The sequence below is a fragment of the Ruditapes philippinarum genome, unplaced genomic scaffold (genome assembly GCF_026571515.1).
Source record: "Ruditapes philippinarum isolate M1 unplaced genomic scaffold, ASM2657151v2 ctg411_1_1_1_1, whole genome shotgun sequence".
NCBI lineage: Eukaryota > Metazoa > Mollusca > Bivalvia > Venerida > Veneridae > Ruditapes > Ruditapes philippinarum.
In genome coordinates, this window is record NW_026854764.1 from 1 (window position 1) to 118,628 (window position 118,628).

The 118,628-nt window shown below is 32.1% G+C and overlaps 5 protein-coding genes and 1 long non-coding RNA gene across 8 annotated transcripts; 3 read left to right on the forward strand and 3 right to left on the reverse strand.

Moving 5' to 3' along the window:
- Positions 1–17,249: 17,249 nt before the first annotated feature.
- LOC132740967 (small VCP/p97-interacting protein-like) lies at positions 17,250–22,285 on the reverse strand. The gene is made up of 3 exons (XM_060729025.1): positions 22,139–22,285; positions 21,159–21,320; positions 17,250–20,619 (listed from the first exon to the last, which is right to left on the reverse strand). Exons 1-3 carry the CDS (start codon positions 22,196–22,198, stop codon positions 20,605–20,607), a joined length of 237 nt encoding a protein of 78 aa, XP_060585008.1. The 5' UTR covers positions 22,199–22,285; the 3' UTR covers positions 17,250–20,604.
- A 13,184-nt stretch (positions 22,286–35,469) lies between these two features.
- On the forward strand, positions 35,470–46,923 carry LOC132740966 (protein inscuteable homolog). The gene is made up of 8 exons (XM_060729024.1): positions 35,470–35,504; positions 37,046–37,163; positions 39,693–39,806; positions 41,021–41,318; positions 41,737–41,912; positions 43,140–43,365; positions 45,466–45,542; positions 46,365–46,923. The coding sequence occupies exons 1-8, from the start codon at positions 35,470–35,472 to the stop codon at positions 46,494–46,496; spliced, it is 1,176 nt and encodes a 391-aa protein (XP_060585007.1). The 3' UTR covers positions 46,497–46,923.
- Positions 46,924–63,482: 16,559 nt separating this feature from the next.
- LOC132740961 (uncharacterized) lies at positions 63,483–67,404 on the reverse strand. Its single transcript, XR_009627230.1, has 3 exons — positions 67,290–67,404; positions 65,240–65,317; positions 63,483–64,761 (listed from the first exon to the last, which is right to left on the reverse strand). It is a non-coding gene; the product is annotated as an uncharacterized LOC132740961 (long non-coding RNA).
- A 5,704-nt stretch (positions 67,405–73,108) lies between these two features.
- LOC132740962 (uncharacterized) lies at positions 73,109–74,206 on the forward strand. The gene has a single exon (XM_060729020.1). The coding sequence runs from the start codon at positions 73,113–73,115 to the stop codon at positions 73,578–73,580; it is 468 nt and encodes a 155-aa protein (XP_060585003.1). The 5' UTR covers positions 73,109–73,112; the 3' UTR covers positions 73,581–74,206.
- A 16,402-nt stretch (positions 74,207–90,608) lies between these two features.
- LOC132740969 (transmembrane protein 45B-like) lies at positions 90,609–112,702 on the reverse strand. Of its 3 annotated transcripts, none has more exons than XM_060729026.1 (2): positions 112,554–112,702; positions 90,609–92,781 (listed from the first exon to the last, which is right to left on the reverse strand). In XM_060729026.1, exon 2 carries the CDS (start codon positions 92,734–92,736, stop codon positions 91,843–91,845), a length of 894 nt encoding a protein of 297 aa, XP_060585009.1. In that variant the 5' UTR covers positions 92,737–92,781; positions 112,554–112,702; the 3' UTR covers positions 90,609–91,842. The 3 variants fall into 3 exon arrangements, with proteins under 3 accessions (XP_060585009.1, XP_060585010.1, XP_060585011.1); XM_060729027.1 differs by lacking the exon at positions 112,554–112,702 and adding an exon at positions 94,668–94,726; XM_060729028.1 differs by lacking the exon at positions 112,554–112,702 and adding an exon at positions 92,965–93,236.
- A 3,923-nt stretch (positions 112,703–116,625) lies between these two features.
- On the forward strand, positions 116,626–118,177 carry LOC132740986 (glucose dehydrogenase [FAD, quinone]-like). Its single transcript, XM_060729059.1, has 2 exons — positions 116,626–118,067; positions 118,123–118,177. The coding sequence occupies exons 1-2, from the start codon at positions 116,626–116,628 to the stop codon at positions 118,175–118,177; spliced, it is 1,497 nt and encodes a 498-aa protein (XP_060585042.1).
- The last annotated feature ends 451 nt before the right edge of the window (positions 118,178–118,628 follow it).

Genomic DNA, 118,628 nt, shown 5'->3' on the forward strand with positions numbered 1-118,628 from the left:
GGGGTTTGGTACGAACCACCTGTAGTCAACTTGCACCATCTAGAACAAGCTCTGCACCAAGAATGGCAAAATTTACCTCAATATCACATTAGACCCCTTTCTGGTAGTATGTGGAGAAGGATTGAGGCTATCATCTAGGAACATGGCGGTTACACACGTTATTAAAAATTTGGCTACATAATGTCATTTTAAGTTATATAATCAACAAAATCTACCAAAAATATCCACCAGTAAATGTTTTGTTAACGCTCTAACATCATGCTCATTAACACTTACATTTTATGTAAAAAGAACAAACACATTTGCTAATTATGCTTCAATAATTTGGGTAAGAATAAACTAAACTCATATACTTACTGGCTTATGATTACTATAACTTATAAATTTACTGGTTTATGATTACTAAATTGGTATCATTAGTTATTCAAATTACTGTTTCCTAGCTCAATCAAGTCATCATCTCATGACAGTGCTTTCAATCACGTTGAAAATTTCCGGGTAGTGTATATTTATTATAACTTATTTCCAGGCCCCGTGTTCACAAAGAAAATATCAGGATCAGGATCAGTTGATCCTAATTTTATTTTCATTGTTTTAAAAAACTAAAACTGACCGTATTATGCTAGAATCAAATGGAACATATTCAAAATATATATAATTGCTTATTTGCAAAGAAACCATCCAATTATGGGATAAAATCAACAAATAAGAGAAAAATGCAAAAATAAACGGATCAAAATGAGGATCAATTTTAGGATCAAGATCAAATTTGGATCAACTGTAAAATACCTATTTCTTGTTAAAAAAACAATAAATTCATTCTAAAATTTCATAAACGTGCTATTTCACGTCCAGTTTTATCAATTAAGTTAATACTGAAAATTCAATCTAAGAGAATAAATAATTGAGAATATTCGAGTTTTTAAATTTGATCCTGATCTTGATCCTGATCCTTAAATCTTTGTGAACACGGGGCCAGGTGTATAATAATATACATGTATACACATGAATTTTTCCTTTCAATTTTGAATGCCTTAGATTTATGAACCCGAGTCAAAAATATCAATTAACCTTTGAAACTTTTCTTTAAACTGATGTAAATCAGTGAACATAAAGTGTTAAGAAATAAATACATTAATTTATTTTCACAAAAAAAACCCCAGAAAAATACAAACATGAACATTTTTCCTGATTTTGCCCTCAAATTCTGAATAGTGTTGTAATATTTCCCATTATACATGTAAATGTATCAATTAAGAAATACTGGAAATTTTTTGAGAGAATAATTTTTGTCTGCAATAGCTGCCCCCCTTTTCCCAAATTTTTTTCTTTTAACAATTGATATTGATATGTCACAGCCCGAAAAGGGGGTAAAAACCTAGCTAACCCTTTGGAAAAACTGTTTTTTCGAAAGGAGGGCCCGGGATTTTACCCCCCATCAATTAGGAAAAAAGTCAAAAACTCCCTTTTTTTAAACCAAAGGGTTGGGCCTTAAGTGCAGACAATTTAAAAACCCAATGTTTTGGGGGTACAAGGGAAAAAACAACATTTTTTTTACATTTTATAACCTTTTAAATTTCCCTTTGCCCAAAAGGGAGTTTTCCATTTAAGCCCCCTTAAAAATTTTTTAGTCCCCCCTCGTTTGGGGGACCGGAGGGACTTTAGGTTTTCCTTTTGTCTGTCCCCTCCTGTCTGGGCTTCATCTGTTGTCTTTTAGTCCGTCAGTCCGTCCGTCCACAAAACTGGATCCCGCGATAACTTGAAAAGTACTGAAAATATTTTTATGAAACTTGATATATGGATAGATGGCAGTATGGAGATTATGCACGTCTTTTTCTTTTCTTCCTATGTTGAAAATTCTGGTTGCTATGGCAACAAATAGGCTTAAAATATGGCAAATTTTACACATAAACTGGATCCAGTGATAACACAAAAAGTACTGGAAATATTTTTATGAAACTTGAAATATGGGTAGATGGCAGTCTGGAGATTATGCACGTCTTTTTCTTTTCTTCCTATGTTGAAAATTCTGGTTGCTATGGCAACAAATAGACTGAAGATATGCCAAATTTTACACATAAACTGGATCCTGTGTTAACGCAAAAAGTAATAGAAATATTTTTATGAAACTTGTAATATGGGTAGATGGCAGTCTGGAGATTATGCACGTTTTTTTCTTTTCTTCCTATGCTGAAAATTCTGGTTGCTATGGCAACACATAGACTGAAAATATGGCAAATTTTACACTTACACTGAATCCAGTGATAACTCAAAAAGTACTGGAAATATTTTTATGAAACTTGATATATGGGTAGATGGCAGTCTTGAGATTATGCATGTCTTATCTGTTTCTCCTATTTTGAAAAAATATTGGTTGCCTTGGCAACAAATAGGCTTAAAACATGGCAAATAAAACATTGTTTGTGATAAGTCAAAAAGAGCTGAATTTTTTTTATGAAATTGCATCTTTAATTCAAGAGTTATCTCCTCTTTAAGCATTTTGCTTTTAAAAATGTTATATTTTGGTAACAGCCTATACAAAAATGCCTACCCTGACTACACCCTGATTTGACATGGGATCAGAAATTTATTCCCAGCCAGATTTTTTAGGCTATTCAGTTGACTATAGAGAAGACAGAAATCTATTTTTAGATTTTATGGTATACAATATATAGTGTTTTCAGGGTGGATTCAACGAAATATTTAAATGAGCCAGAAAAAAATACCACCCTGAAATGGAAATCCAGGGCAGAATTTTCACTCACACAGATTTCTAAAAATAGATTTACTGCTAGTTAAATTAAGAGCAATTTCAGGGTGGGATTAATTTGAAATATTTAAATGAGCCATATTTCACCCTGATTTCTGTTTAAAAAGTCAGGCCAGACTTTTGTCCTACTGTTATTTTCCCACCCCAAAATTTTGCAAATCCCACCCTGAAATTAAAATAAAAATCCACCCAGATTCCTGTTCTTTTTGATATTTGACAAAATAATAATTGAGATTTTTTTTCACTTATCTGTATTTGATTTTCATACAATTAAACCAATATGTTAATAAATTGAAAAGTGGACCCGCCCACCGAGTTGAAAAAAGGCCGAGCTGACTCGGGGCCGAGTACGTTTTAGGGCCGAGCTGACACTGCACTAAAATTTGCAGTCTATCAAGCGAAATATATCAATAGCTTTACCAGATTGTGAAGAAAACTTGATTATACATACGGAATAGATTGCAACCAAAATATCAACGTAATAGCTGGGACTTCCTAATTGACAGCAAATCTTCTCAACCTTTTCTCGGAATAACTGACCAAGATGGCGATTTCGGGAAAATGACGTCAGAGGGTAAATAGTTCGTATTCATACGCATACAAATTTTTACTCTGTCATTCACACTTTTTAACCATTTTAAGCTTGAAAGTTATCTAATTTGAAATCGTATTCCATCTTCCTGAATTATTGTGTTCTGTGATAGTTAGTTAATTTATGACTTGATAAAATTGGCACCAAATTTATGCAAGTACTTTGGCTCTCATGCATCGGGAACCAGAAGGTAGAACAAATAAACTGGTTCTCATTAAATTTTTATCGACTGCTAGCGTAGTAATATTCAAATCGCGTAAAGCAATGGTATTTGTAATTTTGTGATAAAAGGATTTAAAATTAAGTAATAAAATGACCAGTCAATTTTAAATTAGATAAGGTATCATGATGATTTGAATATTATGGCAAAATATTGGAACTATTTTTGCTCAGCGCAGCTAGATAGCCTAAATGCGTTCAGAAGGTAGTAAGCTGAATTTATCGTAATTACATTGGGGGCTTGCGCCCCCAAAAAGAATGTGATAAAATTGATAGAAAGTTGTAAAACTGTATAAAAATATGTCCAAACATCCAATTATAATTAGTTAACCTGATTTACAATTGGGCAATAAATTTTCCTATTTTCAAAATATTTTTAAAAATGAGCATGGAGTTCTGTAACAAAAAATTTAGCTGTGCATACCACAGGTTAGTCTTGTGAATAAAGGTCAAATTATCATAAAATAATCTCCCTTTGATCAACAAGAACAAAATTACTATCCAGCATTCATTTACTATATATACACCTGAAAATAAGTTAAGCACACCCGGCATTTTGCCACAATTTGGACAAGATGACAATTGAAATTTTAAATTTTATTTGGGCGATGGTACGAACCACCTGTAGTCAACTTGCACCATCTAGAACAAGCTCTGCACCAAGAATGGCAAAATTTACCTCAATATCACATTAGACCCCTTTCTGGTAGTATGTGGAGAAGGATTGAGGCTATCATCTAGGAACATGGCGGTTACACACGTTATTAAAAATTTGGCTACATAATGTCATTTTAAGTTATATAATCAACAAAATCTACCAAAAATATCCACCAGTAAATGTTTTGTTAACGCTCTAACATCATGCTCATTAACACTTACATTTTATGTAAAAAGAACCAACACATTTGCTAATTATGCTTCAATAATTTGGGTAAGAATAAACTAAACTCATATACTTACTGGCTTATGATTACTATAACTTATAAATTTACTGGTTTATGATTACTAAATTGGTATCATTAGTTATCAAATTACTGTTTCCTAGCTCAATCAAGTCATCATCTCATGACAGTGCTTTCAATCACGTTGAAAATTTCCGGGTAGTGTATATTTATTATAACTTATTTCCAGGCCCCGTGTTCACAAAGAAAATATCAGGATCAGGATCAGTTGATCCTAATTTTATTTTCATTGTTTTAAAAAACTAAAACTGACCGTATTATGCTAGAATCAAATGGAACATATTCAAAATATATATAATTGCTTATTTGCAAAGAAACCATCCAATTATGGGATAAAATCAACAAATAAGAGAACAAATGCAAAAATAAACGGATCAAAATGAGGATCAATTTTAGGATCAAGATCAAAATTTGGATCAACTGTAAAATACCTATTTCTTGTTAAAAAAACAATAAATTCATTCTAAAATTTCATAAACGTGCTATTTCACGTCCAGTTTTATCAATTAAGTTAATACTGAAAATTCAATCTAAGAGAATAAATAATTGAGAATATTCGAGTTTTTAAATTTGATCCTGATCTTGATCCTGATCCTTAAATCTTTGTGAACACGGGGCCAGGTGTATATAATATACATGTATACACATGAATTTTCCTTTCAATTTTGAATGCCTTAGATTTATGAACCCGAGTCAAAAATATCAATTAACCTTTGAAACTTTCTTTAAACTGATGTAAATCAGTGAACATAAAGTGTTAAGAAATAAATACATTAATTTATTTTCACAAAAAAAACCCCAGAAAAATACAAACATGAACATTTTCCTGATTTTGCCCTCAAATTCTGAATAGTGTTGTAATATTTCCCATTATACATGTAAATGTATCAATTAAGAAATACTGATTTTATGAGAGAATAATTATAGTCTGCATATATGCTGCCCGTCACTTCCAATTTTATTCTTATTAACCAATTGATATTGATATGTCACAGCCTGACAGGGGCTCAAACACCTAGCTAACCCTTGGAACACTGTTCTTCGAAAGGAGGCCGGTATTTTACCCCTATCAATTAGGAGAAAGTCACAAACTCTTATTATTAAACCAGGATTGAGCCTTAAGTGCAGACAATATTAACCTAATGTTCGGGAATACAAGGGAAAATACAACATTGTTTTACATTTTATAACCTTTAATTTCATTTGCAATAGTAGTGCCATTTAAGCTCTTAAATTGTTAGTCCCCTACCGGTTTACCGGAGGGGACTTTAGGTTTACCGTCTGTCTGTCCATCTGTCCGTCTGTCTGTCAGTCTGTCTGTCTTTCAGTCCGTCAGTCCGTCCGTCCACAAAACTGGATCCCGCGATAACTTGAAAAGTACTGAAAATATTTTTATGAAACTTGATATATGGATAGATGGCAGTATGGAGATTATGCACGTCTTTTTCTTTTCTTCCTATGTTGAAAATTCTGGTTGCTATGGCAACAAATAGGCTTAAAATATGGCAAATTTTACACATAAACTGGATCCAGTGATAACACAAAAAGTACTGGAAATATTTTTATGAAACTTGAAATATGGGTAGATGGCAGTCTGGAGATTATGCACGTCTTTTTCTTTTCTTCCTATGTTGAAAATTCTGGTTGCTATGGCAACAAATAGACTGAAGATATGCCAAATTTTACACATAAACTGGATCCTGTGTTAACGCAAAAAGTAATAGAAATATTTTTATGAAACTTGTAATATGGGTAGATGGCAGTCTGGAGATTATGCACGTTTTTTTCTTTTCTTCCTATGCTGAAAATTCTGGTTGCTATGGCAACACATAGACTGAAAATATGGCAAATTTTACACTTACACTGAATCCAGTGATAACTCAAAAAGTACTGGAAATATTTTTATGAAACTTGATATATGGGTAGATGGCAGTCTTGAGATTATGCATGTCTTATCTGTTCTCCCTATTTTGAAAAAATATTGGTTGCCTTGGCAACAAATAGGCTTAAAACATGGCAAATAAAACATTGTTTGTGATAAGTCAAAAAGAGCTGAATTTTTTTTATGAAATTGCATCTTTAATTCAAGAGTTATCTCCTCTTTAAGCATTTTGCTTTTAAAAATGTTATATTTTGGTAACAGCCTATACAAAAATGCCTACCCTGACTACACCCTGATTTGACATGGGATCAGAAATTTATTCCCAGCCAGATTTTTTAGGCTATTCAGTTGACTATAGAGAAGACAGAAATCTATTTTTAGATTTTATGGTATACAATATATAGTGTTTTCAGGGTGGATTCAACGAAATATTTAAATGAGCCAGAAAAAATACCACCCTGAAATGGAAATCCAGGGCAGAATTTTCACTCACACAGATTTCTAAAAATAGATTTACTGCTAGTTAAATTAAGAGCAATTTCAGGGTGGGATTAATTTGAAATATTTAAATGAGCCATATTTCACCCTGATTTCTGTTTAAAAAGTCAGGCCAGACTTTTGTCCTACTGTTATTTTCCCACCCCAAAATTTTGCAAATCCCACCCTGAAATTAAAATAAAAATCCACCCAGATTCCTGTTCTTTTTGATATTTGACAAAATAATAATTGAGATTTTTTTTCACTTATCTGTATTTGATTTTCATACAATTAAATACATTTCAAAAGTCATTCTTGTTTGATATTTCCACTAGGTAGCTGCACACTGTATTACATAATTCCACACTAAAGTCTCTGGGCTACACAATCTGTAAACATATGAAAGCAGTGTAGGAATATGCTTTAGTCAACTTTCACTTTATATATTTATCTAAAAGAAAATGTTACACCTTAATATAGAGAAATATGTCCATACAATGTAGTTTTAAAGGTATAATATTTCATTAATTGCAATCAAAACATCAGAAGAACAAATGATTGATGAAATTATTTTAAAGAAGCTACAGCATTATAAACATATATATGTACTGACTTCATGAAGTCATTAATTCCATAAATTTTACAGGAATTAATACTTTTAATAATTAAAACTGAAACTTATTTTGATAGAAAATGAAAAATAATAAAAATTACCAGTAATATTTCTTCTATTGTATTCTTTTGTTCCAATTACACCATTTTCTTCTTCTTCATCCTTTTGTCACATGTTACTGAAATATTTGGCTTCAACCTAAATTTTGGAAGTAGAAAAAAACAAATATGCAATTGTGTCATAATTTTTATTACATTTTAAGACTTCAGTTTTTTTTTTCTTAAATGGAATGATCAAAATGTATAGTTTATTTAGAAAAATTAAGAATGATTTCATTTTCCCTCCATATTTTAAATCAGGTTTCCTGGAAAATTTAAAATCTTTTTTGAATAATGCGCTTACAGAATTCATAATTTTATGAAAAATTAAAAATATTAAGAACTGTAATTCAATTATAACTTACCATTTAGGGCCTATCTGTTACACTATCGGCTGCTTATTTCCCTCCATTTTTTCAAATTGAATAACGAAGTTTAACACATCTATTATGCTCCATGTTAATATAAATTTCACAATAAATTTCCCAAGAAAGTTCTGTATAGCTGGGGTAGTTGAATTCTTAAATCTAATTTTCTATGTAATTATCAAAACTCATTTATGTATTAATATATAATTGTAAGTTGATTTATTTGAATTAAAATCACAACTAAAGCCTCCAATCTTTCTAAAAAAATGACCGTACTGGAAATAATTTTCAGGGTGTGATATTTGCTCTGGATTTTAAACTGCTGTCGGTCAATCTGTGGTAACTTCTTTATTTTCATCTGCCAGATAGCCCAGTGTAACATAAAGTATTTTGAAATACTGTAAAAAGTTCCACTTGAAGGTTATTTGTTTATATAAACTGAAAGCTGACCTTAGGAAGTAGGAGATTCTGTACAGATTGTGAGATGATGGATATAAACTAAAAATCTTGTACATTTACTTATTGCTGACCAATTAATGCATTAAATAATATTTTTTTATCATAAGTTAAATATAAATACAATCAATAATTCAGTAAATGAAAAGAATTTTTGTTAAATGGAGTTTACCATAAATCAACTGAAACTTTCCAGAAATAGACATTATAATATATTTTCTTCTGAATTAAAAATTTAATTCTATCTGAACAGCAATGTAAACTGTACTATTAGTGTATAACAATATTCATTTCTAACAACCCTAACTAAGAAAAATCAGGCTGGAAATGAAGAACTTTTAAGACTGTATTGAAACTGGTTCTTGAAAATTTTCTAACATTGAAATATCTGGGTAGATTTTGCTTCTATTTCTCCAAGTCAGTAAAATCTGTGTCAAAATTTTTTCTAAGTGCAAAAATTCCTGCTTCCACCCTGACTTTTACCAAAATGAAGACGATGTCAGGGTAGGAAAAACTTGAATTCCCATGTGAGATTTCTTAAAAATTCAGGGTCCATGTCTATTTCACCCTGATTTTGCCAATTCTGGTTCAAAACAGGCCTGAATCGGTCCTGTTTTTCATAAAAGCCATGCTGATTTTTCGTACAGGAGGGATGTTTCAAATATTAACTTTAGAGTGTCCTTCAGTCCGTCTGTCTGTCTGTTCATAAAAACTGTTTCCTGTGATCACTTTTAAAGAACTTTTCCAACAAATTTACTTAAAATATAGAAAAATTGAAACATTAGTGAATGGCCATTGGCCCTTCAGAATGTTGATGGGGTTCTAACCGGTAGGGGACTTATGGATTGCTTGCAATACTATGATAATTGCTTGTTTATTTAGATATAATTTAAGTAAAGATCCCTGGGTAGTACCTATAGTATTTAAAGTCATGACAGGTCTTTAAAGTAACATGCATTTCCTATTCCCTTCTGACATTAAACTGAAGATATCATTAAAACTCTATTTATTGCAATGTTTCACCATCATATATCTATCTATCTATCACTTAAAACAGGTGTTTATGGGGACCCAGTTTGTTTACTTTAGTCCTTTTTTTACTTTTTTACACCTGCTTATTTCATATTATTTGTAAGTCTTTGTATCTCTAGTAAAGTCCATACCAGATTATTTTTTTGCATTAAATATCACTTATAACCTAAACTATAGAAGAGCTAAATTAATCTATAGATACTCCCTATAAATTTAATCAATAAGAATCATGTTTTTACTAAAATAACCAAATTCATTAAGATTCTCCTAAAATAGAAAATATTTAGTGAAATAACCCTGATTTAATAAGATTAGGCTTAATAAATTCCAAAAATAACCAAAAACAGTTATTAAAATCCATACAATTGTATGATAATTATTAACAAACATCTTTAAGGGTCCAAACAAAAAAATCCCTATGAAATTGTATGAACTTGTATAAAAGTTACAATGATTATCCTATATAGCTTAACAATTTCAAGATAAGAAGTCAATCCAACAATAAATGAGGTAATTTTACCCTAATTTAGCTTCTCCTACAAGAAAAGGTCTATAGTTTATTAATTTGATATAATAATATCTATTAACAACAATTTTTAACTGACTTGGAGAAGAAAACCCCATCAAATTCCATTGGAAACTAAATAAGTTATGACATAATCAATTATAATGGCCATTTACAGTCCAAGGGAGAGAACTGTGAAAATGGACCTCGCATGCAAATTAAATTAACTTAATAAGTAGTTCAATACACACAAGATATATCCAATATAATTGAATACAACTTATTGAGTGTTTAAAAGAGTTAATCTAACCAATTACAACATAAGATTCTTTGATAATATAGGAAAAAAAGAAACTTTTATAGCCAATAAATGAAAATATCACTAAATAGCAGGAGTTATCTGCTCTCCCCTTTATAAACAAATATATATATGACTTATATGACACTATGATATGTTTTAAACTTAGTTTGTGTAAATATAATCATATGAAAAGTGCTGTGATAGGTCTACAATGTTTAGAAATTCTAGAAATTGTCCTTAAACTACTTTATCTAATGATTATTCACTCACTTATAACATGTAAGAAGAGAAAAATTAAACATTTAATATGATAAATGTTGAACCCTGATATAAATTATTTGTTTACCTGGGTGCCAGACCATACTTTAAACCTTAAATATTTTAACCCTGTCATTACAAAACCAACATAGCAACCAACATAGACTGTTTGCGACCAGCATGGATCCAGACAAGCCTGCGCATCCGCGCAGTCCGATCAGGGTTTGTAAGCGAACAGCATGGATCCTGATCAGACTGAACGGATGCCCAGGCTTGTCTGGATCCATGCTGGTCGCAAACACTCTATTTTGGTTTTGTCATGACGCGGCTCATATGTTAATAATCTTATTATTTTCTATATATCTCAATAAACTAGGTAATTTATAGTCGTTTTACTCCCTACAGTATGCGCCTCCTCCATGAAAAATAATAAGTTTAATATGTTTAATCTTCTTTAACTTTAAAAAAACTTTATCAGAAATTGTTTATTTAAGCTTAAATCTACCTTCTTTTGATATTATATAATTAAAGACATGTTCAGATATAAATAACATGTTGTACTTTATGTAGTTGTACAAATATATGTATGTGTATGGCAATCTAATGCTAAATATACATTGTTTATTAATATTAGTTAATAGGAGATAGACACCAAGAATGCAAAAAACAGATATGTTACCATTTTTCCAATTGCTTTCAGAGACTAGATAAAAATACTTAGCATGAATATACACAATTTAGAAATTTATTATCATTCTTTCAACAATATAGCACCAGTATAAATTACAAAATATTATGCATCAATATGCATTTTAAAAAAAATCCACGTCGAACTGAAGCTGATGAAAATGTTACTTATTAATCAGACTTTCTTATTCCAAATACATGATTTACTTATAAAAGCATTTTAGGTCAATAAAAATACTGATGTTCCATACGTATCTATTGACACAATGTTGCTCGGATTTACTTAACAGTATAAATTTATTCCGCTAAGTGGAAACGAATATTAAATCATAGTAACGTATCTGTTTCACCGTTCTACTATGAACAAAATTATGAAAAACCCTGAACACGTAGATAGATATTTATAAAGTTTTTTAAACAACTGACCAATAAGTAATATGTCTGAACCAGTACTTTTAATATTAAATAGAACACACAAAATCTTTTCCAGTTTTTTTTAGGTTTGTTTCCAGCTTTTATTGTTTTCTGACTGTATACTATATAGCTTCAAATAGTCAAATAACATTGTGACTTGAACAAGAACATTTAAATAAAGACACCCATCTATTAGAATATGTAACAGCTAGATTGATGTGAGTGTTTCATAGTGTGAATTGACATTCTGTATTTCGTTTGTCTTTTTGGTTCATCTGCTGTTCAATTGTCTTTATATACTGGTACAATCTTGATCCTTGATTGTGTCATACTTGGTGATATGAGTAAGCCTACATGTATATTTATGCTTATCTACATTTAACAAAATTATATCAGAAACAATGGTACCGCTTAAAGAAAACCAACTTAGTATTATAATCAATCCATATATATGTGCACCTCATAGATTTTGATCTATATCCAAATTAGTCCATTCCTACCATAGACAGACTATCTTGATACGACGCTGACTAAAATTTGGAAACTAACGGGCATTCATTTAAAAATACTTTAATATGTTGTTTTTTTCATTACGTTACAGTGCTGTTATATATTGCGTAACCATATATTACTAATTTAAACCAAAGTTTTGTTGAAGATTTAGTTATATATATTAAACAGTACTCAAATCTCTTTCTAAACAGATACGTTACTATGATAAACAGATAAGTTACCAGAAGTTATACAGTCCTCTACATTTTATTTTAAATACAAATTTTGCAAACCAAAAAGATATCAACATATATTTATTCCAGGAAATAAAACAGTAAATCTTTATATGTTTCTTTCCTGTTTTTCAACATTTTATTTTCTAGAAAACTCAACTAATCCTTGAATTTCAAATTCCTGATTCACATTTTCAGTTTTCCAATAAAATCGAGATCAATGCATCATTTATTGGCTACACGTATGTTATGCTGTGATTTTTAACATGAAACCATTTCAAAACTGAGCAAAATCGCCAATTAAGATTCAAACAATAAATATTGGTAACGTATCTGTTGGTAACGTATCTGTTGGTCAAAAATCTAAAATATATCAGATATACACATATTTTTGCCAAATAGATCAAATATTAAGTTTTATAAAGCATATATTTGAATAATGCATAAATGCGATCCTACTTTTAAGTGCTGGTAATAGTAAATGTTTCTCAGTGGGATATCATGGTAACGTATCTGTTTCACTTTAAAGTATAATCCAATTTGCCTCATCATTGCAAAGTCATTGTGGTTCTAGCATGTATATTGTAGTCAAAATTATTTTTGAATTATGAAATATGATAAAACTTGAGTTCAATAGCAAACTATTAATATGTTACAAGTTCATATTACTCTTACTCAGGTTTACCTTAAGCGTGGTAACGTATCTGTTCAATATATGAGGGACATGCATTTAAGCTGGTAACTTTTTTCGAAATTCACTGTAGAAAACAATAAAAATCGTTCACTTAGCATGGGCGTAACTGAGCTATTTTGATATGTACTCCTTAAAAAGGGGGATTCGGGGGCATGCTCCCCCGAGAAAATTTTTGGAAGAGGAAGTGATATCCTGGTATTTCGTAAGAGGAGAGATATCCTGGTATTTCGTGACTATCTAGAGGCTATATTGAGAACATAGTGCCACCAATGCTTTCCAGTGTTTTAACTGTAGTAAATTGGCTATAAGACTAATTGCAACACTGATAGTCAATTCAATGTTTATTTGACTTAAATTTTTTTTTTAAAAAATGAGTTGCTTCAACTGGGATTTGAACTCGAGACCTCTCGATTCATAAGCGAGCGTGCAAACCCCTCAGCCACGGTGAAATTATAATTAACGACCTGAAGAAAACCATATTATTCTAGATTAGGGTTTGTAACTCTTATTATTTCGACGCTAAACACAGATGTAAATAATCATGGAGCTTACTGTAAGTATATGTATATCTATAAAGAATGAAACAATATTAGAAATTTTCGACCATTCGGGAACTACTTTGCTTGAAAATTAATGCGCCTGTAATTTGACAATCTTTACGCATTGATCTCCCCTGAATTTTTCGGCTTTAGTGTACATGTAAAGGGAAGTAACCGCTTCAAAAAAGTGGACTACTTTAGGCATTTGCAATTAACAGCATTAGGCTCTGAAATTTCGCTACCATTATTTGTTTGGTCTGACGACCCAAACAAATAAAAACCATCTAATGTTACTTAAGGCAAAATTTGATGATGATCTCATGTAATGATATTCCTATTCTTAGCTTTAGCAGGCCCTAAAATGGGACAATCAGTTGTTTTAACAAACATTACAGCAGACCTTATGAGAATGATACATGATATGTGATTCAATAACACAAGATGTAAGAAGATATTTCTATTCTCAAACGTATCCCCTGAAAGGTACATTTGATGTACTTCAATAGGAGAAAATAATCATACTATCAAATAAAAAAAACCCCAGTAATATTGGTCTGATAATTGTGATTTAATCATATTCAGCTAGTTTATACAAGTGTACAACAATGTTTTCCTTATGTCAAAATAAGGTTTCTGCTCATGCTTTGTTTTGTTACTAAAAAAAAAACTTTATAGAGGCTTTATACAAGACCAACTAGGGATGTCATAGACCAAATAAAGGTACAGTAGTTTCAAACAGGCTTCAGTTCGGTGAACCAAAAATAAGTATATAGATAACAATAAAATGAAACCATAATTAATTAAAAAAGATGAAAATAAAACAAGAGGGCCATGATGGCCCTGAAATCGCTTACATGTAGGCTCTCAGAGCAGAGCCAATTTTAACCAAAGGGCTTTTATTTAAACAAACTTGGTAGACACCCATTAGAAGATGTTTCATGATAAATATCTAAGCTCTAGTAGCTCTTTGGAGTTTTTAAAAGAAGATTTTTTTTTTCTATACACATATAGGGAAAAAACAATGACTCCCCCTCCCCCCAAGCAAGGTGGGCCAATTTTGAACCCAGGGCTTTTATTTGAAAAAACTTGGTAGACACTTACTAGAAGATGTTTCATGCTAAGTATCTAATCTCTAGCTCTTTGGGTCTTTTTTAAAGAAGAATTTTTAAGTTTTTTCTATACACATATAAGGAAAATTGGCAGGGCCAATAATGTAACCCCAGGGTCTTTATTTGAACAAACTTGGTAGACAATCATTGGAAGATGTTTCATGCTAAATATCTTAGCTCTAGCTCTTTGGGTTTTTTAATAGAAATTTTTTTAAGTTTTTACTTTATACATAAAGGGAAAAACAATGACCCCCTGGTACAGGGCCAATTTTGATCCCAGGGCTTTTATTTGGACAAACTTGGTAGACACTGACTAGACAATGTTTCATGCCAAATATTTAAGCTATATCTCTTTCTGTTGTTTTAAAGAAGATCTTTTAAGTTTTTTCTTCGGGTAGCCATGGCAACTAGAGCTCTGCATGGAATTAAATTCTTTGAACAATTTTTAAAGTTGACTACCAAAGGAACATTCCTGTTATGTTTGGATGAAATTAGCTTAGCGGTTTATGAGGAGATAAAGTTTAAAGTCAAAGTTTTCAAACGGACACCGGACGTACAGATGCCGGACGAAAAGCAATCACAAAAGCTCACCATGTCTTTTTGTGACAGTTGAGCTAAAAAAAAGCTACAAACACAATTCCTTTCTTTCTTAATTTAATAGCATTGAATATAATACACATACAAAGATAAATAAAACATTTATAATTACAATGTACAGTAAACTTCACTTATAGCGAACACGGTTATAGCGAACTTCCGGTTATAAGGAACAATTTATTTTGGCCCGAATTTTGCCATTCTTTATTTAATATAAAAATATACGGTTATAGCGAACACGGTTATAAGGAATTATCGCTTATAAGGAACTCATTTTTTAGTCCCAATTTAGTTAAAAGTGCATAAAATTACACTTTTATAACGAACTCCAAATATCGTCTATTCGTAAATATATCCCGCATTTTCAACTTTCGTTTTCATTGGCAAGGAATGAAACTCGTGGAATGTACCGTTTATTGTTGTATGTAATTCAATATATGAAAATGAATTTGTATAGAAGTATGTAATAGTTTTCTATTTAGGATATTTTTAGCTTGTGTTCTTGTTACAATGATAAAACGGTAATTCCCTTTATTCTATAATTTCTTTTCTTTAATAGTTTGCTCGAGTAAAATAATTATCGGTTTTCAACATAATCACGCATGCTTGCAAACATAATCCATAGAAAACTATAATGTATGCTTGCTTGAAATGAAAAGAAATATATATGTTATTAGTTAAAGTCACCCTTAAAATATAATAGAAGATATTCAATATAAAAGGAAGAAAAATGGAAAATCTTGTTTATTCTCATTGAAAGAAAACGAAAAGCACAGTGCAGTGAGTTAAGAAACGAAATATGATGTTTTATGAAAAATTGAGAAAGGGAGTAAAACTAAAACTGAAATAGCAAAGGATTTTCAAATTCCAAAATGTACGCTCTCGGGTATTAGGTTTAAAAAAAAGAAATAAATGATTAATTATTCTTAATCACATGCTCTTAAAAATGGCGGACAATGTTTAACAATCAGTTCGTTATATGTAAATCTGTTCGCTATAAAAACTCCTGATACAAAGAACTAATTCGCTATATGCTTACAAGGAACTCCGGATATAAGGAACAGATTTTGAATGTCCCAATGGGTTCGTTATAAGCGGAGTTTACTGTACAGATATACTGATGCTTCAGTTTGAAAACTTGCAACTGTATATACATACATGTACATAAATTTTATAGTAATAGATTATATAAATATAGAAAAACAATATAATGTTCTTATCCTTATACAACACATTATTAAAAATTATGAACTTTTTTAAAGTATATGAAATACCCAAAGCCTTAATTAACTTCACAACACAAACAACACAAATATATTTTGAACTATAAAATAATAATAAATTTACAATAATATACCCAAACTGGGATAAATCAAGTTTTCTATATAAAATTTCAATTTATACATGTGTAGTTTCCCTTGCTGAAGATAAATATATGGTCATAGATAACCCTGATGAGTAATGTACTTGTTAATAACGTTTTAACTTTGTTAAGATCTGTTGGAAGTTTTATTATCAAATAAAAAAATACTGAGCTGAGCCTATAGAGGCTGCCCAGTTGTATATTTAAGATATAGGCCTTTCAAAAATAATTGCTAACATTCTGGGAATTTAATCATCTACAGTGTATAAATGTTGTGTGAAAATACATTACTCCAGGATCAAATACAACTGTTTGATACCTAATTGAACCTAACTATCAATTTTGTTGCAGCATAATGAGTCTGTGTATAAAGATCACTATTTTATTTGTTAGATTATCAGTTTGGTTGTTCATCTAAATAAATACATATGTTTTGGGCTAAGAAAGATGGTAACAGAACAAACTTTGATGTAGGAGAGAGTTTCTAAAAAAGCTTCTAGCTTTCTACTCAATCCTTTTTGCATTTTATTGTAATATATTGTGTATATATATATATTTGCTGAAATAAAATATTGTTTCAACCAAACTTTGATGCAGATTGTGTATGCAATAGTACATTCCTCTAATGATTCAGTGATAAATAAATATCTTCATGATAACAAATACATAATATAAATATATTTCCACAACAAAACTTCCTTATTATACAATTTAAACTCATATCAGTGATTGACATGTTCTTTTGGTTCATTTTTTTAATACCTATATATGAAGCAAATAATTTGGTAAAATGAACTCAAAGATAACTTATTAAAACTACATAAAAGTGAAACATTACACTTCTATACACAAGAACATAAAAAGGCATTTTAATAGGAAATATACAGTTGTTAATATAAAGATAAATTTCATTATAGAATATATAAAGATTACATCACAACCAATGTTAATTGCCCTTTTAATGTATAAGTTAATAGTGTCATCATCATTATAATAATGATCACCTGAGGCGAGGAATTAAAGTGATTGGCCTTATCAGCAATATTAGATCAGGCCAGCCTGCACATCCATGCAGTCTGACTGGGACTCACACTGTTGGCTGACCGACTTAAAACCTTCATCCTGATATTGCCAGAATTTGTTAAAGAAAAGTTCCAAAAATTTAAGATGAAAAAGTTTATTTAGACATTCAGCAAGTTAAGAGATGGTGAACTTTTATATTAATACATTGTATGTTGCTATATATGAGTATATTAATTAATTATAAGCCTGCTTGAGGCAATATATTCTACCTATCAGACTAATGGGACTATTATTTTTATGAAAGTTTATCAAAGCTGGAGGAGCAACATGTTCAAGAACAGAATTCTGAAGTCTATATAAGATATTTGAACATAAATCAAAGCTATTTGAACAGAATAGAATGACAGATAAGAATCAACTTGTTAAAAACTTATCACATGTAGGAAGATGGCAAGATGTTAATGTATACATTTATACAGCAACTCGTACACTAAGGATAAATTATTTAAAATATAGAACAATTTGATCAAAATGTTTTGACACAGGTACAATGTTTATGACAAGAAGATGTTTGAAGAGTGTTTATTATAATCTATATATGAGCCGCGTCACGTCAAAACCAACATAATGGGTTTGGGATCAGCATGGATCCAGACCAGCCTGCGCATCCCCGCAGTCTGATCAGGATCCATGCTGTTCGCTTACCAACCCTATTACAAGTAGAGAATCTGATAGCAAACAGCATGGATCCTGATCAGACTGCGCGGATGTGCAGGCTGGTCTGGATCCATGCTTATGTTGGTTTTGTCGTGACGCGGCTCATATAATATTGATGATGATTAAATAAAACGGTTTACAGGCAGACACTGACGTTGATAAATCACAATAGCTCACTCTTTTAATAGATAAAGAGTCTGCAAAAGAGGATATTTTCTATTATATGTCAATAAGCAGCTGCTTTTTATTCGAGACAACTCAGACTGGAGATACATACAATCTTTCTTCAAAGTGTTTTAGTTAACTTATTCTAATATATTGATTTTCATTCATAAAACCACAGATTTATCTGTAATATAAGTCTCTGATTAAACATATACACAATAAATACATAATACATTAACACACACACTTAGTTACTGTTGATAAGAAAGATCGAACATGCTTACAATGATAAAACACTAGACAAAACTTATAATTAGTTTGAATATACCTCACCTCAGAATAGGTTTAATTAATTAACGTTTTGACTGTATAAACTTCACTGTAATTGGTTTGAATCTTTGATGATACATAAACACCAATCTCATTCAATCGGATAATAGACTGGGCCAAAAAAAAAGTACATAAGAGATATTGATTGGGCATACAATATTAGAAGGTGAATTTTTCCTAAAAGTTAAAAATTGAAGTTCTTATGTACTTATAAGTTTTACATTCTTAAACATATATCTGTTTGTATACTATACAGTATGTATTGTCTATGCTCTTATAAAGAAATCATAAAAAAAATCATATTTTCACCAATTTTCATTCCGAACAGTAAATATTGTCAGTCTCTTAAAAAATCCAGTATTTTTATTTTGATGGAAATTTGGGATACTTATCAACTTTTTATGTCTAAAATTAGACCAGAAATAACTTAAAAACTGTCATATTAAATTAGAAAAAGTTGTCAAAAAATAATACAAGGCAGTGATGGCATATGCACTTCCAATTACTCACATTAGGCAAATTCTAACAGCAGCAAAAAGGTATTTACACTAAAGTTATTCTAATTAGATTGAGGAAATTGAGTCGATTTCTTGTTACATACTTATTCTGTATAATACACAAAAATAACTTTAATATTATGCAATTTTCAATTAAGATAAAGCACTTCTGGTATAAAAGCACATGTAGTGCCAATTTAAACAACCTCAACAGATAAAAGTATTGTAGAGGTAGGTTCATAGTCACAATATCAAAATATAAAATGTTAAGTCATCATAATTATTATACATGTAAAGAAACGAAGAATTAAACAAGACAAACACAAATGTATCAGTAACACCAGCGGATGCGCCCAAAGTCCCAAATATAACACAGCATAAAATAAATATTGCAAAATAATGTGTAAATGTAGGTAAAACAGTCCCAATTCTAAGCTACCATCTACCTCAAAACCTATGCAAGGGTAGAAGGTACAAAATTTATACATGTACCATTTCTTTTTAGAATCTCTCAAGATTATGAAGAACTCTATGAGAATAAAAGAAGGATAAAAATCTGTTTACCTCTATGACATTGTGTTATTGACCTTGACCTACTTTTTAATACTTAAGATATCAGTTAAATGAATATTACTGACATTCTCTGAGAAAAGGTAGAATAACTAACATTTTGAGCTCAAATCTATCCAGAAAAAAGAAGCCCATGAAAGATACGTAAATACAAATTTCTAAGATAACAATTTTACTAGTCAAATAGATAAAAAGAGTTATGACTAAAAATACGTAGCTGTATAGGAGAAACAGATAGATAAACTGGCCACTTTATGCAGCCAGAAGAAAATTCTTTAAAGGCATAATATTTGACATCATTTAATCATGAAATGAAATAATTCCAATTGGAATTTAGAGGTTTTATCAAGACTTACTATCTATCTTATATAATATTATTAAAGGCTTGTATAATAACCTTTGTTATCAGCTATGAATGAACAAGACTTAGTATATGAGAGTATGATGATGCTCAGTTTCTTGCTAAAGTCCCAAGGATACATTGGTGATTTTTGTCCTATTGAATGCTAGTGGCTTATAAAATATAATCATAAAGATAATAAATATAACCAACATTTAAAAACACATTATGGATAAAAAAAAAACAAGCTAAATAAAAGCTTCTTGTAGTTGGCATGGGGATTGCATTACAACACTTCTTTTCATGACACCTGCCACTGAAATGAGAAAGAAAAAAGTAAGAGATAAATGACATTATACACGTCATGACATTAACAGTGATCAAAATTAGTGACTCACATTCATCACAACTATGCTTTTATTAAAATTGTTACACTACATGTGACACATCAAAAAAACTTTACCCTTACCCAGGCAGAATGAAAATTGATCAGCCTTTGTTAACAGTATACAGCCAGGCCAGCATGCACATCACTGCAGTGACCAGGCTCTATTTTGTTGGCAGACTAAAACTTTCAATTTTATCATGATATCCCAAAACAGATTTAATGGGCAGTCCTTAAATTTGGAGTCTGAACAATTTGATATAAAAAAATTCTGTAGGTAATTATGGAAAGATAAATTAAAATTCCTTATCCAGGGTACTATAGTAGCAAGACAAGTCAGTTACACTTAATTAGCAGAAATGTCACCATTATGGCATTAGAGCGAAAAAATTTATTTGAAAAAAAATTCTTGGAAGTGAAAAATTGATTATTGATGATAGAAAGGTTCTGATTTTATTTTCAAGTTTAACCTTCAGGTTAGAATCTTTGTTTCCTTGAGTAAGTTGTGCTTTCTCCATTTCTTCCTGTCTTTTCTGTTTTCGTTTTAAAGCCTCGGGATCCTTTACCCCTCTGCCCTCAAGCTCCCTCTGACGCCGCTCAGCTGCCTCAGCCTGCTGCTGCCGGCGTAGTTCCTGTCATAAAAACACCATACAGCATGAGACAAATGTTTATGCTCGCAAATACCGTAATTATTCCGGTGGGAAGGGCAAGCAAACATAACAACACACACAAGCCATTTCTATTAAAAAAAAATCATGTAAGTTCTACAATACTATTTATTCAAAAAGATAGTTTATGCAGTTTTAGAATTGTTGTGTGGATCTGGGATGTACTATGTATCGTATGTTCCAGTGTGGATTATTGCTTGTTTGGTTGTAGCATGTGTACAGTGAAGTGATGTCATTCATAATAAGCTTCAACTACTGTCAGCCTACTTATATATACTGTTCATTTAGATATAATATATACTAAATGTTTAAAACACTTAAATAGTATTTATAAAACAATTCCTTTGAGATCTTGTGTTTAACCAGTCCTGTAAGGATTCAGTAAGCTATTAACCTGTTAACAATATAGCTAAAACAGCATGTAATTATAATGGTAATATATGTAAGAATGCCCACATGTAAAGTGTTCTTTTTCATTTTTTGGAGATTTTGTAGTACACCTCAAGTCTGTATACTGTACTGTAAAATTTTGCTTTACAACTAGACACTGTGACACAGTATCACTATGTTGTAGATATAGTGTACATGTGTTTTTAACTATAATTTGAATTTATTACTTTAGAAAAACACTCAATGAATAGTTAAAAACATTATTACAGCTTTCAAGTCAATAATATAGGGATGTTCAATGTCTATACTGAAATAAAGATTTGATCAACAGGTTTATTGTCTCGTCCATTTGGGAACAGATTTTGTTTTCATTAAATAAATAAATATGTTACCATTGACGGCTGGTCTAAGTCTCCTCCACCTTTAAAACATATTGCCAAACAAGAACCCATTTTTCCAGCAGTAAACAAGACTGGTTCCTCGCACTGTTTATTTAAATTAGCTTGGAGATGGAAACCAAAATGTCTTTACATGCTTATTTCCCTTTGCAATAATTCCACCATTTGTAAACAAATGATCCGTAAATTATAACAAATATGAAACGTAAAAATCGTCCTTTCCTAAAGTTAAGGTAAGAAAGTATTTGCAGAAAATATGATTGAATTCTCATTTATTCAATGAAGTATTGATTTATTTGTTTTAGTGGTGTTGTAAGTTGAAAAGTATTCATAATTTTTAAAGTGAAATGGTACTCGGATATTTCAGAGACATAAATAACATTTTATGTCTCTGGATATTTTAACACTGTTTAGCTGTTCTTGTAGACACAGATATAAATTAGTTCCATATCTTTGTATAAGAATATGTTCGAGGCTCTAATTTGAACAAGCAGACATTATCATTATCAAAATCGACTTATTTGAAGATATTTCTGTAGGACATATATTTATAAAACAAAAAGCAATTTCATCTGTAAGTTGTTTATTTGAAATTATTTTACCGATTAATTGCGGGTTTGTACAATGACATTGTCTAAAATTGCATTTTTACTAGTAGAAAATCAAGTGAGAACAGGTGTCTGTCCTAGCAAAATATATATACAGTATATATTTTTTTCTAGAATTACTTTTTTTACACTATCCCAACACTGTGCTTGGTCCCTGTGGTTAGATATAAGATAATACAATTATTGACAGTTTCCGAACAGGGTCTTTCAAATAGAAATATGGCCAAAATAAAAAACATGTCTGGTGTAACCAGACCTACCCTATTTTTTTACTGCCAACCCTAAACTTTTTTTTTGATTTTCGCTATGAAATCTTTTTGGTACGAAAAGTTAATAAGCTTCAATATTTTTGAATATGAAAAAGCAATGAATTTTGCTGTTCATTGTTTCAAATATTTGATATGAGTTACTTAATAAACTTTTATGTACATGCATTGTTTTAGTCAACTTAATGTTTGGCCAATCTCAAAAAACTTATCATATAAGTATTATACGACGTCAAGTAATAGATGTCAACGGCCATCCAAGGGGCAACATTTTGGAAGGTGAAGTAACATGTTTTAATTTAGGGCATTTGTTTGATAAAAGTTTCATTTACTAGAGCTGCTTCAAGCGAAGAGATGCTAAACTGTTTGCTAGTGTCATTCTTAACAGTCGACAGTGATCATTTGAATATAATTCTTTACCAATACCATTCATATTAAGATTGTAGTGAAACACACTATGCTGGAAGTTATAAAATGGTATTTGCATTGATTGATTACAATCTCTGTTTAAGTATGTCTGAAAATGGAAAATAAGACGTTTCCAAAAAAAAAAAAAAAAAAATATGAAAATCCCTACCCTCCTAATTTTTGTTACCCGAACCAGACATAATTTTTTATTTGGCCTATTTGAAAGGCCCTGTTCCGAATTAGTAGATATAAGATAATACAATGATTGACAGTTTCCGAACAGGGTCTTTCAAATAGAAGTAGTAGATGACAGGCTATTCTTATCAGTTGAATTGCTAGTAAAGATAACCGGTTGCTTATCTCACTGTATATATCGTATGAAAAATGGTCCGACTTGTGGTAGGTTTAACCGTAAATTTAAATACTTTTAGTGTCAACGATGTTTTAAAATATTCTAAGCGAAGCTAAGATCACAAACTTTTCATTGAGGTAATAAATTCTAAAATCGGACATTAAATCACCCTAAACTAGCAGTTTGAATATAGTTAAATTTGTATTGTTTTAGCATTTGAGATATCGATTTTACTCGAAGATAAGGGAAACAAGTCGTTTTTTTTCACTCAATATACCTTATTATGTTATTTACGTAGTTCATAAAAAAATCATCTAGAGACTGTCAATGGGTGTATTAGTTGATTAGGGATTGGAGCAGATAGCTGCAGATTACACAAACTAGACATCACTGAGCTACATGTGTGTCATAATGTAGAATAATAACCAACTCCTGATGTAGGTTCGCAGTCCTAGTGAAACTTGAAATGATCCTACAGGACACTAGGTCCTGTGAAACCTGATATTTTACAGGACCTTGATGGCTTTTACAGTACATAAAATATTTGTAGAACTTGCCCCATTTATGATTATTATTGCTATGGTAGATCAAGCCATAGATAGTGTTTTGCATTGAAATTTTTAAGTAACAAAATCAGTGATCTTATTTTAATCTTCATTTGCATACTCAATGATAATCCACAATTTTTCCATCATTTAAAACTTAATTCTGAAAGTCCAAACCAGGGTGGATCTTTCCAATACAATTCAATACATGACGAACATGTCATGCCTTTTTTTGCATCATAATTTAACTACTCGCGACCATCCCTTTATTTATCATTAAATATTCATTTTACTCTTTGCGCTTTGTAGTTTCTCCACACAATAAGTTTTTAGCTCACCTGAGCTAGCTCATGGTGAGCTTTTAGGATTGTTAAATGTCTGTTGTAAGTCATTCCTCCGTATTTGTTTGTTAACTCTCTAGCGATCACATTTTTGCCTCATCAAACTTTGTCAGGATGGTTGTCTAGGTAATTGCTCGGATGAGTTCGAACATGGGTCATCTTGGATGAAAAACTAGGTCACAGGAGCTAAAAATAGAAAAATTTTGTTAACACTCTAGTGGCTACCATTTTGATCCAAATATCCTTGAAACTGGTTTGTAAGTTTGTTTTGATGATTTCTAGGTCAAGTTCGAATATGGGTCATCTGGGGTTAAAAACTAGGTCACACTGCCCAAATATAGAACGCTTTAGTGGTCACATTTTTAGCTCGACTATTCGATAAGAATAAGTAGAGCTATTGCAGTCACCCGAGCATCGGCGTCGGCGTCGGCGTAACCACTTATGTTAAAGTTTTTGTAATAGTTCAAATATTTTCAAAGTCCATTGACATATGGCTTTGAAACTTTGCACACTTGTTCACCATCATGACCCCAACCTGTAGACAGGAGGAGGTAACTCTATCAAGCATTTTGACAGAATTATGCCCTTTTTCGACTTAGAATTTACGTTAAAGTTTTTGTAATAGTTCAAATATTTTCAAAGTCCATTGACATATGGCTTTGAAACTTTGCACACTTGTTCACCATCATGACCCCAACCTGTAGACAGGAGGAGGTAACTCTATCAAGTATTTTGACAGAATTATGCCCCTTTTTCGACTTAGAATTTACGTTAAAGTTTTTGTAATAGTTCAAATATTTTCAAAGTCCATTGACATATGGCTTTGAAACTTTGCACACTTGTTCACCATCATGACCCCAACCTGTAGACAGGAGGAGGTAACTCTATCAAGTATTTTGACAGAATTATGCCCCTTTTTCGACTTAGAATTTACGTTAAAGTTTTTGTAATAGTTCAAAATATTTCAAAGTCCATAGACATATGGCTTTTGAAACTTTGCACACTTGTTCAACATCATGACCCCAACCTGTAGACAGCAGGAGGTAACTCTATTAAGCATTTTGACAGAATTATGCCCCTTTTCGACTTAGAATTTACGTTAAAGTTTTTGTAATAGTTCAAATATTTTCAAAGTCCATTGACATATGGCTTTGAAACTTTGCACACTTGTTCAACATCATGACCCAAACCTGTAAAACAGGAGGAGGTAACTCTATCAAGCATTTTGACAGAATTATGCCCCTTTTTCGACTTAGAATTTACGTTAAAGTTTTTGTAATAGTTCAAATATTTTCAAAGTCCATTGACATATGGCTTTGAAACTTTGCACACTTGTTCACCATCATGACCCCAACCTGTAAACAGGAGGAGGTAACTGTATCAGGCATTTTTTTTACTATCAAGCACTAAGAATAGTCGAGCATGCTGTCCTACCGACAGCTCTTGTTTAAATCATTTGTCATTAATTTGTCAGGATGCTTGTTTATCAAATTTATTTAAAGCAGCTTAAATGCTGAAATTTTCAACAACAAAAATCCAATATACAATGTATGTCATATTTTTTAGAGAAGTGAGTATCTACGTGGAATATAATGTATATTAACAATTTACTTTATGCAAAAAATAAAACCTGAAATGCTGTTAAAAATTCACCATGATTATGTGTGATGAAATCTTTTTCAAAATGGCTGACACTATGATTTCTTTTCATCAAGTTAATTAAGAATGTTTTTAATTGATATCCGAAATAGAAGCATTTATTACCCTTCCAGATTTTTTCCGCCTTTTTGATTGGATATTGATCACCCGAAAGAAATTGATATAACCGAGCCAGAAGGGTAATATACACACTAAATTTCCCTGTTGGGTACCCCACGTCGTAAACAACATGCGCTGAAGTGATGCGCATACGGTTCGACTTTACGCGGTGTAAATTCCGATTTACAAGCACTTTTTAACTGTCAAATGATAAATATTTACCAAAGTAGAGTAATGATACATATTCTCATCAGTATTGAAAACAAATATGATCTTGTGAAAGCTTGATATTAATTACAAAAAAACGCGTTCAATAGACTGCTCCTTTTCTCTTGTTACCATTTGTTAGGTACAGGAAAAAGTACGTCATGTATTTATGTGACGTCATGTTGTGATGAAGGGAATCTTATTTCGATGTTTCATTTGAAACAATAATGATTTGTTAAAAAATCGTCTAAACTCGACAGGGGAAGGGTAATAAAATTATTATTTTTGTTTTGGAGTGATATATTTATGTGGATATATTACCTGCCAAGATAGAATATCACCCTAGCCTAACGGTTCGGGTGATATAAAATCTTAGCAGGTAATATATCCACATATACCAGTCCAAAACCAAAATAACATATAATATTTTTTATGAAATTGAACAGCATTGATGATTCAATGAGAAATTATATATTGTAATCAGATCATTCTTTAATTTCTTTTCCCCTAATTATTTAAAACTGAAGTATTACTGCCATATTCAAGAATTACAGTACTTTTGTATGTAATTATAGACAGTCAATAACCAGATGAATTTGCCTGAGCATTTTAGGTGGGGTTTTTTGGTGCTTCAATGTGTTTTCCTGACTAATTAAGTCTGATTTATAAATTATTAAAATTGACACCCTTTACCCTAGAATAGTCCCAAAATTTATTACTAATTCATTGTTTATATTACTTTATGCAGATAATCTTGACAGCACATCATGGCATACATGGACTCTGTTCAAGGTTGGTTGTCAGAGATTCGTCTGATGACTGAGACTGAATGTATGTCTGTTCTTCAAGGGAAATCACTCTCACAAGACTTGCAACAAAGTTCTACAACCTTGATTAAATGTAAGTAGTGTTACTTCTACCTAGATAGTTTATAAGAAGATAGTTATAACAATGAGTAAACATGAAATATTCTAATAATTATTGTATACTTCTGTTACATGAAGCATGAACTTATTTGCTTAAAATATAGAATTAATATGATGTGTTGCACGTTGCATAATGAAAAGTAAAGGTAAAGAGAGAAAACACTGAATAGACAACAGAGATTATTAGTATATTAATATTTGTAGCTTTTACACGGAAATGTCTGGTACCAAAGATTATTAAGTTATGAGTCAAAATAACATTAAAAAAAAATTTTTACACAAAACTCTTTTTTGGTACAATACTTTTGAAATAAAAGGAAAAATTTTAGTCCCCTTTTAAGTTTTATTTTTTATGATTTCTTATTAATTGATGTTTTTTTGTTTGTTGTTTTATGGTGGAATTTGATGCGAAAGGAACACACAGGGTTTTTACCCAATAAATTTTCCCCAAAACGCAATATTTTATTGAATATGTTTTTTAAGAAAAAGAGGATATATAGAATATGATTTAGAAAGAAAGGTTTATAGAAGCAAAGATTACCAATTTTTTTCCTTTAAAATGTGGACTAAAGTTAAACTTACTAGTTAAGATGCAATTTGATAGAGAAGAAATTATCTTATTGTAATTACTTTATAAACCATCCACCTGCTCAAACTGAATGTGATTAGCCTTAACCATTTGCCTGAACCTCCATACAGCCTGTTGTTTGTAGCTCTATTTTTTCATTTTTGATTTTGAAATCCCTTTAACTTTGTATGGACTGTTCCAAATTCAAAACAGGGCAAGTCCATTATACAAATTCAGCAAGTTAAGGGCTATTTACATTGATAAATGCATGCCATCCCATATATAATATTCAAATCCTAGGTTTTAAAAGCTATAGTTATAGACTATAGTTTTAAATTAAGGTAGTTGATACATGTATTTATAATATGCTGAAATTGGCAATGATTGGTGTCTGTGAAATGTCTCTTATCCCACATATAATATTTAAATTCAGGAATAAATTGCCTGTTTTAAGTGATCCAAGACCTAATACATGTACTGTATTGTAATTAACCATAATCTAATAGTCAACATAATAAAACCAGACTGGTTTGCACACAGAAATCTGTAGATGCTCTAAAATTTAGTATAATAATTGTTGCTTAATAAACTATAACCAACCAAAATATAAATAAATTTGAGCCGTGTCACGACAAAACCAACGTAATGCGTTTGCGACCAGCATGGATCCAGACCAGCCTGCCCATCCGAGCAGTCTGATCAGGATCCATGCTGTTCACTTACCAACCTTATTACAAGTAGAGAAACTGATAGCGAACAGCATGGATCATGATCAGACTGCTGGGATGCGCAGGCTAGTCTGGATCCATGCTGGTCGCATACACACTATGTTGGTTTTGTTGTGACGTGGCTCAAATAAATTTGAAATGATTCTGTCCTATGGAAGTGTAACACAGGCCTCGACATTAGCGGTGGTCCGTTGGTCCGAGACCACTTGATTTTGGCAAGGACCACCTAATTTGAAAACCCACTGGTCCGTCGGACCACTTGAATTTTCTGGTTGATGCAAGGCTCATTTGGGAGAATGGCAATTTGGTTAAAAAGATGTTATATAATTTTGTTTAAAATCTATGTCCGATGTATATGGTTCATTAATCTCTGATTAGTTAAATAAAGTTCTTAAGTCATCAATAACTTTCATTTTAAGTCGCTAAAATTTTGTTTAGGCAAGTTAAAAAGAGTTAAGAAATTTGTGATGTAAATTTAGGTACAAAATTCATTCCAAAGGTCTAAGTAAATTATCATCGTCTGAAACCACGCGAACCATAACATTATGTATGTTACATGTTAATCAACTGTGAGTACCGATGATGGCTAAAAAATTTATCATGATATTGATAAACTTAATTTCAGATACCCTTGAATAACGGCAGCAAACGAAAGGAACTTGAAAAATATACATCTAGTAATTCTATGTTATTTATCTTTAATTTTGAACTGATTAAAAACGATAAGAGTCTGTTTCTCTAGAGTTAAAATTATTTAAAAGGTTAAAAATCACCAATGTCAAAAATGAATATCAACCAACAAGCAACAGGAGGTTAAAATTCTGTATTATAAATCTGTGAGAAAAAATAAGATAGATAAGTTATAGTAAATAATAACGTCATTATTTTAATAATTTAGATATGTCCCTGTTGTTTTCAAAAGACAAGAATAAGATAAATTATTAGTTTCCATTAAAAAATGTTAGTCTGTAAAAGATCTATGTTATTATCATGATTATAAGACGTAACCACGTAATCAGCACAATGAATATTTTTGAATAACATAACAAAAAATAACAGACACAAATGCTTCACTATCCTAACTTGATTTGAGGGAGAAATCACTTTAATAAAAAAGTTACCAAATAAAGAATAAGAGCTCTTGTTGTGTATTTGACGACAAATAAAACAAAAATAACAAAAACTCTACGATAAAATACCTACTACTTGCTCTCCCTTTCTGATAATAAAATATATATCTAAAAATATCTTTTTCTTTAAATGTTAATAATAACATCTTTGTCAAAGAAAGTTAAACATTTTTTTCTACATTTGCAGTAAAATAAAATTAATAATGAATACTCGACCACCTGACTTCTGGGAAGGACCAACCTAACTTTCAAATCTAAGTGGCCCTTCGTAAAAACTGTAAAAAAGTTTAGTGTCGAGACCGTGTAACATAGAAAATTTTTAAGTTTCTTCATAATAAAATAAATTATCAGCACTCTGCTATTAAAAATTTCTGGTCAGACCTTAACAATTTTGGCCAAGGCATACTTGTAGCAAAGGCAAATTATGTTGCTTAAACTCAATGAAAAAATATTAAAGATTTAGGGAGTAAATAAAAAACATAAACAACCCCTGAGGGACATTTACTTTCAATACGTCACTAATACAAGAGTGTAAACAAAGTCTTCATCAATACCACAAACACATCAATGAGTAAACACTTCTTCCATTATCAAAAAAAAACAGGGGCAAGCTCTCTATTAAAATTTCAGTCTACGTGCTAAAGGTTTATCATTTGATCACTTATGGTTACTGCTTTAATGTTAAATATTGAACTGAAATTATTTTATCCACCGCACATCTGCGATGCGGTTGGCATATACCGATTCACCTGTGTGTTGGTGTTTTTTGTGTTGTTGTTAACTATAAAGATTATAAGTGAAACTTAAAAATCTTCTGTGTAAAAACCACATGTCCAATTTTTCAACCCAAACGGCAGGATTGATCCTTGGTGATGGGCTTCCAAAGTTGTTCAAAGAATTTTCTTTTTCCATGCAGAAATTTGGGTTGCCATGGCAACCAAAAAAAGGAATTATTAAGAAAAAATAAAAAAATCTTCTTGTAAAACCCAAAAGGCCTAGAGCTTAGATATTTTGCATAAGGCATTGTCGGTAGACCTCACCAAGATTGTTTCAAATTAAAGCCCGGGTCGCATAAAAGGGCCGCCCCCCCGGGGGTCAATCTTGATTTTCCCACTATATGTAAATAGTAAAAACTTAAAATACCTTCTTGTAAAACCCAAAAGGCATAGAGCTTAAATTTTTTGCTAAGGCATTGTCTGGTAGACCCCTTCCAAATGATTGTTCAATATTATAGCCCGCGGGGAAAAAAAAAAATAATATATATTAAAATATTATATATGCGGGTGCATATACGATTCCCACCTGTGTGTGTGTGTGTTTGTTTGTTGGTGGTGGTGTTGTTATATAGATTGTAATAGGAACAAAAAAAAAACTTTCTTGTGAAAAACCACAGTCCAAGTTTTCAACCAAAATTTGGCAGGATTGTCCTTGGTGAGGGCTTCCAAAGTTGTTCAAAGAATTTCATTCCAGCAGAAATCTGGTTGCCATGGCAACACAAAAGGAATCTTAAGAATAAATTAAAAAAAATCTTCTTGTAAAGACCCAAAAGGCCAGAGCTTAGATTATTTGCATAAGGCATGTCTGGTATGAACCTCTACCAAGATTGTCAAATTATAAGCCCTGGGGTCAAAATCGGCCCGCCCCGGGGGGTCATTGATTTTCACTATAGTACTATAGGTAATAAAACTTAAAAAAATACCTTCTTGTAAAGACCAAAAGGATAGACTTAGATATTTTGCATAAGGCATTGTCTGGTAGACCCTTACCAAGATTGTTCAAAAAATTATAGCCCTGGATCAAAATCGGCCTGCCCCGGGTCCATTGATTTTCACTATAGTTACATAATAAAAACTTAAAAAAATGCTCTTCTTTAAAGAAAAAAAAAAAACCCAAAAGGCTAAGCTAGATATTTGCAATAAGGCATTCTCTGGAGACCTCAAACCCAGATTGCTCAAGTTACTAGCCCTGGGGTCAAAATCTGCCCCGCCCAAGGGGCATTGGTTTTCCCTTTATATATATGGGTAAAAACTTAAAAAAAAATTTTTACTTCTAGACAAATGCTTAAAGGGTTTTAGATGTTTTGCATAAACTTGAGAATTTAATTTCTAGCAAGATTGTTAAATTATATGCCCTCGGTCAAAAATTGACCGTGCGCCCCCCGGGGGTCATTGATTTGCAAATATATATATAATAGTAAAAAAATAAAAAATCCTTATTATCTGAATGGTACAAGGTTTTAGAGCTTAATTATTTTTTTGAATGATATCATCTATAGGACTTCTACCATAAAGTTTTCAAATTTTAAATTCTATGTCAAAATTAGCCCGCCCCGGGGGCAAGGGTTTCCTTATAATGTATATATGTAAAAACGTGTAAAAAATCATCTTCTCTTATTTTACAAATGCTAGATTAAGATATTTGGCATGAAAAATTTGTAGTGAACCTCTACAAATTAAAAAATTTAGCCCTGGGGCAAAATTGGCCCATCCTAGGGGTCATTTGATTTTTCACTATGTACATATAGTAAAAATTCTAAAAATCTTCTTGTCAGAAGTAACAAAGGCTTAGAGCTTTGAATTTGGTATATAATATATCTAGGGTCCTCTACAAAAGTTTTTTTAATTTATAACCCTAGTGTAAAAAATTGCCCTGCTCCGAGGGAAGTTTCCTTATATATATATTAAAAAGAAAAACTTGAAACTTCTTTCTCCTGAATGAAAAATCTTCTTCTTTAATTTTGACATAGGCTAAAAGGTTAAAATGTGGCATGAGTCTTTGCAAGTGAACCTTTTACCAAGATTGCAAATTATACCCCCCGGGGGAAAAAGGGGTTCTGCCCCGGGAAATCTTTTGATTTTCATTATTACATAATTTATAGAAAAAAATAAAAAAATTTTTTTTGTCTGAAGGTCAAGACATAGAGCTTTGATGTTTGCTAATAATTCATCTATAGGTCCTCTACCAAAGGTGTTCAAATTTTTTTCCCTGGTGTCAAATTGGCTCTGCCCCCGGGGAGTGATTTCATTATGTACACAAAAGTAAAAAAAGAAAATAAAAAAAAAATTTTTCTGAATGGGGGAAAGCTACAGTTTAGATATTTGACTTTGAAATGTTGTTTGGTGGACCTGTACAAGATTTGTTGGATGAAGATAACCCTTGGGTGCCAAATTTTGCCGCCCAAGGGAACAGGACCTACCCCTTTCCTTGTCCTTTGATGTACAAGCAATAAATTTTGACCAAGGTTGCACAGTTTTAGTTGTGTAAAATTGAACTTTTGAATCAAGGTGGACCTAATTTGATGTGGACCTACTTTCCGTCCTTTGATTTTCAGACTATGAAATTTGAACCATGTGCACAGATTTTAAGATGTATAAAGTAACTTTGATTTCAAGCGACGCTAAGATTTTGACAAAAGTGTCTTACTGTGTTGTCCTTTGATGTAGTCATGAAATTTTAGGCTGTGTGAAATATGACCTTCAAACCCCCCCAAATTCACTAGAACTCGTGTGCATTGATATATTCCTACTCGATCTTTTTATTGAGTTAGAAACAGATTTTTTAACCACTAAGTGATAATAAGAAATTAAGATTTTTATAAGGTCAGGATCTATGCATTATGACAATCTTCAAAATTGATAGAAACAAAAAAAATCTGTTCCTACCACTTACTATTTAGTATTGTATTAAGCGTGGCATAGCATTTTTTCACAAAATGCAATCTTGTTTTTCTTGTGTGCAACTGACCCAGCTAGATTACTTAATTATTATCATACATGTAAGTTGTTAAGTTGTACCATCTGTTGTAATACTTGTTGGGCGGACTGAAACAAGGTCAGATAAGACAGAAAATTGTTGAATTCAGAGGGTGTTGGTCAGACAGTCTCAACTGTATCTACTAAGTATAAAATAATAAGTAAAGCAGGTGAGGAACACACGTACAACACCAGGTCAAGTTTTAAAAGTTTTTATTGGCTACTAGTTTCGAGTAATACAATACTCTTCATCAGGCTTAAAAAATATAAAATTCTAACTACTGAAGTACTGTTATCTAGGGATACTTTTTTGTGTTTTGTTACTATAAATAGAAGTATTGTTGCTAATAATAGATATGGTTTTGGCACTGTTCCAACGAGCTTATCATTAAGTATATCATGTATATTGTTTAATAAAAAAGGAATCACAAGTTAATTATGCTTTGTTTAATACCCATAAATCTGTCCAATGTTTATTATGAGTTCGTTTGTTTCACTAAAACATACCATAACTCATCTTGGCAAACAGTTTCTGTACTCGATGATGGGGAGGGTTCATCAAATTTGTAGTTGGTGTTGTTGGTCTGCTGTGCTTTGGAGTAGGTGGTAACGGCGAGATTGGTGTAGGAATCAAGAAAGTATGTTGGTGGTGGTTCTACATTTTGATTTGGATGGTCTCTGTTTTTGTTGAATTTCAAGGATGGGGTCCCTGTCTTGCCCATAACAATTCGAAATTGTTGGAGTTTTCAATAAGAGTTTTTTTGTGGTAGTTTTGGTTGTTTTATAGCTGGAAAGGTGATTTTGGCTTTAGGTTTTTTCGTCTGGTACTTCTACTGTTTTGAAAAAACTTTCTCTGGAAATCCATGCTGTTTTGATGCTATGTTTCCTTAGGTATGACTTTTGCTTGAAAGTCTTTGAACATCATGAACATTCAAATCTTGTTGTATTATTTTCATGTGTCTTTATGTGTTTGTATCGCTTGTTTGTTTTGTTGTGCCTACATAGCCACATGTATTACACAGGTAGTGGTATTCTTTCTTATAGAGAAGTTTGGTTGCAAAGAATATTTCTTGTTCCAAATCTATTGGTTCAGGTTGAGGACCCTGTGGAGTCAGAGTTTTTTAAATCTTCGTATCCATACTCCTCTAGTCTAAGACGTTTGTTTATGTTACTGATTCACTTCCTTGGATGATGATGACGTTGACCGTCGTTTTATCGAATGTCCCCCGCGCTATTGAAAATGGCGGAAATTGGTTTTGTAGTATTTCTAGTTCTGACGTCGGCCATATGTCCGTAGAGTCGATCACGTAATGTGTTTCCTGTTTGTCCAACGTACTGTAGGCTACATTGTTTGCAAGTAATTAGATAAATAATACTAACAGTTGTGCAATTCAAATGGCTGTTTATGGAGTATTTTGTCTTTGTTACTGTACTAGAGAATTCTGTCGAGTTTGTCATGTATTTACAAACAAAGCATTTCTTATCTACTAAGCGTATCTACTAAGGTTTTATTCTCATCTTTAATTTTCCTTTAAAAAATAGTCTATTCCTTTGAGCAGTTTTACTTGAGAAAGAAAGTTTATTTTAAAAGTTTCAGTTTTATGGTTTGACATAATTGTATTTGGAACAGAAATTAGTATTTCCAAACGGTTGCCTACAAATGCAAAAGAAATGTTGATAAGGTCAGTTTTAATTAAAGTATTTTTTTTCTGAAAATTGTAGCAACAAAAAAAGTGATGGGAGATGTGCCAAACTTGCCAACAAGGAAAAAGTAAATATATTTATGGTTTTTATTTTAAGTTTTACATGCTTTTTTAATTTCATTAGCAAATTTTTTTTTAACTTTTCTGAATGTTTAAAGAAATTTAAGATTTTTACCTGTTCCAGGATTTTAAATACATAAAATCAAAATAAGGAAGGGAAACATTTTAGAGCCTGGCATTGTTTTTTTGATATGCTAGCTAGCTTCCTGCCCGTACCAAACTTGTAAACAAGTTTAAAATTGTAAATAAAATTTTAGGGATGGCAAAGAATACCAAATTCAATACTCGAGTACTCGGTCATTTTTCCGATCGAATACTCGGTTACTCGGATGATTTTTAATGATCTTTAAAGTTTTATCACACAATCAATATCAACACCGTCTGTATGCTACTTTCGTTTTCTATTTTAATTCATAGAATTCGTAACTTTAAATAGGACTGCAAGAAATATATAAATATAAACATAAGAAATGTCAATGACAGCATTTTTTATAAACCCTTAAATTTTCTCCCTAAAATACAGGATGAACTTGAAGCGCAAATGCAAATACGCTTCAATTAACGGATAGAAATTGACAAATAAGGAACCATATATGGAAGTGCCGGACTATTTTCGACATTGGTTCCGATCCTAGCTTTGTATAAACGTAGCATTTAAAACAGAAACCAAAATTATAAAAGGAGTGGCCGGTTTTGCAAAAATTACGTATTCATCCGTCGGTCATAAATTTACTTCTTGACAGCTACATTTCATTTTCTGAAATTTCTTATAGTGTAGTATAATGAAAATCATTTATAATTCAAACGAAAAGTTATATCATAAAAAGAAAATTATGTTGCAGAAGCTTTCTGAGCCTATGCATTTTTCTACTCACAATGTTGGAAAATTGATATTTAGCTTGACCTTCAGTCTTGCGAGATATCAATTTTTCCACCGCTGCTCGTAGCACAACATAATATTCCGTATATATTTACGTTTTTATAATTAACAAGTTTAGGCTACAAACTGTCTAATATTTAAAGGCGATTAAATATCATAAGAGGTCGAATGACGTAAATGACACAGGACTGTGTTCAATCCCATACGCGTGTCAAAACTGCTGATCGTCTCGTTAAATTTACGATATCATTTTCACACCTCTGCATGGATGTTTTGATTGCATTTAACAAGTATTTATATAGATACGTGAACATTTCCGAATTTCTGAACTAATCTTTCTAAATCGCAAAAAAGTAAAAGTTAAATATTTTTTCCGAGTAATCGATTATCAATTTTGTTAACCGATATTCGGACGTTAGATCGAGTACTCGGTTAACCGGTTACTCTTTGCCATCCCTACTAAATTCTAATAGTTATTGTACAATGTTATCAATTAAATTTGTCTTTTCTTCATAGGGATAATATATATAAAAAAAGTTATGAAATTTCATATACATGTTATGATATAAATGTATTTACTAGAACTTATGACACTTTATATTCTCATACACATTCTTTGTTTGATATGGTTTACTTATAACTTGTTATTTTATTATATCATTACTACAGATGTATGTCTAGAAAACCTCAGATGGGTTCAGCGAAAATTCCCTTGGTAAATCAGCTCACATTTCTAGGCCAGTCTTTTAGCAGACTGGTTGACATGGCACTAGGCTACTTAGTTCAGGTATGTTTATCTATACACAGGTAAAATTAGTTCAGGTATGTTTACATATACACAGGTAAACTTAGTTCAGGTATGTTTACATATACACAGGTAAACTTAGTTCAGGTATGTTTACATATACACAAGTAAACTTAGCTATCTTCTCATCAGCATCGTTTGTGCTGTGTGGAGGCAGAAAAAAAGTCACCAAGGACAGTCAGAGATGTTATATTTCTGGTCCTTGTAGATCGTTCAGCATTACATTGATTTTGACCTTTATATAGACTTTTTCTGCAAATTCATGCATATTTCAATAAACAAAATCAAAATTTTTGCTGGGATTTGTTTGCTTTTCATTATCTATGCCTTTAATGAACTATGCTGTTCATCCCATTTTCAGCCCTCGGCAAGCCTTTTTCAGTACATGTAGAATAAGAAAGTATTCCCAATGTAAAGTGTACACAATCTGGTTCTTATACTATCTATACAACCAAAATGCTCAAATATGTCCTTATAACATCTAATATGAAAGAAATATTCAACAAATTGCCATACAGTTTAAGAATATATGGCTTAATGTGACACAATAAGGCAAAAATACAACAGATTATGTTCTTGCCAGACACCAAAATGTGCTATGTTTTTTTATGCTCCCCGAAAAAATTTCAGGGGAGCATATAGTCGTCAAGTTGTCTGTCCGTCCGTCCATATGTACGTCCTAAATTCGTGTCCGGCCCATAACTTTGTTATTTGAAGTTGGATTTTAAAACTGTTTCACAGAAATGATCACCATACTGAGACGATGTGTGGCATACAACATTTGGGTAACTACCTTCAAGGTCAAGGTCACAGCATGACCTTGAAGCAAAATCGTGTCTGGTCCATAACTTCATTATTTGAAGTTGGATTTGAAAACTATTTCACAGAAATGATCACCATATTGAGATGAAGTGTTGCGCGCAACATTTGGGTCGCTACCTTCAAGGTCAAGCATGACCTTGCAGCAATATCGTGTCTGGCCCATAACTTCATTATTTGAAATTGGATTTGAAAACTATTTCACAGAAATGATCACCATATGGAGACGACGTGTCGCGCAAAACAATTGGGTCGCTACGTTGAAGGTCAAGGTCACAGCATGACCTTGCAGCAAAATCATGTCCGGCCCATAACTTCGTTATTTGAAGTCGGATTTTAAAACTATTTCACAGAAATGATCACCATATTGAGATGACGTGTCGTGCGCAACATTTGGGTAGCTACCTTGAAGGTCAAGGTCAGAGCATGACCTTGCAGCAAAATCATGTCTGGCCCATAACTTCGTTATTTGAAGTCAGATTTTAAAACTATTTCACAGAAATGATCACTATATTGAGATAATGTGTTGGATCGCTACCTTAAAGGTCAAGGTCACAGCATGACCTTGCAGCAAAATCGTGTCTGGCCCATAACTTCGTTACTTGAAGTCAGATTTAACAACTATTTCACAGAGATGATCACCATATTGAATCAACGGGTTGCATGCAACATTTAGGTCGCTACCTTGAAGGTCAAGGTCACAGGATGACCTTGCAACAAAATCATGTCTGGCCCATAACTTATTATTATTTGAAGTCGGATTTTACAAATGTTCATCATATTGAGACAATGTGTCGTGCACAACATTTTGGTTGTTTTTACACTTTGAACTTTGTCTGTGACATAACTCTGACAATAGAGGTATACCTTCCTGTGTCCAAAACCTATTTGGGGAGCATCACCCTGTTCATCCGGCTCTTGTTTCAATCCTGCACAGTATAATCCAATTAGCATGCATAATTTTCATATAGGTTTTATGTAAAGTCAAAATCTAAGAGACACAGCACTTATCAGGGCCCTCTAAGCATTGTAGATCTAGCAATGTTGGTCGCCTAGGCCATTGAAATTCACCAAGCGAAACCCCGAAAACCAAATTCTCCGACTATTCAATCTTGTATGCCCAACTCCAAAATGGTAAAAATCTAATTTGAAAACCTAGCTTTAACATCCATTTGCACCTGTAAGTGATTTCCAGCAAACATTTTCCTTCGTACAAATATTTCGCATCACATGGAACACGCCGGATGGCCATATTTTACAGGTACAGCTGAAATTCAATAAAAACATGCCTTTTTCCCCAAAAAAGTTAGGAAAATCAGGAAAATATCAACGAACAGCTCTATATGTGAATATTATTGCTCTTCACCATTATTTTTGTGTTTGTGCTACAATGTACTTTTATTTCTTTTATTTGACTTTTTTCTTGTTTAAATGTTGAAATTTGATTCAGCAAGTGCTTATAAGGTAGCCTGCACTTACCAGTACCTACCATGAACAGACTCAATCAAACCAAGCATGCAACCATTTTCAGTTTTGTCATTTTGAGTGATGTTTAGGGATTCTTTTTTTCTCTATTTTAAGTACAAGCATAAAAATTATTGTCAAAAGAGGGCCTGATAAATCTTGCAATATTTACAAAGAAAATTAGAATGATATTTAAAGTATAGAAATGTTTTGTTTTTTTTATTTCAGAAAATTGTAGAAACATTAGATGAGTCTCACACACCACTTGCCTTAACCAGCTGTATCAGTACAGTAATAAGTCTGGGACTTGAGGGTGAACACATGTGCTATATATTGTCCAGGGTAAGTATCAGTACAGTAATAACCCTTGGACTTGAGGGTGAAGACATGTGCTATATATTGTCCAGGGTAAGTATCAGTACAGTAATAAGTCTTGGACTTGAGGGTGAACACATGTGCTATATATTGTCCAGGGTAAGTATCAGTACAGTAATAACCCTTGGACTTGAGGGTGAAGACATGTGCTATATATTGTCCAGGGTAAGTATCAGTACAGTAATAAGTCTTGGACTTGAGGGTGAACACATGTGCTATATATTGTCCAGGGTAAGTATCGTACAGTAATAAGTCTGGGACTTGAGGGTGAACACATGTGCTATATTTTGTCCAGGGTAAGTATCAGTACAGTAATAAGTCTGGGTCTTGAGGGTGAACACATGTGCTATATTTTGTCCAGGGTAAGTATCAGTACAGTAATAAGTCTTGGACTTGAGTGTGAACACATGTGCTATATTTTGTCCAGGGTAAGTATCAGCACGGTAATAAGTCTTGGACTTGAGGGTGAACACATGTGCTATATATTGTCCAGGGTAAGTTTCAGTACAGTAATAAGTCTGGGACTTGAAGGTGAACACATGTGCTATATTTTGTCCAGGGTAAGTATCAGCAGGGTAATAAGTCTGGGACTTGAGGGTGAACACATGTGCTATATTTTGTCCAGGGTAAGTATCAGTACAGTAATAAGTCTGGGACTTGAGGGTGAACACATGTGCTATATTTTGTCCAGGGTAAGTATCAGTACAGTAATAAGTCTTGGACTTGAGTGTGAACACATGTGCTATATTTTGTCCAGGGTAAGTATTAGTACAGTAATAAGTCTGGGACTTGAGGGTGAACACATGTGCTATATTTTGTCCAGGGTAAGTATTAGTACAGTAATAAGTCTGGGACTTTAGGGTGAACACATGTGATATATATTGTCCAGGGTAAGAAGTCTCTTAAACATTCATATGTCTGGTTTCTTTGTTGTGTCACTCATACATAGTGAAGTTCATATTCCGCCTATTTAGCAGCATGGGTTATGGTGCTTTTTTGGGTAAATATGCAAATTCACTTTGCAAAAAAGGCATTTCATGTATAGAATACTTACTTGAATGAGTGTAATAAATTTTAGAAGAAATTGTGTTTAAAAATTTATGCTCATTACTTTTCTTTAACAATTAATTATACTTCTAATTTGTATGCAAGCAATTAATTTTGTACACTCACTTTTACAGGAGGGTTGTATAAGAGCATTGTTTGAAATTGCACGGACAGACACATTGGAATTTGCTCATGTGCAGTCATTGAGAGCACTTGCTACTATATGTTGTGTGGCCGAGTCAATACTAGAACTAGAGAAAGAAGGTGGTATTGATAGCCTGACAGATATTCTATGTGATAAGACAATCTCTGAGGCAGTACGAGGTGAGGCGGCAGGTGTGGTCGCACAGATCACCTCCCCTTGTTTAGATAACTTTCAACACATCTCAGGCTTCTTAGACAATGTTCAGGATCTTTTAAGTGCTTTGATAAGTAAGTTTTTTTTGTCTTTGATTCTTCTGATTCTTATATTTGACATTTTGTTTCTAATGGCATACCTGAGAGATCAGTGTGTTGTGATTTTTTAACATACATACATGTATATTTTTTTATTTTTTGTATAGTTAGACATGCTTTGATTATTTAAAATGATATTTAAAATACAGTCTTTACTTACATAATGTGTTAATTAAACAGAGTGACTTTTAGTTTATATTTTAATTAATTAATCAAAACCTTGATTGGCCATTCTCAATTGATTTTTGGTTACAGATCAGAATTAAGGCTTTTGTTGTGTGTGTGTATTGTAACAATATGGTATCATGTATATTATTACACAAAAAACTTGAATTTGAAAAATAAATGTATAGACCATTTGTTTTAGACAAATTATGCTTTATTTTACATATAGACTTGTGCTTTACAACAATGTCCCATGAAACATTTCTTCTGGCGGCAGCAGCGGTAGCTAACATAACATTTATGGACAGTCAGGCATGTGACGTGTTACAGCAGTTAGAGGCACCGCGGTTACTTATACAGGCATCAGCTATGCCAAAAGCTAAATCTTTGTTTGTCAAAGATCAGGTACATGTAGCTCATTTACTCAGGCATTTATATACTCTCTGACATGGATTTTGACAGAATTTTGGCCCTTTTTGAACCTAGAAAATTCTACATTTTTTTGAAAAGTTACACTGTCCTTCCAACAGCTCTCATTTTATTGTTGAGTTGAGCTGAATTAGCTATATATTTGAAAACATTTACTTTTATAATGGACATTGACCAATAATTGATAATGAAAAATGTTTATGATAAATTATAGCAACTGCATAAAGTATAAAAAGTCTGCCCAACATTTAAGCTCGACTATTTGATAAGAATAAGTAGAGCTATTGTAGTCACCCGAGCGTCGGTTTCGGCTTAACCACTTATGTTGAAGTTTTTGTAATACCTCAAATGTATTCAAAGTCCATTGACCTATGGCTTTGAAACTTTGCACACTTGTTCACCATCATGACCCCAACCTGTAGACAGGAGGGGGTAATTGTATCAAGCATTTTGACAGAATTATGCACCTTTTTTGACTTGGAATTTTTGTTAAAGTTTTTGTAACACCTGAAATATTTTCAAAGTCCATTGACCTATGGCTTTGAAACTTTGCACACTAGTTCACCATCTTGACCTCAACCTGTAGACAGGAGGAGGTAACTCTATGAAGCATTTGGCAGAATAATGCCCCTTTTTCAACTTAGAATTTACATTTAAGTTTGCATACCACCTCAGATATTTTCATATTCTATTGACATCTGGCTTTGAAACAAGTTGAAATTTTATACTCTTCTTTGAGAGCATAATAGGACTCTCTCCAAGGCCTATAACTGTAACATGGATTTAAAGAAAAATTTTGCCCTTTTGTTAACTTAGAAAATTTTACATTATCAAGGCTCTTTTACTATCAAGCACTAAGAATAGTCGAGCGTTGCTGTCCTACGACAGCTCTTGTTTATCAAAGGAAATATATAGAAATTTCTTAGAGTCACATGGGTTATTGATTATACACATGAACTAGACTAAGAAACTGAAAACAATTATGGCAAAATCTAAAGTTCTTTGACTTTGACTTCTTGACACACCATTTACACTTAGATGGGCATAATGTCACACTAATTATTTTGATGCTTCCACTGATTCTGAAATTTTGCAATTTAAGAAATAATATGGAATGTATTCACACTAATGGAAAAGAGAGTTTTGAGTTGATATTTAGTTTGATGTAAATGTGGTAATGATATAAAAATCTTAACATTGCAGATAGCAACAGTATTAGCTAACATGGCAACTAAAGGATCATCACGCAGGGATATTATAACATACAACGGTATACCGTTACTCATCAACTTTCTCCAGCAACGACCCTCGCAGTATAAACAAGATGCCGAGATAGCTGCATGTGAGAGACTACAACAAAAAGCAGCTATTGCTCTTACTCGATTATGTAAAGATCCAGCCACAGCAAATGTAATTGTTGACTTACAAGGTACAGATATTTTGGCATTCACAATTATTTTTGCAATTTTGCCTTCTTTAGGAAAAGTTCCTTTTTATCATGACTATTCAAAGAATATGCAGAGTTTTTGTAATCACCCCAGCTTCGGTGTAACAATTTGGTTAAGTTTTTGTGTACAAGTTGGTATCTTCTTAACTGCTGAAAGGAATTGAAATTTGACGTACTTGTTATCTGTGATTTCTAATTTGATGGGCACAGGTCAACAGGTCCCATAACTCTGAGTTACCATTTGTACTGACTTACGCCCTGTTTCTTACTGTCAAGCACTGAATATAGTGAAAATTACTGTCATATAGGGCTCCTGTTCTACTGTGGACTTTATAACAATTTTCAGTATGAAAGTACTCTAAAATATTCCCTGTTTAGACATATTAGAGATGATAATTAAGTTAGAAGGATATTAATTAAAAAAATCAGCAAAAATTCTTAAGATTGGAAAGAGCTGACTTTGCTAAAGGTTGTATCAAGCAACAGTTCAACCTTTTATGTCAATTTTGTAGTTATTTATAAAAAAAAAGAAAACTTTAATAAATCTCAAAAATATCTAATGAGTGTTTAATGTTAGACTGTAGGTCAGACTAGTCCTGAGAGTTTATTTTAAAGTTCACATTTATAACATGTTTGTTTTTAAAATAATTCAATAATTTGAAACTTTAACTAACCTTCTTTTATAGGAACTCCACGAAGGTCCAAAAGCCAAAAAAAAAAAAAAAAAAAAAAATGAAAAAAATGAAAATGTTATAAAGATGAACTGGGAGACTTAAAACAGAAAAATATAATAAACAAATATACTCAGAATTAAATTGAAAATGGACGTTTTTGTGTGATTCTTAGTTTGAGTTTAAAGGGTTTAAATTCTTATCATTTTTGGTCTTTTACTTCGTTTTTGGAACAATAATTTTTATAGGGTAAAAAACCCTATAAAAATTATTGTTCCAAAAACGAAGTAAGCAAATGATTTGAAAGTTTGCACACAAATTATTTGTATAGATCTACATCAAATGGTATACAGTCTTGATAAAATATCCTGTTATGTCAAAAATACCTTAGTAGGGTCACTTTAAAATAATTTGTACATGCTTTAGGATATACAGTGGAGCCTTGCTAATCCAAACCCTTCTATCTTATCTGATCGAAATGTCCGGTCCAGATTTTATTTGTTCTTTTTATAATAGTAAAAAACCTCTCAGAACATGACCTGTCTACTCAGAATTCCGGATGATTTTTTTTCAAATTTTGTTTTTATTTTAAAATTAACCTCTTGGATTCGAACAGATTTTGCCAAATGTCACAACTTCTTTAAAATAACAAATAATCGCACATCTTGCAGGTGTAAACATACACCAAACTGATGTGTTATTTCACTTGATTAATGGGTGAAACGTATGATCTGCGAAGGTGTGAAAATTACACTTAGCTTGCCTTCATATCTTCTGTAATTGCTTAATTGATTGTTTTTCGTCACCTTCAATAAATATTTTGATATAATGCAATAAAAATATCTTTTAATCCTTTGAAATGGATTCAATGATACGTGATTAAGCAATGAAAATTAATAGAGACTGTCAGTGAATTCGGATAATCGCTGAATCAGATAAGAGTAAACAACAATTGACAAATGCTGGTACGAATATTTAATCATGTCTCCGTCTCCTGTTTTACATCGTAGGTTAACTTACCCTTGAGGACATAATATTTTTTTGCTTATTTATTTATTTTCATTTCTTTATTTTTGTATGCTCATGTATTAGAATGAACGATGAGAGACTGCAAAAATAAAATATCTAAATGCAATTTCAAATGCATTCCCGTTTTCTTTCCCTAAACTATTTTGCAAATACATGCAACATGAAAAAACATGTAAAAGAACCTTCTAATTCGGAAACCTTTCTAATCCGGAAACCTTTCTAATCCGAACTTTTCTTCTGGTCCGGACAAGTTCGGATTAGACAGGTTCCACTGTATATGCAATAATCAAAAACAATAATTCATGTAAGTAAATATTAAAGCATACATTGTGTCCTCTACATTGACCAAAATACAGATAAATGATCTTTCCTCTTCTTGAAGGTGTTCCAAGATTAGTTCAGTTATGCCGAAGTGTTGAAGAAAGGAACAACAGTGATGCAGTACTTGTGGCTAGCTTGGTAAGGTTTTTTACTTAACACTATGTTAACAAATATTAAAACCTGGCCCTCACTGCTGTGGGGTTTGAATCTCATTATGCTTTTATGCAAGGAAATTATCCATCTAACCTACATAAACATGGTTGCTAAAAAGGTTAGTGGTTCTAACTTTGCAACCCAACATGGTTGCTAAAAAGGTTAGTGGTTCTAACTTTTGCAACCCAACATGGTTGCTTAAGGAAGGTAAGTGGTTCTAACTTTTGCAACCCAACATGGTTGCTTAAGGAAGGTAAGTGGTTCTAACTTTTGCAACCCAACATGGTTGCTTAAGGAAGGTAAGTGGTTCTTACTTTTGCAACCCAACATGGTTGCTTAAGGAAGGTAAGTGGTTCTAACTTTTGCAACCCAACATGGTTGCTTAAGGAAGGTAAGTGGTTCTAACTTTTGCAACCAAACATGGGTTGCTTAAGGAAGGTAAGTGGTTCTAACTTTTGCAACCCAACATGGTTGCTTAAGGAAGGTAAGTGGTTCTAACTTTTGCAACCCAACATGGTTGCTTAAGGAAGGTAAGTGGTTCTAACTTTTGCAACCCAACATGGTTGCTTAAGGAAGGTAAGTGGTTCTAACTTTTGCAACCCAACATGGTTGCTTAAGGAAGGTAAGTATTTCTAATGATGTGTCAGCTATGTTTGAAATAATATATGGAGGAACCCCAGTCCGAAAGCTTATATGTTGCAATCTAACCATTACAGTGTTGATGTGACTGAAAGAGCTGAACCAAAAAGTTGTAAAGCATGATACTTTTAAATGAGATATTTCAGTGATATATTTAAATGTTTGTAGGCTGCCTTACGGAAGATCTGTGCATTATGTCCCTGTCCAGAGATGACCACTGTAGACTATCATCAACTTATCAAACCCAAGTTAATGGACTCCTTTGTCATGTGCTCACGTACAGATGAAAACTTTGTCTGACCAAAATGATATTACAGTGTGTGTTGAAGAATCACACAAAATGATTGGTACTTCTGAAATGTTCTCCACTTCTGTAAATATCAAAGAAAGTAATGGAATCTCCCAACATGTGCTCTGTGATTCAGAAAAAAGAGCTAAATTTATTATTAGAATCTTTTCTTTTGTTTTTGCATGAAACAAAAAAAATATTCAAGCATCTTAACTAGCATGTTAATTCACATAGATTGTACATTGGAAGAAATCTTATCTCTTCAAAGTTGAATTTGACTTTTATCAAAGTGAGGATTTTTTATGTTTGATTTAGTATTTTCAAATCAGTATTTATGTACAAATCAAGTTGATTGTATATCAGAATTTTATGATAAATTTTTAAAGCAGCATGCCTCCAGATTCATGATAATTTTTATGAAAGTTTTGTAAATATATTAATATATTAATTTTATATGTAAAATATTGAAATAAATATGTTTAAACTAAATATATTAACAGTAAAGTATTGTGATGTGAACAAAAAAAAATCTGTACATTGCAAACAGCATCTTCAAACCACATGATTTACCAACAAGATGTCAAAATATTCAAAAATAGCCCTTACTGCATAAGTAATGCAGTAGAAATATGGGGATAAATACTGCAAAGTCAGACATTAATGGCACATAACATGTAAATTATTACTTAAATATTGAATCTTATTTCTTAAAATATTAGTACATTTTTCTCAAGTTTGATTTTCTTGAAGTATATGTCTCATCTGGAGGCATGCAGCTTTAAAGTACAAAGCTGTAACCATCTTGATATAGTGCAGACTTGCATATGTAGCGAATTATTGATGATATTTATAGATATTAAAGGTTTTTTGACAGGTTAAATGACCTGATATGAACACAGTAAATATAGCCACTAGTTTATATTTATTTAGCAGACGACTGTTTATATGCGGTCATATAACCTGTCAAAATTCTTTATATCAAATTTATAACACTGCAAAATGTAATTCCTACCATCAAAATAAAAAAATATTAAAATTTTAAAAAATATGTAAATTTGCATCAGCCATTTCTATAAATAATGTAATGAAAGTTGATGTTACAAACATACAGTGTAACAAAATAACTGCTGTTTGTTTGTAATTGATAATGACATATAAATTTCTTTAAAAAGTGATCCCTCAGAAGCATGGTAAACAGCAAAAATAACATGAAACTTGCAGACTCAGTTTGATTGAGTCTGTACATGAGGGATTATGAAAAAGTACAACATCCACACGCCCCCTTGCTTAAATGTCACAAAAAAGTTACGAATTTCATGTATTAACATACAAATTTTTTCCTTTCAAAGTAAGTGATATACCATTTTCATGAAAAAAAATGCAATAGGAGATTTCACAGTGATTGGTACAATTATTAGTGATACTGTTTATATTTCACTGTTCTATACAAAAATACAGCCCCTATTGTGAAGTGATGTATAAGCTTTATAAAAACAAAGGATCTCAGATTTAAACCTGATGTCATCTTGCCATTCCATTGAGATTCATACATTCCACTGCATATTCTCATACCTATTTACATGTACATTGTTACATCTAAATCTTAATAAATATATGAGCCGCGTCATGACAAAACCAACATAGTGCATTTGCGACCAGCATGGATCCAGACCAGCCTGCGCATCCGCGCAGTCTGATCAGGATCCATGCTGTTGGCTATCAGTTTCTTTACTTGTAAAAGGGTTGGTAAGCAAACAGCATGGATCCTGATCAGACTGCGCAGATGCGCAGGCTGGTGTGGGTCCATGCTGGTCGCGAATCCATTATGTTGGTTTTGTCATGACATGGCTCAATATATCTTATTTTTGAATACCTATTACTGTTCACACTTTTGACAAATTCAGTTGAAGGTTAAACCATTTATAATACATGTATATAATAAATGCAGATCTGAATAGATGCTGATTTCTTACATAGACTGAAATAATAGCATGTAATAAATTATTTATAAAATTATGATTACTTTTTGTAAGACTTTTAAAATCTACTTACCAGAAAAGATATTGTATCTCAGGAAATTATAAAACAGCATTTTGAGGGCATTGCAATAATAAGCAATGTAAAAGAATGAAAAACATTTAACAATTTTATATTTGATCCTTACTATTTTATTGGACATTATTATGGTATATTCTTTACATGTCAAAGAATTGGTTTTATTGCTGTTTTATATTTCATTCATTCTATTTTTCACTTTATCATGCTATTGTACTTGTTTACAAAATATTCTAGAATTACTTTTTTGAAAAGTGAAAAATGTACCACTATCAAAAAGCTGCTCTTCTGTGCTTTTGATGTGAAGAAAAACAGAGAAATATATATACATGTCATTTATAAAAACAAAATTTATTAGTTTTAAGTTTTATTTATTGTTTTAATTATTTATATATTTAGATATTTTTTTTTAAATAAATGCATGTTTTTTCCACAATACAAATGTAGCAAAAAAAATAGAAGTTTAACATGTTGAATACAGTGTCATAACAGTTCCACCATCTTTTTTGTTCTGTTCATATGTACATGTATGTCTTCTAAATTGGCAATATATATAATACATGTAATATGAAGGTTGTTTATTTTGTTGAAGTGTTTTGATGTTCATATGTTTATTTCAAATATTTTGTATAGATTTTAACTGACTTTTACTTTACATTCCATCTTGTTTTTATTTATGTTTTGCTGTTCATTTATTATATGAATTTTATATACATACATTTCTCACTCATACAAGTTTTCATTCTCACAATTTTAACAAAATTTTGAAAAATTCCTAAATCTGTTTTCCATTTCTTGTGTTGTTGCTAAATTTAAACTTGTTGATGATTTGCAATTTTTTTCGGTGTTTTTTTTTTTACCTTCTATTTTATGGCTGAAATTCTAAAATAAAACAAGTGATGTCAGATAATTAGAGGTGTTTAACAAAATAGGAACCCTGACTTATAAACAGTCAGTCTTAAAATACAAAATAGGAACCCTGACTTATAAACAGTCAGTCTTATAATACAAAATAGGAACCCTGACTTATAAACAGTCAGTCTTAAAATACAAAATAGGAACCCTGACTTATAAACAGTCAGTCTTAAAATACAAAATAGGGACCCTGACTTATAAACAGTCAGTCTTATAATACAAAATAGGGACCCTGACTTATAAACAGTCAGTCTTATAATACAAAATAGGGACCCTGACTTATAAACAGTCAGTCTTATAATACAAAATAGGGACCCTGACTTATAAACAGCAAGTCTTATAATACAAAATAGGAACCCTGACTTATAAACAGTCAGTCTTATAATACAAAATGGGGACCCTGACTTATAAACTGTCAGTCTTATAATACAAAATAGGAACCCTGACTTATAAACAGTCAGTCTTAAAATACATAATAGGGACCCGACTTATAAACAGTCAGTCTTAAAATACAAAATAGGGACCCGACTTATAAACAGTCAGTCTTATAATACAAAATAGGAACCCTGACTTATAAACAGTCAGTCTTATAATACAAAATAGGGACCCTGACTTATAAACAGCCAGTCTTATAATACAAAATAGGAACCCTGACTTATAAACAGTCAGTCTTATAATACAAAATAGGGACCCTGACTTATAAACAGTCAGTCTTAAAATACAAAATAGGAACCCTGACTTATAAACAGTCAGTCTTTAAAATACAAAATAGGGACCCTGACTTATAAACAGTCAGTCTTATAATACAAAATGGGAACCCTGACTTATAAACAGTCAGTCTTAAAATACAAAATGGGAACCCTGACTTATAAACAGTCAGTCTTATAATACAAAATAGGGACCCTGACTTATAAACAGCAAGTCTTATAATACAAAATAGGAACCCTGACTTATAAACAGTCAGTCTTATAATACAAAATGGGGACCCTGACTTATAAACTGTCAGTCTTATAATACAAAATAGGAACCCTGACTTATAAACAGTCAGTCTTATAATACAAAATGGGGACCCTGACTTATAAACTGTCAGTCTTATAATACAAAATAGGAACCCTGACTTATAAACAGTCAGTCTTAAAATACATAATAGGGACCCGACTTATAAACAGTCAGTCTTAAAATACAAAATAGGGACCCGACTTATAAACAGTCAGTCTTATAATACAAAATAGGAACCCTGACTTATAAACAGTCAGTCTTATAATACAAAATAGGGACCCTGACTTATAAACAGCCAGTCTTATAATACAAAATAGGAACCCTGACTTATAAACAGTCAGTCTTATAATACAAAATAGGGACCCTGACTTATAAACAGTCAGTCTTAAAATACAAAATAGGAACCCTGACTTATAAACAGTCAGTCTTAAAATACAAAATAGGGACCCTGACTTATAAACAGTCAGTCTTATAATACAAAATGGGAACCCTGACTTATAAACAGTCAGTCTTAAAATACAAAATGGGAACCCTGACTTATAAACAGTCAGTCTTATAATACAAAATAGGAACCCTGACTTATAAACAGTCAGTCTTATAATACAAAATGGGGACCCTGACTTATAAACAGTCAGTCTTATAATACAAAATAGGGACCCTGACTTATAAACAGTCAGTCTTATAATACAAAATAGGGACCCTGACTTATAAACAGTCAGTCTTATAATACAAAATAGGAACCCTGACTTATAAACAGTCAGTCTTATAATACAAAATAGGGACCCTGACTTATAAACAGCAAGTCTTATAATACAAAATAGGAACCCTGACTTATAAACAGTCAGTCTTATAATACAAAATGGGGACCCTGACTTATAAACTGTCAGTCTTATAATACAAAATAGGAACCCTGACTTATAAACAGTCAGTCTTATAATACAAAATGGGGACCCTGACTTATAAACTGTCAGTCTTATAATACAAAATAGGAACCCTGACTTATAAACAGTCAGTCTTAAAATACATAATAGGGACCCGACTTATAAACAGTCAGTCTTAAAATACAAAATAGGGACCCGACTTATAAACAGTCAGTCTTATAATACAAAATAGGGACCCCGACATAAAAAAAGTCAATGTTATAATACAAAATAGGAACCCCGACTTATAAACAGTCAGTCTTATAATACAAAATAGGACCCTTACTTACAGTCTGTCTAATAGGAAAGTATATGCTTTAAAGCTGATATCATTATTTGTTGTATTTTAGGTTATAAATAAAATTGGGAGTTTATTTTAGTGCTTATTAGGAACAGTATTTGAGTAGCTAAGATCAAAGATAATTAGATTATTTATTTTGTGTGTTTTACTTCAGTTTAGAATGTATTATTGTGTGATTTATATAATGGGATAGGGATTTTATTGTCTCCTTAATTTTTCACTGTGATAATGTATATGTTTTATATGACTAATATGCACTATTTTATTGAGTAACTTTTTGCATGTTTTTTTATGTAATCTAAATGTGAAAGGTAAAGTTCCAGGAGCATAACAACCAGTAAACCATTCTGGTCCACCTTGGACACTATGAGTATGCTATACCATTGGCTAAATTTTTATAGTTTTTAGATTAAATAAGGTAAATAGAGGATACTCAAGGTATTTTTTATATAAATACAGTGTATGAAAACAAATACTTTATCAGTGGCAGAGGTGTCAGTGCTGTCAAAAAATGGTCTGCACTTTTTGCTATCCAGTCTATATACATTTTACATATTTTGAAATTTTCTTTTAATATGATGAATGGTTTTGACCAGATTGAAAGACAGAAAATTCCATTTAAGATATTAATTAAGTAAGGAATAAGAAAAGCTTTTGTGATTTAATGTTGCCCAAGGCACTTGGTTACATTAATTTATTGAAGTTTGCAGGAAAAGCCCTTACTTTCTTGGTAACTGGATAAATTTAAGATTTTATAAATTACAAATTCAGTCATATATTATACTAAAGATTCTGAAGATTAATTATCTACTTGTTCACTTATTTAAAGGCTGGGAGCTGTAATAAACCATTGTAAACACTTTGATTAACTAATTAACGAGAAAAGTCATGCAAATTAGGAATTAGTCATATATTATACTTTGATAGGTTATAAAAGATGCTACATACAAAGTATACCGACTGTATTTAAGATTTTGTATTTAGGAAAAAACACAACAGTTTATGTCTGATTATTTTATAGATTAGATATTTTTTTGTATTGATATGTTATAAAAAATCAATATGTTGTGTCAGAAATTTGACAATACATGTATCTGTTTTTGTGTTTATCTGCTATTCCTACAGTAATACTTATAAACATTGAGGTTATATTTAGCTTTCCCTTAATAAGGGACACATGAAATATGTTAGGCAGTTAAACTGTATACTGTATAATATAGTTTAAGGCACAGGCGGCAGTATCAGTGTTTGGACACCCCACCCCTATCTGCCCCTGGACCCCTACTACAACCCTGAAAAAAAATTCAACACTCTAAGGCTTACTATAAGGTACCAAATACAAAACCACCGATGAAATTATATATAAAAAAAAAATTTTCCACTATCAAAATTATAGTTATAGAAAGGTGTAAAGCCTACTATATGTCCATTTGCCAAACAATGTGGAACACGGGAAATCGTCGTTTCGGCGACTGAGGCGCATTCCGGCGGGATTTCGCTGCATTATTCATTAACATTAATAAAAAGAACTAGAATTCCTCAGTTTATGTAATTCAAGTCCAACGAATATCACTATCATTCCGATTTTTTCTGTTTCACGGTATTTTTTTAATTGTCGTAGCCATTTTGCAGTCTGATACCTGGGTTGAAATACGCGATCTGATTGGACGAGCCAAATTGGACGTCCAATCAGATCGCGTATAACACACAGGTATCAGAATCCAAAATGGCAACGACAAGTCAAAAATTACCGTGAAATAGAAAAAATCGATAGAATATTGATATTCATTGGACTTGAATTAAGTAAGCTGTGGAATTCAAGTTCTTTTTATTGATGTAAATGAATGATGCAGCGAAATCCCGCCGGAATGCGCCTCAGTCGCCGAAACGACGATTTCCCGTGTTCCACATTGTTTGGCAAATGGACATATAGTAGGCTTTACACCTTTCTATAACTATAATTTTGATAGTGGAAATTTTTTTTTTTTATATAATTTCATCGGTGGTTTTGTATTTGGTACCTTATAGTAAGCCTTAGAGTGTTGAATTTTTTTTCAGGGTTGTAGTAGGGGTCCAGGGGCAGATAGGGGTGGGGTGTCCAAACACTGATACTGCCGCCTGTGGTTTAAGGGAGTGTAAGAAAATTTAAAAAACAATGAAAGCAAAATGAAACTCACTTTCAGGGACAGATACTTGTAACTAAAACTCTAGGATGGTGATCACTTTTTTGCTCATCATTTTTTCTCAATCATGATTATCTTTTATCATGTAAAGTTTAGAAAATTTTGTGCACTTTTTAAAATTTTCATTCTTTGCCAATGTAAAAACTATAACTAAAATTACCAATTAGAGGCATTATACCTTACCTCTTTACATAAAGATTACTTGTTTATCTAGAATTTAAGGTGTGTCACATTGTACTTTTTCAACCTTTTTGTAAGTTGTTCTTTTAAGACTGTCTTTAATGTACTTACATTTCCTAGGTCAGCATCTTAAAAAGATTGGTTTTTAGCTCACCTGTCACAAAGTGACAGGGTGAGCTTTTGTGATCGCTTTTCGTCTGGCGTTCGTCCGTCCGGCGTCCGTCCGTAAACTTTTAGTTTAAATAACATCTCCTCATAAACCACTAAGCCAATTTCATCCAAACTTCACAGGAATGTTCCTTTGGTGGTCACCTTTAAAAATTGTTCAAAGAATTTAATTCCATGCAGAACTCTGGTTTCCATGGCAACCGAAAGAAAAAGCTTTAAATATCTTCTTTTAAAAAACCCAAAGAGCTAGAGCTTAGATATTTGGCAGAAAACATCTTCTAGAGAGTGTCTACCAAGTTTGTTCAAATAAAAGCCCTGGGGTCAAAATTGGCCCCGCCCCAGGGGTCATTGATTTTCCATATATGCATATAGTAAAAACTTAAAAAATCTTCTTTTAAAGAACCCAAAGAGCTAGAGCTAAGATATTTAGCATGAAACATCTTCTAATGAGTGTCTACAAAGTTTGTTCAAATAAAAGCCCTGGGGTCAAAATTGGCCCTGCCCCAGGGGGTCATTGATTTTCCCTATATGCATATAGTAAAAACTTAAAAAATCTTCTTTTAAAGAACCCGAAGAGCTAGAGCTAAGATATTTAGCATGAAACATGTTCTAATGGGTGTCTACCAAGTTTGTTCAAATAAAAGCCCTGGGGTCAAAATTGGCCCCGCCCTGGGGGTCATTGATTTTCCTTATGTGTGTATAGGAAAAACTTAAAAAATCTTCTTTGAAAAAACCCAAATAGCTAGAGTTTAGATATAAAGCATGAAACATTTTCTAGTGAGTGTCTATAAAGTTTGTTCAAATAAAAGCCATGGGATCAAAATTGGCCCTGCCCCAGGGGTCATTGATTTTCCTTATATGTTTATGGCAAAAACTTGAAAAAACCCAAATAGCTAGAGCTTAGATTTTAAGCATGAAACATCTTCTAGTAAGTGTCTACAAAGTTTGTTCAAATAAAAGCCCTAGGGTCAAAACTGGCCCCGCCCCAGAGGTGTCATTGTTTTTAACTATATGTGTATAGTAAAAACTTGAAAAATCTTCTTTTAAAAAACCCAATGAGTTAGAGGTTAGATGTTTAGCATGAAACATCTTCTTGTGGGTGTCTACCAAGTTTGTTCAAATAAAAGCCCTGGGGTTAAAATTGGCCCTCACGGGGGTGGGGGGAAAGCAGAGGTCATTGTTTTTCATTATATGTGTGTAGTAAAAACTTAACATCATGTAACATCTTCTAATTGGTGTCTTCCAAGTTTGTTCAAATAAAAGCCCTGGGGTTTAAACTGGCCCCGCTCCGGGGGCCTATACACAGGTGAGCGACCTCAGGGCCATCATGGCCCTCTTGTTATATTTTTTATTCTTATTTTTCTAGGTTTATCCCTCAACATTGTCCTTAAATATATTATCTTTTCCTAGGTTGTCATGTAAAACTGTTTGATTTTTTTATTGCAGACTGGTCTTAAAACAATGTCTTTTTTACTGTTCTTTGGTCTTTTTTTCTAATAACTTACATAATACATGTATATGTGATGAATTACAATATATTTGTGTTCACTTTGAAGTGTCTGGTTCATAGTTTTATGTTGCTGTTCTACATTATATTAACTGCTGAATATTTTTTAGAGAAAATATTTTTATATCAAGAAAATAATCAAAATATTGACCACCATGTGCTGTTGTGTTGCATATATGCAAATTGATATTAAATATATAAGTCGACTTTGTCTGTTGTTGTTTTTTTCTTTAACCCGTTTCACAATTATAGCAGAAACCAGTTTTAAACAGCGCGCTCAACTATTCTCAGTGCTTGACAGGGGCATGGAAATGGGGCATAACTCTGTAAAATGGTAACTCAGAGTTATGGGACCTGTGCCCATCATGTTACATAATCACAGAGTTTCAACCCATTCCCTTCAGTAGTTTTGGAGCTACCAACTTGCACGTAAAAACTAAACCAAAATGAGACAGCGACGGCGTGGTGAGTATAAGAGCTCTTGCTGCTCTTCGAATATTCGTGCTAAAATGCTTTCGGTCACCAAAAGAAAGCAAAAATTTTCCATTCCATTTTCTTGACTACACTATTTTGTCGTTCGTTAAGTTTGACCATTTTGATAACGATATTTTTATGTACAGCATTTTGGTTATCATGGCAATAATGGTCTTCAGCATTGTGCAGAAAACCCGAAGTGAATGAATTTTGTTCATGACGTTAACTTCGCATTTTAGTTCGTGACAATATTTGTAACTCTATGTCATGCCTACAAATAAATCAGCCCCGAGAAAAGTTGTATAATGAAATGTGGATCCACTTGCAGTGTATAGTTATATCCATTAGACTAATTGATAACAAAAATAGACTGATAAGAGGCTGGAACATTACCTGCAAGATTCATTTTATTGTCATTTCATATTATAACTCCAATGGGAGCACTATCACTGATGGAAGTTTTGTCATAAAAGTCTACTCATAAAGAAGAAAGGTATATGTTTGTGTACAAAGTAATTAGTATCATTGCATGGTATTTATTTAAATTGGTTTTTAGCTCGACTATACGAAGTATATGGAGAGCTGTCCTACTCGCCCCGGCGTCGTCTTTCAGATTAAAGTTTTGGTGCAGTAAAATATTTTTCACTATAACTTTGTCATTTCTTAAGGTATCAACTTCAAATATATGTTCCTTATCATCAACAGCATGTTCCTTAAAATTACTATTTGTACTGTTACTTCTTTATTTCTAAAAGGATCAATTTCATACTTCAAATATATGTACCTTATCATCATCCACATCTTATGTGACAAGGTTCATAACTCTAGCACAATATTTTTCAAAGTATATCTGCCCCCTTGAACTTAGAATTTTCCTAAAAAAAAATATGTTTACTGTTACTTATTTATTTCTTAAGGGACCAACTTCATATTTCAAATATTATGTTCCTTATCATTACCCACCATGTTATGTGACAAGGTTACATAACTCTAGCACCAATATTGCAAGAATTATCTCCCATAAACTTAGATTTTTTTACTAGAAAAAACGTTTTTTTTTTTTTTTACTATATTTTTTTTTTTTTTTAGTTTTAAAGGTAAACTACTCAAACATCAAATTATATATCATCAATTACATTTTATGTGACAATGTTCATAAAACTCTTTGAAGCAATATTTAGCAGATTTATTCTCTTTTTTGAACTATTAAGATTTTCTTTTAAGAAATATTATAAAACCTCTTTACGTTTTAATGTATGTACTTCAAACTTTAAACAATATATTTCTTATCATTACACACATGTTGTGTGACAAGGTTCATAACTCTAGCTAGCGTGACTATTTCTAGAATTATTCCCTTGATCTTGGAATTTATGTTAACAATGTTGTTTTTTTTTTACTTTAACTTAAAACATAATTATACATAATTTATTTTATTTTTATAATTTTGTCTTCCTTACTGCGTCCTGTATTTTATGTATTTTATTAGTCGAGCTTCGCTGTCTCCTGTGACAGCTCTTGTTAAGGTGTAAACTCAGTAAAGATGAGATAATTTAAAAGAAATATTATTTTGTTTTGCTTGATTTTAAGTCATTTAAGGAGAGGCGAGATAAAAAGTTCTGATAGAGAGAAACCCGTATTTGCTTACACAAATCATAGGTTATTTCCGTATACGTTTCCGCAGAGGTGTATACTCGTACGTGTTAGAAACGTTTAAAATGTCACGTACACAAAGGCATATATCTGTTCATTGTCTTCATAGCCTTATACAAATCGATATCAATTATACAATATGTGCTTATGGGTTAGGCAAGTGCGCATACACTAACGTGATATATAAGAGATTTTTCTTTTCCAGTTTAGAATTACATGCATATTGAGCCATAAACATGACCAGCTTGTCATGTCAAGATGGCGAACGAATGATAAATATCACAAAAACTTTTTATACATTTGCGTATTAGAAAGAAAAATATAATAAAGCTGTTATTTGAGATGTTGTAATATAAGGAAAAACTAGTGATGTAATTATATCACAAACACTTCTCTTATCATTGTTTCAAGTTCTAAAGAATATGTGGCAAAACTTTGTAAAATGAAGTAACATATATTGCATGCAATGGTTTCTTTTATGTAGGTCTCAAAATCAAACTGTTCGGTCGAAAGAAATGAAAACAAATATCCTTATTTCACTAAGGTCGATGTATTGGCAAACACATACAATTAATCCCCCTCTCCGACACCTGCTGAAGCAATTTCAAATCTACAACTTTAAATGTGTTTGAGCCAATGATCCTTAAGGACTAGTAAAATCAGGTACGACTAGTAAAATATAACTTCGAGATGATGTGCGGGACACCTTAAAAGCTGACATATAACAATAAATTGATCATTATTTACCTTGTAAAACTTTACGTTTTTAATGTCGAATTTTGTTGGATAATCCGGACGTTTAAATTATGTATAATACAAACTTCAAAATTTGTCAATACCTTTATTCTTAATCAAGGAAGGCACTTGTATAGTGCCATTAATACATTATATAAAAATCAGGAAAGGGGAAGATCCCTCATAGCATTGTAAACAACAGTATAATGTTAAAATGGCAGACTTTGTTATATTGAGTCTGTTCATGAGGGAAAATGTAGAAGAACAATATCTTTCATGCACACGAGCACCGTCTTTTAAGCGGTATTCAATTTTCATTATTCAATGATCCCGAAGGACCAGAACAATACAACCACACTGAAGTGAGGTACGGGGAAACCTTTTTTCTGCTTTCATATGGCACTCGGCAGGCATACATGTATAATATCTGGAAAACGGGCAATCCACTGAAAGCAATTTAAGTAGACAGTTCATGACCTTTGGCAGGTTATATGAGAGCTTATTTTAGCCATTAATTGCTGTATGACCGTTTATACTACGTTTTACATGTTTCTTTCTTTCTTTCTTTCTTTCTTTCTTTCTTTCTTTCTTTCTTTTTTCTTCTTTCTTTTTCTTTCTTTTTCTATTTCTTTCTTTCTTTCTTTTTTTCTTTCTTTCTTTCTTTTGTTTTCATCGAACATTTGAATAATAACACCAAAAGCCATACAAAAGTAATACATCAATTATGAATTTGCTGCATATTCTTATTATTTGTGTGATTCAAAAATTGTCTTGTGTTTGGCCTTGTAGTCTAATTTATATCTTGTCACTTCTAATATTCATGTATATTTTATGATGGAACAGCTGTCGTGTATTTTAAGTAGTTTTCTGTTTATTTAAACGTTAAATGTGCACGTTATTAATTTCTTTACATAAATAATCATGAAAACGTTTTGTCCGTTTGTTTATATTTATGGCTGCATGGGATAAGACAGCATAAACAAATAAGGGGCAAGTTAAGTATTTAAGCTGTGTCAATGGTTGATTGATTACTTGATAACATTTAAGAAATCCATGAGGAATCCATGAAACTCCCAGCATCCATTGTATCAATAAATATTTAGTCGCACATTTCATCCGAAATAACAATGCCATATGACCTTACCAGAACATAATTTGCATAATGAAATTTGGTTTTGGATTTCACCAACATAATTCAGGTCATATGGCACCGAAACAGAAAGATGATTTTGTCTAACCTCGGGTGATACGAACTTAAACCAACACCAGCGATCATAACCACCCCGCAGGCTGGAGCTAAGAGATGCATAGACTCCAGGAATTAGAACCCATTAAGTCGTCTTTTACGATAACGCCTGGATCAATGGTGGCTGCAATTCCTCAATGTCAACCCTTTAAAGACAATCCCTCAGCCACAAGGGGGATATAATGAAATAAAATAGAAAAATATATGAAAGAATCAAAGATGAACTTTCAATAAATGTCACCTAAACTCACACTCATGTATTATGTTGGCATTTAATTACAATATTAATAACTTTTTAACTTACATATAATGTTCCGTTTAATTTTTACCTTTCCATGATTGTAACAAATGTAGCTGCAGAATGCATTTATATTATACTGGTGAAGCCATTTTATATTGTTATAGAGGAATCCATCGCAGCACTGCCCCACGTTCGAGGCTTTTTCGTTGGAAATATATCTTGAGATGATAGTTTAGACATAAATAAAGCCAATCACCCAATGATATAAGTACATGTAATATTTACTTCCCCCTTTTTAAAACAATTCGTCGTATGACTATATTAGTTTACATTCCGTTACTTAAATGTACTTAATATTAAAAACGTAATAAATATTAATCAGCCAAAGGACTAAAATGTCGAAAATCTCAAGATTTTAAGGACTGGCTTGTTAATTGTTATATTACAGAAATTTTTAAGTTTAACTTTTTAGATCAACAAATACGTTGACAGTTCCAACTAGACAAGGTCTCTCGCTTAATTACCTAATTACGGTCTCTCCAAATGCAATGTAATCACTCGCTTAATTACTTAATTACGGTCTCTCCAAATGCAATGTAATCACTCGCTTAATTACCTAATTACGGTCTCTCCAAATGCAATATAATCACTCGCTTAATTACTTAATTACGTTTTTATGCTCCCCGAAAAATTTCGGGGGAGCATATAGTCGTCGGGTTGTCCGTCCGTCCGTCAGTCCGTCCGTACGTAACGTACGTACGTAGTACTACGTACGTAAACGTAATTCGTGTCCGGCCCTAAACCCTTTGTTATTCGAAGTTCCCGGATTTTAAAACTATTATCACAGAAAATGATCAAACCAATATTTGAGCGACGAACGTGTCGCGCGGCGAACATTTTGGGTTGCTACCCTTTGAAGGTCAAGGTCACAGCATGTTGACCTTTGCAGCAAAATTCCGTGTCCCGGTCCATAATTCCTTCATTATTTGAAGTCGGATTTTATAAAAATTTCTCAACAGAAATGATCACCATATTTGAGACAATGTGTCCGCGGCGCAACAATTTGGGTCGCTACCTTTGAAGGTCAAGGTTCTCAAGGTCACAGCATGACCTTGGCAGGCAAAATCGTGTCCGGTCCATAACTTTCATTATTTTGAAGTAGGGGATTTTAAAAAATATCTCAACAGAAGAAAATGATCACCATATTGAGACGAGATGTGTTCGCGTGCAAACATTTGGGTCGGCTAAAACCTTGAAGGTCAAGGTTCACAGCAATGGACCCCTGGCAGAAAAATCGTGTCCCGGGTCCATTAACTTCATTAATTTGAAGTCGGATTTTTTAAAAATATTTCACAGAAATTGATCACCATATTGAGACGATGTGTCGCTCGCACACATTTGGGTCGCTAAACCTTGAAGGTCAGGGTCACAGCATGCACCCTTGCAGCAAAATCCGTGTCCCGGCCCATTACTTTGTTATTTGAAGTCGGATTTAAAAACTATTTCACAGAAATGATCACAATATTGAGACGATGTGTTTCGCGGCGCAACATTTGGGTTTGCTAACCTTGGAAGGTCAAGGTCACCAAACATGACCTTGCCAGCAAAAGTTATGTCCGGTCCATTACTTTGTTTATTTGAAGTTGGATTTTTAAAACTATTTCACAGAAATGATCACCTTATTGAGGACGATGTGTCGCGTTGCCCCAATATCTGGGTTGCCTTCCTTGAAGGTCAAGGTCACAGCATGACCTTGCAGCAAAATCGTGTCCGGTCCATAACTTCGTTATTTTGAAGTCGGATTTTAAAACTTTTCACAGAAATGATCACCATATTTGAGAACGATGTGTCGCGCGCAACATTTGGGTAGCTACCTTGAAGGTCAAGGTCACAGCATGACCTTGCAGCAAAAATCGTGTCCGGCCCATTACTTTAATTTGAAGTCGAATTTTAAAAACTTTTTCACAAAAATTGATCACCATATTGAGACGACGTGTCGCGCGCAACATTTTGGTCGCTACCTTTGAAGGTCAAGGTCACAGCATGACCTTGCAAGCAAAATCGTGGTCTGGTCCATAACTCTTTGTTATTTGAAGTTTCGGATTTTAAAAAATATTTCACAGAAATGATCACCATATTGTAGACGCAGGGTCTGGAACATTTGGGTCTCCACCTTGAAGGTCAAGGTCACAGTATGACCTTGCAGCAAAAAGCGTGTAAGGCCCATAACTTTGTTACTGGAAGTCGGATTTAACAACTGTTTCACAGAGATGATCACCATAATTATTGAACCGACATGCCACATGCAACATTTGGGTCCCTACCTTGAAGGTCAAGGTCATGTCATGACCTTGCAGCTAAAACATGTCCGGCGCATTACTTCGTTATTTGAAGTCGGATTTTACAACTATTTCACAAAAATGATCACAATATTGAGACAATGTGTTGTGCACAATATTTGGGTTGTTTTTACACTTTGAAACTTTGTCTGTGGCATAACTCTGACACAACAAGAGGTATACCTTCCCGTGTCCAAAACCTAATCGGGGAGCATCACCCGGTTCAACCGGCTCTTGTTTTTTACAGATTCCATATTTTTGTTAGGAAGATACAAACGACCATATATTTAACTTTCCATATAATGCTAAGCATTTTTTGGGGGATATTATGAAATTATTTTCTTTGTGAAAAAGCAAAGTGACCACTGAAACATTTTCGAATTTGAAACGTGTTTATTGGATTTAACAGCCCTAAAACGACTTAGATATTTCACAAAACCTTGTGAAATTATGTTTGGATTCTAATCCTCATAAAAAGACTCACATCATAAATTATCAGAACAAACTAGCGAAAGAAAAATTCTGGAAACAAAGTGAACTTTCGGAAGCATTAATCACAACAAAATAACATAAGAATTGCAGACTCGGTTTGATTGAGTCTGTACATGAGGGATAATGAATAAGTGCAACATCCCTCACGCCCCCTAGCACCGGCTTGAGCGGTACTCAATTCTCAACACTTTATAGTGTTGGCATCAATGATCCCGAAGGACCAGAAAATATATCAACACTGAAAAAAATCACACGTGCAAAACAATAAAGTAGAATTTTGGGATATAAATCTTAATGAAGGCAAACAACTTGAAAGGTATTTGAAATGCCCATAGTCTAAGTAACACATATAAAAATAAGGTATATGTAGATGTTTTTTTTTTGTCATTCAACATTGTAAGTCATTGATACTGTGTATTTCAGCACATTGTTGCTAACCATGGTATGGGCAATAATCGAACGCTAAATTAATGTTTCATGGAAAATGTGACAAATGAGTCAATGCTTCTTGTTGCGGATGCCATTGCTGAATATTGTCATGAAAAACAACAAATATCGGTTTCAAAGTGTAAATAATTTTCATTTCAAAGTATATTAAATTTATACATAGATATCTATTTCCAAATAAATAAAATTGAGTAAACAATGAACATAAACAAAATACAAAACAAGATAAACTACAGTCAATAACCAATGTTGAGTAATCCCCATTTGTCCAGAATGTCAAGGTTTCTAACTTCTATTTAATTTTAAAAGTAATTCATCGCATACAGAAGAGAACGTTTTAATGGTCGACGTTTAACTGACTTTACTAATATCTTCTTATTTAATTACTTTGTAAACATTCTAAATGTTAAAAATGGTTAAATATTGTCATGTTATGTCTTTTATGACTCACACAAAAGTGACATATTTGTTATAACTACAAGATTAACCCATTAAACGTGTATAAACTTTGATATCAATCTTTTATCTTGAAAATTGTCAGTTTGTTAGTGGATTCCATACATTTCATATTATTTATCTCCCTATCTTCCATTATATTCCCAGGTATTGTATGTTGAATTTTAAAGAGTCACATGTATGCCCTATCAAATACAGCGCAATACATATAATTAACGTTCATAAGCCAGTATTCTATCGAATATTTAGCAGTGACTGGCATGTTTTGCTTATATCTTGCTTATTTGAAATTATTTGAGGTCTGTTTTACAATTGATAGATATTGGCTCTGAAATTTGAATATTGTTTTATTAGATGCCTGCGGTATTCTAATTGCAGTCATCAGAACTGTAATTGTAATAAGTATGATGACGTCTATTAAGACAATAAGACATGAACTGAAATAATGTAGCATTTTATTGATGAACGTATGAATGTAATAAACTTTACACATTTATCAGATCTACAAAACTTTTGATTTTATTATTTCTATTAAATCTCTTCACAATTGTTTTTATCGTTTTCACTTGCTGCTCAAATGTTTTTGAATTCCACGTGAGAATAAATCATGTAATTATTTAGCTTTCTGTTCGAATCAACAATAGGAAGAGATTATTTTATAAAATTGAAATTCAACACTTCTCATATAGTGGTCATTAAGAGGATTTTATTGTGATGCTAAAAAAAATAAAAAAAATTGTGATGTGCTGAGATGATACATTTCCATTTCCTCTCATATACTGACTGAAACAATCAGATACTGCTATTTTCAGCTGTTTGTTTTTCCCCTTCTTTTTATGGCAGTCGAGGAGTCTACATTTCCAGACTGTTATAATATCAACCGCGATCTTCATGTTTATGTGAATGTAAAGATATGTTGCAAATACAAACAATGCTAACAGCAACATTTGCAAGTAATTTAACACCTGAAATAGAGCATTCAAATTTATACTCTTAGCGAACTGTCTTAAAGCAATACAATAAAAAGACAATAAAACCCTTCCTCTCGTGTGGCTCTTACAAACGATAATGCCGGATATAATATCTTTTTATTCCAGGAAATCAATTAAACAAATGGTGTGTAGGAGAAATGTTGGTGCATGTTAAATATGTATTTATTCTGCAAAACGGTTTCCAGAAATATTTTTCTCACATTTTCCTTTCTTAAAGAAAATCTTCCAAAATGTACCCTTTATCACATTTGAATTTAAAATGTTAACCGAAGTAGAAAAGATGTTTACATTTTTTATATAATATAATGTTACCTAATCCCGAATAATGCCGAATAATGCCGAATAATGCTAATACAACAGTAATCACTAACCATCTTAGACATACAAAAACAAACTTACAAAACATTTAATACTTAGACTTTTCTTAGAACTGATAATATAATACAAAAACCTTCCACTCATGTTTTTCTTGAAAATGACGATATTTGTTCAAACGCTGTTTTCTCCGGAATCAAAATGTCAAGTGACTCTGAAAAACAACAGATGCATATGTTAAAATTTTATCATTTCAAAACACAATACCTTTAAACATGACCGCGGAAGACATTTTCAATAAATTTTTATTTGCATTTTTTTTACATTACATTAACTATCTTTAACAAAAATAAATAAATCATTTACGGAGCTAATGACGAAATAGTCAAGATAAAGTTAGTTAGAATTAGAGCAAAGCCAAAAATGCATATAAAGGAAACTAGGTTATCTGCTTATTTGTTAATTATTCTCATAAATCCTGCGCCGATATGGTTAAGTGTTTATTGGATACGCTTATTTGGACAGACACGATTATCCAAACTTAAATAATATTTACAAGTTATCTAGATATGTGCGCCAATATCTAAATGCACTATAATCATTTAAAACATTCACTGTTTGTCGAAGACCTATAGGTAGAAAATACAAGAACTAGTATGTTGTTAATAATGTGTATACAAAACATAATACAGTATACCATATGTATTAAAACCATTAGTACTTTAACTATATAAACTTATACATGACAATTTACTCCAAAGAGGAGGATGCATGTTAATTCATAATCGTTCAGATAATTGCTTCAAAGTTTTATGCCATTAGTGAGATTTGTATAAACAATGTGCCCCCCCCCCCCTATATTAATAGTCCATTTAGCTTATTGTTGTTTTTTCCCCATTATATTATGCAATATTATGATCTTTGTGTTAACATTGTAGAATTTTTACATATTACACATGGAATGACAACAGCTGCTTTGTACTTCCCGTTAATATCATTAAGACGAGAGGGTTGTTTGTTTATCTAAACGTCATATGATGAATTGTGTGTCATACAAACTACATTATAATACAATAGAGAATAATAATTATTATTTTTGTCAATAGCACACGTGTTCGTTAAACAAATAATCTTCATTTTAAGACGCTTAATACAATAATACAACAAAAACTACAGAAAAAAACAGTATATGCAAACATTTCCTGGTACAAAAACAAATCTCCATTTTAAGACGCCTACTGCAATAATACAACAATCAAAGGGCTGCAAGCTCAGTGGTATTTTCTGATCCCTGCAATCTAAATCGTACTGTATATCTGTATGTGTTTTCCTGTATAAGTTTATTTTTATGTACTATAAGTCATCTTGCAGGGCACCAGAGTTTGATACATACGGGATTTTGCATAACTAGAGTTGCATCAAAAAATAATTTATGTTAACTTTTTATGATAGCCACACTTTATCCTTGCATAACGCGGCTATTTCCTTAACAAAGACACTAAAAAAAAAAAGAATTAAAAAGATGTTGACTCGACTAGGATTTGAACTCCAGACCTCTCACACACTAAACGAGCGCGTTACCCCTGCACCAGCGTTACCCCTGCACCACGGAGAAGTTTTATAACCAAAAGCTGAATAAAATCAAGTCATTCTAAATTTAGAATTTCCATTGCATTTCGGGTTAGGGTAATTTCGAGGTATTTTGTTCAGGGTAAACCTGTTGTTTAAAATTGAAGTAAATAATTTAGCAAAAATCTTCTCGCCCAAACAGTCCAACATGTAGAAACTATATATTCAACTACTCGGCAGTCAGATTTATTTGTGTAGTATTCGGTAATCGACATCGCTAAAAATAGCATTTTCATTGATTAAAATCATATTCATCCGCGTAATTTGTGAGTGTGCATTTATTGACAACTCTATAAGCCAACGCTACTTTAAAAGTTTGAAAGTGTAGTAATTTGTTGGACACTTGTAACAAAAAATTGTTCTTTCTTTAAAATTGCTGGTTTTTAAGCAGTTTTGAGTGAGAACTAATTTGCGTTGTTAGGACTGTTAGGAAATTTTGTGTTAGACCGTGGATGTTAGCTATGTATTATCTGATCTGCGATCAGAAAATACAAAAACTACAGAAAATACAATATATGCAAACATTTCCTGGTACAAAATATTTATTTCCGACTTACCCTAGCTTTACGCGGTTTAGGCTATTAAATTGATTTAGTTTCCGTTGCGATTAACTGCAGTTATATTAACTGTAGATGTTTTTGTTTATTTTCTCTCTTAAACTGAGGTTTTGTGTCACGTGATTAATCGTGATCATTAATATAATTAGAATAAAGCTGTACAACAATGACATACAAAATGTTCGAGCAAAGATTGAAAACCTTCAATTGCTTGCTTTGATTTTTTGCTTTATGACAAATATCGTTGTTTTATTATTTCCTTATATTTCATATGAGAGAAATATTATATCAAATTGATATTAATGATCAACATTATTTTTTGTCCAATCACATTGTAGTATTTTTCAAATTTCTGCTAAGTCTAACTTTGGTTAATGTGTACTAACTAAATAAAATTTACTTAATCTGTCGTCTAACCTGAGTCTAACAAATTTCATTAGGGAGGAGTTAGATGTGTGGTTTGCACTCTGAATTGTAAAATATCTAGGTTAGCAAAACAATGCCAACGTAAAAAAACAATTAAGCGAGGTCAAGTGTTTCTAAATATGAGGATACAATCAATTAATTTATTACATAGATAATACATGTGGGGTATGCAGAGACAAATGATTTGTTGATAGGGACATTTATTTAGCTTATCTAAATGTGATATGTTAGAAACTGGACAAGGTGTAGACATCTTACAAGCTATCGGTGATTTAGTTCAAGATTTCAAGATTTTATTATTCACTCAATACACAATACATGTAAATATGAGGTAAATAACAAATTACAAATGTTAACGAGGTTAATAGTATGTAACTCACACATCTTACAATATTCTTTTAACATAGACAGGAGAAAGTTTTACATTCATACAAAATAAAATGAATTATTTAAAAAATATTTATCAAAGTTTAAATATAATAATTCAGTTCAATATTTTTCTAAGATTATTTTTATAAACATGCAAAGTTTTTTATATATCACATAATTAGAGGGGTCAGTGTTCATTAATTTATCAAACTTTATTATATTTGGATTTCTATAATAGATTTCAGAGATATATTTTTTTCTATCCGTATTAAGATTTGGGCATTCTAATAGAAAATGAAATTCATCGCCTATGTTATGATTGCAGAGAGTGCATTTTTCTCTGTTCTAAAGGGATCCTATGCCAATTTCCAGTTTCGACCGGTAGTTTATGATTTCTGGTTCTGAATTTGATCATATATTTTAAATATTTGGAAGGTGTTTTCACTAAGATATTTTCTCAATTTCAAATTTTCTTTTAAAAATACAATAATTTTTGCAATTAGATGTGTTTTTTCCAGACCTGAGTACACTGATTTATGAATATATCTGATAATTTTTGTTTAACTGATTTAACTAGCCAATTTACGTTTAGGAAATTCATGACTCATCCAAATATTAGCCATTCCACATTCTATAAAAATATCTTTTATGCAAGTTATCCATTTGAAATTGAAATTTGAGTGACTATTTTTAAAATTACTCAATGCAACTGCATATATTTCTGTTTGTAAGCTTTTTTGTAATTTGTTACAATTAGTTTTGCCCAAAATGAAATCATCCTTGCTTTAATTTCTATTGATAACGGTTTGGTACCAGTTTCACCATAAACAATTATATTAGAAGTATTTTTCTTAAGACATAAAATATGTTTTAAAAACTTAAGTTGCACTCTTCAACAATGTCTAAATTTCCAAATCACCAGATTTCAACAGCCATATAAAAGTATAGGTTTAACCATTTTATTAAAAAGATCAATTTGAATATTTATAGGTAAGCAGAGATGTTTGCATTTTTTTAAATTAAAAAATACATAGCTTTTGTAGCTTGTTTGGCAATTTTCTTGCTTTGTTTTGAAAAAAGAAACCAGATCTGTTAAATAAGACACCTAAATATTTGTATTCATTTACGATTTCTAAAGTTTCGTTTTTGAATGTAAAAGTGTATTCGCGTTGTCTACCTCTTGAAAATACAAGTACTTTCGTTTTAGAAGAATTTAATTTAAGTCTTCAAGCATCACAGTAATCAGCGTAGATATTTTAAAAGATTTTGCAAGTCTTCTGCAGATTCTGCCATTAAAACGGTGTCATCTGCATAAAGGAGTATGAAAAGTTTTACAAAATTTATAGCTTCTGTTTCGAACTCATGTTTGTTGCATTTTACACCTGATGCTATATTACTACTATTAATAAAATCACTTAGAGAAAAAAGTAGGGGAGATAAATTTTCACCCTGACGGACGCCCACATTACAAGGGAAATAATCAGTTTTTACTCCATTTACAAAAATGCATGACTTAGCTTTTTCATACATGTTTTTTTATAACATTTAAGAAAGATCCATTTATATTGTTAAGAATAAGTTTTCCCCAAAGACCCTCTCTCCAAATAGTATCGAATGCTGTCTTTAAGTCGACAAAAGCCACAAAATAAAGATTTTTTACTGGTTTCTTAGAATTTCTATTAGCGAATTTAAAACAAATAAGTTATCTGCTGTTGAATAACCTTTACGGAAACCGGCTTGGCATTTATCAATTAAGTCGTTGTCAGTACAATATTGTTCTAGTCTGTTATTTAAGATTAACGTAAACAATTTACCAAGGCAGCTTAAAAGGGTTATTGGTCGATAATTTGATGGATCAGAAGGGCTACCTTTATTTTTAAATATTGGGTTTATTAAACCTGAAGTCCATGCGATAGGTATTTTGCCTGTTTTGAATACTATATTGAATAATTTAAGAAATATTTCTTTAGTTTTAGGAAACGAATATTTCAAATGTTCATTCAATACATTGTCAATACCACTGGCTTTATTATTTTTCAAATGTTTGATAGCTTTTTCAATTTCTTGTATTGTTATGGGTTTGTTTAAGAATTCATTTGTTTCTATATTTATTAAATTATCATTTTCAACATAGTCAGTTTCCTCACAATAGTTTATATCTTTAAAATAGTCGTAAAGTTGATTTATGTCTGCACCTATTTTATTTTTTTTTTCTTTCCATTTAATAATTTCCAAAATTTTTGAGGCGAATGTGATTTGAGTTTCTTAAGTTTCTCTACATTAGAGAATACAAATTTTTTATGACTTTCATGCAGCACATTTTTATATTTTTTACTTTGATTTTTTAGACTCATTCTATTTTCGTCGCTTTTCCGTAATTTATAGAGATGTTTGGCAGAATGAAATTTTTTTCTAGCTCTATGGCAATTATTATCAAACCATTGTTTTTGTTTAATTTTTTTATTATTATTATGATTATGATTATTATCATTATTTAAAGTGTTTATGTATTTCACACCGGACGTTTCTTCAGAAGATTGTACAAGCAATTCGGAAATTTCCTCAGTTACTTCATTTAACTCATTGCCTATATTATCAAGCGTTTCTATATTCAAAAGCTTTGAGTAGATATCACAAAGCCTATCTTCCTTGATATTAGAACAATAAACATGTGCTTTGTCTTGATCAAATATCGTGAATTTATTTAACTTTGGTGTTGAGTCATTTAAAGGCTTGTTGCAAAAATCTAATAAAAGTGAGATCGGGCAATGGACATCAGAATACATAGGGCAAAAAATCGTGCACAGTCAACTATCGACAAACTTAAACATATTCAGATGTACAAATAAAAATAATCAACGCTACTAACATTTTTACAGGTACAATTGCCATTTAAATCACCATTCGTTCTACCATTCAATATAAACATATCATTTGCATGTAAAAAAATTCGACAAATCTATAGCCATAATTATTAACACTTCTATCACAATTATTTCTTTGTCGCTTAACAGTAGTGCAATAATTAAACTTTCAATGTTTTCGTTCAGTTCAAAGTATAGATCATCTAGATTATTGATATGAAAAATATCATAATTCGTTTCAACAATATCATTAAGTAATTTTGTTCTGGAGTTCCAATCCCCAAACATACATATACTAGAAGAGTTTTCTGAAAATTTCTCTATTTCATATTGTATTTCTGAAAATGGGTCTGGATTAGAAAAATCTGAGTTTTCTGGTGGCACGTATACTACACCATACAAAGTATTTTCATTTGCAATTATTTTATCGGAAATTTTGAACCATAAAACTAACTTACTGTCACTCTCTAAAATCGTTATATATGGACTTAATGTTTCTCTAACACAAAGAACAATACCACCAGACTTGCGTTTTGCAATTTCTTTTCTGTGCTTAAAAAATAGTGAAATGCCTTGTTTTTGGTTGAAAAAATAATGTTGATCATTAAATAGGTAAATGTTTAATAATATGCATTAACAAAAATAATTGGTCGCCTGCCTGCGACAGGCTTAACAAATTATTTTTGTTAATACATATTATCAAACACTAACCTATACATAATAGCTGATAGAATTTCTTTTTTTCAATGACAATTTTATGTTTTCATATTTTCTCTGATATCAGATATGATCTAACTCTGTTGACAACTATGGTAATGTTATCTGAGAGGATATGTGAAATGAAGAGAACTGTAATATGATGTGTCGTTTAATGTCCCTAATAAAAATATTTAAATGTCAACACACGACAACTTTGTAATGTTCGCTTTAAGAGATATACTTTATTATAATTGTTATTGTTCAAATGCTATCAGAAGCAAAAACATATTTTTGGGATTTTTGATGATTACAGAATGATAGTATGAAGCAGATTCATATTAATCCATTTATTATATTGACCTAGAATACTGGCTTTATTACAAGTTTCTTTCAAAACATATTTGAACCATCAAAATGGTGTCACTTATAGGGCATTGCCATCAAAATAATCAATAAATAGGCTGTTTTGGTTATACAAATATTGAACTGATGCAAATAACTTTTTGTATTATGAGCCGAAAGTACACATACATGTATTTTCCTTTAATCGAAGCAGCTATAAACTAAAGATGTCAGTAAAATATTTATAAATAATGTGTCTATAGGGCAATGACTCCTAATATTTACTTTGATAATAATCATAACATATATTGTTATGATTATATAAATATTAAAGTTATAGCAGATAACAATATTTTATATTATATAATTTAAAGAACAGAATTGCATTCTCCCTTTTGAATCACATCAACATGCAAGTGTACATTTCTATAGTGATTTTCTTTGCATTCTGTTGAAAGCTTAATGAATATTGTCTACTAATTTTAATCAGTTTTTATCAAATACATGATTCTTAAACACTTGGTGTTAATGCAACTTAACAGATAAACAAAATTCACGGTTTTATTTCATTTTCGTTATTCTATTTTTTTTTGTTTTGCTTTATATGCTTGTATAATTATGTATTTCGGTTTGTAATCATACATTTTTTTCGAAATTTGATAAACATTTGTATTTCTTTTATATCTTTTGTTACTTTAGACTACACCAGAGCTTATAAATAAGCCATTTTTTTCATTCTGGTATTTAACTTTAACACAGGAAACTATATAAGGAAGTATCAACAAAAGGGAGCGACGTTTACGAAATGCAGCCACCACAAAAAATATACATACTGGACCACTGACAAGGCACCCCACCAGGGCACCGACAAAATAGGAGATTACGCAATGACGGAGCAAGGAAGGGCATTCCAATTATTGTAAATAATTATCAATTTGATAATGAAAATCACAGACTTTAAGTACAATAAAACACACATGTGTAAGAAGGTAATAAATTTAAAAGACTGTAAGAGAATTACAGGGAAAATACAGTAAAACAATTGTGACAAAAAATGCTTCATCATTTGTAAAGGAAAGGAAAAGGAAAAGGAAATTGATGTACATTTGCAAAGTTAAAGACTATGGAGTCTGATCAAATTGCTCGGGAACACGAACTTCAGAGGGAGATCATAGACCTTAAATGTAGGAGCATGAGGGATAACTTATTATTCTTTAATATCCCAGAAGAAAAAGATGAAAATTGCGAATCTAAATTATTAGACTTAATGGAATCAAAGTTACAGATCACTGATGCAAAAAGTAGTATTAAACTCCAAAGATCACATAGAATCGGTGGGTTCAACCCTTCCAAGACCCGACCAATCGTGGCAAAATTCAGAGATTTCTCAGATCGTGAAAAGGTACGGAAGTCTGCAAAGCATCTTAAAGATACGCACTACGGAATAAGCGAACAATTCCCGGCAGAGGTTATGGAAAAAAGAAGAAAACTCCTTCCAATTATGAAAAAAGCCCGGTCTGAGGGGAAAGAAGCTTATCTCAGTGTGGACAAACTATACATCGATAAACAACTGTATAGAGGGCCTGTATAGGATAAAGCTGAGGGTGTTTTGAAATGTTGTTCCTGGAATGTCGAAGGGTTAACATTAGCAAAGCGTTCTTCTTGCGACTTCTTAAAACTCATTAACGGATATGATGTAATTTGCTTATCAGAAACATGGACAGGTAAATCATCGGTAATAAAACTTAACGGCTATAGTAATCCTATTCACTCTTATAGATACTTCCAGCACAGAAAAGCTAAACGTCATAGTGGTGGAATAATAATTTACATTAAAGATAATATAAGAAAAGGTGTTAAACTTGTGAAAAAAGATATAGACTGCATTGTATGGCTGAAACTTGACGGGTTGTTTTTTCATACCGAAGAAGATATATATTTAGCAATAACATATTTTCCGCCGGAAAATTCGCCATTTCATAATATTTATGAAACAGACTTATTTCAACAATTAGAAACTGATATCAACTATTTCCAAAATAAGGGAGCTATATTTGTAGTAGGGGATCTTAATTCAAGAATAGGCCGAAAATTAGACTATATTGAAAATGACTATAGCATTCATAATGAAGATCAGGACATCGATATACCGTTACCGCGAGCAACACGTGATTTAACATCAAATCGTTTTGGTGACTATTTATTAGACCTTTGTAAAGCTACATTTGCGGCTTATAATGAGGAACGGGGATTGAGGATCGAGAACAAGTTATATAAAGGGATATTCTCAAAATTATCGAACAATGTAATAAACGCGGTTTTTAAGTAACGGATAACATGGGCATTGTCCACGAAATAATTTTTGTTTGTATAACGTGATATTACCTTTGTCCTGAATAATATAATTCCTGTGGCTCTACTATAGATCGGTATATTCTACGAGATGTGCCATCAATAGCCGTGACCGCTATATGTACTCGCATTTGTTCCATAAGTACATAGCTTCAGTAAACCATTTCATTTATCTTTTTATTTAAAGAATTATGTAAGTGTTTCGGGTGTCTCACAACTCAACTTGGAGAATTTGTATTTCTGCTATTTCAGTAAGAATCGTGGTGGGATTATAAGCAAAAGTTATACCGAAATAAATGATCAAGATATTAAATAAGCATGATTAAGAAAAAACGATAAACTACATAAGTAATAAGTATTTACATCGTAAATCAGTAAATCTTAATCTGCACCAAATTCTTATATATTTTGGCATCGTGTAAACGATAGGTTCAAACCCTGAATTAAATGCTATAAACTTTATCAGTGTCTATCTAAATGACGTTTTTTATCATTATGCTGTAGCATTATGCTGATGTTTTTATAATAGTCCATATACAATTTAAATCCTCCATAACACTTTTAGTAGAGCGTGCCTCGACTACAGAAGGTTATTAGTTCAAGCCACGTGATGCCAAATACATGAAAAATGGTACCAACAGCTTCTGGCTTGGCGCTCAGCATTTAAACAGTAGTGAAAATGTTTAATATATCGAAAGCAAGCAATAGCCAAATATGATCTAAAAAGTGTTGAAATATCTGCGGAAGCACAGCAAAAAATCACGAAAATTGCAGACTCGGTTTGATTAATTCTGTACATGAGGGAAAATAAAAAGTGCAACATCCCTCACGCCCCTAGCACCGGCTTAAGCGGTACACTTAAAAATGCTGGACTCAATTATCTTGAAGGACTAGAAGTGAAGTACGGGGCATTTTTTGTTTACGACTGCCACTGGACACTTGACACATTTAGGCCGTACAGCGTTTTGAATGAAGGTTATAGTGATAAAAAAACAACAACAACAAAAAAACAGGTGCAGTTTCTATCGAAAGGACGGACATCTAAATCAAGGGCAAGCTAAAGCGGCTCACATGCAGCAGTCATTGTAAAGTCAATCTCTGATAGATCTTAACTGATGTAAAAAATGAAGACCAACACGGACAGCTGACCAGCAGCTTCGCTCCCGCCTAATCCAGAGACAACTTCAACCCGGTCCAGACCCAAGTGAACAGCGCAACCGAGGCCGTAATCAAGAAATCAAGATGATCGTGCTAAATCTGTTAAACGCTTTGGCATCATCAGAGGACAAAACTAGTGATGCACGTCAGCGCACTAGACAAAACGACCGTCAACGCAAACGACCAATGGCTGAGCTTATTAAAAAAGTTCCGAATTTACTTAAAGAACTTGGCATTAGATCGTCTTGTAGTTACTAAAAATGAAAATTACGATGTAAAGAAAGAAACACAACAAAATATCCTGGTCTTATTTTAAAGTGTACATAATATGTGTTGAGATGACCCCTCAATATAAGCGTAACTGTTCCTCGGTAATCCTACCCGATATTATGTCGCAAATGTCTAATATGCGCGTAGTAAATGGTCGTCTGCACGATGACGCATTACAGGGAAATTTTACATGCATGACCCATAATGGGGAAAGTGTTGTTGACTACATATTAACAACATCGCCGAATTTCAATAAAATTTCATACTTCGCCATTGAAAAATTTAACGAGTATTCGAATCATACACCAGTGTCTTTTTATTTAAAAACATCTACTGTTACCAACAAACCCACCAACATCACACGAACATTTTATAAATGGTACCCGGAGCATAAAGACTCATTTGTGAATGATTTAAAAAATGATGCTGACAGTTTGGAGCAGGCATTAAATAAAAAAATTAATAATAGTTGTGATGTAGAGGATGTTGTTTCATTATTTACAGATTTTTTACATAGCAAAGATTGTAAATATTTAAAAAAAAAACGGTTAAAAGAAAAGATTCAGGTTTTACATCTGTTGATGGCAATAGGCAAAAGTGGTATAATGAGGAATGTAGGCGTAAATTTGAATTATATAAAAGAGCTGTTTTTAATTATAATATGAACAAATGTAATGAAACGAGACAATTAGTTTACAAGTCAAAAAAAGATTATAAATATTGCTGTAGAAAAACAAAAAATGAGTTTAATAGAAATTTAAGTCATAAAATGAATAATATGAGGCGTCAAAGCCCACGTACATTTTGGAAATTGTTTAAGAAGAAAAGTAATAGTCCTTCCGGAGAAAGTGTTAGTATTGAAGATTTTTATACTCATTTTGAACATTTAGCTAGTGTCTCAGATGTTAATTCAAACGAACAATGTATTGATTTTTTGGCACATTTTTTAGACAGAAGTGACTCCAGTACATTTTCAGAGCTTGATTCACCAATTACAATAAATGAAATTACATCTGCTACCAAAGCATTGTCTTCTAATAAAGCCTGTTCTATAGACAATATACTATATGAGTATTTTAAAGTTAGTATTGATGTATTAGTACGTCCTATTCAGTTGTTATTTAATTATATCTTAGAGCAGGGTAAATTTCCACCTAGTTGGTCAAAGGGGGTTATAATACCACTATATAAGAAAGGTGACACAAGTGACCCGAATAATTATAGAGGTATTACCCTTATCAGTTGTTTTGCGAAGCTATTTACTGCTATTTTGAATAATAGATTAAAGAAATGGACCACGGATTATGATATTCTAACGGATGCACAATTTGGTTTTAGATCTCACTTTAGCACAGTTGATGCTGTTTTTATATTGAATTCACTTATTGAAAAGCAGATGAAAAATAAATCCTTTTTAATGTGTTGTTTTGTTGATTATAAAAAGGCATACGACCTGATTGATAGAAGCTGTTTATGGTATAAGCTTATTAACTCAGGCATTGATGGCAAATTGTTTGTTATTTTACGATCAATGTATGACAGTGTCAAGTTATGTGTAAGTCATATGAATTCTCTATCAGATTTTTTCGAATGTAACTTAGGACTTTTGCAAGGGGAGATAACTTCCCCGATACTATTTTCCATGTTTTTGAATGATATAGAAATGCATCTACAGCAAAGTAGCAGTGCAGGTATTACTCTGGACCAATTATCTATATATTTATTACTGTTTGCGGACGATGCTGTATTGTTTTCTGAAACAAAAGAAGGTTTACAAGATTCACTTAATAATTTAGAAACTTATTGTAAAAAATGGAATCTTAATGTCAATATTGAAAAAACTAAAATTGTTATTTTTAGAAAGGGTGGTAGAATAATTGAGTCTTTTAAATGGACATTTGCTGGAAAAGAAATAGAAATTGTTAGTTCATTCAATTATTTAGGGGTTGTTTTTTCAAGTGGGGGTTCGTTTTACAATGCAACAAAAACTTTGGCTGGGAAAGGAATAAAGACAATGAATTCACTTTTTAATATAACACGTGGTATGAATGTACCTGTAAATATAATGTTTAATTTGTTTGATGCATACGTATTGTCAGTAATGAATTATGGCTGCGAAGTCTGGGGCTTTTTAAAGGCTGAGAATTTAGAGCGGGTTCATAAAAAAATTTGTAAATGGTTGCTTAATGTAAAACGAACAACAAATACATTATCTCTGTATGCAGAACTGGGCAGATTCCCATTGTACATTAATAGATATGTTCGAATTGTTAAATATTTTTTAAAATTGTATGGTCGAAAAATGGAAAACTGTATAATCAGAACTATTGTTACAGACCAAAGACTAGACATTTTTCATAATACTGCTACTGTTAATTGGTCGTCGAAAATACGTGTTTTATTACTAAATGCCGGATTTTGTGATGTCTGGGAATTTCCAGAGTCAGTTAATATAGATGTATTTATACCAGTGTTTAATAATCGCCTTAGGGATATTTATATGACTAATTGGCATGCTAGTGTTCAGACATGCAGTTCGTTATTTTTGTATAGACATATTAAGTCTATTTTTAATCGTTCTGAATACCTCACTATTGTTGATATTCCTAGATACAGAAATGCTATTGCTAGATTAAGACTAAATTCACACAACCTGCATATTGAAACTGGTCGACATAACAATATTGAAAGAAATCGTCGTTATTGTTTAATTTGCAATTCAAATGATATCGAGGACGAATTCCACTTTGTTTTAGTTTGCCCTTTTTATCATGAAAACAGGAGAAAATATATTCCTAGATTCTACTATACACGTCCAAGTATGTTTAAATTTATAGAACTGCTAAATTCAAAATGTAAAAAGACTCTACATAATCTTGCAATTTATTGTATTAAATGCTTTAGGGAGAGAACTGACCAATTAAATAACTTATAAATCTTTTTTGTTATTATAATAACAACGTCATAATATTCCTATGAAAGATATATGTACTTTAATAACATGCTTACTCAGATCACTCTCAACTGTTGAATTTAGACAAATATTTGTTGTAAAGTTTATTTATAATTTATATGATTTGTGTGTATTATTGTATGTTATGACGATGAGCTGTATGCTTAAGTCTTTAATAAAATTTCTGTTCTGTTCTGTTCTGTTCTGTATTATTTAAAGAACATTATAACAGATTTCAATCATTTATTTGTTTCTTCTTTATTGTGATTAGAAATCTGAATAACTCGTTTGGACAATCATGACACAATTATCAAAGAAAGCATATAGTTATGAAATGGAGAAAATCGAAGCATCGTTTGTTAGTTCATGTTCCTTACCAATACATTTGTAATTCTAATGAAAACTTTATGATATCTTCCAGACAAGTATTGAATACATATAATATATACATCACCCTTGTGTCCTCATAATGTTTCCTCACTATTATCTGTGATGAATATGTGAACAAAAGGTAATTAATACATTAATTCTATCAAGCTGACATATACGTTTCTTAAAAACAACTTCCATAAAAAAAAACATATAAAAGTTACAAAATCTGTTTGATACTTTTGACCGCTTGATAAAATTGGCACTTCATAAAAATAATTCACCTTTTTACAATTCCTTTGCCAGCAATTGATAGATTCTAACGTTACCCTATTTGCTGTTCTCTTTCATAATCACATAGCTTTGATTCTTTAGTAAAAAAAAAACAACAACAAAAAAAACAACAGACAAATAAAAAAACTTAAATTTACTGCTCGCGTCACAGGTATTTTCAACTTTATATCTCAGTGTTCTTAAAAACGATAGTTCTGATCCTTTAAGATCTTTTATTCCAATACTAAATTGTGCTGAAAATACGAACTTGATCAAGTCGGTGCTTTGGGATGGGAGAGGCTGCATCTTTCATCGACTTAATAAAACCGAGTCTGAAAAATTTACTTGTTTAGTTTTCATTTTCGCTGAGTATAAACATGAAATGATTTATCTTGTCATAGTTATACACCTTTAAATATGTGGGACATTTATGAGTAATAGTATCTAAACAATCATTTAAATGCTTTTTAATTGCTAAATAATATGCAACTTAATATTTACTATTTGAATATATTCTATTAAACACATAATTCATTTTAATATACAATTAATGGTCCTGCCCATAAAGCTCTATTGAATATTTAAGTTGCTGATTTTAAATATTTTTATACATGTAGTTTAATTTGTGTTAGTTTAAATTCTAGTTTTGAAACTATTTTTGTCAATGTTTATAGAACTTTGCTTGATAACTGTGAATGGCGTACGCAAGTGTCACATTAACAGTCCTATTATCACTACCCTAGGAACAGATCTGTTGATTGTACTAACTTTAATAATAATCATTTTTCATATTTAGATGTCGAATTCCATTCAAGGCGGTTCTAGAGATATAAGGAAGGTAGCAAACATTTACCCACTGTTATCCATGACAGTCTCGGTTTAACAGAGTCTGCTGTATTTTCAATGCGGCTTTATTTGACAATCTTCGAGATGTCGTCGTTTAACTATTGTATAAGTCATTTAATTCGCGATCGATTGCTGATTGTATCTTCATTTTAAATTTTGCATATTGATACCCTATACAAACAAAAATGCCTTTAACAATACGTCTTTCTTCTTATAAATTGACTTCATTAAAGATAAATTCCAAACTAATTTGCATGTATAAGTATATAGAGCTATTCGCATACGCAAAGTTTGAGTGTTACTTCGGTAATTGGCTTGGACTTAATGCTATTTGGAGACATTGCTTCTGAAAGCATTTAAAAAACTCTAATCATTAAAACTCTTTAAATTCACAATGACTATCACAGGATTAAAAATATTAGAAGAAAACTCTATGTGTCATATATCGTTAACTCTATCATTTCAAATAAATTCTAATTTAACTAAATTGTTACATGGTTAATCTGGGACAGAGCTGTGTTCATTCGAGTCATATGATCAGAACAGACCATACATTATATTTGAGACTTGTACATAATACATCGTTTACAAAAATAAACATATATATGATACACTATAAAACGAAACAATATGAAATCTACGCAAATGAGCACGTCGCTTAGAAACGATGTTTCCCATGGAACAGCCTTTTCTTTCAAATTATTTTTTTTTGCGTTGGATCTACATTAGCATTGTGTAATTAAATGTCACAATGAATGAGTTTTAAGTGACTATCAGATAGAAACAATTCTTCTTCTCTTCTTCTCATGATAATAGTATCTAAAATATATAATAAAAACGTTTGTGATATACATGTATACTGTATCAGATTTGTTTTAAAATAAATTTAAAAAACGTAATATTTTTTTTTTTAAATATGAATGTATTTTTATAGATAAAATCATAGTTATCTAAACTAAAACATTTTTAGTTGTGCTCTGAAAGAACTTTCTTCAAACCCCATTATGCGAAGGTAATAAATGATTTCCTCTCGTCTTGCTTTGAAACCTAAAATGTCTGTTTTTGCATCATTTGACAGGAAATTCGCCATGGAAAAATGAGTTTGGTAAAGTGGAAAGGAATGTTAAACTTGCATTACCTCTAAAAACGAAATCGTGAAATATGATCATGGTTGTCAGTCTTAATGGAATCTGTGTTGACTGTGTTGTTATATTCATCGGGTCTTAAAATATAAAACACCTATACATGATGCTCATGACAAAAATATGAGCAGACGTGAATTTACTTGAATTCTTCTGTTGAAAATGTGAGAATGATCAACACTTCTTGAAATAATCTGATCAAAAGTTATAATTTTATTACAATTTCGAAGACTTAATTCTCTAAACTTAACGCACAAATTACTTGTCAGATAAATGACAACAAAATGTTCTTAATAGAGAACATCAATTTTTATATGGAAGAAATGTCGAGCCCTGCGATTTTCTCTCTCTTTACATTGACTTAATACACGAATGGGCATTTGTTTCCTTAATCAACTCGCCGAATATCTCCTACAATGTCGGCTTGGCTAAAAACCAAATCACTGGAGACTATTACGGGTTGATTTCTCTACATAGGTAAACATTTTAATCTGTATCATCAAAGTTATACTAATTAATCGAGGCTGGTATTTAAGTACAATCCGTCATTAGATAAACCATTAACGCTGATGCTTAAATAATTAAATGTTCGTCATTGCCTTGAGCTTCCGCTATATTGACCTTACTTTTACTTTCCCTACAACCCGGGAAAATTTATATCGTTTTCGTGTCAACACAATAGTTAGATTGGTCGTTTACAAAAACGATTTTATGTCCTTGTTAGGAACAAATCCTTTTGCCAAAGCTATAGAGTTGTAGTACAGCGTGAAGCAGGAAACGGAGAGAAGTGTTGAATGTCAGTAACTGTTTAGAAACGATGTTTGAAAGGTGTTTGTTTGTTGTTTAGAGAAAATACATGAACTTCTTGCGAGGACCGAATTACATTTCTAGACATGGTGTCTATTACAAAAAGAAAACTCAAATACGGCAAATGGCAGTAATTGTAGTGATTTTCAAACACGTAAACTTTAATCAGTTGCTAACTTTATCCGACATCTATCATATATCCAAGCTTAGGTCGTCATTCGATCAAACACCTGGTGTGATGCAACTTAAAACCATACCCCAAGCATATTTGAGATTTTTTAAGTATTCCATGATATACATTGTATTACATGATATACATATATTCATTTGTTGTACTGAGATTCTTTGTTATAGAAGACCATCGAACGAGGCTATCTGATTTGTACGGTATCAATCAGTTTGTCCAGTGTTTTGATGTTCTTACTCTTTAATATCATAGGCAAAAATAATAACAATTTCCCTGTCATCACAATATGAAACCCAAGGAAAATGTAACCAATAAGCAAGCCTCTGAATATGACTTTTCTATCATTATCCCTTTCCACTTCTCCTATCGTCAAAATAAGTTAACAGAATAATAAGTTAAGACAATTGCTTTGAAACATTGCAATCATGTTAATTCGATTGTTATTGTAGATTTTCATGTAAACACAAGATTGTCAAGCTTATTAAAAGAGCAAAAACAAGAAAGAATATTTGTAATAGTGATATGTATTTTATTTTTGGAATTCAAGACCTACAAGGTCAAACACAAATAAATACAAACGATCAAACATTTAACATGATCAGCATGTACATCTCAGAACAATACATGATTTGTTGCAGAACTGATAAGCCATTCTCATTCAATTACAAACTGCTGTATAATATTGACCATTCACATAGGAAAGTGAACAAGCAAACAAAACTTACGATGGCAAAGCAAGAGCATATCTAAGTGTATGAAAATTGTTGATTGATGTTACATACGGATAAAGTATAGCATGCCCATCAATTAAGATCACAGAGCTATATTTAAATCTGTAATATAAATCTCTGCTTATATATACAGATAAACAAAATGTTGTCAATATAAATATCATAATAACTCTCTACATTTTCACACTCATTACAAATAAAACATTTTCTCAAATATTTTAAAACTTGTAACGTCACAATGATGACAATACTTTAATCTTATCTGATTACGAGACAAAAATCAATTAATTCTACTAAAACATCAGTTATCAGGCCATTAGAGAAATATTTGTATTTTAAAAACTTGTATAAACCATTAATAAAAATAGTACCTATCAAAAACTTGAAAATTTACAATTTCTTAATCATTTTGCCAGGACATGATTATATAAATGCTTAGTAAATTAAATTGAAACACTCAAAAGTATGAATAAATCTCAATTTCTAAAGTTGAACAAGACTGCAATTTGTAAAGCAGCATACAAATTAAAAATTCAACATAATAAAAATATATAACATAACACACTTGGAATGGTAAGGTAATGGTACTTTACAATATGGAAAGATATGGTATGGTAGCATAAGTAATAGCATGGATTGGTATGGTTTATGACAATATTTTGCTCATTTAAGGAGTACATATTAAAAAAATATGAAAGTGTATTCAAGGATGGAAAAGGCCTCTACATCTAGCAATAAAGTTAAAGTTTATATATTGGTATTTTCAAGCTAAATTTATATAATTATGTTCTGATGATTGAGCTTTTGTAAATTGGCAAAAAGGAATATAATGCCATTATGTAACAGCCTTTATCAATCTTCTGTTAACAAGAATGTGATGAAATAAGAATCATGAATGTAACAATAAAAAAGTTCATCTTTTACAATGCTCATGAACATTCTGACCAGCAGTTAATAAACCTTATTATCATATTACTAACTTTTTGAAGTTTCTTTTTAATTAATAATGCAGTAATAAAATACATAGGTGTAATCAGCAAATAACATGATATATATCAAAAATACTTTCAGCTGTTCTAGGTGGATTTAACCATGATGCTATCCCTTTCTTAAAATAAATACGTTCATTATAAAATATAAGAAATATAAAATCTTGTTTAACAAATCATGAACTATTTGTGTGATTTTGTTTTCTTTCATGAAGTCTCAAACAAGTTTTTCTTTTTAATGTTCTAAAATCAGAACACTATTTAGTAATGAGCAATTCAATTTTGATATTTTATAATATATCCCTAGCCTTATAATGGATTACTTAAATGATATACCCCTTGAGAAAATAACAGACTAGAAATCGGCAATGCTGAAACATTTGATTGAATGGTTTGACAAATTATTCATCAAATTAATGAAACAGATAGGCCCTTAAAGGTGATCATGTGACTACCTCATTATTTCTATTGTAATATAATGTAATTAAATACCCCTGTGATATACCGTATTCTTCTTTCACAATTTAACTATGAAATAGAATACATGATTGTGTGCTGTTAAAAAGGTGCCTATAAAAATGTATCTTGAACAGTAAAAAAAAGAGCAATGACAATTCAAACAATAAATACTAAGTAATTAAAACTAAAAGTGTATGCTAATTAATATCTAGTCTTTTGTACAATTCTAATAAAGCTTTTACAAGTCAAAATCATAAATATACAAACCAAATCACTTAATCATAAGCATGACATTGCACTTTTCTTTTCAATAGATGTTATCCGGAACTCAGCAAATGTGGGTTTTTCCAAGCTAATTTCCTGGTACAAATTTATGGTGCACTACCGGTCATAATAGATTAATCAACCTGTTGCGCTTTATCTTCGAAGTTTGTTTGTAGCCCCGGATTAGCTGGGAAAACCCAAAATATTCTTTATTCCTGATTAAGTCTATTGAAACAAAGTTAAGATAAATAAATGATTATCTCTTAATACCCGTATAAAATTCACTATAAAAATGTGTGCCTAAAATTGACTCCCTTTGTGAATGTAAGGTTAAAATAAACTTGACCTCAAAATTTTAAACTAAAGTTCATGAAATTTAGAGAAGAGTTTTTAATACATGTACATGTAGTATTAATTTCGTCAGGTAAACAAATTAAATATTTTAGCATGAAGTACTTACTATCTACATATATAACTTGTATTTATAATATAAGAATAAGCTCTTAACTAAATGGAGTGATACAGAGATAAAAACACTTAATTCAGACACATTTTGTATACTGCATGTAAAACAGTAAATGGATTGTGAAATAAATTTCTCAAACTCTTGATTTAATTTTTTTTCTAAAAATTTGACTTTTTGAAACTTTGTTCACTTATCAGGAGGTAAGCATCTTTAAGATGTGATAATCTATTGGGAGATAAAAACATTTTCTACTATTGCTAGACATTTACAAGCTTAAAATTTCCTATTAAAGCAACTTAGTTGTATATTCAATAAATAAAAAAAAATCATAATGCTGATATAGAATACTGATAAGTTTTTCTTTATACAGACTTATTATCAAGTGCAGTGTCTCTAAACACACTGCATTCTATAGAGGAAACACATGATCTGTCTATGACACTAGCACAGTCAAAGACAAACAAACAGCTTTGTGCCAGTTGATCTGACAGAACAGAGCCCAATTTTAGTACCAATATATTTACCGGTACCTAACCTGGCTGAATTTCTTAAATAAACTTGACCAGCTTCCAGAGTTGGAACTGTCCATTATCAATTTTGGGGATATCAAGATCAAAATTTGAAGTTGGTAAGCTAACAGGACAAGTTCATTCAACATGTTTAGTAAAGGACAACAATTCAAGAGGCACAGGAAATAATTTCATGATTTCATTTTTAAACAAGAACTGTCGGAGGACAGTAACGCTCGACTATTCGAAAATTTGTCACAAAGGTGTTTCATTGAGTATAATAATGCTTACCTATATGAATACATAAAATTGTCCAAAAATGTACAAACCATTCAAGTTTCAATACATTCCCTTCAGTAGTTATGGAGATACCAGCTTACATACAAAAACTTAACCAAGAATTTCTAAGTCAAAAAAGGGGCATAATTATGTAAAAAAGCAAATCAGAGTTATTGGACTTGTGCCAATTATCTTAGATAATCACAGAGAACAAGTGTGTGAAGTTTCAATCCATTCCCTTCAGTAGTTATGGAGATACCAGCTTACATGCAAAAACTTAACCAAGAATTTCTAAGTCGAAAAAGGGGCATAATTATGTAAAAAAGCAAATCAGAGTTATGGGACTTGTGCCAATCATCTTAGATAATCACAGAGAACAAGTGTGTGAAGTTTCAATCCATTCCCTTCAGTAGTTATGGAGATACCAGCTTACATACAAAAACTTAACCAAGAATTTCTAAGTCGAAAAAGGGGCATAATTATGTAAAAAAGCAAATCAGAGTTATGGGACTTGTGCCAATCATCTAAGATAATCACAGAGAACAAGTGTGTGAAGTTTCAATCCATTCCCTTCAGTAGTTATGGAGATACCAGCTTACATACAAAAACTTAACCAAGAATTTCTAAGTCGAAAAAGGGGCATAATTATGTAAAAAAGCAAATCAGAGTTATGGGACTTGTGCCAATCATCTTAGATAATCATACAGAATAAGTGTGTGAAGTTTCAATCCATTCCCTTCAGTAGTTATGGAGATACCAGCTTACATACAAAAACTTAACCAAGAATTTCTAAGTCGAAAAAGGGGCATAATTATGTAAAAAAGCAAATCAGAGTTATGGGACTTGTGCCAATCATCTAAGATAATCACAGAGAACAAGTGTGTGAAGTTTCAATCCATTCCCTTCAGTAGTTATGGAGATACCAGCTTACATACAAAAACTTAACCACAGGGACGCCGACGCCGACAAATGGGTGACTGCATTAGCTCGATTATTCTGCGAATAGTCGAGCTAAAAATAATTGTGTTTCTTTCCATAATGCAAAACAGAAAAGTTTTATAATTTATCATTTCAAAAATGATGTGAGAAAGTGTTTCTATATTATGCATAATTATTGAACACAACTTTTGACACCAAGGCAATGTATGCATTGTGTAAAACTTCTAACAGACCCTAGTCTTTTTTTTTCTCTTTAAAAAAAATAAATAAAAAATACTACTGCTAAATATTTATTGAAAGCAGGCAAAGAGCCTTAAATGATATTGAATGACAAGAAAGATAAAATGGTTAAAGGTTAAAACAAACATGTGATTGTTCATGTACAGAATAAACAAAGAGTTAAATCTGACTAAACATTTCAGAAATAAATGAAAAAATGAAAAAAAAAACCATATAAAACTATAAAACAGAATATAAAAGTTAATAAAAAATCTATGCAAAATCAAACCATTATAAAATAAGGATTCTTAAAAAGCCTTTGCTATATATATATGAGTTTTGTTTAAAATCAATTAAAGCTTGATGTTAAATGGTTTAAAACTAATGTAAAGTACAGAGATATAAGGCCTCAAAGCAAGCACTTAATTACTGAAAAAGTAGTCTTTTCTTAAACAGTGAAAAAGATGCTGATAAACGGTTACCATATCAAGTCTGTTGAATGATATATTTATTTAGGAGATATAGTATTCATTCATGAATCGGTAAGTAATCATTTTGTATGTTCAAACTTCCATTTCCTTTATATACCTTTGTCAAAAACTAGCAACAAAAAAATCTTAACTTAAACTGTGATACTGCAGTTGCATAGAACCTAGGTTGGACCTGGCTAAGGGACCGTGTAGATAGATTTTGTTAAGGTTTTTCTTGTTAGGATGATATTATGAATCATTTGATAACACTTATGCCTTAAATAATTTTTTAACACATTCTGACCTGACTTGCCTATGTCACATGTATAAACCGGCCAGGCCAGAATATAATGCTATAATGAAGTCTGACCAGTTTCAGTACACTTGGTTTCTGTATTTATAACATAATAATATAAAAATCCCTAAGAGGTTTCTGCATTGTAACTTAATTGAGTTTAAAATGAGTTTACATTAAGACATAACAGTAACCATAATGTATAAGAAAAGCTTGAGATTTCAGACATGAACTTTTTACATAAACTGCAACATTATGTTGTTACCAAAAACAAAACACCAACAAAATGATACAAACACATACAATGGATTTCTCTCAAAAATGATTTTCACGAGATATGATAAAATGATCAGAAAATAAATATACATGGAATGTTAATAGTTTGATATATGAATAATCTCTAATGAAGAACTTGTTCTAGAAACACTCATCTTTAAAACAATTTCTATACACTGATATAAAATTGCTGCAACTCTGACACTACAACAGGGTCAATGACAAGTAAAATTTTCTAAGTTTTCATAATTTCTCTAGTTTCAACATCAGATCAAACTTATGTTAACATGTTAATAAAGCTGTTGAGCTTCTCAAAATCACAAACAATTCCATTTCATACGCTTACTAATAGTAGTGTCAGGACACTAAAAAGGACTTAATTAAAACAATGATCAATAGGTTTTGAGACCAAATATTGGCCTCTAGACTTCTGATCCATCAAATTATAACTGGAGATATTCTCTATGCTCACATTCAAATCTCAACTATCTGATTGGTCAGAAACTGCCACAGAATGTACACTGACATTTGTGAGATTTGAAACAAAACTCAGAAAAAAGTTTTATAACCCTGAGGCCAGATTGTAGGGATAGACTAGAAGATAAATATACAGATAATAGATATACTGACAAACTAATTAATATTCCACTGAATATTTGGTGTATTCCGGATAATTCCAATATTTGGTGTATTCCGGATAATTCCAATATTTGGTGTTTAAAAATTTCTTCCTTCTGGCAAATTGGAAATGATATAAATCATGAATACTTAATTAATAAGACATGTCACAGGATCAATGCACACAGGTAATTTTGCACCATATCCAGGCTGTCCAGCACCATCTGACAAAAAATTAGGGCAAATTTTAGGGCAATTTTTAAGAAATTTAAGGGCTAAAATTAGGAATTTTAGGGTAAGTAAAAGAAATTTTAGGGCTAAAATTTGGAATTTTGTAACTTAATTATAGCCCCAAAAGACCATGATATGGGCTCAACTTATAACATAGGTGTCTACCAGTGTTCCATAGTCACCCGTGAATAAATGGATTCACTGGGTCAACTGCCTTTAACTACCTACTATAAATAAGAGCTGAAAAACTTTACTACATTAAAACATAACTAGAATGAAAACATTTTTTAAAGTTATGAGTATCCTGGAACAACCAATATTCAATTAGTTAAACTGTTATTTGCCAATAGTAAATGGAAGGGGAAAATTATGCTTTAAATATATTCTAGCTATATTATTAATGCATAAAAATTTATATTTATCAACATTTATTCATTTTAAGGTTGGTACATTTTGAACAAGTCTTGATCCTTCATAAAAAATGATAATGATGGATATGATCCACTTAGGTCATTCCCAGGTATATTTTAACCTAAATTCAAACAGCAGGGTATTCACCACTGAAGAATTTGTTCAAGATAAATCAGGGCTACTAAAAATTGAAGAAAATTTCGCAACAGAGTCAATCTATTCAATGATTTTTAACAGTTATTTTCCAGATTAAAAAAAACATACACTAAATGTTATTTCATATTTACAGTACATTGCATTGGTATGACTAATGTTAATGTGTACAAAAAAGGCAGATGAAGGTGTCACTTCTTACATTGTAGTATCGGGGTGCAAAATGGTAAAAGTATCCAATCATTACAGATCTGCCAGCTGATATCACTTAAAAAAGATCTATTCTACAGACATTAATTGAAAATAACTTGATAACAAATTAAGATTTAATTAATAAAGAACCCCTATGTAAATTCTGATGAAATTTAGTGGTACCTTTAAATACACCTAAGACTGAGGTAAATTTTACAGTCATCACTTGAAAATAACTTAATAACAAATTAAAATTTTATTAAAAAGGTCCCCTACATAAAGTCTGATGAACTTTAGTGGTACCTTTAAAAACACCTAAGACTGAGGTAAATCATTTAGGTAAAACCTTGTAGCAAATAAAAAAATATAACTTGCTTGGAATTTTTTTTATCTCCATTTTAAACAAGTGACTATTTTGATATAGTCAAAGTGGGACAATTTTGATTGTTCCATTTTGATAACATTTGGCAATTAATCAAGTATGGCATTTCTGCAAGAGTTAAGAACAACTTACAAGTGACTTTATGTAATTTAGTCAGACATATTACATCACTGACTGTGTTAAAAGTCAAGTTTTTATTGAAAAACGGTTGTTTCGGGATATGTTATAACAAAAGATAAAAAAAATATGAATTTCAGTGAAAAAATAGGACATTTTTAGGAATTCCCTTTGAATTTTTCATTTTTTTAGGAATTTTAGCCAAACTGAAAAAAATTAGGATTTTTTAGGAATTTTAGGGACGCTGGACAGCCTGCATATCACTAAAATTATATAAATACACTTATTTACATGGCAATAATAATGCTGCATAAAAATCTGACTAAATACATTTACAACATACATATACAACCTTCAACATTCAGGAAACAATATTCTTCATAACATTCATGAGAACAACAGAATTTTAGTTCTTGAATAACAAAAGATACATTGATTAACACTATTAAAGTGTATAAAGCTATATATCTGCTGCCTGCAGTTTAAAAAATTATTTTATAAGTTAAGAAAACAAAACTTCCAAAATATTTGTATGCAAGAAGTACGAGTATGTTTTTATGTTTCCTTTAGAAAGAATGGAGCTTGCATGAAATCATTGCTTAACCTATTTCAAATAGCAGCATAACATTTTGTTCCAGAACATTTTATTCTGTTTACGTGTCATATTCATGAGTATTAAATAACACAAGACATTCTAGGTTACAACTCTTTCGACAATCAACCATAAGGTTATAGAAACAACATAACTTTACCATTTATGAATTCTATAAAAATATTTCATTAGATATATCTTTATACCATTTAACATTTTAACAACTTTTCCACTTTTAACATCCGACCTCTTGACCTCATAATGCCACCAGTAAAGCCAGGCCTGCCCGCACTTCGTCATGATAACCAGATTCTATGCTGTTACATTGTATTTTGAATAATCGCATAATTAAAATTTATTAAATGTATGACAAAAACTTTCAAAAAGTCCATTATACAAATATATGTATAGGAGAGTAAAAATCAAAACAGTTGATGTTCTAACTTGAGCAATCAACCATAATTATGTGATACTTTTAATCAGTAATTTGTTATTGATTGACAAGTCATACTGATCATCTAGGCAAGAAATAAATTTGTTCTTAATAGGGCCTGTACATACATATACAACATTACCAGCATGTATAAAATTACTCTACAACTGCTCTACAAAGTGAAAATTTATCTAGCAGGTGGCTTCTTTAAACTCTGAACATTAAGTACATGTCACCTTGAGAAACAGGTTTTATGTTATAATTATATTCAAAGATAAATGCTTAATACAAGTGGCTTTTAAGGCAAGTTTCAATGCGAAAAGTTAAAATATATTTAAGCAGAAAAGAAGCAAACAAGCTCGACAACAATCAAAATTTGCTTTAAAACTAAACACTCTCAGAATTTTTTCCAATTCTAACACAACCTATATAACACATAACAACACGAAAATTGTAAAATAAATATCATCACTATTTCAGTAGACTCCTTGTTGGTTTTTCAAATTCTATATCACTTTCACTGTCGTCATCATTTAATCTTACAACAGTGTCTCCATTATTAGCAGTGTGTATAAGGCGTTTCATTGCTATTCCATCATCTTCTATATAAGTGCCAAATTTACGATGAAACACTGCTACAATTCCGCCAATTCCTAGAATAGCCAGCATATCAACTGCAGCGTGCCAAGCAAAAATCATCGTGGCGATCATCATCTGCTCATGATCGTCTTCATTCCAACGGAACGAACTTTCAAATGGTGGATAAAGTATCCATCCAACTTGCCAAAACCAAGTTCCTTGTAAAAGAGTCATATACGAGCGTGAAAGAGCACATGGTAAACTATTTCTATAATTCATCTCTAGTAAAACAGATATGATTGATGCTACTATAACATATAATAATAGTGTATGTAAAAGAACATCTAAATCTGTCCGTCCATGAAGATGGAATTTAAAAAGTACAAACTCGCAAGTCACTGCCATTGCTACTGCAATGTAATCCATATTTGGCGGGACCGGACATTTGTAATAAATTAGAATATCTACAATGCCCGTAAACCCAAAAAAGAAAAACATAGTTGCATGTTGCCCATTTCCTATATTCACAAAGCGCCATTCTTTGGAAAACCCTGTGTAAATTTCTAGAAAAAATCCCACTGACACAAACAAAAGTTTTAAATAGGCCTCCACTGGCCAGTCCCTGAACTTTCCACATAGACAACTACATTTAAATATAGCCGATGAAGTGAATTTGGAATTTCTTTTCTTAGCCGTGTAATAGCGATGAAACATTTGAATCGACCACCAGAGGGCAAACACTATGAAGAATGAACCAGGTAGAGCATGGCCACCGAAGTTTCCCATTGTTGAATGACGTTACCAGTAATACTCCAGTCCTAGTTTAGATATCTGAAAATATACAAAAGATAGCATTATTAATTCTGAATAAAAAATCTCTTTTTTTTTAAAAATCATAAACTTACTGGTCAGTCAGTCGTTCTTCCAAGGTGCTTTTATACGTCTGAGGTCACCTCCACCATTCTAGAATTCACTGATTTATTTTCAACTGGTTTAACATGTACTAGTATTTACCTGAATGAGTTTTGAAGTATTGGTGTATCTGACAATGTGAAACAGCCAATTAAGGTTAGATTATAGGCTGGTGTCATATATCAGATCAATCTTCCAACCATTCGCTAATTAACTGTTGTCATTATCTTGATAAGATGTCCATAACATAACTACATCTATTTCAACTGCTTTCACTCTCTCAGTATTTTTGTAAACAACGATCAACATGTTATTGACTTATATTATCTTAAGTGCTGCTTCACAAACTATTATTCTTACGACCATCACCACACATTTGAATTATAAATCTAAAAAATGAAATTTCCGCAATAAAAGGCGAAAAATATATCCAAATAATATATCCCAGTCTAAAAAAGTATTACTTCTACAATATAATACTCTACATCAGACAATCAGTCAATGAAAATGGGACAAGTCATTTCACAAATATTTGAAATTCCAATAGCAAAGTATTAAGCAATGTTTTCACTGTGATATCGTAGTAAATCAGGTGTTATGAAGAGCTTACAACAATAACATAGGATAGTTTATTGATAACTTTAATTGTAAATATTGAATAACTGCTTAGGTGATGAATGACAAATACAGTTATGTTCATAATCCACTGTTTTACGCATTAACTTCATGCAGAATCTTTCCATTTGAAAGACCCAGCTTTATGACAACAGAAATAAATGTAATTATGTTAAATTGCAGTAAACTTAATTACAGATATTATTTACAACTGAATACAAAACCTGAAAAAAAATCTGTTGTGGCAAATTTGAAATTTTCATTGCTAAAAATGGTACAGGGCTCTCGCAACTGGTTGATTTGAGTGACTCTGTCACCTTAAGTAATTCTGAACTCTGCTTGGACTGACAGAGAGGTGACTTTTCCTTTCTGAAATTTTGGTTTAGCTAGAGCCCTATAACAGACTTGTCAAAATTGCTTTGATATTTTAAGTGTCACCATTGTTATTTTTAGGAGTTTAAACATTTTATACATGTATAATGTATACATTATATAACAAATATACAAATTAAGAGCTAACTTATAAGGGTATTAAAATGAGGGCTTAAAAATTTCTTATTCATTAGGATGTTATAAAAATTATAATACATTTTATAGTAAACAATAAAAATGTTTGAAAAAGTTATTCTAAAATAATCAGTACATAAAGATTATTATTCATTAAGCTTACTTGAAATCCAGATTATTGTTGGTATTGAGAGTAAAAAGTGAGACATAGTTATAAATGGGAAGGCTAAAATAATGTTCCATTTATTAACTGATTTTCACTGATTTTTAATGTCAAATTTGGGAACAAAATTTCAAATTATTTCACAACATTCCTCTCTTCAAAAATTGAATACTTTCCCCCTATTTCTGAAAAAAATCCCCTCCAAAAGTAAAATACTTTTAAGGTCCATTTATTCTTTGTCCTTCATGATAAGAAAGGCTAAGAGGAACATTGGTGTTTGAAAAAAAATGGTAACATATCACAATTTTTCATAAAACAATATTTTTTCTGTTTCTAAATTTTCCCCTATTTTATCCCTGCAAAACAAAATTTCCCCTCTTTCGTTATTGGCCCTGTCTACATTCCCCTAAAAGTGAAAAAATATCACAGATAATTTTTATCAGTACACTCTTTTATCACAAAATTTTATCCTTGAAATTAGCTAAAATAAACATGTCCAAAATGTAAACACTTCACTCACATTTAAAATGCTCAATTTTAACAGATAATTTGCCAATTTTAATGTCCAAGCAACAATACAGTACTTAATTGATCATGGCACACACATTTTCTATCACAATGAAAATGTACAACAAAATGTAATTAAAATCAAATTAAACAAAAGACATGTAGAGATGACGAAAAAAACCTTGTGATTTTGACAGATTGTTTGTCAATATAATTATATCCTGTAGTCGAAAACAATAAAAAAAAACTTTTTTTTCTTTCGTGGCACATGATCAAACAATATAACATTCTCCATTGTATATACAGACATCACACTTTATTGATCATGGAAAACCCATTTATAAAATACAAATGAAATGAGCCGCGTCACAACAAAACTAACATAGTGCGTTTGCGACCAGCATGGATCCAGACCAGCCTGCGCATCTGCTGGTCGCAAACGCACTATGTTGGTTTTGTTGTGACGCGGCTCAAATGTTGTTATAAATTAGATTAATAAATCCTATTTACAGAACACCACAAATCTCTGAAAACACTCTTTGTTAAAATGTCATGTGCTAATTGATCAATTTTCCGATAGAAATGAAACTTCGGGAAGTCTTATATTGATTCAATTCTTTTCTGATAAGTCAAAGAAAAATCCCGATTTTGACAAGAATATCCATTCTTATAATATCATTTTGTAATGAATTTCACATTAGCAAAACAACTTACATGTAAGTTACATATCCTAGAACATGATTGTAGTCTGATTCCAAATTAATAAAAAAAAACACGGCAGTCTGAAGGACAGCTAAATTCCCTTCCGCTGTAAACATGTTTGTGTTTCTTGACCTATAACCAACCATGACCTTGATGTTGTGCCATGCATATCATAAGCACATAGTCTCACAATAGTGATTAAATGTGCCAATTTATTTTAAATCTTCCATAAAGTCAAAAAAAAGGAGAAGGTATAACCTTGACCATGGGGGTAGCAACTTGGATGTTGTGCTCTGCACATTGTGTCATGGTGGGAATCATTTGTGCAGAGTAATTTTAAAACCAGAAGTTAAAGAGCGGACATGAAAAATAGATGTTTTTACATTGGACCTTCGAGTGTGACCCTGACCTTGAGGGTTGTGACTTGATTATTGTGCTTTACCAATGGTGTCATAATGGTAATCATTTCTGCCAAGTTATCTCAAAAGCATTGCAGCAGTTTAAATGTTATGGAGTGGATATGAAATGTAGACTTTATAACATGTGACCTTTAATGGTGACCTTGACCTTGGGGGTAGCATCCCAATTATTGTGCTCTGCACATGGTCTCAAAATGGTGATCACTTGTGCCATGTTATCTCAAAATTTTTCAAGAGGTTTAAGTTATAGAGCGGACACGAAATGTAGACTTTTAACATTTGACCTCAGTGTTTTTTTTCACCAAAATATTCGGCGAAATTCTCCCCATTCCCCACTCAAAATAGTATGTTTTTTTCCCCCCTCAAAGCTGAAATTTCCCCCTATAATATGGCAGCCCAAGTTTGCCTGCAATAAATATCATTTTTTTGCAACTAACTGCCGAAAAATGCTTTATTTTATGCCTGTAAGACTTACTGTTAAGCAAGGTTTTTCATATAGGTAAGGGGAGCTACTCCTGGTATCCCACCAAGTTTATCATGTGACACATCAATATTTTAGATCCGTATAAAAATCCCCCTCCTATTGCATTTTTCCCCCTCCAATGGGCACTGACCCCCTTCCCCCAAAAGTGAAAAAAAACACTGGACCTTTAAGTGTGACCTTGACCATGGAATGGCAACCCAATTATTGCACTCTGCACATAGTCTGAAAATGGTGATCAGTTGTGCCAAGTTATTTCAAAAAATTTTCAGAGAGTAAAAATGTTTGGGAGTGGACACCAATGTAGACTTTTAAACATTTGACCTTTAACTGTGACCTTGACCTAGGGGGTAGCAATCCAATTATTGCGCTTTGCACATCATTTCATAATGATGATCACTTGTGCCAAGTTATTTTAAAAACTTTTCAGCGGTTTAAAAGTTATGGAGCGGACACGAAATGTACACTTTACACACTTGACCTTTAAGAGTGACATTGACCTTGGGGGTAGCAAACAAATTATTGAGCTCTGCACATAGTCTCATAATGGTGATCACTTGTGCCAAGTTATTTAAAAAAAAAAAAATTCAGTGGTTGAGCTGAGACACGAAATGTAAACTTTTTAACACTTGACCTTTAAGTGTGACCTTGAACTTGGGGGTAGCAACCCCGCAATTATTGCGCTCTGCACTATGTCTTATTATGGTGATCACTTGTGCCAAGTAATATTTTAAAACTTTTCAGCAGTTTAAAAGTTATGGAGCCGACACAAAAGTTTTACGGACAGACGAACAGAAAGATGGACGGACGCCATTCCTATAATCCCCTCCCCGCTATGCGGAAGGCGATAAAAAAATATATATATATTTACAGTTTTACATTTAGCTCAGCATCCCACATTTTCTAGTCCAAAATAGATTCCAAACAATCATTTACCTGACTTTGAGTACTGTCATTGTCCTTCTACGTTAATTATTTCCAGCCACAAGAGAATGATTTGATTTTATTGGTAGATATGACTGTAATATAGAACGATTCTACTTACTCCGCAGTAATTACGATATATTTACACTCATGTAACTTTTAATTCCACCTAAGATAATATATATTAGATCAATAATTATGTAACAGAATGTCATAAACTATAGAAGAGCTTGGAGCTTGTTGCCTAGAAACAAAATAAACTTTTAGAAAATATATTCTATCATGATGACAGAAGCAATAATATCTCAATTCTTATCTTTGAAATTTATAGCCAATCTAGAAAGACAATTTTCTATCAATTTAAGCAGCATTAATGATGTGTTATCTCTATTTTTTCTGAAAAATTATTTATAACCTAAATAAGTGTTGCTAAAATATACCAATATTTTCCTCGGATCTCTAAGTCTGACCTTGACCTTTGACTTTAGAGACCTGGTTCTTTCAACATCACTTTGTCCCTGATAATAATGGCGGTGATCATCAAAATATCATGTAGTACAAATGAAAATGCATGAAGAAATACAATTTGTAATACTAAGATACATACCCATAATGTAAAGATATGCTCCAGACAAAATCTGGGCATTTTGTCATCTCTGGTGACCTTGAACTTGCATAATGACCCGAGTAATACTTTTGATTACAGTAATTTTCATCACTGTGAACAATTTTGATATAACCCCACAATTCAAAACTAAAGTCAAATGTCCATAAAAGCATTTTCATACTTTAACCTAACTTTTGATATCTATGTGTTACATTGAGTCTAAGCCTGGCTCTACACTGAAGGCTGATTTTTATATAAAATTTCATGAATATACAAATGTACAAGTGGAAAGTTCCAAATTCCATGACACAACTTCAGCATTGTGTAGGTTTAAACTCCTCTTTCAGCCTATCATAATGCAAAGATATTAAAATTATAAATTGCCCAGACTCTTTCTAAAAGCATTCATTACATGAAAATTCATTTAGAGCCCGGCACAGGTTTTCCTGGGGGGAAATTGCGAGGCATGTTACTTCTCTGTAATTTCAGAAATATCATCACTATGAATACAAACATGGATGTCTTTTGTAATGGAAAATGTCTGGCTTTGTTATTACTTTTATCACGATTTGAGAACAAACCACACAATTTGTGCTAATGATGTTGATGCATTCATAAATGAAACAAAAGCTTTGTTAAAATTCAGAAATTGACTTCAAGGGTGGAATGTAATCCTACTTTCCTTACAAAAGTAATACATGCGGTACGATATCACAAAATGCAAAATTATCCAAAAATTTCCATACAATTCATGGCTGTAAGGAATAATGGACCTTTCCAGTGTTTACAGTTTTATGTAAATTGGCTAACTTGTTATCCAATCGCTATACTGAGATAAAAAATAGTCACTGGTTGACCTGGTTTGCACAAAAGAACACGTGCTTATGTTTGCGATACTGTTTGTGAGCAGTTGACCTAGCAATGAATGGAAAAGGTGTGGCTAAATGTTCCGCTACGAAAAAACGGAAAGGTCCATAGAAGCAAGTTTGTTTTAAATTTGTTTATGAATTTTCTATCTATTGGATTAGATAGACAGGTATTAATGTATGATCACTCCCAGCAAGTATCTGGGAACTCATCCATGCCCTACTAATATAATCAAGGAATTGCCTTGTGGATTCCATCCCAATTTATTATGTTCCTCCTGAAACACGTTTTTTCCCCAGGATTTTGGGGACATGATCCATACCCATGTAATTCGGAATTTCAGCGATGTTTTGTTAAAAATTGGGAAAAACACAAGACTTCAATTTTGCAGTGATTAAATGAATGCAAAGAATCACCGTCTAGGATGGCATCTTCAAACATTTAAATACTGTAACAGTAAAAAAGGCCTTATTTTCTAAGATTTTAGAATTTATTATTCAATATTTTAATTTTGGAACTTCGATTGGAATTTTTTCCTGTGGATTGGGAAAATAATATACTATTTTCAACTGGGAATATTACCAAATATCTGCTATAAAATAAACCAAATAAAATTCCTTGAAACAACAATTAAATCATTAGACAGCTCATTCTATTTTTTTTATGTAAGTCATTCTACCTGGTGTAGTTTTTAGTATATTTTCTTTCCTTTTCAACCTTCCATGTTTTTTTATAAACCAGATAATGTGATCTTTCTGGAAAAACTAGAAATGTGTCCATAGGACACGGGTGCCCCCACCGCGCCACAGTGTTCTTTTTACTAAGTCAAGGGAAATTACTCTACAAATACTGGATAAATCCACAAGCAAAACCCCAGGTGCAAATCTAAACTATGCTGAGCAACCTGCCTATAAGGTTAAATGACTATGTCAAATCCTTTTTGAGAAACTTGCGACACAAGTTGAAAATTGCAAAAATTTTCTAAGTAAAGGGCAATAACTCTAAAAATACTAAATAAATCCAGACGAAAATACCTGGTGCACAACTGCACATGCTAATCAATATTCCTGTAAAGTTACATGACTCTAGGTCAAATACTTTTTGAGTTACCTGCGACACATGTTGAAAATTGCAAAATTTTACTAAGTCATGGGCAATAACTCTAAAAGTACTAAAAATATCCAGACGAAAATACCCAGGTGCACAACTACACATGCTGATCAACATTCCTGTAAAGTTTCATGACTCTAGGTCAAATACTTTTTGAGTTACGTGCGACACAAAAGTGAACGGACGGACGGACGGACGGACAAGGGTAAATCTAAATGCCCGCCACTAACGTGGGGGCACAAAAATATTATAGTGACTTTACAAGTATCTCCTGTGAACATGAAGTGCACTTCAAAAACTAAGCCTATTACTGTGTGGTGTGCCCAACAGTTTATGTAAGATGTATTTCTCTGGTGAAATACCGTAACGCAACTAACAGCATGTGCACAAGTTTAATTCCAGGTCTATCTTTATTATCATTTTTATAGCTGAATATTTAAGCTATAAATTTAAAAGAACTCCTTCATATGGTGTATAAAATTTAAAGCTGGAGAAGACAAAACTGTCTGACATTTGACATACAATTCTGACCTTGACATTGAGCAGGTCCAAGGGTGGCAAACGTTCTGCACATCCCCTTGTTTAGGTGAACATATGAGTTTTAAAATAGATTTATGGAGCATATACACATTTGACAGTCAAGGATATCATACACTGACCTTGAATGAGCATGGCAGCAACATGGATTCTGCATATTGCCTTGTTGAAGTGAATAATTGATTCAAATCTTAAGAAAATTCTTCAAGGGGTGTATGAGCTATAGTGTGAACATGAAATTGCCTGACAGTTGATCTTTCAGGATAACTTTGACCTTCAGAGCTGCCGTGGTCGTAGCATATGACCTGAAGGTCAACTTGTTAAGGTGAACAGTTTGAAGAAAATCTTGTTATAACCCAGGAGTTTAATAACGCAGACATGATTGATGGAGATGGACCAATGGATGTATCAAACGACAAAGAAATTGATTCCAGTACTGTATGGCCCCAGGCCCTTTCACATTATGTGGTGAAAGTATAATTACTTTGACAACCTATTGGTAAAAATAGCCAAGTCAGTTTTAAAACTCTGCAGACAAACTATTTGTAGAAACACACACAAAAGTGGTGATTTTTTTTCCAGTTATATGATTTATAATAAAACAAACAAAAATCATAGATCTGGAATTTTGACTTTTTTAATATCTACCATGTTGAAACCTTGTTAGTTGTACTATCACTTTTAAATACAAGCAGTGATATGTATGCTGGTCAGCCAACAGAACAAAATTGTAATACCAGGTACATTTATATTGGCTAACTTGGTAGTCAGGATGTTAGATATATACCACCCCAAATAAACAACCTCCTTGTATAAAGATTTTAAATACAGTCAGTCTTTATCTTTATAAGTAGTGTCCTAATATCAACTAGATGTATCACTTAAAAGTTTGACCATTTAAATACAACAATCATGATTTTCAAATATTACACTGGTTAAAGGCCCAGTCTGAGTCTCATATCCATATTCATAAAGCTGCTCAAATGTCATAATGAGCATTTAAAATTATAAAACCGCTTTTTTATATCTGAATGCGGATGAAAAGAATATATATAACTAAATGGAATAATAAGCAACAAGAAGCGCCGCAATGCGACGAAAACCAGGTTTTCAACGACCAAGTTTTGATGTGACAGCAATCAATAGGTCAAAGTGCACTGAAGTTATTGAGTAGATACTGAAAATTCTATTGTAAGCAAATTACCTAGACTTTGCTCCCAGATATCTAAGTGGCAATCCAAAGCTGCCACTCAGCAAGTTCGGTGTCAAAAGGTCAAAGCAAACTCAAGTTATAACATGAAAACTAAATGCATTAACCTTGATCACAGACACCTGGGTAGCAATCCCAAGCTGCCTCTTGATATAAGCTACCCATTCATCAAGTTTGGTGTCAATAGGCCAAAGCAAACTCAAGTTTTGAGCGGCAACTGAATTTCTATTTTTCGTAACAGTGACCTTGACCTAGATCACAGACACCTGGGTAGCAATCCCAAGCTGCCTCTTGATATAAGCTATCCATACACCAAGTTTGGTGTCAATAGGCCAAAGCAAACTCAAGTTATTGAGCTGAAAATGAATTTCTATTTTAGTAACAGTGACCTTGACCTTGATCACAGACACCTGGGTAGCAATCCCACGCTGCCTCTTGATATAACCTATCCATACACCAAGTTTGGTGTCAATAGGCCAAAGCAAACTCAAGTTACTGAGCGGAAACTGAATTTCTATTTTTAGTAACAGTGACCTTGACCTAGATCACAGACACCTGGGTAGCAATCCCAAGCTGCCTCTTGATATAAGCTATCCATACACCAAGTTTGGTGTCAATAGGCCAAAGCAAACTCAAGTTATTGAGCGGCAACTGAATTTCTATTTTTAGCAACAGTGACCTTGACCTTGATCACAGACACCTGGGTAGCAATCCCAAGCTGCCTCTTGATATAAGCTATCCATACACCAAGTTTGGTGTCAATAGGCCAAATCAAACTCAAGTTATTGAGCGGAAACTGAATTTCTATTTTAAGTAACAGTGACCTTGATCACAGACACCTGGGTAGCAATCCCAAGCTGCCTCTTGATATAACCTATCCATACACCAAGTTTGGTGTCAATAGGCCAAAGCAAACTCAAGTTATTGAGCTGAAACTGAATTTCTCTTTTAGTAACAGTGACCTTGACCTTGATCACAGACACCTGGGTAGCAATCCCAAGCTGCCTCTTGATATAAGCTATCCATACACCAAGTTTGGTGTCAATAGGCCAAAGCAAACTCAAGTTATTGAGCTGAAACTGAATTTCTATTTTTAGTAACAGTGACCTTGACCTTGATCACAGACACCTGGGTAGCAATCCCAAGCTGTCTCTTGATATAAGCTATCCATACACCAAGTTTGGTGTCAATAGGCCAAAGTAAACTCAAGTTATAGAGTGGAAACTGAATTTCTATTTTTAGTAACAGTGACCTTGACCTTGATCACAGACACCTGGGTAGCCATCCCAAGCTGCCTCTTGATATAAGCTACCTACACACCAAGTTTGGTGTCAATAGGCCAAAGCAAACTAAAGCTATTGAGCGGAAACCAAAAGTTGACGCCCGCCCGCCCGCCGACTTCGGCATTACAATAACCCGGTTTTCGTTGAAAACCTGGTTAAAAATAAATCCCGTCATACATAAATTTTGCTTCTTTAATAGGAAAAGAAAGTCAACGTCATCATATATTAGGTTAAAGATGTAACAAAATTACAGAAATTTAATAGAACTTTATTTCAAAATTGATGTGATGTCATGATGTGATAACGTCATAAAGAAGAATGTGCGACAAATCATGGCAAAATCAGTAAAAAAAACCCTTAAAATCACTTAATAAGCATGAAATAAAAAAAATTTAATTTGTGTCACAAAAAAAAGTCATATAAGATTGAAACACCTTTCATTTGTGAACACCAGCTGTTCTATTTTGCATCTGGTGTTCACTCAGTAAAATATATTTCAATCTTACATGCAAAACAAACAGAATTAATATCCTCTATCTATTTCCTTTTAAGATTAAAAGTTCAATATATATATAAAGAAATACGGCAGTGAAAATAAACCGTGTACAATATCATACATGACAGATACCTGAACTGCTGTTTTCAAGGAAGAATTGTATTTCACTCAACATTTTAATTATTGTGTAAGATTATTTCCCTTCCTTCAAATAAATACATTTTTTGTTCTTCGCTGTTTATTTGTTTTGAGATAATTTCAGTGTAGATTTTGGCAGTATATATTTTATAAGCATTTCCGTATTTAATTTTCTTTTTCATTTTTTGAGGAACTTCCTTTTAGCCTTATCAGATTGTCATACCATGTCTTACATACATGTCTTAATTTTGCCTTGGATTTTTAGTTCCTGAACATGTAATATTGAATGAGTGCATGATTACTCACAATACATGTATATAAATTACCCTTAAGTCATTTAATGTACAAGTACTTAAAAAAAATTATGGCAGTTTTACAGAACTACAATATTGTTAAATGACCACTATTAAGGGAAGAAATTCTAATTTAAATATGATGTATAAATGATTTTAATATTAATAATGATGTCAATGAAGTTTCTTTTTTATAGTGGATAAAGATTCATTTAATAATCATCAAAATAGCAGATTTAACCAAGTTAAAATACATTTAAAGAACATGCTTTCTCAGTTGTAATTATACAATTTTGACAAAATTTGTGAAACCTTTGTTTTCTTTATACAAGGCAAATTAAGTTTGAACTGGGTATACTGGAGTCAGCTTTCCCCTTGCTTCAGTCTGTCTGCACTTAAAACTTCATGAACATAACTCCTACATGTGTTTATTGCAATTTAGTTTTTAATGATCTTACATAAATTGTTTGTACTAACATGCAGGATAAAAAACTGAATTTCTACCTTTTAAACCCTTTATTTAAAAGTTATAACCTTTTGAATATTTTTTCTTCTTCTGTAAAATCAGAATAGTAAACAAGGATTGGGTATGACTATTAAATTTTGTAAACAGTATGTAATATGGGATGCTACGAAAGAAATAGAGCATATATATTTCTTTTTATTACTGCATGTACATTTACAATATCTATAACTGGCCAAAATTTTTATTTTTTTTACCTACATACATAAAAAAAAAATTATCATATGTGCCAACCTATTAACCCAATAATGATGAATAGCTGTAGCGGAAATATTTACATGTATGTAAATTTATAGCACATCTCTAAATTTATGTAATAAATTATGAATTTTCATACACTTTTACAACACACACTGATTAACAACTTTCCATTTTGTTATAAGTCAAAATTTTAATTTGTTTTCTGAATAATTAATCCACATAACCTCTTTCAAGTTCAATATGTTAATCCAAAACTAATGAATTCAAAAACAGTTTACCATATTTCCTTTTCGAAAATCATGAAAATCGTGACTGGCAATATAGACTATTAAAACAATAAAAAAGAACACTATATACTACAATAGTGGGTAGCTTATACATGTACATGTTTAAATAAATATACTGTATATGTATATATTTAGTAACGTCCACAACTAGTATTACCCATATATCAGTGCGTACACCCACTGGGATGACCAAATTTATAAGACGTTTGAACTCTCAAAACCTGAACAGATTTTAAACCAAAAGAAATATTTATACCACTACAGCAGTATTATTGGCAATGAATAAAATAGTAAAAACAAGACCAGTTACAATACACTGCTTCAATATTAGTCCTACATTTTAACTTTTCACAGTATTACAGGGCTCAAGCTAGGTTCAAAATTTAGGGAGAAGTCACTTCTCCCTCTAGCTGCTTTAGGGAGAAGTGGGGAGACTTTATGGAGAAGTGAGGAGATTCATTTATCGATGTTTGTTGTATGTTATCGCAATTATGTTGACTCACTGTACATATCTTATTAAATGAATTGGATTTGTGTTACAACAGAATATTCAATTTTAATTTAAAAGTAGTTTGAAACAAGTAATAAGAATGAGTATCATGTAATGCAACCATTGCATTAAATGAAGATAAAAAAAGCCATAGTTGATTCCTATCATGGATCATATCATGGGTGGATTAACAGTTATTCACTTCTGATTTACTATTAAAAAGCTTGCGCGGACATTATATTCATATTGAACACTTATGTTGTAAAGAAAATGAAAGTAGATAACGAAAGTAACGATCTTTAATTTAACTTCATTTGTAATAAATACAGTGTAATACGCCGTCTATTTTATCAAATTTAACTCGTCGACAAAAAAGGTTATCATAACTTTCATTTAAAATTACCGTTACAGTTATATGTCGAGCGTTCCTCTTAATTCTGACAATCATTCGATAGTGAAAATTTAATTGACGTTTGATCCGTCCATCATAAATAATTGTTACGGGTAGTTGTATGTTGGCGATTTAATGATTGGTTTAATAATGTCGCCTCGATTAAAACGTAAATTACGATTGGTTTCTCGCACGTATCGGTAATCTCGCCGTGGGCGGAGTCTAATTGTTTCATTAGACTTTTATGACATGTTGGTAAACAAACGGATTAATGACATTTCGCGTTGTTTGAGATGCATGAAAGTCCCTTTTTCCGGCAGCGAACATGTTATTCACAGTTATTGTTATTGTTGGTAATTTTCAATAATGGATCAATAAAATCGGGCGACTTCATCTTCGCTTTCATGTAGGATGTCGGCGAAGTCAGACGGAATTCGGCGACTATTTCGCCCGAATCGCGCACTAGCTCGAGCCCTGAGTAATGGTATTCAAGCTAACATTTATCTCTGACTGTACTTAAACAATTATCAAAAAATCCAATAAGGATATTATACCTTTACTATCAACTTTCTTTACTAAATATTGCAAAATTTAATAAATAAAATTTAATAATTAAAATTAAATAATTAAATTCTGCAATTTTTTTTAAAAAATGTGCATTTCTATCAATACAATAGTGGATTTTTTTATAATTATATTTTTATGCCTTTTCAATCTAAATAGAATGTTTTCTTCCATATTATCACAACATTGCCGTTTCTATGTTTTGTCACAAAAATAAGGGAAAATCCAAACTTGCATCAATAAAGGGTGCATTTATTGGGGATCATACCTTTTGACCGTCCCAACTGGGTGTGGCCTTTATCTAAAGAGGATGATAATCCAAATGTAAAGGTCATGTCTTTCACTGGGGATAAAGGGAGACAAAATATGATATATAAGATTTTCACAATGCTATGAAATGAAATGTCAGATAAACAAGAGGGCCATGATGGCCCTGAGGTCGCTCACCTGTATATAGGCCCCCAGGCCCTCCACCCACCCCCCAACGTTGCAGGGCCAACTTTAACCCAAGGGCTTTTATTTGCACAAACTTGGTAGACACCCATAAGAAGATGTTTCATGCTAAACATCTAAGCTCTAGCTCATTGGGCAAGATTTTTTTTAAGTTTTTACTATACACATATAGTTAAAAACAATGACACCCCTGGAGCCGGGCCAGTTTGACCCCAGGGCTTTTATTTGAACAAACTTTGTAGACACTAACTAGAAGATGTTTTATGCTTAATATCTAAACTCTAGCTATTTGGGTTTTTTCAAAGAAGATTTTTAAGTTTTTGCTATACACATATAAGGAAAATCAATGACACCCGGGGCGGTGCCAATTTTGACCCCAGGGCTTTTATTTGAACAAACTTGGTAGACACCCATTAGAACATGTGTCATGCTAAATATCTTAGCTATAGCTCTTTGAGTTCTTTAAAAGAAGATTTTTTAAGTTTTTACTATATGCATATAGGGAAAATCAATGAACCCCGGGGCGGGCCAATTTTGACCCCAGGGCTTTTATTTGAAACAAACTTGGTAGACACTTATTAGAACATGTTTCATGCTAAATATCTTAGCTCTAACTCTTTTGGTTCTTTAAAAGAAGATTTTTTTAAGTTTTTACTATATGCATATAGGGAAAATCAATGACCCCCTGGGGCGGGGCCAATATTGACCCCAGGGCTTTTATTTGAACAAACTTGGTAGACAACTATTAGAACATGTTTAATGCTCAATATCTTAGCCATAGCTCTTTGAGTTCTTTAAAAGAAAATTTTTTAAGTTTTTACTATATGCATATAGGGAAAATCAATGACCCCCTGGGGCGGGGCCAATTTTGACCCCAGGGCTTTTATTTGAACAAACTTGGTAGACACCCATTAGAACATGTTTCATGCTAAATATCTTAGCTCTAGCTCTTTGGGTTCTTTAAAAGAAGATTTTTAAGTTTTTACTATATGCATATAGGGAAAATCAATGACCCCCCGGGGCGGGGCCAATTTTGACCCCAGGGCTTTTATTTGAACAAACTTGGTAGACACCTATTAGAACATGTTTCATGCTAAATATCTTAGCTCTAGCTCTTTGGGTTCTTTAAAAGAAGATTTTTTAAGTTTTTACTATATGCATATAGGGAAAATCAATGACCCCCCCAGGGCGGGGCCAATTTTGACCCCAGGGCTTTTATTTGAACAAACTTGGTAGACACTCACTAGAAGATGTTTCATGCCAAATATCTAAGCTCTAGCTCTTATGGTTCTTTAAAAGAAGATATTTAAAGTTTTTTCTTTCGGTTGCCATGGCAACCAGAGTTCTGCATGGAATTAAATTCTTTGAACAATTTTTGAAGGTGACCACCAAAGGAACATTCCTGTGAAGTTTGGATGAAATTGGCTTAGTGGTTTATGAGGAGATGTCATTTAAAGTAAAAGTTTACGGACGGACGGACGGACGACGGACGGACGACGGACGGACGGACGCCGGACGAAAAGCGATCACAAAAGCTCACCCTGTCACTTTGTGACAGGTGAGCTAAAAATAATGTATTATTCAAAGTTTGAAGCCTAGAAAAAAACATTACTCTCTAATCCCTTAGTCTACTGTGTTTGATCTTTTAATGTAAACAAAATGTCATGTTACCACCATTAGAAATAAGAGGGATATTCAGTTATTTTACACTTTAAAAAAGTCAAACTGTCACTCATCAAAATGACCTAAGTGCTTAAAGAAATAAGTACATGCAAGTACATGTTGACACAGGCTTCATTAAATATTTATTCAGGCATTACTTTGTTAACTTTTCATTTTAATTCATAATTAAAGCAAAGTTATGACCATATTCTGGCCAATTAGATAAGGAACAAGAGCCACCACTGGGTGGGGGCAACACTCGACTCTTTTTACTTTTTCTAAGAGCAAACAAATAAATGGTTTAAACAATCTTTAAAAAGAAAACTAGAGAAGAAACAAGAGGGCCATGATGGCCCTGAGGTCGTTCACCTGTATATAGGCCCCCGAAGCGGGGCCAGTTTAAACCCCAGGGCTTTTATTTGAACAAACTTGGAAGACACCCATTAGAAGATGTTTCATGATGTTATGTTTTTACTACACACATATAATAAAAAACAATGACCTCTGCCACCCCCCCCCCACCCGCAGGGTCAATTTTAACACAAGGGCTTTTATTTGAACAAACTTGGTAGACACCCACAAGAAGATGTTTCATGCTAAACATCTAACCTCTAGCTCATTGGGTTTTTTAAAAGAAGATTTTTAAGTTTTTGCTATACACATATAAGAAAATCAATAACACCCGGGGCGGGGCCAATTTTGACCCCAGGGCTTTTATTTGAACAAACTTTGTAGACACTCACTAGAAGATGTTTCATGCTTAATATCTTAACTCTAGCTATTTGGGTTTTTGCAAAAAAGATTTTTTTAAGTTTTTGCTATACACAAATAAGGAAAATCAATGACCCCCGGGGCGGGGCCAATTCTGACCCTAGGGCTTTTATTTGAACAAACTTTGTAGACACCCATTAGAACATGTTTCATGCTAAATATCTTAGCTCTAGCTCTTTGGGTTCTTTAAAAGAAGATTTTTTAAGTTTTTACTACAGCATATAGGGAAAATCTATGACCCCCTTGGGGCGGGGCCAATTTTGACCCCAGGGCTTTTATTTGAACAAACTTGGTAAACACCCATTAGAAGATGTTTCATGCTTAATATCTTAGCTCTAGCTCTTTGGGTACTTTAAAAGAAGATATTTTAAGTTTTTACTATATGCATATAGGGAAAATCAATGACCCCCTGGGGCAGGGCCAATTTTGACCCCAGGGCTTTTATTTGAACAAACTTAGTGGACACTCACTAGAACATGTTTCATGCCAAATATCTAAGCTCTAGCTCTTTGGGTTTTTTAAAAGAAGATATTTAAAGTTTTTTCGGTAGCAAACAACTCAGTTCCACACTGGAACCCTTTTTTCACTTTTCAAAATCTCAAAACATTACATATGATTTTGACCAGTCAGCCGTCATCCTTTCCAACCCACTGAGGAAATGAATTTACATAAGTCTTAGACTTGTTTTCAAATCCTCTTCCTAATTTAATTAAGTTAAAAATTCTTTAACATTGTATATCTTTAACTTATATCACCAGTCTTCCATGTACTTTATCATACAATGTATTCTGTTTGTAATGTTTATTTATGTTTTGTAAATTCTGGAAATAAATATTGTTTAAACTAAAGTTTTTTCTTTAGGTTGCCATGGCAACCAGAGTTCTGCATGGAATTAAATTCTTTGAACAATTTTTAAGGGGACCACAAAAGGGAAAAAAATTTCCCGTGAAGTTTGGGTGAAATTTGGTTAGGGTTTATGGAAAAGGGTGATTTTTAAAGTAAAAATTTAAAAGGAACGGGCGGACGGACTTTTTAGGAAAAGCGGACGGCCCGGGCGCCGAAAAGGGGGGCGAAACCAAAAAGCCAAAACCAAAAGCTCACCCTGTCACTTTGTGACAGGTGAGCTAAAAAAGTTTTTCCTTTTTTACAAATTTAAAATAAATTGTTGGTTTGCATTAAAAGAGCTATCTTTGAATAAATTTTTGATTGAGATAAGTAACAAAATATATATTCTAATGATTTCTTGAAGAACTGAAACATGTTTTCTGTTTTCATAAACGGTTTAAATTTGATTAAAACTAGCAAAAGTGTTGCCAATAAATTTTCCTTGAGTACCTATGAGATGATTCTGGGCTCATATGCATATATACAACTTTCAGATTACACTGCTGTATAAATTTTACAGCATAATGTTACAGTAACAATTTAAATTTTAAATGTTACATGTACAAATTTACTTCTCGGTCCAGTGTTGATCCAGCTTGATTCATGAACACTTTTTGAGTCTACTTAATAAGTCTACATTCTTTGTAGCTTAAGGTCTTCAGCTTACCCGTTTATATACTATTAATGCTGCATCAGATGAAAAACAAAAATGTAAAAAAGCTGCTTATGAAGTTTTGGAAGCCAGAACTACATTCTTCGGCAATTTATTCCATAAATGTTTTAATTAGTTTAATTGTCGTGAAAACTGATTCAAGCAATGAGTAAAAACGAGAGTTAAAATTAGGTGTAACAGTTTGACAGTACTAAGTGAAAAAAAACAGTTAGTTAAATAGGTCCAACCATTGACCATTAATTAATTAGGCTACAATAAATGGAAGAGGCTAACCTAAAGTTCTAGCCGTATGCGAGTCATGTCTGACTGGCAAGGACAAAATGTATTGGCTAGCCGTACGGCACTTTTCAAAATTATATGGAAGTCGAAAATACATATGTTATTTTTCAACCAAGAAACAGCAATTGTCTTCGTATGTTTACTTTTTAGAGATTAATCACCTTGTTGGCTATCAATCTTTGTCATCTAAAGATGCCGAGAAAAAATAGCGTTTGGTTGCATTTAAATAATATCAATTGAAATAGTTTACAAAATTTTGATTATAATCTTTTTTTGTTTCATTAAGTTTAATTTTCGACACCTTTAAAATGAAAAAAAAAAACACTGAAAATAATTGTTGTTAAAGTGACATTATGCCTATCCAGGGGTATATCGTGAGTGAACAGGTGAAGATCAAAATAAGTTATCATTTTGCCATATTAATTCTATTTAATTTAATAATAAAGTTTGCATAAACAATAAATAATGCACATATCCAAACGAAATTTCTGTAAATACCCATTTGAACTTACCTATAACGCTTAGTTTATAAAAAGAGTGGAGCAGTCTTTTAAATTTTAGGCAGATATATAATTTTATCCTAAGCATTTTCGAATATCAACTGTTGGTCAAACACCATTTTAACAGTCAATCTTTTGAAATATAAAGCCAATTGAGCTCAACTTGACTATGAAAATATGAGCATAATGTCACTTTAAATTGGGCTCTGATAATTGCGTCAATTACCGGTGACGGTAAAGAAGTTTGTCCATCATTAAGGAAAGTTTGCATGTTCCTTGAAATGCATTCTAAAAATCTATTGTCAGTTCCTGGGTAGGCTTTAATTAAGGCTAATTAAATTGTTTGTGCTTTTATGTTCGATATTTATCTCCTGTATTTGAAAATTATACAATTATTTTGCTTTTCACCGGTTTTTTTTCGATGTTCTTTTTATTTATTCCACTCTGATCATTATTTATTCGATCCATGTGCTTAATTAACAAAAATGATTTAATAATTCATCTTTCATGCAAATAAAACAACAAATGATAAGCATGAAAATCAGCAACGTTATAACTTATAAAATGCAACTTTGAAACTTTTATCAAGATAGATTATACAACGCTTGTTTGTTTTCATTTTTTTTTACAAAATGACAGAGCATCTTTATTAAAGTGAACACACGAGGACAAATGCGGAGACTTGATTAAAATCCTCGTTTAAAGACACAAAATAACATATGCATTTTAGATTTCCATATAATTTTGAAAAGTGTCGTACGGCTAGACAATACAGTGTGTCCTGGCTAGTCGTATGTGACTCACATACGACTAGAACTTTTGCTAGCCGTAGGGGCCCGTACGGCTAGCCACTACCACAATAAATGGAAATGTTTTGTGCATAATTTTATAAGTTTAGGCACACTTAAAATTACCCTTACTTTTTGTCCCAAAGTGAAGGCTTTTTAAGGTCAAATCCCCATATTTGGGTGACGTGATTAATACGAATACCGAATACAAAGATGATACACTAAATAATTTACATGTATATAAAACTGCTTACGAATAATTTTAAGTACAAAACAGCTGTCAAAATATAGGACAATATTTTCTATAATCTCAAAGCAAAAATTCATGATACCTTCATAAAAAGCATAATTAAAGATATACATACCTTCTCTTTACTTTTAGACACTCACTTAGTTCAAGTAAAGCCTTCACCAGTTCAGAAAATGAAGATAATCCGCGGACGTGAATAATTTCATGTTCGTATTGTTTGGGTAGTGTCTCACGTGACGATCGCGCTAAATTCCAATAACCGTACCAAATATCATCAAAGTACGGTGGCACAAAGGTGACATGTGTGTGTGTTTTTATCTATCTCGTGCGCACGAGATACTTTGTCGTGGCACGAGTTACTAAGTCGTGGCCATGAGATTGTTAAGTCGTGGGAACGAGATACTATGTCGTGGCCACGAGATAATGAAGTCGTCCATGGGAACGAGATACTATGTAGAGGTCTACTGAGATAACTTAGTCGTGCGCACGAGATGATTAACCAATCAGATTACACTATATATACTCAAAATCACTAATTCCGCGTCTTCACTTATTTCACGGTAATGGCATATTTTCATGTGACCAGTGTTAAAATTGGTCAAAATTGACATATTTTATTCATACACCCAAACAACAAAGTTTTTGTGCAAAATATTTTAAATCTCTAGATTTTTCGTAAAACAGAACAACATTTTACCTATTTCTGCAAAAAGCAATAATAGTCCATTAAATATGTGCATATGTCTGAAACAATCATCTTTTTCTAAATGTTCTTGTTTGTTGAAAAAAATAAATTTTGAGTTACAAAGTAAGGATAATTTTAATATTTAAATCAAGTAAAATAACATGTAGAAACTTTATCTGAAGCATGAAAAAACTGAAACGTAACACCATTTCCGCGATTTAAATGATGAAATACTGTTTTCAAAATGGCCGACGTATGGTTTACGCTTGGTACTTTAAAATTGACTTTGACTGAATATATTGTTGTTTCCTTGTGCCATACAGCAGAAAATACCTTTATGTTATAGCTTTTGACACTTTTTGTACCATAAGTTTCATTTGTTGTTTTCTTTCTGGTTTCAAAGCGTTAAATACCGTGAACTAAGAGGAGCCCAGTATACGAGAGGTTATCCAAAAATTCGTGAACTTTCTTTGTTGCGTAAAATGTAGTTGATTTTTTGTACCATGAGTTTCATTTGTTGTCTTTCTGGTTTCAATGAACGAAGAGGAGCACGGTATACGAGGGGTTATCCAAAAATTCGTGAACTTTCTTTGTAAAATGTAGTTGAGATATTGATTTGAAATTCTTACACTGCTTAGAAGAAACAATAACAAATAACCACAGAAAAATTCATGTTAGTAGCTTTTTATATAACATTATATTACAACAATATTCAATTTTACATAAACACAGGTCGGCGACAGCGGCGCACTCCAAACAGTTATTGACGTCAACGTCATAATATTAACGTATACAACTTGGGCTTCAACGTTACGCAGTCAGTGACCGTTACTGCTTCTCAAAGTAATGTCCATTACTATTTTTTTATGCCACTTAAACACTAATGATCGTGAAACTTTATTTTCTCTGTTTGCTTACTGATTTTTTTTTTTTCAAATGTTTTTGTAGGTGTCTTCCCAAATTACAACAAATTTTTATGATCCCGCAATTTTATAATTTCTGCGTGTCCGTCATTTTCCCGTTGTGAACAATATCAGAGTCTGGCGTTTCTAGCGATTTCAACAAAAAATAACGGAAATGACGTCCGTGGTTACGACTTAGTAACTCGTGGCCACGACATAGTAGCTCGTGCGCACGAGATAAATAAAAACACACACATGTCACATTTGTGCAACCGTAAATTCCGTGCTACGGGACGTAGGCAGATGTGCCGTTGATGAGAATGTGCAGGTCCATTTCAAGATTGTGTACACATTTTGACGTTGCCCAGTCTAAAAGACTGTTAAGCTGTTAGAAAAAAAACATTGCTTAAAGTAAAACTTGATGATAACTCTTCAAACACTGGACAAAAGTTGGACAAAATCAAACGAGCCTGTGACATTTTGAATTTTATCTTGTTTGGGCTATTTTATGTTGTTCTTAACATTTTCAATTAATCATTTCGTATACATCATATATAGAACTTACAAAACGTGCTACGAAATATAGATCCAGTATAATAAAAAGCCATAAGTTTCTACAACATCTGTAGACCGCGTACTTCACTTTCCGTGGAAAAGTTTGGAAACGTGAACGCTTAAGAAGCCATGTCAGAAGTAATACCGTAATCATATTCAGCGTTATCAAACATTTTAGTTAATTAATGTGCACTGAACCACATACTGGCTACACCTACTGCATGCATTCAGTGGACCAACTCATACGACAACTCTGCATTTCATTCTGGATTAGATATCAAGAGTTATCTTTACATTTTGTTATCAAGAAGACAACTTTGATTATTGATAACCGTAACTTTACTAAATTGCTGATAACCCACAAACTACATCAAGTAAACAGTCATAAATTTGATTGAACCCCACGAGGGATTATCCAAAAGTATTGTCACTGCCTCAATTACACAAAAACATGTATTTACGATGTACTAACAAATAAATTTCAATATGATTTCAATTACATTTAAAAGTTGACGCGCAGTAAATGAATGCCCGCTGAAAAAAAAGCATGTTAAAAGTTTGGGGGGACCGTACCATTTGCTTCAAAATCGGGAAATAACCTTCACGAGAGATGGAAAACGTATATTTAATATATAACCAAAAAACTGTAAACAGAGGACATGTCTATAGATGGTATGAACGTTTTCAAGAGGGACGAGTCACTGGATGCTCGTCCAAGAACGGACGGGCTATCAACACGAACGGATGGGAACTGTTTCCGACTCCATTGAATAGGATATAGCCGCGTGACCATATTTGAGATCTGTCTGAACATATATTTATATAGGCTTAAATTACGGTAGAGTGTCAAGCGCATTCTTTCATGATTCTTGAAGAGACATGTTAGTTAATGCTAGGTGGATGCCAGGTTTCTTAACGATAAAACAACTCGCGTTGGACGTTATTTAGAAAAGTACTTACATTGCGATAATGTTATTTTTGTATGGTTACGTCGTTTCTTTGGTCGCTGATGTGCTTTATGTACCTGTTGTTTATGATTTATTTGGTTTTTGTACACCAATCTTATAACGATATTTTATGATACACAGTTCCTAGTTCTTACATCCATAACTTTATATGTCGCTTTTATTTTGACATCACTGAAGTCTCTTAAGCTTCACTCTTTCATATGTATATCAACCTTGGTTGTTTCTAACGCACGAGTTATTAAACGTAGTAACACCACTTTTGGACCACCCCCTCGTATGAGTGTCATTTTACCAAACGAGAAAAGGGTATAATCTATATCACTATGTGATACAAAACGTTTTGACAAATAAAGTATTCACGATTTTAAACAAATCTCTCGGAGTGGAATCTTCTAAATTATATATAATGAATGTCATCTACATTATCATAATTTTGTCAAAATGTGAGTTTTACAAATGTGCATTGACCTGTCCTAGTCTGCTTATATACGAACTACATGTACTTTAAATATCTAATTTATCAGTTAAACTTGACACAGATTTTTTTTGTATTTGTAGCTCAGCCCTTAATGTTATTTATTTAGGTACGAATTACTAGCATGAAGTGCAGAAGCATATACATTGTATTTTGAATATCATTCCATAACGCTGAGATATTCTTAAATACTAATAAGTACATGAACTTGGTCATACAGTTTCATGATATGGGGAGCTAGTTAAATATAATTATATCCACCCAGTTATCATGTAAGATTCGCTCAATATGTTGATATTTCACATCTGATCATAGTACGGGAATGCATCTTTAATTAAAGTGCGGAATTATTTTCACCTGATTATAAAGTGTAATCGGATATAGCAACACGTAATGAAATAGTGGCATTAGGTAGTTGTTGGAATGGTATGCATGCCAACAGAGGATATTTCTTTAAAAAGCTGACATTATAATTATGAGTATAAGATTTAATGCTTATTAAGCATTTTATAAATGCACTACAAGACATTTTCTTAGCAATTCAAGTTACCGTCGAATGAATAACATTTTTAAACTTATTTCTTTCCGTTGTAAACGTTGGAATGGCTAACAAGTTAATAACACTATCGGTCACTGTCATCGCCATTTTATACATGCTGATATGTAGAACAAGCGTTTTATTTGACCAAAGAGATATATTATGTGATATCATTGATGACGAATATGATTATGTTGTTGTCGGTGGCGGTACAGCAGGTTCAGTTGTGGCAGCAAGACTTGCCGAAGACAGGGAAAATAGAGTTCTTCTGCTTGAGGCTGGCGGATTTTATGACGAATCATGGATGTTTTCCATCTTAGCACTTTGGCCAATGCTACAGAAAGGACAACATGACTGGGCATATTATACAGAACCTCAAAGATATTCACATTTTGGATTCAAAGACAATCTCTCGTATTGGCCACGTGGCCGTGTTCTTGGAGGCTCGGGTATGATCAACGGTGCTCAATACACACGAGGCAGCCGTTACGATTTTGACGAATGGGCTGCTAATGGTTGTGAGGGCTGGGGTTATAAAGATGTCCTTCCATACTTCCTGAAAGCAGAAGACATCCAAATTGATAATCTGAAGACATCAAAATATCACAAGGAAGGCGGTCCGATGGCTGTCTCCGAAAGTGTTGCGACATCGCTGGCGAATTTGTATATGAAAGCCGGACAAGAACTGGGATATAACATCACAGATTACAACGGTGGAGAACATATAGGATTTAATAAAATACAAATCAACTCGAGGGGAGGTACGAGAGAATCATCAGCGGTCGCTTACCTTGGACGTCCGCGTAAAAAGGAAAACCTCGATATTTCTATCAACTCGTTTGTTACTAAGTTGGCAATTACAGACAAAACGGCTACCGGTGTATATTACGTCCGAAACAATAGGAAATATTTCGTTCGAGCTAAAAAGGAAATAATAATTTCTGCCGGCTCCGTGAATTCACCCCAATTACTTATGCTTTCGGGGATTGGACCTAAAGAACATCTCGAAGAGATGGGTATTCCGTCAGTTGCAGATTTACCGGTTGGATTAAATCTCCAAGATCATCAAGTATTTTTACTTCATTCCCGAATAAACAGGTCAATAAATTTATCACCGTCATCGTTTACCTCTCCATGGGCACTGATGCAGTATTATGCATTTGGGTCAGGACCTCTTGCTTGCAACGGCGGAGAAGGCTCTGCTTTTGTGAATATTGATAACAAAGTGCAAGAAATGTCCTATCCTGATCTTCAAATGGTGATATACAGTTATATTATTCCTTTTACAAAGCTCGATGTTAAAGATAATGTGAGAAAAGATTTTGAAGCAATGGACGAAAACGTTAATGGATTTACCTTTGGTGTAATAAACACTCATCCAAAGAGTCGTGGAATTCTTAAGCTCCGTAGCAATGATCCATTTGATTATCCCATCTTAGATCCACAATACCTACAGGAACAAACAGATATAGATGACTTCATAGCTGGAATAAGAATATGGGAGAAGTATATTGAAACTCCTACTATGAAGAAACTAGGCGCTAGTGTTAATGATATGAAGAAATCGTTCTGTTCGCAACACGAGTTTCGCTCTGATGCTTACTGGGAATGTCTAAGTATATATGAGCTGATTTATAACATTCAGTAACTGAATACGTTATAGATAGCTTGAATAATCTGGTATAAAATTTAATAAATGACCTATATACTTTATTTATACACAATGTTGATGCATTATCATACGCCTCGATACATATGGGGTTCATTTTTTGTAATGTGAAGGACGTTTAAAATATAGAAGTTTAAGTATCAAGGTTAGTTGTCTTACATACCTTACAGAGTTTACATTACTAACATATCTTTAAAAGAAAATGCCAGACGGATGATTTTTCGAGGTTTCCTATTTAAACATAAATATAACCTTTTTTCAGTACCTGTTTATAAGATAAATTACTGTACATGCTATTCTGCTATATGTGCTAAGTACTATTTTGACTGAGAGATCTACACAGATTGTACGTATAAGTGATATAGTTAAACTGAAATTCAGTTCAGTTATTAAATACA

Bases quoted from the DNA above. Each gene is read 5' to 3' on its own strand.
- LOC132740967 (XM_060729025.1), bottom strand. From the start codon at position 22,198: ATGGGTTCTTGTTTGGCAATATGTTTTAAAGGTGGAGGAGACTTAGAC. The intron at 21,321-22,138 runs GTAACATATTTA...TTTTTATGACAG, and splicing joins ACTTAGACCAGCCGTCAATG to GAACTACGCCGGCAGCAGCA.
- LOC132740966 (XM_060729024.1), top strand. From the start codon at position 35,470: ATGGGAGATGTGCCAAACTTGCCAACAAGGAAAAA. The intron at 35,505-37,045 runs GTAAATATATTT...TCATTACTACAG, and splicing joins AACTTGCCAACAAGGAAAAA to ATGTATGTCTAGAAAACCTC. The intron at 41,319-41,736 runs GTAAGTTTTTTT...TTTTACATATAG, and splicing joins TCTTTTAAGTGCTTTGATAA to ACTTGTGCTTTACAACAATG.
- LOC132740962 (XM_060729020.1), top strand. From the start codon at position 73,113: ATGGAGTCTGATCAAATTGCTCGGGAACACGAACTTCAGAGGGAGATC.
- LOC132740969 (XM_060729026.1), bottom strand. From the start codon at position 92,736: ATGGGAAACTTCGGTGGCCATGCTCTACCTGGTTCATTCTTCATAGTG.
- LOC132740986 (XM_060729059.1), top strand. From the start codon at position 116,626: ATGGCTAACAAGTTAATAACACTATCGGTCACTGTCATCGCCATTTTA. The intron at 118,068-118,122 runs GTATATTGAAAC...AATGATATGAAG, and splicing joins GGAATAAGAATATGGGAGAA to AAATCGTTCTGTTCGCAACA.